The sequence below is a fragment of the Spinacia oleracea genome, chromosome 3 (assembly GCF_020520425.1).
Source record: "Spinacia oleracea cultivar Varoflay chromosome 3, BTI_SOV_V1, whole genome shotgun sequence".
In the NCBI taxonomy this organism is placed as follows: domain Eukaryota; kingdom Viridiplantae; phylum Streptophyta; class Magnoliopsida; order Caryophyllales; family Amaranthaceae; genus Spinacia; species Spinacia oleracea.
The window spans coordinates 155,349,921-155,494,099 of record NC_079489.1 but is presented as its reverse complement, the minus strand read 5'-3'; the positions used below and the strand labels follow the sequence as shown (position 1 = coordinate 155,494,099).

The window sequence follows — 144,179 nt, the reverse complement described above, 5'->3', positions numbered from 1 at the left end:
CATAATTAATTGTAATTTAATTAGAAACCTATGATTAAAAACCACCATAAAAATTGTAAATTTATGATAAATTTTAAATTTTTATGACCTAGCCTTGAATCCATAACAATCGGAAATCAATTGAATAATAAATTTTCGATTTTTCGCCCTAAAATTATGAAATTAATAATAGTTATTAATTTGTCGTTAATTTTATAAATTTTAACTTTTTTATGCGATTCGTTCATATAACTTGCACGCACAAAGCAATGGACGCTTCGTGTTACCCTTAAGGGGTGTTGTATAATGCGGGCATGCGACGACGAGCAAGGGAGCTCGTCGCCCGTGCGGCACGAATGCAATGAGCAAGGGCGTAGTGCACGAGCACAAGGCAGCAGCCCTGCCTTGTGTCGTGGGCCACGAGCAATGGATGAATGGGCATGGGCGAAGGGCGAGCCAAGGCAGTCGCGTGTGGGCAGCAAGCGAGCTGCGCCACAACGCGCACTGCCTCGCGCAAGAGCGCGCAGCCTCGTGCGCAGCGAGCGCAAGCTCGCGTGCCACGAGCGCTGCGCCCAGCGTTGCTCGCGCGCACAGCGAGCGATGTCGCGCGCCCAGCGAGCGATGTCGCGCGCCCAGCGAGCGATGTCGCGCGCCCAGCGAGCGATGTCGCGCGCCCAGCGAGCGATGTCGCGCGCCCAGCGAGCGATGTCGCGCGCCCAGCGAGCGATGACTCGCGCGCAGCGAGCGCTGGCGAGCGCGCACAGCGAGCGATGGCTCGCGTGCGACGAGCGCTGGCGCGCGCGCAGCAAGCACCACAGCGTGCGATGGCTTGCGATGGAGATGCAGCAGCTATGCGACGAGCGCATGGGCTGCGCGCACATGGCCAGCGATGGCTGTGTGCGTGCGGCCCATGGGCGTGCAATGCGTAGGGTGTTTGCGTTACGATTAGATCGTTTTGAATGTTTAATTTGAAAATTTCAGTTCACGTAATTTTAATTAATTTTAAAATTAATAATTTAAATTATTTTCTTGGATTTTAATTTTGAATATTGTAATTATAATAAATGTTATTTATTCTAATTATTTTACTAAAATTAAAATCATGAATTAATTTAAATAACGACTGAAATTAAATTAAACTTTTTGGATTCAATTATAAATTTGTATGAGCTTTAAATTTTAATTAAATTTGTATGTTTCCGGTTAGACTAGAAATACATTTTTATGTTTAAAATTAGTAAAGCATATGAATTTATTGGTTTAAGTGGGAGCGCTTTTTAGTCATAAACTCTTGATTAGGTCTACAAATCCTTAAGGTTAAAACAATTTGATTAGAATTAATAAGGACTGAATAATTGGTAGATTATTGGTGCCCTTGATTAATTGCTGCAAATGTTTACGTGATGCATAATGTGTTTTACTAACCAGCTATGTGGGCCATTCATGATAATGAATGGGTGAATGGTATATATTGTATATGTACTGTTTTGCAGGTTATGAAGTGATTAGTATGGCCCAAATAGGATAGAAAATATGGTCTGCGTACCATTAATTTGAATGTAATTGGTCTGAAGTACCAAAGTTATTTTTCAATTCAAATATGGTGTGCGTACCATCAAATAGTTGTAATTAGTTATAGCTTATCCTATTTGAAGAAAATGGTGCCTCCCACGGAGATTTTCAAGACGGACTTTGAAGTTAAAGCTTCAAGATGAAGTCGGGCCATACTAGATCACAAATATCTTATGCATGTTTTAAGTTATTTATTGCTTTTAAATATGTCTTAAAATGCATGAGATCAAAAGCTTGATTATGTTGCATGATTAAGGATTTTAGTTCACTTAAAATCTAACCAACATAGTAAGAGCCTTAAGTTCCAAACTTAAAAATTGAGTTAAAAGGTGCCATGCCAAAATATACACTTGCTTGGATATCCTTTACATCAATCTAGTAATAGTTTTCGCTCAGCGAGGTGTTACTTATTGGTCCTAAAGGGGCAAGGTACACAAATAATTGTGAGTACATGTTAGTTTTGGTGAAACTCAACGATATAAGTAAGGAGTCCTTTTATGTCGTGGCAAAATCGATAGGTTTACCTAATAAGTTCTTAGACGTACCTATCAACCAAGAATAGTTTCTAGACTATTAGCAAAAGGCTTTTGCTTACCTAAGATGTTCTAGGATTAAGTCGACAAACTGTGCTTAGTTCTTCAATGATTTTAGGATCTTGGAATCATTTTATTCGCACCTGCCGGAACACATAATTTGAATAAGATGCTTAATAAACATTGAATTATGCATGTATGCTAGAATTTAAGTTTATTAAGAGAAACTGTGAATGGTTATTTATTTGTTTATTCTTTTCAATTGTAGTTTTAATATGGCAAACAACAATTCATTCAACATTCGATCAATTCTCGAAAAGGAGAAGTTGAACGGGAAAAACTTCCTTGACTGGCAAAGGAACTTGCAAATAGTTCTTATGCAGGAAGAAAAGGAGTATGTCCTAGATGAGGCGATGCCCGAAGCTGCAGGCGACGGGGTCACTCAGGCAGCCCTCAATCGTTGGATTGATGCCAACAAGGATGTGAAATGTCTAATGCTCGCCACCATGAGTGCGGATCTGCAGAAAACGTTCATCAACTCAGATGCTTTCACAATCATCAGTGAGTTGAAGAACATGTTCCAAGATCTGGCTCGAGTAGAAAGATTCGAGACTCATAGGCAAATTCTTGAGACCAAACTTAAGAAAGGCGAGCCCGTAAGTCCACATGTTCTCAAAATGATTGGACTCATTGAGAATATGAGTCGGCTGGATCAGCAATTTTCTCAGGAAATGGCTATAGACACCATCCTCCATTCTCTTCATAGCGGGTATGATCAGTTCAAACTGAACTACAGTATGAATAGTCTGGACAAAACGCTCACTGAGCTTCACGGTATGCTGAAGACCGCTGAAAAGACGCTCAAAAGTGATAAGCAGGATGTGCTTATGGTGCGTGGGGGCAAGTTCAAGAAATCTGGAAAGAAGAGGAATGCTAAGAAAGGTGGCAACAAGGCCAGCCCAACTAAGCAAACTGGCGCCAAATCTGTAAAGAGGAAGGTCAGTCAACCCACTTCTGAATCCGAATGCTTCTACTGCAAGAAGAAGAGGCATTGGAAGAGAGATTGCTTGAAGCTAAAGGAAGATCAGAAGAACGGAACAGTCGTTCCATCTTCAGGTATTTTCGTTATAGACTGTATACTTGCTAATTCAACTTCTTGGGTATTAGATACAGGTTGTGGCTCACACTTATGTTCCAATCCACAGGGACTAAGAAGAAGTAGAAAGTTAAGCAAGGGTGAAGTCGACCTACGAGTGGGAAATGGAGCACGGATTGCTGCATTAGCTGTAGGAACTTACTATTTGTCGTTGCCCTCCGGGCTAGTTTTGGAACTGGAAGAATGTTTCCATGTTCCAAGTCTTACTAAAAACATCATTTCAGTTTCTTGCTTAGATGCTAAGGGATTTTCCTTTTTAATAAAAGACAATAGTTGTTCGTTTTATTTTAAAGAGATGTTTTATGGATCTGCTAGATTAGTCAATGGACTTTATTTATTAGATCACGACAAACAAGTATATAACATAAATACCAAAAAGGCCAAAAAGAATGATTCAGATCTCACCTATCTGTGGCATTGTCGATTAGGCCATATAAACTTGAAACGCTTAGAAAGACTTCAAAAGGAAGGAATTCTAGAACCATTTGACTTAGAGGATTATGGCAAATGCGAATCATGTTTACTTGGCAAAATGACAAAGCAACCTTTCTCTAAAGTTGGAGAAAGAGCAAATGAACTATTGGGTTTAATCCATACAGATGTATGTGGACCAATGAGTACAAATGCTAGAGGTGGTTTCAGCTACTTTATCACTTTCCCTGATGACTTCAGTAGGTATGGTTATGTCTACCTAATGAAGCATAAGTCTGAATCCTTTGACAAATTCAAGGAATTTCAGAGTGAAGTAGAGAATCAATTAGGCAAGAAGATTAAGGCACTGCGGTCTGATAGAGGCGGTGAATATCTGAGCTATGAATTTGATGACCATCTGAAAGAATGTGGAATTCTATCAGAATTGACTCCTCCTGGAACACCACAATGGAACGGTGTGTCGGAATGGAGGAACAGAACCTTGCTAGACATGGTCAGGTCAATGATGGGTCAGGCCGAACTTCCATTAGAATTTTGGGGACATGCACTAAATACAGCTGCACTCACTATAAATAGAGCTCCGTCTAAAGCTGTCGAAAAGACTCCATACGAATTATGGTTTGGAAAGCCTCCAAATGTGTCTTTTCTTAAGACTTGGGGATGTGAAGTATACGTCAAACGATTAATTTCAGACAAACTTCATCCAAAATCTGAAAAATGTATCCTTGTGGGCTATCCAAAGGAAACAAAGGGGTATTACTTCTACAATACATCTGAGAACAAAGTGTTTGTTGCTCGAGATGGTGTCTTTTTGGAGAAGGATCACATTTCCAAAATGACAAGGGGGAGAAAAGTAGACCTCGAAGAAATTCGAGTCGAACAACAAACTCTAGAGAATGCTCAAGATGACATTCAGGATAAAACTCAGAGATCTTTAGAAGAATCTGGTGAGAATCATGGTCAATCTAGAAATGTTACCCCGCGTAGATCGCAAAGATATAGATCTCAACCGGAAAGGTACTTAGGTATTTTGACGAACGAGAGCTATGACGTTCTATTACTTGAAAGTGATGAACCTGCGACTTACAAACAAGCTATGACGAGCCCTAGCTCCAAGCAATGGCAAGAAGACATGCAATCTGAATTAGACTCCATGTCTGAAAACCAAGTATGGGATTTGGTCGATTTGCCAGATGGCTACCAAGCCATTGGAAGCAAATGGGTTTTCAAACTGAAAAAGGACAAGGATGGGAAACTTGAAGTTTTCAAAGCTAGATTGGTTGCAAAAGGTTACAGGCAAGTCCACGGTGTGGATTACGATGAAACCTTTTCACCAGTTGCAATGCTAAAGTCTATTCGGATAATGTTAGCAATCGCTGCATATTACGATTACGAAATATGGCAGATGGATGTCAAAACTGCTTTCTTAAACGGCGTTTTAACAGAAACTGTGTTTATGACACAGCCTGAAGGTTTTGAGGATCCAAAGAATGCTAAAAAGGTATGCAAGCTAAAGAAGTCAATCTACGGATTGAAGCAGGCATCCAGGAGCTGGAATATACGTTTTGATGAAGCAGTCAGTGACTTTGGTTTCATCAAGAACGCAGACGAATCTTGTGTATACAAGAAGGTCAGTGGGAGCAAAATTGCTTTCCTAGTATTATATGTCGACGACATATTACTTATCGGAAATGACATTCCTATGTTGAACTCTGTCAAGATTTGGCTTGGGAAATGTTTTTCGATGAAGGATCTAGGAGAAGCACAGTACATATTGGGCATCAAGATTTACAGAGATAGATCTAAAAAGATGATTGGATTTAGTCAAAGCACTTATATCAATAAGGTGCTTGATAGGTTCAAGATGGCGGACTCCAAGCGAGGCTACCTACCCATGTCTCATGGAATGACTCTAAGCAAGACTCAGTGCCCAAAAACACTTGATGAGCGTAGACGAATGAATGGGATTCCATATGCATCATTGATTGGTTCAATAATGTATGCTATGATATGTACACGCCCGGATGTTGCGTACGCACTCAGTGCTACGAGCAGATACCAGTCAGACCCAGGAGAGGCGCATTGGACTGCTGCCAAGAACATTCTGAAGTACCTGAAAAGGCACAAAGATGACTTCCTGGTCTATGGTGGAGATGATGAATTAATTGTTAAAGGCTATACGGACGCAAGTTTCCAAACCGACAAAGATGATTTTAGATCACAGTCTGGGTTTGTCTTCTGCCTCAACGGAGGAGCAGTAAGCTGGAAAAGTGCTAAGCAAAGCACCATTGCGGATTCTACAACTGAAGCGGAGTACATTGCTGCACATGAAGCAGCAAAGGAAGCTATATGGCTAAGGAAGTTCATAGGTGAACTTGGTGTAGTCCCCTCCATTAAAGGACCAATAGCCCTGTATTGTGACAATAACGGAGCTATTGCACAGGCAAAGGAGCCTAGACACCACCAGAGAGTCAAGCATGTACTTCGTAGATTTCACCTTCTACGAGAGTTCGTTGAAAGAAAAGAAGTCGAGATAAGCAAAATTGGAACTGATGACAACATATCAGATCCATTAACTAAACCTCTGCCGCAGGCGAAGCACAACTCGCACACTGCAGCTATGGGAATCAAGCATATTGGAGAATGGCTTTGATGTCTCTGTTTAATGTTTTAAAGTTTTAGAGTTTAAATCTTTGTAAAACATTATTGGTTAATCATTCACAATAAATGAAAAGAATTCATTTTTTCCATTTAATTTGTGGTTTATTAAATGATGAGTCCCTTCAATTTGACGATATATTCAAGATAGACTGTCAGGACCAGTCCTGTGACTAAGAAATGTCTATCAAGTGAACTTGAATGTCAAAAGTTGAAAATGGTCCCTAGTCGGAGTTTTCTATAAAATTGGACGCATAGAAAACGTTAGACGATTAGAATGCAAGATGACTAGTAGTTCTGTTTCTTGAACTATGTGGACATGGCAATGTCATAATCATTTGCATAGATACTTACTTTGGGAAGACTAGTATCGGACAAGACCTATGAAACTTTACTGTAAGAGATGAAAATCTGTCATAAGTAAATTTCATTAAATTATTAGACACTAAATCCTCAATACCTGAGTGATTTGAGATTACTTGTTTGAGAACTGGTTGCTTTGACGTTGACCAACCGTCGCACCGTAAAAGGAGGCTATAAAGGCAACGCTCAGGTAATCACCTATCAAACGAAGTCTAATCTCAAGATCGCAAGATTGGGATTGTCCTCCCATAAATCGGGATGAGATGCTTAAAAGTTGTACAAGGCCACTCGGAGAGCTAGAAACTGTGAAATGCATGGCCGTGCTCGGATGAATCATAGGCTATGATTATCTGTTTATTTGATCAGTTGAACTCTGAAACCGAGGAACACCTCTGGACATAATAAGGATGACAACTCTTACCTTATGTTCAAGAGCAAGCATCGAGCGACAAAGGAATTAGGAAATGCACACTTGTCCCTAAGGACAAGTGGGAGACTGAAGGAAATAATGCCCTTGGTCCAAGTATGCATTCTATGTTAAGTCTAATAAATGCGGTTCAGTATTAATTAACAAGTTAATAATTCAGTGAGATCAAGTGAGCTGAATGCCTAGCTAGAGGCCGCTTCAGTTCAAGTGGAATTAATGATATTAATCCACAGCTTACTCTTGACTGAACCCGTAGGGTCACACAAATAGTACGTAAACGGATCAAGTATTTAATGGCATTAAATACTCTATCTATGGATATTCGGAATCGATGGATCTTGTTTTCAGTGGGAGCTGAGATCGTCACAGGCAAGAAATGAATACTCCGGAAACGATGATATTACCGGAAACGGAAATATGGATCGTATCGGAAATATAAATATTATCCAAGTCTTAGATGTTGCCGGAAACGGAAACATGGTACGTATCGGAAAATATTATCGGAAATGGAAATATTACCAGAATCGGAAATATTACCGGAAACGGAAATATTGTCAGAATCGGAAATATTACCGGAATCGGAAAATAATTCCGGAAACGGAAATATTAAATATTTGTTCGAAACGGAAATTAATTCCGGAATCGGAAATGTTAAATATTGTTCGTATCAGAAATGAATTCCGGAATCGGAAATTTAATCGGAAGCGTATCGTACGAATAAGCATCGGACGAGGCCTGCCACTGCTTGCATACCATCTGCGCAGCAGCCTGCCCCTCCCAGTCCAGCTTGGTGAAGATCTGGGTGATGAGGATGTCTTGATGATGACAAAGGGGGTGTGCCTCCCTTAAAGCAAGGTCTCCTAAAGTCAAAGTAACGGCCAAAGTCAATAAAACAGTAAGTAAACCCTAATTATTATACGGAATCTAGATTAAAATACTTCCAAATTAAACAATAGTTTAAATAAACACCATTTTCAAGAACATGCAAGCATCAATTCGAATTAATCAAACTCTGTTTTTTATTTAAGTGAATCAAAAACAGTAAGTGAAACCCTAATTACTACAAAATCTAGTTTAAATTAATTCCAAATTAGGCAACAATTGTATAATTTAACATATTAAACACCATTTTCAAGAACATGCAAGCATCAATTCGAATTAAATATTGGAAAGTAAAAACGGACGAAACCCTAATTCCAACTTCAATTGATAAATTACGCGAAATCAGCCCACGATTGTTTAAATTAACATATAAAACACCACAATCAAGATAATGCATGCACCAATTTTGGGAAAAAGTTACTTAACAAAAAAGCCCTAATTTATCATGGCTCAACTGCAAACATTTATTGAAAAAACCTACAAATTGAATGAAAATACCTTCGTCCCATCTGGAAATTCTTGTTCTTTTGGGGGTGCGACATTCCCACTTGGAATCACCAGAGCGTTTGTTGGATACGCAAGAACCCATTTTTGCAGAAAACTCAGAGCAATAAATTCAAATTCTCTTAAGTGTTTGAGTGAGTAAATGGCAAAAAGACAACTGAGAGTGAAAATGGGGGGGGGGGGGGGGGACCATATAAATAGGAAGTGAAAATGGGGGAAATAAGGTTGGGAACAGTAAAAAAATTACCGCCAAAACATTATTAGGAAGGAACCAGAAAAAACGAGGGAAGTTGGAAGGTTTCCACGTGTACACATTGAAAAAGTAAGTTGAAAAGGCTAAGTAATTGGAAAATGCTTCTTTTCATCAAAATCATCTGTTTTCAATCATTAATCTACGTGTATATTAATTCTCCTTTTATTTTAATAATTTTTTATATTATTATATTCATTTTAATGGCCGTTAGTGACGGAAAACAAAAAGCAGCGTTTTCCATCCATTTTGAGGGATCTAAATGCTCCTTTTGAAACTTGAGGGACCTAACTGCTCCTTTTGGCAAAGTTTAGGGACCTTCAGTACAGTTTACTCGTTTATGAAAGGACATGCTATATTTTTCATGGTATCTTCATAAGAAGATGTAACTATAAGATATTTATTTGTTGAGATATTAGAGGTTACTCTAGAACAATCTAGATATGTAATAAAAAAATCAAGTGATGATGTATTTAGAAATATTTTAGATATTTGATGTGAAAATATGTAATATTAATTAGACAAGTGTAGAGAAATCTAGAAATTAAGATACAACAACTATAAATATGTTGTATGGGCATAACTTGAGAGGTGAGCCAATCAAGAGAGTTCCACAAAATATGAGAGGTAGAAACAGTTCCGATTAAACCAAAGTTAGAACAAACTTATCTGATTTGATGAACTGAATGAAGAACAATTGTTGCGTCGTGGACACCCACTGTCCTAAAAGATGATTCCGCGTTACCTCCCGGTGCAGTAGAACAGAATGTGGTTGCCCTCCAGGATTAGCGCAACTCCGACTTTGTGTGCACTCATAAAACCGGATAGAGTCAGAACATATGCCAAAAAAACTAGAGCAACTTGTGTGAGAGAAAGTAATGTGTTTTAGCTTTCTGGAAAAGTGTTTGAATGATTTATGTGGTTTGGAATGAATCCGAAATTATGATGAAGTAATCAGAATTAAGGGAAGCCAATAGTAAAAAACGGTCAGAATTAATCAAACGGTTACGTAATCAATACATATTCCCGTAACAATGACTTAAACAAAACAGTTCGGTTACCAAAAAGAATAGGGTTTGACCCACAAAACTCACCCCACGCCCGCAAACCAATTACCAATGCCCGCGGACCGAGCCCGACAAGGCCCGACGCGCGCGCGTGTTATCTGTCCACCCATACCACTCTCACACTTTCTTAAACAAGAGTTATACCCATTCCCCAATTAATAAACAATGAGAATATGACGAGTTTTTCCTATGTGGGACACTATAATTTTCACTCTCTTTTCTTTGTGTTTCCCAATGAGAATTTCCAACATAAACAAGAGTTCTACCAAAGATATGGACTCTCGCAAATACTGTTGTACAATTTTTATTAATGTAATCAATGATAAAAATGCAATTTTGTTATATTATTCCACTACTACAAAAATGTCCAAAGAGATCTCTAAAAACAGATCCCTTAGAGTAGTTAACGGGTCTCTTTGATTAAAAGGACCTCATATAAAAAATAACAGGTCTCTTATGCTAACATAGACCCACTTACTAGACAATGAAAGATAAAAAAGAGACCCGTTGACATTAATGAGAGGTCTTTGGTGTCGGGGGGTCCACTGAGGGAAAAAGAAGAGACCCGTTATCTCTGTAACGGGTCTGTTCCTAATTCAATTAAAATTAATACGCAAGACAGAACTTGGAATCAAAACCCCTAAATCTTCCTTCCTTCCTTGTACCAGCGAAAACCAAGCCCCATCCCCCATTTTTAGATCTAATCAAATTCGCAATGAATTCTATCATTCCCAAATTCGCATCCCTTTTCCCTCAATCAAAAACCCACAAATATATCTTTCTACAGCTCACCAATTTCTTCAGCTCATCGGAGTTGAATAACAAACCCTAATTTCCGAAATTTGAATTTCTGTTTTTGAGCTTCAATTGTTTCAAATGCCAATGTCGTCATTGAAAGATGTATTAGCGTTGAAGGTTTTGTATGGGGAGTCAAGTCGCATAGCTCAAATAGAAGCTAACAGAACAAGGGATGAATCGCAAGCTAAAAGAAAAGTTTAAGAAATTTTTGGTAACGAATCTGTAAATCTATTTATCTCTCTTTACATTTTCAGTTGTTTTGGTGATTTGGTGTTTTACTTTTAATTGAATTTCGTTTTTTTGATTTGGTGTTGTACTTTTAGTTGAATGTTTGAGTAATTGCAATGTTTTTCTGTGAAAATTACCCTGCACTTTGGAAATATTTCTTCCACAAATTTGTATGATTTCTGTGAATTTTTTGAATAATAGATTTTTCTAACAAATTTGGTACTACAGGTCTTGTTTCTCTTCCTCTAAATCCTTTGAAAACTGTAAATTATTATGTAGGGGGGTTGAGGTTTTATCATGAGTCTTGAAAATTAAATCTTACCCTTGATTTATTTCGTGAATGATATTGATATTATAGATGTTCTTTAGAAGGTGCTTTGATTATCTGAATAGATATGATAGGTTGTGATTGTAACTTTTGACATATCAAGTTGACAGGACACTAGTCTATCTTCACTAACCATCTAAGCTGGTTGTCTGTAGAAATTAACTCTAGCTTATTTAAGTTGTTAACTTGATTTTCTAATTTCCTGATGATTAGAGTGCTTGGTTGCTCGACCTGGATAGATGATGTTGGGTTTTCCTATGGTCATTGCAGATTGTGCCGTAAGCAAAACTTCTGCTAACATTCTCAACTTTGAGCCTTTTTTAAACTTGGTAAACTTAGTAACATATTGTCATATTGTTGTATGTCTTAAATTCTGGTATATATGGCGGAATTTACTCGGAAAGATCTTCGAGGAGGGCAAATTCGACGTCGTAACTAATGTATAGTCTATAAGCAACTTCTTGTGCATATATTGTCTTGTGAACTTGAGATAAGACATTTTAATTAAGATAATCATGGGCAGAACTAGGCTATTGAGTCCTTTTTTTTTTGTCGAACATGTTGCTCCAAAAAGAGGGATCTACCTACATCTCACAAATATTCATCATATTTGAGATCAAGCAATGTGTGGTTGTTGAGAATTAAGTAGAGTGAACCTTTTATTTCTCACTTAATTTCTTTCATGTGCAAAGTAGTTTTGCTGATTCTTTAGAAGCTCAAGTCTTTGTTTCTTGCCTTTCATAATTCTGTCAAAATTTAATTGGACCAGATAACATATTGTTTTATTTTGAGGCATCGACTGTTGGTATTTTGTCTATGCAGGTTTCCGTTTAGGTAAGAGTAAAGTTCTTATTTGAATAGCTTAACAGAGATAAATAAGGATCTATCCTTCAAAAATTGAGTTTAACACCATCATAGGATAAAAAAAGTGTATGTTTGAATTTCAGTTGTGAGAGTCTTGCATATAAAACAACCCCTTCCACGAGATATTAGGTTAGTTGAAGTAAATGTTTATCTTTTAGGTCTATCACTATGGGATTCAGCTCAGGATACCTGGTTGTGTCACTATGCATGGTAAGCGGTTGATTCGCTGAGCTTGTGTAGTCTTAGATCCGTGTAACAGAAGTACTTCTAGTCCTTATTCGTTTGCCTTTTTTGACTGGACCATTGTTTCTCCTGGTGATGTTGTGGGTTGCGTGGGTTGCTTGGGTTGAAAGATGATGTTGCCTTTAGTTCTCAGATCTAGAAAGTAAACCAATTAGAGAAGTTTCACTAGATTTTTTTTTGGTGGGGGAGGTGGTGGCTTTGTAACTGGAGTGTGATCAACATAACTCTAAACCATGAATCAGGAAGTGAGCATCTGTTGTATATTAGAGGTCCTCTGAGAAGTTATGATTGTCAAGGCGTAGAAAGTGTATGAGTTGATCCGTAGTCAAATTACAATTTATGTGCATCCTTGAGAAATATTTTCAAATTAGGTTGAACACCCTGGTTGGATGACCAAATTGTCAGAAGACTTGGATCAGGTGCAATGTGAAAGGTGTTAGGTTATGATACATATGACATTTACATAGATCATGCGGAAACAACCATTAACCCAGGAAACATATTATTTACACATAATCATATAGCATAATTAGATGCATACTCTTTGTTGCGTGCCCTCCCTAGCTGCGCCCGAACCGAACAAGAACAAGTCTTTTAGGACTCCAAGTGTCGTCCCTCCGTAGATAGTCCACAGCACGTCCGGATCCGCCTTAAGATTGACCAACTAGAATCGCCCTTAAGGTACTAGAAAATTTCGGCACTTTTGAGCAAGATGTGTGTTTGATTTTCTCTCAAAAACTCACTTTTGAATACTTTGAAACTTGTATATAAATTATGACCCCTAGGCCTTTATTTATAGAGTTATGGAAAAGGAATCGTAATCCTAGTAGGATGCGAATTAATTGGAATTAGAATCCTACATGAATTCTATTTAATTAATTTATCCAATTAGGAATAGACATTTAATCATACACTGACTCTTGCTGATTCAGGAATCACGCATGAGCACAAACTCACACACACACGGCAGCCACAAGGACTGCCCATGCGTGCGAGCTGCAGCCCACGCAGCAAGGCCCACGCATCCGTGGCCTTGGCGCGCGCTGGGCTTGTGGCGTGCGTGCTTGCTGGGCGACGGCCTGGCTTCGTGCTGGGCCTTCGTCCGGCAGGCCTCGTCCGATGCTAATTCGTACGATACGCTTCCGATTAAATTTCCATTTCCGGAATCTATTTCCGATACGAACAATATTTAATATTTCCGATTCCGGAATTAATTTCCGTTTCGAACAAATATTTAATATTTCCGTTTCCGGAATTATTTTCCGATTCCGGCAATATTTCCGATTCTGACAATATTTCCGTTTCCGGCAATATTTCCGATTCTGGTAATATTTCCATTTCCAATAATATTTTCCGATACGTACCATGTTTCCGTTTCCGGTAACATCTACGACTTGGATAATATTCATATTTCCGATACGATCCATATTTCCGTTTCCGGCAATATCATCGTTTCCGGAGTATTCATTTCTTGCCTGTGACGATCTTAGCTCCCACTGAAACCTAGATCCGTCGGTTCCGAATATTCATAGATGGAGTATTTAATGCCATTAAATACTTGATCCGTTTACGTACTATTTGTGTGACCCTACGGGTTCAGTCAAGAGTAAGCTGTGGATTAATATCATTAATTCCACTTGAACTGAAGCGGCCTCTAGCTAGGCATTCAGCTCACTTGATCTCACTGAATTATTAACTTGTTAATTAATACTGAACCGCATTTATTAGACTTAACATAGAATGCATACTTGGACCAAGGGCATTATTTCCTTCAGTCTCCCACTTGTCCTTAGGGACAAGTGTGCATTTCCTAATTCCTTTGTCGCTCGATGCTTGCTCTTGAACATAAGGTAAGAGTTGTCATCCTTATTATGTCCAGAGGTGTTCCTCGGTTTCAGAGTTCAACTGATCAAATAAACAGATAATCATAGCCTATGATTCATCCGAGCACGGCCATGCATTTCACAGTTTCTAGCTCTCCGAGTGGCCTTGTACAACTTTTAAGCATCTCATCCCGATTTATGGGAGGACAATCCCAATCTTGCGATCTTGAGATTAGACTTCGTTTGATAGGTGATTACCTGAGCGTTGCCTTTATAGCCTCCTTTTACGGTGCGACGGTTGGTCAACGTCAAAGCAACCAGTTCTCAAACAAGTAATCTCAAATCACTCAGGTATTGAGGATTTAGTGTCTAATAATTTAATGAAATTTACTTATGACAGATTTTCATCTCTTACAGTAAAGTTTCATAGGTCTTGTCCGATACTAGTCTTCCCAAAGTAAGTATCTATGCAAATGATTATGACATTGCCATGTCCACATAGTTCAAGAAACAGAACTACTAGTCATCTTGCACTCTAATCGTCTAACGTTTTCTATGCGTCCAATTTTATAGAAAACTCCAATTAGGGACCATTTTCAACCTTTGACATTCAAGTTCACTTGATAGACATTTCTTAGTCACAGGACTGGTCCTGACAGTCTATCTTGAATATATCGTCAAGTTGAAGGGACTCATCATTTAATAAACCACAAATTAAATGGAAAAATGAATTTCATTCATTTATTGTGAATGATTAACCAATAATGTTTTACAAAGATTTAAACTCTAAAACTTTAAAACATTAAACAGAGACATCAAAGCCATTCTCCAATATGCTTGATTCCCATAGCTGCAGTGTGCGAGTTGTGCTTCGCTTGCGGCAGAGGTTTAGTTAATGGATCTGATATGTTGTCATCAGTTCCAATTTTGCTTATCTCGACTTCTTTTCTTTCAACGAACTCTCGTAGAAGGTGAAATCTACGAAGTACATGCTTGACTCTCTGGTGGTGTCTAGGCTCTTTTGCCTGTGCAATAGCTCCGTTATTATCACAATACAGGGCTATTGGTCCTTTAATGGAGGGGACTACACCAAGTTCTCCTATGAACTTCCTTAGCCATATAGCTTCCTTTGCTGCTTCATGTGCAGCAATGTACTCCGCTTCAGTTGTAGAATCCGCAATGGTGCTTTGCTTAGCACTTTTCCAGCTTACTGCTCCTCCGTTGAGGCAGAAGACAAACCCAGACTGTGATCTGAAATCATCTTTGTCGGTTTGGAAACTTGCGTCCGTATAGCCTTTAACAATTAATTCATCATCTCCACCATAGACCAGGAAGTCATCTTTGTGCCTTTTTGTTAGGTTATGATACATATGACATTTACATAAATCATGCGGAAACAACCATTAACCCAGGAAACATATTATTTACACATAATCATTTAGCATAGTTTAGATGCATACTCTTTGTTGCGTGCCTTCCCTAGCTGCGCCCGAACCGAACAAGAACAAGTCTTTTAGGACTCCAAGTGTCGTCCCTCCATAGAAAGTCCACAGCACGTCCGGATCCGCCTTAAGATTGACCAACTAGAATCGCCCTTAAGGTACTCAGAAAATTCGGCACTTTTGGGGCAAGATGGGTTTTAATTTTCTCTCAAAAAACTCACTTTTGAATACTTTGAAACTTGTATATAAATTATGACCCCTAGGCCTTTATTTATAGAGTTATGGAAAAGGAATCGTAATCCTAGTAGGATGCGAATTAATTGGAATTAGAATTCTACATGAATTCTACTTAATCAATTTATCCAATAGGAATAGACATTTAATCATACACTGACTCTTGCAGATTCAGGAATCTCGCATGAGCTCAAACTCACACACACACGGCAGCCACAAGGGCTGCCCACGCATGCGAGCAGCAGCCCACGCAGCGCGGCCCACGCATGCGCGGCCTTGTGCGCGCTGGGCTGTGGCGTGCGTGCTTGCTGGGCGATGGCCTGGCTTCGTGCTGGGCCTTCGTCCGGCAGGCCTCGTCCGATGCTAATTCGTACGATACGCTTCCGATTAAATTTCCATTTCCGGAATCTATTTCCGATACGAACAATATTTAATATTTCCGATTCCGGAATTAATTTCCGTTTCGAACAAATATTTAATATTTCCGTTTCCGGAATTATTTTCCGATTCCGGTAATATTTCCGATTCTGACAATATTTCCGTTTCCGGCAATATTTCCGATTCTGGTAATATTTCCATTTCCAACAATATTTTCCGATACGTACCATGTTTCCGTTTCCGGTAACATCTACGACTTGGATAATATTCATATTTCCGATACGATCCATATTTCCGTTTCCGGCAATATCATCGTTTCCGGAGTATTCATTTCTTGCCTGTGACGATCTTAGCTCCCACTGAAACCAAGATCCGTCGGTTCCGAATATTCATAGATGGAGTATTTAATGCCATTAAATACTTGATCCGTTTACGTACTATTTGTGTGACCCTACGGGTTCAGTCAAGAGTAAGCTGTGGATTAATATCATTAATTCCACTTGAACTGAAGCGGCCTCTAGCTAGGCATTCAGCTCACTTGATCTCACTGAATTATTAACTTGTTAATTAATACTGAACCGCATTTATTAGACTTAACATAGAATGCATACTTGGACCAAGGGCATTATTTCCTTCAGTCTCCCACTTGTCCTTAGGGACAAGTGTGCATTTCCTAATTCCTTTGTCGCTCGATGCTTGCTCTTGAACATAAGGTAAGAGTTGTCATCCTTATTATGTCCAGAGGTGTTCCTCGGTTTCAGAGTTCAACTGATCAAATAAACAGATAATCATAGCCTATGATTCATCCGAGCACGGCCATGCATTTCACAGTTTCTAGCTCTCCGAGTGGCCTTGTACAACTTTTAAGCATCTCATCCCGATTTATGGGAGGACAATCCCAATCTTGCGATCTTGAGATTAGACTTCGTTTGATAGGTGATTACCTGAGCGTTGCCTTTATAGCCTCCTTTTACGGTGCGACGGTTGGTCAACGTCAAAGCAACCAGTTCTCAAACAAGTAATCTCAAATCACTCAGGTATTGAGGATTTAGTGTCTAATAATTTAATGAAATTTACTTATGACAGACTTTCATCTCTTACAGTAAAGTTTCATAGGTCTTGTCCGATACTAGTCTTCCCAAAGTAAGTATCTATGCAAATGATTATGACATTGCCATGTCCACATAGTTCAAGAAACAGAACTACTAGTCATCTTGCATTCTAATCGTCTAACGTTTTCTATGCGTCCAATTTTATAGAAAACTCCGACTAGGGACCATTTTCAACCTTTGACATTCAAGTTCACTTGATAGACATTTCTTAGTCACAGGACTGGTCCTGACAGTCTATCTTGAATATATCGTCAAATTGAAGGGACTCATCATTTAATAAACCACAATTAAATGGAATATGAAAATACATTTCATATATGATAAATGTTCAACCCCAATGTTTTACAAGCATGGGCCTCAAACCCATCTTCTAAAATAGTTCATGGAATTCAAAGCTATGCTTGATTTCCAGTGCTACAATGTGAGTGTTGCTTCTCACTTGTTGCATAGGTTTAGTTATCATGCTTTGCCAATCTTAATATTCTTTTCATCGAATGTTCTTCGAGATATGATGATAAGATCTTTTTGAGTTTGTTTATTTTGTGATCTAGTCTTTCTCGCTATAATGGTGGTTTTACTCATTTTGCAATGAAGAACCATCAAGTTAGCAGACGTTTTTCTTGCTTCAAGAGTGGTTCTACGCATTTTTCAATGAAGAATCATCAAGCCAGCAGATAGGTGATCTACCCAAGTTCAGTGAAGAACTTTAAACAACCCTGTTTTATTGCTTCTTAGGCAATAATTACTTTTACTTCAACTTTATAGGTTGCTAGTGATGCTTTGTTTGGAATTACTTATCCAAGCAGTTCACAGATATGTGGAATACTCTCAACTATATCTTAGAACATAGAAATCATTATTTTAATTTCCCACGCAACAACTCATGGTCTCCAACCCATGTTGCCATTTTCAAAACACGATGCTCTATAGCTCGTCCTTATCAATGGTTAACTTCAAAGGGTCTTGCTTGATCCTTTGCCAGTGTTTATGCGTGTAGCATCAATATTTAGCATATCTTTATTTCCTTGAATCAAGAACTATTCCTATGTACCTTTTCAAGTACCATAAGTATTCTTGATCTCAATCTAGTTGATCTTCACTTAGATCAATAGAGATTGGTATATGTTCGTCATGCCTAAAGTCATACGATACGTTTTTGGCGATCCTCATATTATATCATACATGATAAATTCTTTTGCAGAATATTTCCCAATTGAATTCTATTCATGTAACTTTAGCTTATCTAGTTTCAGTAGATACTAAATTCAGCTAAATTCTTTGACATATAATATAGGTTAAGAATCTCATTTAGACTCTTTGATGTTTAACTTAGTAAATGCTTATACATAGTTCAAACATCCTTTACTTAGATTTATTCATATGGGTCGAATATCTCCAATGGAGTCTTTCGTGTTTGATTTAGTAAATGCCATTACTTAATCTAAAACAATATTATAAGATCTTTGTAAATAGATCTTAATACCCAATATGTACTAAGTTTCGCCATGGTCCATCATTGATGAATAATTTCAAATCTAAGTCATTAGCATTTGAATGTTATTTCACAATAGAGAGATATGTGTGTGATACACATAGGACCAAATAAGTTTTTATGTACTCCCACTAAACTTCTTATACATCTATAAGAATCATGTATATTTTATGAAACTAAAATACTTATTAGCTTCACTAAAATACAGTTCTAATTCCCAATTACTTGCTTAAATCTGGACTTAGATTTCATAAGCTAGCTTTCCTTTTCAAGCATTTATTTGGATCCACAAATCCTATGACATACCATGTACATAGTTTATTCCAACATTTGATTGAGGAATACGTTTTGTCATCCAATTGCCATATGTACCAATATGCAATCATTGCTTGAATTATAGACTTAAGCATTACGATTTTGCATGAGGTTTCAACATAATCCATGCCATGAATTTGCTTGTAACCTTTAGCAACTAATCTAGCTTTGTGTGTGAACACAATTCCATGTTTGATGGTTTTTATCCTTAAAACAAACTTGCAACCAATAGGTGTGAAACTATTCTTGCAAATCAACAAAATTTCAATTTTGTCATCAAAACATTGAGTATGTTTTATGGCCTCTAACCATTTAAAACATTTGAGTCTATATATGGCCTCTAACCATTTTAGGGAATCTAGGTTTCGTCATAGCTTTCTTACAAGTCATAAACTCATTAATCTACATGATAATAGTTTGACTGCAAGTTGTAGGTTTCTTCACTATCTGATGGAAGAATCGCATAGCTTCAATGACCTGAACTCCATGTTTCTTCACTATCTAATAGAAGAATCTCATAGTTCCAGTGACTTGAACTCTATGCCTACTAGGGTATAGAACATCAAACAATAGAATATCAAATAGCCACTTGAAAGTCCTTTGAATATTCTGTTCTCCTTGAAGCACTTGTAAAGTCTTCTAAGAGATGTCTATTCTTTAAAGCCACTTCTAAAGTCCTTAAAGAATAAGTTCGGATTTTCTGAAGTACTTCGAAAAGCCTCCGGAATGTCCGTTTATGTTTGTTGTTCGCCTCGAAAACTTTCGAGGTCTATTTTCTCCCACTTGTCATTTTGGAAACGAATCTCCAAAAGGACATTATTTCGAGCAAACAAACATTATGTTCTCAAAAATTCGTGGTAGAAACAATACCCTTGTGTCTCATTTGAATAAATCACAATGAAACATATATCTATGCTTGGGCCTTAGTTTGTTGAATAACAAACACTAAGCTCCCACTGAGTTTAGGAACTCTTTAGATATATTATGAAAAGATATTCTGAAATTACTTTTCAATAGCTTTGACGAATTTGGTTTAGTTTGGTGGTAGTTGAGCATTTTGTTTTAGAAATTATAGGAAAAGTCTTTATGATTCATCATTGATCGAATCAAGTACTAATTGACTTCGATCATTCCAACGTAGATATGCCATATCTTATGGAGCTAGATTGTGAAATTACAACACACAACCATTGATGATCATATTTGGTCTCAAGTAATCATCAACATGATCTAACCTAGATCTTTATGATTTCTTGCCGAGTGGATTTTATACTTCTGAATCTTTGAACTAGCCAAACAGATTCAACTTATATCACATTTGAGTAAATAAACCTATATTCACTCAAATCCATGTGAAATAATAAAGTCATAAAACCTTTCTTTAGCTTTAAACTCTATCGTCTAGGCGTTCTAACAATAGTTCATATTCTTTGTTACTTTCAACAAGTAAGACTAGCTTGTCTTAAGTTGATCTAGAAATCAACCAACTTTCAAAAGTCCATCAAAATAGAGCTTTTGAATGTTAACTTGTTGATATGGTCTAAGCAACAATGCCAAAGATTTAATGGAACTCAAATCAAGGGTTTGATTTGAACCTAGTAAAGTTCTTTAAAGAGTTGTTTGTTTTAATCAAGCATATTGACTCAACCTGTAATTGACCATTTCATTCAAATAAACAAACAAACATTGCTTTTGTTTTTCTTGAATGTGAGTCTTTCTGTGTTTGAAGCAGAAATTTAGGTATGCTGATTATGGAACAAAATAGCCATTTAGTTCCAGCCTTTGAAAGGACTTAAAACAAACTAGATGACCCTACAACTAATGTAGCATTCCCATGCTTCATTTCTCACTTGTAGGTCATTAGTGTATCCTAGCTTCCATTGTTTGAGTTTTTACCGAAGTAAGAACCTCAAGCGGTATATGATACCAAGGAAGTTTGATTGCTAGGTCACTTCTCTTTAAACATAAACTTATAGGTAGAAACGGAATCGTAAATTCCTCTCATTTGTTCCTCGTTTTCCTATTTCTTGTACCCTTTCTTATAGTCTTAAGAATTGAATTCTTTAGTGTTGACTTTTATACTTTGTTAGACATGTCCAATGTCACCAACAAGGTTCTTTACCATTTTAATTTATGTTGAATATTTTGTTTCAACTAGATGATCTTACCAGAAGCTTCTAAAGTTCTCTAAGTATCGATCTATTCGAATGTCTAGGGACTAGACTCATTCGAGAATTAAATGGACAAAGATATTAGGTTGTTAACCATTGGTAAAGCTGAGCGTATTAAACTCAATGCTTTATGATCTCAAAACTACATTGTATTTTGAATTCACAAGCACCAATTGGTTTGCCATTCGATTTTGATATTCGAAAACAACCATAAAAGTCGCTATAAGAAACGTACATTTTAAATTGCTCACTTTCTCTCATTTCCGTGAATCGTTCTTGGATTCACTACCAATCGAGGAAATTTACTGTTACCTTTCTAAAAGGATTTATTGCAGTGCAAGATATTTAATTATAAACAATAATTAAAACATACATTGAAGCATGCAAAGTCTAAACATTTATCATGAATAATAACTTGAAATTAAAGCAACCATGCAATTCAAACAAGTTATTAGCATTTTATTCGATTTTATTGTTCCGGCAGGTGTGAATAAAATGATTCCAAGATCCTAAAATCATTGAAGAACTAAGCACAGTTTGTCGACTTAATCCTAGAACATCTTAGGTAAGCAAAAGCCTTTTGCTAATAGTCTAGAAACTATTCTTGGTTGATAGGTACGTCTAAGAACTTATTAGGTAAACCTATCGAATTTGCCACGACATAAAAGGACTCCTTACTTATATCGTTGAGTTTCACCAAAACTAACATGTACTCACAATTATTTGTGTACCTTGCCCCTTTAGGACCAATAAGTAACACCTCGCTGAGCGAAAACTATTACTAGATTGATGTAAAGGATATCCAAGCAAGTGTATATTTTGGCATGGCACCTTTTAACTCAATTTTTAAGTTTGGAACTTAAGGCTCTTACTATGTTGGTTAGATTTTAAGTGAACTAAAATCCTTAATCATGCAACATAATCAAGCTTTTGATCTCATGCATTTTAAGACATATTTAAAGCAATAAATAACTTAAAACATGCATAAGATATTTGTGATCTAGTATGGCCCGACTTCATCTTGAAGCTTTGACTTCAAAGTCCGTCTTGAAAATCTCCGTGGGAGGCACCATTTTCTTCAAATAGGATAAGTTATAACTAATTACAACTATTTGATGGTACGCAGACCATATTTGAATTGAAAAATAACTTTGGTGCTTTAGACCAATTACATTCAAATTAATGGTACGCAGACCATATTTTCTATCCTATTTGGGCCATACTAGTCACTTCATAACCTGCAAAACAGTACATATACAATATATACCATTCACCCATTCATTATCATGAATGGCCCACATAGCTGGTTAGTTAAAACACATTATGCATCACGTAAACATTTGCAGCAATTAATCAAGGTCACCAATAATCTACCAATTATTCAGTCCTTATTAATTCTAATCGAGTTGTTTTAACCTTAAGGATTTGTAGACCTAATCAAGAGTTTATGACTAAAAGCACTCCCACTCAAACCAATAAATTCATATGCTTTACTAATTTTAAACATAAAATTGTATTTCTAGTCTAACCGGAAACATACAAATTTAATTAAAATTTAAAGCTCATATAAATTTATAATTGAATCCAAAAATTTAATTTTAATTTCAGTCACATTTAAATTAATTTATGATTTTAATTTTAGTAAAATAATTAGAATAAATGCCATTTATTATAATTATAATATTCAAAATTAAAATCCAAGAAATTAATTCAAATTATTAATTTTAAAATCAATTAAAATTACGTGAACTGAAATTTTCAAATTAAACATTCAAAAACGATCTAATCGAAACGCAAACATCCTATGCGTTGCACGCCCATGGGCTGTACGCACACAGCCATTGCTGGCCATGTGCGCGCAGCCCATGCGCTCGTTGCATAGCTGCTGCTGTCCCATACGCAAGCCTCCGCACAGCGCCCACCGCACGCGAACTATCGCTCGCAGCGCGCGCGCGTTACCGCGCTCGCTGGTGCGCGAGATCGCTCGCTGGTGCGCGCGAGCCATCGCTCGCTGGGGCGCTGCATCGCTCGCTGGCGCGCGCGAGCCATCGCTCGCTGGCGCGCGAGATCGCTCGCTGCGCGCGCGCGAGCCATCGCTCGCTGGTGCGCGACATCGCTCGCTGGGCGGGCGACGTCGCGCGCTGTGCGCGCGAGTGATGCTGTGCGCAGCGCTCGTGGCACGCGAGCTTGCGCTCGCTGCGCACGAGGTTGCGCGCTGTTGTGCGAGGCAGCGCGCGCTGTGGCGCAGCTCGCTTGCTGCCCACACGCGACTGCCTTGGCTCGCCCCTCGCCCATGCCCATCCGTTCATTGCTCGTGGCACACGACACAAGGCAGGGCTGCTGCCTTGCGCTCGTGCACTACGCCCTTGCTCATTGCATTCGTGCCGCACGGGCGACGAGCTCCCTTGCTCGTCGTCGCATGCCCGCATTATACAACACCCCTTAAGGGTAACACGAAGCGTCCATTGCTTCGTGCGTGCAAGTTATTTGAACGAATCGCATAAAAATTTAAAATTTATATTTAAAATTAATGACAAATTAATAAATAATATTAATTTCATAATTTTAGGGCGAAAAATCGAAAATTTATTATCCAATTGATTTCCGATTGATATGGATTCAAGTCTAGGTCATAAAAATTTAAAATTTATCGTAAATTTACAATTTTTATGGTGGTTTTTAATCATAGGTTTCTAATTAAATTACAATTAATTATGAAAATCAAATTAATTCTAAATTATTCTAATTTTCAACAAATTAATCATAATTACAAATTAGATTGCATAATTAACAAGACTAGGCATTCAAACTTGTTAAACATATGCAGTAGGTCAATCAAAAATTCAAGATTTATCAACAAGAATCGCAAATATTTAATTTAACATCTTAAATTTACGAAATTTTGCATCCGAAAAACTAAAACCTTCGAAAAGTCATAGTTAGGCTTCGAATTTGAGAATTCTGGGTTCGGCAGAAAAATACTATTTTTGTCAAAATTTTAGAATGCCTTTTACATGCGGAATTGACACAAAAATCACTCAATTCGGATGAGTAATGAAGAAACTGCCGAAAAACTGCGTACATATAATTAAATAAACGCAATTTGCAATTAATTAACAATTACGAAAATTAATCACCCCTTTTAATTCTTGCAAATTTGTAATATTTAACCATGTTCATGCAATTTAGATTATGAAAATAATAAGGGGCTCGTGATACCACTGTTAGGTTATGATACATATGACATTTACATAAATCATGCGGAAACAACCATTAACCCAGGAAACATATTATTTACACATAATCATTTAGCATAGTTTAGATGCATACTCTTTGTTGCGTGCCTTCCCTAGCTGCGCCCGAACCGAACAAGAACAAGTCTTTTAGGACTCCAAGTGTCGTCCCTCCGTAGAAAGTCCACAGCACGTCCGGATCCGCCTTAAGATTGACCAACTAGAATCGCCCTTAAGGTACTCAGAAAATTCGGCACTTTTGGGGCAAGATGGGTTTTAATTTTCTCTCAAAAAACTCACTTTTGAATACTTTGAAACTTGTATATAAATTATGACCCCTAGGCCTTTATTTATAGAGTTATGGAAAAGGAATCGTAATCCTAGTAGGATGCGAATTAATTGGAATTAGAATTCTACATGAATTCTACTTAATCAATTTATCCAATAGGAATAGACATTTAATCATACACTGACTCTTGCAGATTCAGGAATCTCGCATGAGCTCAAACTCACACACACACGGCAGCCACAAGGGCTGCCCACGCATGCGAGCAGCAGCCCACGCAGCGCGGCCCACGCATGCGCGGCCTTGTGCGCGCTGGGCTGTGGCGTGCGTGCTTGCTGGGCGATGGCCTGGCTTCGTGCTGGGCCTTCGTCCGGCAGGCCTCGTCCGATGCTAATTCGTACGATACGCTTCCGATTAAATTTCCATTTCCGGAATCTATTTCCGATACGAACAATATTTAATATTTCCGATTCCGGAATTAATTTCCGTTTCGAACAAATATTTAATATTTCCGTTTCCGGAATTATTTTCCGATTCCGGTAATATTTCCGATTCTGACAATATTTCCGTTTCCGGCAATATTTCCGATTCTGGTAATATTTCCATTTCCAACAATATTTTCCGATACGTACCATGTTTCCGTTTCCGGTAACATCTACGACTTGGATAATATTCATATTTCCGATACGATCCATATTTCCGTTTCCGGCAATATCATCGTTTCCGGAGTATTCATTTCTTGCCTGTGACGATCTTAGCTCCCACTGAAACCAAGATCCGTCGGTTCCGAATATTCATAGATGGAGTATTTAATGCCATTAAATACTTGATCCGTTTACGTACTATTTGTGTGACCCTACGGGTTCAGTCAAGAGTAAGCTGTGGATTAATATCATTAATTCCACTTGAACTGAAGCGGCCTCTAGCTAGGCATTCAGCTCACTTGATCTCACTGAATTATTAACTTGTTAATTAATACTGAACCGCATTTATTAGACTTAACATAGAATGCATACTTGGACCAAGGGCATTATTTCCTTCACGTTTGGAGGTTTTCCAAACCATAATTCGTATGGAGTCTTTTCGACTGCTTTAGACGGAGCTCTGTTTATAGTGAGTGCAGCTGTATTTAGTGCATGTCCCCAAAATTCTAATGGAAGTTCGGCCTGACCCATCATTGACCTGACCATGTCTAGCAAGGTTCTGTTCCTCCGTTCTGACACACCGTTCCATTGTGGTGTTCCAGGAGGAGTCAATTCTGATAGAATTCCACATTCTTTCAGATGGTCATCAAATTCATAGCTCAGATATTCACCGCCTCTATCAGACCGCAGTGCCTTGATCTTCTTGCCTAATTGATTCTCTACTTCACTCTGAAATTCCTTGAATTTGTCAAAGGATTCAGACTTATGCTTCATTAGGTAGACATAACCATACCTACTGAAGTCATCAGTGAAAGTGATAAAGTAGCTGAAACCACCTCTAGCATTTGTACTCATTGGTCCACATACATCTGTATGGATTAAACCCAATAGTTCATTTGCTCTTTCTCCAACTTTAGAGAAAGGTTGCTTTGTCATTTTGCCAAGTAAACATGATTCGCATTTACCATAATCCTCTAAGTCAAATGGTTCTAGAATTCCTTCCCTTTGAAGTCTTTCTAAGCGTTTCAAGTTTATATGGCCTAATCGACAATGCCACAGATAGGTGAGATCTGAATCATCCTTTTTGGCCTTTTTGGTATTTATGTTATATACTTGTTTGTCGTGATCTAATAAATAAAGTCCATTGACTAATCTAGCAGATCCATAAAACATCTCTTTAAAATAAAACGAACAACTATTGTCTTTTATTATAAAGGAAAATCCCTTAGCATCTAAGCAAGAAACTGAAATGATGTTTTTAGTAAGACTTGGAACATGGAAACATTCTTCCAGTTCCAAAACTAGCCCGGAGGGCAACGACAAATAGTAAGTTCCTACAGCTAATGCAGCAATCCGTGCTCCATTTCCCACTCGTAGGTCGACTTCACCCTTGCTTAACTTTCTACTTCTTCTTAGTCCCTGTGGATTGGAACATAAGTGTGAGCCACAACCTGTATCTAATACCCAAGAAGTTGAATTAGCAAGTATACAGTCTATAACGAAAATACCTGAAGATGGAAAGACTGTTCCGTTCTTCTGATCTTCCTTTAGCTTTGGACATTCTCTTTTGTAATGGCCTATTCCATCACAATAAAGACAGCTTGATGTGGACTTGTCCTGCTTTGATTTAGCATTGCCCTTGGACTTTCCACCTTTCTTGAATGGTCTCTTTCTAGCCTTGAGTAAATCTTTGGCTTCACAGTCCAGTACTATTTCAGCCTTTCTGACAAGGTGAATAAATTCTGCAACTGTTTCTTCTCTTGGTTCACTTAGGTATTGTTGCTTGAAGCGACCAAACCCACTGTGTAGTGAATTGAGCAAGACAGAGACTGCCATCCTTTCGCTTATTGGTGTTCCTAGTAGACTTAGGCGATCAAAATATGAACACATAAGATCCACATGGAACCTCAGTGGGACGCCTACCCTCTGTTTAGTGCGAAGGAGCTGAACATGTGTTTCTTGGACCTCCATCCTATAACACCTGTTGGGAGAACTAACCTTTAGCCCAGACATTGATTCAATCAACTCATGGACGTTCAGGTCCCTGTCCTCCGTACTTCCACGACAGATATCCCTCAGATTCTTGATGAGCGTAAAAGGTTCATAGGCTACAAACCTTCTAGCCCAATCATCAGGGATATTGTTCAGCATGAGACTCATAACCTTTTTGAGATCCGCATCCCAGGCGAAAAATCTCTCAGGGGTCATGTCTCTGGCATAGTAGCTTGGCATGGGATGTGATAGTACATACTCAAGTCCATTGAGTTTGACTATTTCAACTAGCTTAGCTTCCCATTCAAGAAAATTTGTCAGGTTCAGCTTGACCATAAGCTCAGAACCCATGATGATGTTTTGATTGTTGTTTGCCATATTAAAACTACAATTGAAAAGAATAAACAAATAAATAACCATTCACAGTTTCTCTTAATAAACTTAAATTCTAGCATACATGCATAATTCAATGTTTATTAAGCATTTTATTCAAGTTATGTGTTCCGGCAGGTGTGAATAAAATGATTCCAAGATCCTAAAATCATTGAAGAACTAAGCACAGTTTGTCGACTTAATCCTAGAACATCTTAGGTAAGCAAAAGCCTTTTGCTAATAGTCTAGAAACTATTCTTGGTTGATAGGTACGTCTAAGAACTTATTAGGTAAACCTATCGAATTTGCCACGACATAAAAGGACTCCTTACTTATATCGTTGAGTTTCACCAAAACTAACATGTACTCACAATTATTTGTGTACCTTGCCCCTTTAGGACCAATAAGTAACACCTCGCTGAGCGAAAACTATTACTAGATTGATGTAAAGGATATCCAAGCAAGTGTATATTTTGGCATGGCACCTTTTAACTCAATTTTTAAGTTTGGAACTTAAGGCTCTTACTATGTTGGTTAGATTTTAAGTGAACTAAAATCCTTAATCATGCAACATAATCAAGCTTTTGATCTCATGCATTTTAAGACATATTTAAAGCAATAAATAACTTAAAACATGCATAAGATATTTGTGATCTAGTATGGCCCGACTTCATCTTGAAGCTTTGACTTCAAAGTCCGTCTTGAAAATCTCCGTGGGAGGCACCATTTTCTTCAAATAGGATAAGCTATAACTAATTACAACTATTTGATGGTACGCAGACCATATTTGAATTGAAAAATAACTTTGGTGCTTTAGACCAATTACATTCAAATTAATGGTACGCAGACCATATTTTCTATCCTATTTAGGCCATACTAGTCACTTCATAACCTGCAAAACAGTACATATACAATATATACCATTCACCCATTCATTATCATGAATGGCCCACATAGCTGGTTAGTAAAACACATTATGCATCACGTAAACATTTGCAGCAATTAATCAAGGTCACCAATAATCTACCAATTATTCAGTCCTTATTAATTCTAATCGAGTTGTTTTAACCTTAAGGATTTGTAGACCTAATCAAGAGTTTATGACTAAAAAGCGCTCCCACTCAAACCAATAAATTCATATGCTTTACTAATTTTAAACATAAAATTGTATTTCTAGTCTAACCGGAAACATACAAATTTAATTAAAATTTAAAGCTCATATAAATTTATAATTGAATCCAAAAATTTAATTTAATTTCAGTCGCATTTAAATTAATTCATGATTTTAATTTTAGTAAAATAATTAGAATAAATTCCATTTATTATAATTATAATATTCAAAATTAAAATCCAAGAAATTAATTCAAATTATTAATTTTAAAATTAATTAAAATTACGTGAACTGAAATTTTCAAATTAAACATTCAAAACGATCTAATCGAAACGCAAACACCCTACGCGTTGCACGCCCATGGGCCGTACGCACACAGCCATTGCTGGCCATGTGCGCGCAGCCCATGCGCTCGTAGCATAGCTGCTGCTGTCCCAACGCAAGCCTCCGCACAGCGCCCCATCGCACGCGAGCTATCGCTCGCAGTGCGCGCGCGAGATCGCTCGCTGGGCGCGCTGGCTCGCTCGCTGGCGCGCGAGATCGCTCGCTGGCGCGCGAGATCGCTCGCTGCGCGCGCGCGAGCCATCGCTCGCTGGTGCGCGACATCGCTCGCTGCGCGCGCGCGAGCTATCGCTCGCTGGTGCGCGACATCGCTCGCTGGGCGGGCGACGTCGCGCGCTGTGCGCGCGAGTGATGCTGTGCGCAGCGCTCGTGGCACGCGAGCTTGCGCTCGCTGCGCGCGAGGCTGCGCGCACTTGTGCGAGGCAGCGCGCGTTGTGGCGCAGCTCGCTTGCTGCCCACACGCGACTGCCTTGGCTCGCCCCTCGCCCATGTCCATACGTTCATTGCTCGTGGCACACGACACAAGGCAGGGCTGCTGCCTTGCGCTCGTGCACTACGCCCTTGCTCATTGCATTCGTGCCGCACGGGCGACGAGCTCCCTTGCTCGTCGTCGCATGCCCGCATTATACAACACCCCTTAAGGGTAACACGAAGCGTCCATTGCTTCGTGCGTGCAAGTTATTTGAACGAATCGCATAAAAATTTAAAATTTATATTTAAAATTAATGACAAATTAATAAATATTATTAATTTCATAATTTTAGGGCGAAAAATCGAAAATTTATTATCCAATTGATTTCCGATTGATATGGATTCAAGTCTAGGTCATAAAAATTTAAAATTTATCGTAAATTTACAATTTTTATGGTGGTTTTTAATCATAGGTTTCTAATTAAATTACAATTAATTATGAAAATCAAATTAATTCTAAATTATTCTAATTTTCAACAAATTAATCATAATTACAAATTAGATTGCATAATTAACAAGACTAGGCATTCAAACTTGTTAAACATATGCAGTAGGTCAATCAAAAATTCAAGATTTATCAACAGGAATCGCAAATATTTAATTTAACATCTTAAATTTACGAAATTTTGCATCCGAAAAACTAAAACCTTCGAAAAGTCATAGTTAGGCTTCGAATTTGAGAATTCTGGGTTCGGCAGAAAAGTACTATTTTTGTCAAAATTTTAGAATGCCTTTTACATGCGGAATTGACACAAAAATCACTCAATTCGGATGAGTAATGAAGAAACTGCCGAAAAACTGCGTACATATAATTAAATAAACGCAATTTGCAATTAATTAACAATTACAAAAATTAATCACCCCTTTTAATTCTTGCAAATTTGTAATATTTAACCATGTTCATGCAATTTAGATTATGAAAATAATAAGGGGCTCGTGATACCACTGTTATGTTATGATACATATGACATTTACATAGATCATGCGGAAACAACCATTAACCCAGGAAACATATTATTTACACATAATCATATAGCATAATTAGATGCATACTCTTTGTTGCGTGCCCTCCCTAGCTGCGCCCGAACCGAACAAGAACAAGTCTTTTAGGACTCCAAGTGTCGTCCCTCCGTAGATAGTCCACAGCACGTCCGGATCCGCCTTAAGATTGACCAACTAGAATCGCCCTTAAGGTACTAGAAAATTTCGGCACTTTTGAGCAAGATGTGTGTTTGATTTTCTCTCAAAAACTCACTTTTGAATACTTTGAAACTTGTATATAAATTATGACCCCTAGGCCTTTATTTATAGAGTTATGGAAAAGGAATCGTAATCCTAGTAGGATGCGAATTAATTGGAATTAGAATCCTACATGAATTCTATTTAATTAATTTATCCAATTAGGAATAGACATTTAATCATACACTGACTCTTGCTGATTCAGGAATCACGCATGAGCACAAACTCACACACACACGGCAGCCACAAGGACTGCCCATGCGTGCGAGCTGCAGCCCACGCAGCAAGGCCCACGCATCCGTGGCCTTGGCGCGCGCTGGGCTTGTGGCGTGCGTGCTTGCTGGGTGACGGCCTGGCTTCGTGCTGGGCCTTCGTCCGGCAGGCCTCGTCCGATGCTAATTCGTACGATACGCTTCCGATTAAATTTCCATTTCCGGAATCTATTTCCGATACGAACAATATTTAATATTTCCGATTCCGGAATTAATTTCCGTTTCGAACAAATATTTAATATTTCCGTTTCCGGAATTATTTTCCGATTCCGGCAATATTTCCGATTCTGACAATATTTCCGTTTCCGGCAATATTTCCGATTCTGGTAATATTTCCATTTCCAATAATATTTTCCGATACGTACCATGTTTCCGTTTCCGGTAACATCTACGACTTGGATAATATTCATATTTCCGATACGATCCATATTTCCGTTTCCGGCAATATCATCGTTTCCGGAGTATTCATTTCTTGCCTGTGACGATCTTAGCTCCCACTGAAACCTAGATCCGTCGGTTCCGAATATTCATAGATGGAGTATTTAATGCCATTAAATACTTGATCCGTTTACGTACTATTTGTGTGACCCTACGGGTTCAGTCAAGAGTAAGCTGTGGATTAATATCATTAATTCCACTTGAACTGAAGCGGCCTCTAGCTAGGCATTCAGCTCACTTGATCTCACTGAATTATTAACTTGTTAATTAATACTGAACCGCATTTATTAGACTTAACATAGAATGCATACTTGGACCAAGGGCATTATTTCCTTCAAAAGGGGGCACATAATATAGTAGGAGTTTGATTAAATGCCATTTCTGGTTATTATTGGACCATGCAAGACAATACCTATATTCCTGATTACTAATCTGTTTTGTCGTGGAATTCATTTGTTTAATAACAACTATAAACTTTTGTTTATGCAGAGTCCATGCGAGCATGCCTACTGTCTTGATTGCGCGAGGAGTGATTCTATTTTCTATCTGTAAGTGCTTATAGCTTTTGAAATTCTGGCTGGGATTTTTCCTTTTAGATATATGGCGTATTCCATAAATGTTAGTTACTACTGAATGATGTTTCATAGTTTATGAAAGCAGTTCAATACGTCCAAACGGGGCTTGTAGTTTTCAATTAACCTTTGGTATGATGTTGATGAACTGTCCTAAGCCCTTAATCGTAAGATTGAGTGAAATTGGTTACATAAAGCATGGGCAACAATTACCTTATAGGCTTATAGCTATCTTAAGCCCTGATGCGGATACCATCCCCATATAGTATGTTAATATTTATTTTATGCTAATGCCAGTTACGAATGTGAAGAGTTGCTGCATTCTTCAACTCTTTAGCGGCTTATACAGTAGGTGGTAATAAATGGTAGTAATGCTAATATATTTATGTCATTCACTAAATCACGAAAATAGTTCTACAATCTTGTGCTTATCAGCTTGTCTTGTTCTGCTTTTATAACTGGAGTTTCTTCATGTTGTTCTTCACAACTTTGGCTTGTGAATTAGTGATCTTATGCTTTATGTTTATGACTTGTAAAGTTGTGATCCTTGGACTCTCTCTCACTTGCTTTAGTTGTCTTGTAGTTATTTCTTCGAGCTCCCGGTGCCTACTCCGCAAACTAATATTGATGAATTCAAGAGCGTGATTGTGGATTAGATACGAATGTTGGAGCATGTTACGTTAGAATCATGCTTTGGGTGATCTTTCAAGACACAACTTAGGAAAAATATAGGTGGTAGTATGAAATGGCTTAATGCCATTTAATGTTCCAGCAAAACTTAATTGCATATGTATTTAGTTCTAAATTTTTGTTGTTAAGCATTGTATATGATACTAAATATTATGATAATTTTGTTTTTGACGTTTTTCTTTTGGTGTTTATGCTACAGTTTTTTTTTTTTTATTTAAAATATAGCTGAAAAAAGACCCGTCATCTATAATAATAGGTCTCTCCTTTTTCATAATAAAAAAATGTTAAAATGTCAAAGAGACCCCCTGTCTTCAATATTGGGTCTGAACTTTTTAACAAAGAGACCCCATTTCTTTAACAATGGGTCTCCTCTATTTATCAAAGAGACCTCATTTCTCTAATGGTGGGTCTCTTCCGCTATTAAATTATTTTTTGAGTCACTAGGAAAACAGACCCCCTTTCTCTAATAAAGGGTCTTTTCTTTCTTAATAAGAGATCCCCTCTAATGAGGGGGTCTCTTTATCAAAGAGACCTGTGAGATAGAGACCTGTCCAGAGAAGGTCTCTTTGGCATATTTGAAAGGGTCTCTTTGCCAATTTTTGTAGTAGTGTTCAAGTCCAATAAAGCTTTCGCGTGCGTCCTCAACTTTATATTAGAGGATACAAAATAACATAAACATTACAAAAAATCGTGTGGAAGATAAGACACTAATTTATGGAATGACGGTCTTTTTTTTTTATTTTTTCTGTTTTTCTTCTATTTTGGCTCTCACTTTAGAATCGAGATATTAACTTTTAAAGTAGCTGTAATGTGAACAGAGTAAAGAAAATCAAGATCGAACTTATCAGAGTCCATTTATCAGAAAATCAAAGATCGAACTTATCAAAGTAGCTGTAATGTCAAGAGAGTGAAGAAAATCAAGATTGAACTTATCAGAGTCCATATAAATTAAGGCTAACTTTATAGAGAATAACCATTACTCAGTGCTTTTACAAAATGTGTTCCACATGCAAGGTATACAAATTGTATACTGGGATAATTTTTACCTAGCTCTTGTGTAGATTTTTAATATGTTTTTAATAACTTTTATATTATGAAAAAACGTTCATGGATAAACATTTTAAAAGGTTAAATAGTGTATATTAATAGTGATTTTAAAGAATAGTTTTTATTAAAATGAAAAGAGTTATCACTAAAATACATAACTTTTATATATAGTAATATAACTTTTAAGAATTTTGAGTTAACTTTTATTAATACTAGTTGTTGGATCGTGAGCTAGCGCGCACGATCCCCCAAGGTATACAAAATTATTTTTGTAAAAATGTTACTTAAAAGCTAGGAACTTACAATTTATGGTAAATGCTAGAAATGATATGTTAAAGTTAGATGTTGGATTTACATGTAACAGGAAATAGAAATCATATGCGTTTAAATTGATAGTTCGAAGGTACAATATATAGGAAATTATACCCAAAGAAAACAATATTTTTGTATAGCAATGGAAAGCTGAAACCGTAAATGCTCTATTGTTAAGAATAAGAATAAAACAAAGAAGGAATTGAGGAGCATGCACGTAAATGCACTATTGAGTGAATAATAATCAAAGTATGAAGCTTTATAAGTGTTAGGATTGTACTACACCTGTAAACAAAAATTTGGGGTAGTTTATTTACTTACTTTAGAAGTCGAACCTAACACCGGAGCAATTAGACCACCGACAAAATCTGTTTATTGATATAAGTTGCAAATTTGTGTACTGACAGACTTTTCTAAAAGATTGAGGGCCCTTTGGGCCCAAATATTTATGGGCCATGTGTTGTCTGTTTGCACAGGCCCGACCTGAGCGGCATGAGTTGAAATGGAACCGACACACATAACTAAGACGTACAACTACGGTACAAGTGTATAACACATTAACACATGAAAGTAATGGTTTGGTATAACGAATTCACAGACTCTTATTTAAAACTGATGTATAATAAATAATTCATATTGTACATTTGTACATAGCAATTCAGTTGACTTATTAGATGGTACTTTCTCCGTCTTAAAATTAAAGTCATATTTATCATGTTACCCTTATTTGGGACCACAAAACAAAAAAGAAAATGTACTTTATTCCTTTTTACATGTACTATTTTCACTTCTTTTGTAATTTATTTCTTTTTTACATGAATTATATTCAATTTTTTCATCATCAATGTACTATATTTCAATTTTTCATACACTATATCCACTTTTCTTAAAATTCGTGTTTTTAGTCAAACAAGATTATAATTTTGGGACGGATGAAGTAGTTGATAGTGACATGTTTTTTTAATATAGTTAGTGAAAAATGTGTCAAATAAATGGTTAGGGGCGGGGAAGTTGAATTTTTTTAATGTTTTTTATTTAGGAAGTAATAATATATATGTGAGTATTAAATGACGACTTTATAAGAAAAATGGGAAGAGTGCTAAGGCACAACAATTTTTTTTGCTAATTATGTCCAAGTCGGGCTAAACTTTTGTCCTATTTTTTCTTCCCAAAATCCGCTATTTCAGGGCAAAAAAGGGGCCCTTTTTTACCAATTTTATAACTAAAACTCGATTTTTAAGTTGTCCAAATCCTACCTAAAAAATTGTAAAACCGGACCGAGTTGTCCGGCCCAAAAAACGGGCCTATGTTTCTTCCCAAAACCCGTTATTTTTGTGCCGGATCGGTCCGGCCCGCTGATGATCAGATCCAGTTGATTTGTATTAGAAAATTCCAAGCCCAAAAGGCCCAGAAAACTTTGACACCTGACTAGTGAAGTAGTGATTACGTCGTACTTCATTTAAACTCCATGTAGCAGAACAACAATACAAGTACACAACCAAGGTTGATGATAATACAGAGAGATGCTGACGCCCAACTTGAATTTGTAAGCCCTTCTGTAAATTCTTTGATTTTTCTGTACACAACGTGCTTGATCAATTGTATAGCTCATAATCTCAAAGAAAGAAGATTCATCATTTCAGGGGTTAGAATTTATGAATGCACGCAAACTGTTTGATGAAATGTTTAGCTGAACTATATCATCTATACAATTCTACTGTTGAAAGAAGCAATCTTTTACAATTTGTGGTGGTGGAATTTATAATGGGTTCATTGAAATTATGTGATTCTTCCTTCAGATGGAGTGTTATTCATGTTTGTGTGACAAAATTGTTGGAAACACACACTGTCCTACAAGTTTGGAGCGAAGTTATCTGAACTTTGTAGGAACCCTTAAACTATAATATGTCTTCTACATTTCAATTTTGGTAGGAACATCATTATGTATTTAGGGTTAGCTCATTCAATTCTATCGCGAGTTATGGTGTTACTCGTGCTAGAGTTATGGCATATCTAAGCTTCAGTGGGTTAAAGAAACTAGACTTGTGTTAGTTTAAGAATCTAATGTTAGAGTCCTATGTCTATTATAGTCATGTTACGGTTTCCTCATAAACCCATAATGTAAAAGTTATTATCAAGGTTGTCAAGTTATATTGTTGCCAATATCATTTATTTCCGGATGTCAATTTCATTTGCGAAGTATACTATTGGGGGAGCTTGATTTTGACAAATGTACATGGATTCATGTTGAATTGTTATTGAATATGGTTATGAATAATGGCTTGTTTTGAAAGCAAAAAAAATGTGTTTCTATATGATGCATAATTGTTCAGATCAAGTATCTTATATTACATTGTTGCAGGCTTTCATACTCACTCAGTTTGTTAATATATTTAAACCATTACAGAAGTAATTAGGTAAACATACAATGCTTCAGAAGCCTAAACAATGTGAAGTGTACTATGGGGGGAGCTTGATTTTGACAAATGTACATGGATCCATGTTGAATCGCGTATTGAATATGCTTATGAATACTGGCTTGTTTTGAAAGCAAAAAATGTGTTTTATATGATGCATAAGTATTTAGGTTAAGTATCTTAAACTACATTGTAGAAGGCATTTCATAGTCACTCAGCTTGTTAATATATTTAAACCATTACAGAAGTAATTAGGTAAACATCCAATGCTTCAGAAGCCTAAACAATGTGAAGTGTACTATGGGGGAGCTTGATTTTGACAAATGTACATGGATCCATGTTGAATGCTTATTGAATATGCTTATGAATACTGACTTGTTTTGAAAGCAAAAAATGTGTTTTATATGATGCATAAGTATTTAGGTTAAGTATCTTAAACTACATTGTAGAAGGCATTTCATAGTCACTCAGCTTGTTAATATATTTAAACCATTACAGAAGTAATTAGGTAAACATCCAATGCTTCAGAAGCCTAAGCTGCCCTGGTTTTCGCCCACTGTCTTTGTCTCGCGTTGCCAGCAGGTTCTTCGTGCACTTGACTGCAACCATTATCACCATCGCGTCTCAAAAGATGTATCAAAAGATGAGCATTTTGATGATAAACTTCGAACTAAGAAAGCAAATGGTGAATGCCACTTCCAACTATATAAAAGCAGGGGTCAACATCTACTGACTAGTGCACGGGTTCTTGACTCCATTGTGAAGAAGTCTAACATCAAAGCCACTGACACAGTTCTGGAAATTGGCCCTGGTACTGGGAATCTCACTCTCAAGCTTCTAGAAGCTGCTAGTAAGGTTGTGGCTATTGAGATCGATTCGAGGATGGCTGATGCACTTCAGACTCGAGTTGCTGAATGTGGTTTTGAAGATCGATTAACTGTAAGACCGGAGATAATGTCAAAATTATCTTTACACTTTCCGTTTTAATCTGTTTCATAATGTTCTTTACATTATTGTGCTTTATTCTAGTTTTGGACATGAAAATTTTACTATCTTACACCTCTTATCCCACAACATTTATAATTTTCCACTTACTTTCTCTTACTTTATTCATTTTTCTTTCACCCACCCACCTTTTTTTATACATTTTCCCTACTTTATACATATTTTCTGGAATACAAATAAGTGTTCACTTCTTATTCAAGTTTACCAAAACTCAAAAAGTTCTTACTTAGTACTACCTCAGTTTCAAAATTTTCTTTACACTTTCTGTTTTAGTCTGTTTCATAATATTATTTACTTTATTGTGCTTTATTCTAGTTTTGGATATGAAAATTTTACTATCTTTACACCTATTATCCCACAACATTTACATTTTTTCACTCACTTTTTCTTACTTTATTCATTTTTCTTTCACCCGCACACTTTTTTTTATACATTTTCCCTACTTTACACATATTTTATTATATTCACCCATCTTTTTACACGCTTTTCTTTTTTGTCTTAATATTTGTGCAAATAGTAATTGTGAAGATCATTATGAAACAGAGGTAGTAGCTTACACAAATTGGTTTTGCAGCTAATACGTAAAGATGCACTGAAGACCGAGTTCCCCCATTTTGATCTAGTAGTGGCAAATATCCCTTACGGTATTTCTTCACCTCTGATTGCTAAATTGGTGTTTGGAACTCGCTCATTCAGGAGTGCTACACTTCTTCTTCAGAAAGAGTTTGCAAGCCGCTTATTGGCTAATCCAGGTGATTCAGAGTTCAACCGTTTAGCTGTAAATGTGAAGTTGGTAGCGGAAGTTGAACATGTCATGAACGTAAGCAAAAGGGACTTTTTCCCTGTTCCTAAAGTTGATTCTTCCGTTGTTCTAATCAAGCCAAAATCAAACATCCCTAAAGTTGATTTAAAAGAATGGTGTGCTTTTACAAGGACTTGTTTTAGTAAGAAGAACAAGACATTAGGTGCAACATTCAAGCAAAAAAAGAAGTTATCCGAGCTGATGAGGATATCTACCTTGATGGGAATGAACAAAGAAACTCAAATGTTTCAGCCTTCTTCTGATATCAGTGATGAATGTGAAGATGCAGAAGGTAATTCTAGTTCTTCATGTTTAGAAATGGGAGTTTCATTGTTCAAAGAAAAGGTAATCAATATTCTCAGATTAAGTGGGTTTGAAGATAAGAGGCCTTCAAAGCTGTGTGTTGAGGAACTGTTGAAATTGCTGTCATTGTTTAATGAAAACAGGATTTTTTTCCATGACAAAGAAGAAGATGCAAGTAAAACAGAACTGGATACTTCCTTTGATGATTTGTAGACTCGGTTTACCAGGAAAGTGCTGTATTATTGGGAAAAGCCATATTTGAAGGCTTTCATATGAGAGTAGATGCAGTCTGCTGCACATTGTATTAGTGTTTTTACGAGCAAAGACTCGAATATGGACCATGAGATTGAACATGTCCCTCAACATGAACATATGGTGTTGGCTAGATCTGTTCAATGGGCTGGAGGCCCGTTAAAAGTCCTAGCCCGGCCTTTTTATGTAAAGCCATTTGAAGAACATATAGACTAAACAAGGCCATCTCGGCCTGGCCCGTTGAATTTTGGCCAAGCTTGACCCAACAAATTTAAGATAAGCCCGGCCCGGCCCAGCCCAGTCTGACAATTCAGCTGTAATGATGCAGCCTCTGTGTATCTTGGATCAAAATCATTGTTCTTCATCTGTATTTGTTCGCGGAGGTCCAAAGGTTAGAGCGAGCGTGTTACCCTACACGTTACCACTTCTTCGCATAACACGAAGGTTCGTTAACTTGAGTTTCATGATTTCTTCGTTCATTTTATTTTTTCGACGTTTCAGACATCTGCTGTTTGTAGTTGCTCAGGTGCTGTGAAACAGTTTCACTACAATAGAGTTATTTACATTTAGTAATTGATTAATCTTGTTAAAACAGAAAAGCTTGTAGAGTGATTTTAGCACTAGTACTTTAGATATTAACTTGAAGTAGTTTGGTAAGGGCTTAATCATTTTCCCGGACATGTGGATTTAAGATGGGCTGTGGCCCGTGGGTTGTTTTTAAAGATCTCGGGTTCTAAGTTTGCTTTGAATTCATTGAGCGGGTCTTTGCTGAAAATTATTTGGTGCACCGTGCAAACCAAGTTGGCCGTTAATGGCCTTTTTCACATTTTCTCCTCATATGTAAGAAGAAAAAGTGAGAGAGTGTAAAGGTGCACCCAGGTGTTGGGTGCATCTTAAATGTATTGGGCTTTGTCGTATGTAGATCCAATTCTCTTAATTTTGGGCCTGATGAGGTGGGAGTCGTGGGATGGTGGGAAGTAGATAAGCCTATTTGTCCTTCATTAGAGGAACATTAGTGGAGTCCGAGCTTAAGACTTCCACATCATCTTCTTTATTTAATATTTAATATTTTACTTTTAGTCAAGATCATTTCAAATTTACCTTTTCACTTCACCTGTATTCATTCAAAACTTGGGAAAATAATAGAATAAAAAAAACAATAATTGAGATAAAAGTTGATGTTTAATCGTCTGAAATAGTTGATATTCCAAGGATTTTGCTCAGACTTTTGTCATATTCACCCACTTAGGGTGCGTTTCCCTAGTATGGAGGGGAGTCTAGAAAAGAGTCTGTGGTAATTGATTACAACCTAGAGGTGTTAAAAATCAAGACTCATTTAAGACTTCATTTTTTTCTCAACCAAATCAAATTATGCTACATCATCACATTTTATTATAATTAACTATGGTTTTGGAGTTTAGTTGAGTTTCAGGTGAGTCTGTTAGTAATGTTTAAAAATAGGGAGAATCTTTTGTGAGTGTACGTAATGAAAAAACAAGTGAAAGTTGGTGTAAAAAGTTGGCATGATAGAGTCTGGAGTTTGAGGCTGAGTATGAGAGATAAACTCACCCTAAATGGGATGTCTTATCATACTTAATGAGATTTTTTCTCGGACTTTTGTTTAGACTAGCGGTAATCTTGCTCTTATCTTTCACATTGGGAAAATAGGGAGAATAAAATTACGATATGATTTAGAGTGTATTAATTGTAATATTTTTATATAGATGACGAGAAAATATATTTAGAGTCCCTCCTCTCAAGGATAACGTGGCGCCTAAGTAATCACCGTCAATAATCAAGAGGAGTTACAGGCTATTACAAGTTTCAATATATATAGAATCTAAGACTAAGTGGCCACATTTGCAAATATATTACAAACTTGTAGAAGAAGAGTTTCGATGTCGTCGATAATATTTTGGAGCTTCCATGAAGTATGTCGCATGGTATTGATCACCAAATGTTGTCACCTACGATAAGGGTGTTAAGACGGATGACTTCAAGTAGACCTTTGTGAAGAGCTAGAGCTTTTGCGATATAGACTTGTGTGATGTTCATAGGTTGAGTTTAAGCAACTTCCTCCATTTTGAAGTTCTTAGGAAGTGTGACTTCCAATTTTATTGCAAACCAAACAACACCACAATATTCCTGTTCTTAGGAAGTTACACTTCTCATGTTTTTCATGTCAACTAAAACACACCTAACTCACGTGCGTGTTATTGTTTTTAATGCATATTCGTCTATTCATTTGGATAGTACTCTATCGGATAGCGGGTCATATTTTTTTAAGGTAAGAAAAAGTGCTCTGTCGGATTTGGATCCCTCACGGGTCAACTTGGCCAAGATTAGCTGGCTAGACACTTTGAGAGCGGAGATGGTAAGGAGAACCCTCCCTTAGTAGCATCGAACTCCCCAATTTTTGGTTGGTAGGTGAAATTCTTTCTTTAAGGCCAAGACATTACTTGATATTCGAATAGCATTGCGGATTTGACATCATCAAATCAATTTCAATTATGGTAAAAATTGTGTCAATTGTCAAATACTACAAACCATTAAGGTATTGACAATGACTTAATTGGATCTTGAATCGTTTGATCATATCTTTTCATATGTATCCATAATAGTACGACCAAATGTACTGAAAGATTCATATCCATTTTTCATATATGGGTCCGGAAAATCCACTAAAAAATCACACATATGGGGCCTAAAAATCCACTAAAAAATAACACATGTGGAAATAATTCTTCTGTTACTTTTGGCTCCCTAAAGTGATGTTCAATATTGCGGGCTTTATCCGAGTTAATCTCATCGATTCAACACAAGGACCATATCAAGTGGTGGCATTATTACTCCGTATAATAAAATCAAGAAACGTTAAATACGGGTCTGGGTTGCACCCGTTGAGCGAGAGAGAGTTCATTTTACAAGATTGAAGGAGGTTTCACTTTATAAACTATACGACAATAAGGAGAAATGTTTAGACCTGTGAAACGGGTCGGCCGGGTTGTAAAAATTACTTTTGAGTTCGGGTTAGTTCGGGTCGGTCACTTTCGGGTTCTGTTTTACAAATGCTTGTTCAAGAACTAGAACTTTCGGGTTCAGGTCGACCCAACGGGTTGAGAGATTTTAAAACGCATATTATATTTGTATTAATTTGGGTGATAAATATACAAAATATATGTATAAATTAACAAATTTTCATACACAAGTTTATATTTAGTCAAATTCAACCCTAAAATAGCGTATAATTCAAATCAAAATCATATTACACCCAACAATAGTACCAACAACGTGTTTTATGTGCTTAAAATTCTTCATAATATCATTTATTACTATAAATATAACGATTTCTAAGCGGCCGGGTCAAATGGATTCAGTCGGGTTTTGGCGCATTACTTTTCTGGTTGTTCATGTTCGGGTATAATCGGGTTCGGGCAACAAAATCTTGTTCAAGGCCCAGTATTTTCGAGTCAGTTTCGGGTCGGTTTTTGGATTGGGTCGATTTTTGACAGGTCTAGAAATGTTCATTTCCAAGTCAATACATAAGCTTTTATCTCCAAAATAGTAAATATTCAATTTAATTTAATTTTCAACAAAAATAACGAGAAGTCGTTTTGAATGGGGTACAACTAACTCTGATTGTATATGGGTACAATCAAAAATTTACGCCATTTGACAACATGCCCACATTCACAAAAAAAATGATATTCCCTGTCTCCATTTACTTGCTTTATTTGACCAATTTTACGACAATTTTTTTATCAATATAAAACAAGTAAAACGAGACGGAGGAGTAACAGAATACAGCAAAATTGTGATGTAATTTGTGATAGGATAGGGCATAGGGCCCAAAATTCTGAATATCTTTCTGGAGAAGAAGTTGGTTGACTTGACCCGATTAAGCGGGCTAGGTACGGGCCTAGCTTTGGCGGGCCTAGTTACGGGCCTGGCTTTGGTGGGCCCTCAATCAATCAATCACTACTTCATATACAAGTATTTTTTACCAAATCAATGAGCCATCTTGTATGACTCTTATGGGAAGTTTTTGCTTCATCTTCACTGTTGGGAAGTATACTATTTCGTCTTTCTCCGCTACCCATCTGTCACCCACAAAATTTTTGTCACCTATTTTTTCCAATAAATTTATACCGAGTAATTTTCTACGTACAAGAAAATAAAACCGCATTCGATTACCTGATCCGAAATATGTTATTTGAAAAGTAAATGACTCGATTTTGACCCACACTAAAATTGAGCTGACTCGACAATCGATAAGTCTAATTAAGAATATTAGTTATTTTACTATAGTAAGTCCATACAACCGAATATTTCTTAATAGATGCATCACTTTAATACTATTCGTATACTAAGTTTGACCATGCATTTTACTTTTGAGTATTATATAAATATAAATTTCATTATTTTGATTGTTGCTAGAAAAATCCCAAATGCATATTTTCATAATATCAAATTTTGATAATTTTTACTTATATATAATTAAAGGTATTGATGATCAAATTTGTATATAAATAATGTAAAACTCAAAGCGATGCATTTTTTAAGAAACGGCCGGAGGAAGCTAGTTAACTCAACCTGACCGGCCAATACCCAAAATCAACATGGACGATATTTCATTCGAACATGACCTAAACTTAATTGATTCACATTTCAACCCGAATCCGATTCATAACTGAACATGACCTAAACTAATTTGATTCAACCCGAATCCGATTCAAATGACCCGATTAATTAAGTAATCATGTAAAAAGAAGAAGAAATACCTATAAGTAGTGACAAGATGATGAAGAAAAATAGAGATTTCGAGGCGTGAAAATTCAAGACCAGGACAAAGTCTTTGTCCACCACCAAATGGAGAGAATGTATTGCTACTTGCAACTATTCCTTTCTTCTGCCAATAATAATAATAATTCATTTAAATTAAGATAATTAATGATGATTAGTAATAAAATCATTATTATATTAATTTATTATTGGTAAGAAATGATTGATGAATGTTGAGTACTTGTTAATTAGTGCAATTATTATTATTATTACCTCCCATCTCCATGGATCAAAATTATTGGGGTTCTCATAATTTTGTTCGTCCATATGAATTGAGGTTAAGGATGCAAGTACACCCCATCCTTTTGGTATCAAATAACCTGCAATTTCAAACATATTCCTTATTATTAGTCTTCATATTTACATCATTTATTATCAATAAAAAAATTACTAATAACATTCATTTAGAAACACATAACTAAAACAATTTTACGGTAAGTGCATCTATCTGCATGGCTAGTGAGAAGATATGTGGTACATAAAGATGCCACTGGGCCGGGTCAAGCCAGCCCCAGGCACAACACTACTCAACACGGGAAAAAAAACATGGTCCGACATGAGCACGAAGTTATGAGTTGGCACGGGTCGTATTTTTATCTTGGAAAAAGCACGACACGTCCAGACAGGACAAAAAACGTTTAATTGATTGGGATTAGGTTTAGCCCTTTAGGCACGAAGGCCCAATTTGAGGGCAAGTGGGCTTGTGTTGCACTTGGGCCACATTTTTTAAAAAATTTCGACACGTTCCACCCCAACACGAAACAAATAGGCTTGTCGTGAACCAGGCCCGTTCAAGCCCAAGCACATGGGCACATGGGCTCAGAAGCCCAACCCGACCCGACCCGACCAACAATGATCTTTAGTGGTACATGGTCTACTACATGCAACTTATATCCCAAATGGCCAAACGGCAAGGGATTTTACTTTTATCATAGGTTGGGTTTAGAAAAGAAGTATAAAATACTCACCGTTAATTTCTACGTCTTGAGTGGCTTGTCTCCAAATTGCATTTATGATATTCGCCAGTCTTAGAGTTTCAGTTATTACCTAATGGAGCATAAACGTAGTGTGAGAGTCTCTCTCACATGGGAACTGATTGTGGCACACTATATAGTTGGTTTTGGTACAGTTTTCTGTGTTTTCATATAGGTGTGCCAAAATCAATTTTTCACACACAAAATTAATAATGTAGTGTGATCGAACTCACATTTTGGGTGAACGTCAAAGACATGTAGTCGGTCCAAGCATAGGAGTTCCCGGAATTAGCCTTTTGCCTCTTCAAATCCATGTTTTCCTGCTATATACCATCCCACAAAATAAGAAAAAAATCCTCATCTATCTATACTATATATTAAAAGGCGTTTAAAAGAAAGTTTATGTGACACGTGACGCTCTTCTTATGGGTGGTTTGCTCAATGTAATCTTCATACACATTAAAAAAATATCAAACTTGGTTTGCATAAGGTTTAAACCCTTGACCTTGAGTTTAAAGATTAAAGTCTTTACCACTAAGCTATTACATTTGTTCATGTTATCATTGCAAAAATAAAATATAAGTAAATGTAAATGTCATTAATGTAGTAACCCGGGGCATCGCCCGGGCCCAAAAACTAATTAATCACTCAAAAGAAGTGGTCTCTAATCCTCATTAATACGATGTTTAATTACTTCCTTTACTCTAAATTATACGGAATTCTATGGTTTAGATTAAATCATGATCCATGAATTAAAAAAATAGTCATAACTATACTAATAACATTGATTTCGAAAACTAACAACAAAATCAAAAAAATTTACTCCCTCTGTTTTTTTTGTTCTTTACATTTTTCTTTTTGGCTATTTCAAAAAGTTTTTACATTTCCTTTTATATTATCACATAAATGATTTAATAATTTGTGTCCACTGATTATTTTAACCAATTAAATTCATTGGGTCATTTACTCCCTCCGTCTCTTTTTGTTTTTTACGTTTTATATTTTTCACGCGTTTTAACGATTAATTAATTTGCATGAGATTCCTCATTTTTTTATTTAAACAAATAAATTACGTTTATTTATAATATTTTCACTTTTATCAAAATTCTGATATTGGAAAATGAGAAAAATTTAATGTCCCAATGGAAAAGTGTGAGAGATTAAATGACTCAATGAATTTAATTGGTTAAAATAATAATTGGACACAAATTTTGATAGAATACTAAGTCATTTATGTGATAATATAAAAGGAAATGTAAATAACATTTTGAAATACCAAAAAAGGAAAACGTAAAGAACAAAAAGAGACGGAGGGAGTACTATATTTCACACTTTTTCAGTAGGACATTAAAATTTTCTCATTTTCCCAATATCATAATTTTGATAAATGAAAACATTATAAATAAAAATTATTTGTCTTATTTAAATAAGAAAAATGAAGGAATCTCAATATACATTAATTAGTCGTTAATAAACGTGTCAAAAGTCAAACGTAAAGAACAACAAGAAACGGATGTAATATCTTTTATAATTTTCATATTTTGTAAAACATAGAAAACTGAAATAAAAAATACTCACTCCGTCTCTTTTTGTTTTTTACGTTTTCCTTTTTGGGTATTTCAAAATGTTCTTTACATTTCCTATTATATTATCACATAAATAACTTAGTATTCTATCAAAATTTGTGTTCAATTATTATTTTAACCAATCAAATTCATTGAGTCATTTAATCTCTCACACTTTTCCATTGGGACATTAAATTTTTTCTCATTTCCCAATATCAGAATTTTGATAAAAGTGAAAACATTATAAATAAACGTAATTTATCTCGTTTAAATAAAAATAATTGAGGGATTTCAAAGCAAATTAATTATTCGTTAAAACGCGTGAAAAATACAAAACGTAAAAAACAAAAAGAGACGGAGAGAGTATATAAAACGGACTCTGACCTTACACAGAAAATGTGAGACAGAAAACCAGAATAATTTATTATGAAAAGTGAAAATTTTGGGTTTTGTTAAAAACAATAAAAAGCCTTTAGATTTATTTGTTTTTTATTTTTATTTTTTTTACAAAAAAGATATGGCTTTAGAGTTTGGACGTGGAAGGATGGGGTTCAGTGAGCATGCAATATGGAAAATTAAAACGTGACGACGACGTTTCATCGCATCCAATTTAATTCTTACCCTCTAATTTTGTCACCGACACCCGTCTTATTCGTTACAATTAGGTTACTCATCTTTTTCATCACCAACTTGACTTGTTATCTATTCCGTACTACGGAGTAGTTTTTGCCTTTTATTAAAAAAAAAACTAAATTTTGCCGACGAACTAATTAAACTTGTTTTTAATTGCCGTTTTAACTAACATTTTGGATTCTTTTAAATAGTTGTTTTTGGATTATCGTGTAGCTTTCGCTTTGATAACATTAACATTCTTTGATGCATGATTTTTAAAAGACTTTGTAATCTCATTGGTTAGTTTAAGTGTACGTGGATGGATTAATGAATTGACATTTTAATTCCTTAAATTCTACTGGCTCAAATTCTTACAACTATTTTGTTTTCTTGTGAAAATGAAATAAAAAGGCAACAATTTCCCATAAAAATACAGCAATAATAGTTAATCTTATAATGTTCCATTTTCCTTAATAACCGCATAAAATGACAAACGAAAAAAACATTTAGGCACAGAGGGAGTAAAAGATTGAGTGGAAAATCGTAAATAGTGTTGGGGTAAGAAAGGTAAGGCAGTAAATTCATGTTAAAAAAAATAGTAAATCAAAGTGTTAAAAAACGTTATGAAACGGACTGAAACAGAAAGTGTAAAGATCATTTTGAAACGGAGGTAATACGTAATAAGACACTTACCACAAGTTGTTTTAAAGCAAGGGGATTATCACTTAGGTACTTGACGGCTAGGGTCATCACCATTGGCACAGAGTCCTCTCCGGGGACCATCATCTCGATTATATTTCCGGCGACGAAATCCAACGGTTGACATTTATCGTCGTCGCTTCTGTCGTCAACGTTGCATAACAACACGTCGATTGCATCACTGCTGGCGGTGGTGGTGATGGCGGCGGCGGTGGTGGTGCTTGATGCTGCTAAGTTGCTTGTAGTGTCATTTGTTTTGTATGTTATTAGCCTTTCCTCTATTATCCTTCTTATCATCTTTTGCAACCTCTCTTTGGCCTGCATGCATGCATTGACCACTTCAATTCTTTAGTCAACACTTAAGAGTAGGAGGGATAATTAACAATTTATTTATTTTGGTCCACGCATTACGTTGTGATAATAGTGGAGTCAGAAATTATTTGTTTGGGTGGCGAAATGTCAAAAATATTGGATTAACAAAAATGAAAAAGAAAAGTCAAGACAAAATATATGCACACAAATCTCTATCACAACACCTAGACCTGGTCAAATTGAGGGCCGTGCAGGGTTCGGGTCGGCCTTAAAAATTCTACCCATTATGTTGGGGCGGGCCAGCAACTGTTCAAACGAGGGCATCTGCCACTCATGTTGGGTCGGGTCAGGCTCAAAAAACGGGCCTAAAATTTATGCCCAAACCCGCTTTTTTCGGGCCTGGTCAAATTGTGGATCAGTTAGGGTTTGAGTCGGGTCAAGCCTTGAAAATTCTACCCATTAGGTAGGGGCGGGCCAACAACTACTCAAACTGAGGGCATCTGCCACTCATGTCGGGTCAGGCCGGGCCCAAAAAATGACTTAAAATTTATGCCAAACCCCGCTATTTTCGAGTCTCGTCGGGTCGGGGCTCATGATGATTCGTATAAAACTTTTTTCTTATCGGTAAATGACAAAAGATGGTCAAATGTTATAGTGTGAATAGTACAAAAGTCAACACGGCGTGAAAACGGAGGAAAGAATATTATTTATATACCTTTAAAGAATTGTAAAGTTGTGTGCCAGGAAGCTTGATAGGTAAACAGATCAAGCCTTTGATAAACTCTTTATAGTCTTTCTTGAACAACTCCATTTCATCACCAGGACCCAGGCTCATTAGTACTTTCACCAATATCTCAAATGTAAGCTGAAAAGGGCCCACCATCCATATCACAATTAACAAACAATTAACTATTGAGTTAATTAATACTCCGGTTAATAAAATAAAAGATATTTTGATATTTACCACTTTTTAAGTTTCAAGTTTTTGTATTTACCACCTTATAAAATGTAATTTCATATTTACCTCCTTAATTTTATGAAATGTTTTAAATTCACCGCCTCTTATCGGTTTTCATCCAACTTCCGATCCCTCTGAACCCTATTTAACTAATTTATTTAATTGGAAACCTAATAAAAGAGGAGGGAAATTAAAAATGTTGGTTAAATGGGGCTCATATGGATGAAAAATGAGATGAAATCCATTACAAAGTGGTGAACATAAAACTTTTGGTAAATATGAAATTACATTTTATAAGGTGGTAAATACAAAAACGTGAAATTTAAAAGGTGGTAAATATGAAAAAAAATCCTAAAATAAAATAAAAGTACTGCATAATTGATAGATTGTAATAGAGGATACTAAGATTATACTCGTAACTTTAGTACAATTACGTGTATACCCTTAATATCCTCTATTATCAGCGCGTACCTGATTAGTTTGATCTTGGATGTAAACAAGGTCACAATTTTTCCAATTATCCAAAGATAGCTTAACAGAAGTCTCAATATCTGTTGTAATCTGGGCTTTCAACTCTGGGGATTTCAAAAATCTTCCGATCGACGCGTGAACTCTCTTATGGAGAGCTCCATTCATTCTCAGAATGGAGGATTCACCAAATAGTTCAGTTATTGATTTTGGGTAAGATGGGATGAAGATGTTCCCATGGTTTTGTAACACCACTTTGTTTATTTCTGGATCTGTTGACACTATTACTGGTTTTCCTAATAGATGTGTTCTGAATACCTTCCCATACCTAATTATAATAACATAAATGGAGGATTCACAAAATAATTAGAAATTACCCGTTGTTATGACAGATGCAAAAAAGATAAATTAAGAACGTAAATAAAGAACACAGAAGTATTTAACAAAACTATATAAAAAAGGTGATGATGAATGTCGCAAGTTGCGACCATTAAAATGCGTCACAATCCTAAGCGTCATTCTTTCATAGAAAAACTTATCTAAGGCCCGAGCTACGACCAGATTAAGTCTACATCATTTGCCTTTCAGGTCTCTCTCTACCCCTGAAAACAACTCACAAAGATAGTAAAGATGACATTGTGTCGGGCCAGCCCAATTCACGACACGACGTGAAAGATGCACAAGAAATCCCGACCCAACAAGGAATGGCCTCATGCCACATTTTTCTTGGAAAAACATGACAAAACATGTTAAATTGGATGAAATCAGGCTTAGGCACGAATTCATATGGGAATACGCCGTCCTTTAAAAATTTTGGCTCTACACAACCACACAAAACAAGTGAATTTAACTTGTGCCATGCATATTTAGGTTAAAATACGTGAGTTCGACACAAAACACGACCCGACACGACCACGAACATCCTATCAAATGGTTTGTTAAAACTAGTGCGCTTTCTTTATGTTGCATTTTGTTTTGTTATGTTGTGGTTTGTTTCATTGTGTGTGTTGGTGTTGCCACAAATTATTCAACCTACTGACTACTGACTACTGACTAGTCAATCATACTACCAAATGCTGACATGATATGCAAGTAATATTCCTACAAATGCTATGAATTATTGCTGCAAACAAAAAAATTAAAAATTTAAAAAAGAATTTTTTTTTTTTTTTTTAAAAAAAGAAAAAAGAAAAGGGGCAAAAAGGTTTCTTCCAGATTGACTACTGTTGTCCAGGGGGAAACTTCTGCTATTTCAGCCCCCTTTATGTTTCCCTGTCAACATACTAGTATTATTCATTTTCACAAACAGGAAAAACAAACTTATCTGCTTGTAATAGAATACGACTGACTTAGACCCCTTAGCCCGGTCCACTGGCCCGATCCGGCCTGACCCCAAAAAAGTACAGACTTAGGCAGTCTCAAATACACATTTTTATACCATAGTCCGAGCAGGATCGACAAGCATGAAAAAATCTGGTCAGTTCGAAAATCCCTCACCAAATTTATTGATTTGGGCATGAGTTTTGTGTTAATGCCCGACTCGGCCCGAATTTTAATCACATCTAGACTGACTATTCCTTCCGTCTCTTTTTGTTTGTTTTATAGTGTGAGACAAGTTCAATGAATAACCGAAAGAGGTAACTAGCTAGGGTAAATATTAAGGGACGGAGGGATTAATTTGTTCATAAATCCAAATCATGATAATTTAGAACTCATGTTTACTAAATGTTGTTGGTGTTGGATTTGGTGTTTGAGAGGTTGATGTCCAAAATTTTGGATGTTGCTAAACATGCCCTAAGTGGCTAAGTGTCATGCTAAGAAAAGTTGTACAAGGACAATGCACGGCGGATGTATGCCAGCCCAAATGGCCCGTAAAATATAAAATATACCCTCTCTGTTTAGGAATACTCGCAACGTTTTGACTGGACACGCTTGTTAATGCACAACTTTGACCATTAATATCTTTAATTATATATTATAAAAACTTATAAAATATTAATATTTTGAAAATATATATTAAGATGAAGCCAACAATATATTATATGCTAACACTTGTTTTCATATACTATAAATAAAATAGGGCCAAAGTGAATTATGTGAATAGTGCAAGAAGTCAAACCGTTTCGAGTATTCCGGGATAGAGGGAGTATAATTTAAGCCGTGTGTTTCTATCGGTTTAAAAAAATATGGCAAAATTATACGTCGATTGATGTTATTAATATTTAGTATAAATGCTCCGCAGTTTATTGAAAAGAATGCACAATGTTGGTTCATTAACTATTGTACTGCAAAACTACAAACTAGTTGTTTCTACATCTTCCCCTACATGCTAGTTTGATTAAGTTAAGTTCCACTTTTATATCATTAAGTACAATCTTTAGGCTTTAGGATTAGATAGGAGTACATCATTATCTTTATTAACCAGAATATAAATATAAATTTATTGTAAAAAGACTGCCTGACAGGCTGACACTCTACATGCTATGTCACTTATCACTTACCTAATCAATTGTTTGTTGGTTCAGTGGTGATTGGGGTTGAAATTGGTAGGAAGAACCCGTGTTCGATCCCCCGCAACAACAATTGGGAGGGGACTGGAACTTATCCACCCATAACTCGCCCCGAATCCGGATTAGCCCTAAGGGTGAACCGGGTACTAACACCAAAAAAAACTTATCACTTACCCAGCTAGCTACCTATTGGACCTGATCAACTATAGTCGGACCCATTGACCCAACCCGACCCAACCCAGGAACGTGTGAGTTTGGTCATCCTCAAATAAGCATTTTAGACCGAAGTTGAGCCCGACTCGAAAGACCCATAACAAAGCTATGGGTTTGTCAATTGGTGCATGAGATTTTGTGTTAAAGTCAAGTCCAACCCAATTTTTAATCCCCTCTATTACTGTACTTGTTATACTATTCGATATATTATGACAGTTAAATAAGTGTCAGACGGTTTGATAGCAAAACTAGTTGGAATATAAAACGAAAGATAAAAAAAATATTGACCGACTTCTACTTATGATCAACCCCTCTAATGGGAAAATGCTTTTTGTAGAGATACAACCCACTAATGATGATTGATGACAATACTATTCGAATAGTTAGAGATGATGATGATCATCATCATCACGACTCTTATCTTTTGGAGCAATTAAATATCGTTTTCATAAATAGATCATCACCACTTTTTATCGGTAGATGTTTAATTATTAGGTGAGTTGTTGTTAAAGAATCATGGGTTAAAGCCTTAAAGGTGTACTTTTTTTGCATTTATTTATAGTTGTGATTTTCATATTTATTTCTAATTCATCTCTCTAAGATCCAATTCTAACCATAACAAAAGCAACACATCCTCTAAGATGTACATTAAGAAACTTGATTCTTATGCTTTGTTCAGTCTAATTTTTCTAGTTTCGGTTTAATCTGGTCTGATTTTAGCTTTCTGGTTTGATCTAAATGTTTTATGTGAGTGTTTTGTTGGTTTTTGTGTTATGTTCTGATCAAGTATGATCTGAATGTTTTATGTGAGCAATTGTTTTTTTCTTAAGAAAATACTAGGTACGCGTGAAAGAAATCCATACCATTCTGCGTAATAAAAACCATATAATAAAATTTGAATAATTTAATTTGACAAGGTAAAAGGGTCACACACTAGTAGACATTTTGGGATGAATTTGATTTCAACGTCAGAAAATATCAATCTCTACTTGGACAAATAAGGTGGCCCCTATAGAAAAGACCACAAAATCCCCATACTTGGTGGAATGTGTTTCATACATATCTCAAATAGAAAATGGGATGCTAATCTCAATCACAAAAAAAACTAAATTTCCACACCAAACAACAATTTTTTTTTCACTCCATTTATGTTTTTGATGGAAATCTCTAATTTCCTTATATTGAAACATGAGTAAAACCTTTTTATTCAATAATTTCCCATCCACTATGTGCCTATGTTTACCTTTATTACTTACTACCCTTAACATTTGAAGTAACATGAGATAGAAGATTCGGACTCTAAAAACTTAAACCTTTTTATTCAGACTCTAATTACTATTCTTTAAGGTAAGAGCGATCTAAAAGGACGGTTGTACGTAATTGTTTATCATGCATCTAATAGAATTATTTAATTGAACTTATAGTTTCGAATGTTTAATCAAGTTTCATGTTTAGTTAAGTGTATATGATTATGGGATATTTAGTTTCTACAATACCACATGCACTACCATGTACTATTAGAGAGTATTAGTAGTAGTGATGATGGATGAATAAAGTATTTCTTCCCCATTCATCCAACTGCTAATAAATTTATAATTGAACAAAAAGAGTATAAATAAATATAAACTTCATTTTAGTAGTTAAGACTAAGGATATGTGTACGACAAGGTCTCAAATTCAAATCCAAATTATCATGTCTCGACGAACCAACAAGGTGTTAGACTAATAGTTAATACCGAGGGTCTGTGTACAATAAGATCTCAGGTTATTATCCAAATTAACAATATCATTTCTCGACGAACCCACGAGAGGTCTTAGACTAGTGGTTAAGATCGAGTGATGGTCTATGTGCAATACGTCTCAGATTCTATCCAAATTAACCATATCATGTCTCGACCACCAACCAACTAGGTCTTGAACTAGTGATTAAGACTGATAATGATCTGTATATAACAGGTCTTACGTTTATATCCAAATTAACTATATCATGTTTCGACGAATCAACGAGGTCTTGAACTACTGGTTAAGACTGATGATGATCTGTATATAACAGGTCTTACGTTTATATCCAAATTAACTATATCATGTTTCGACGTACCAACGAGGTCTTAAACTAGTGATTAAGATTGATGATGATTTGTATATAACAGGTCTTACGTTTATATCCAAATTAACTGTATCATGTTTCGACGCATTGAACCAACGAGGTCTTGAACTAGTGATTAAGACTGATGGTGATCTGTATATAACGGTCTTACGTTTATATCCAAATTAACAATATCATGCATGTCTCCACCAACCAATGAGGTCCTGAACTAGTGGTTAAGACTGATGATGATCTGTAAATAACAGGTCTTAAGTTTATATCCAAATTAACTATATCATATTTCGACGAACCAACAAGATCTTAGACCAGTGGTTAAGACTGAGGTTATGCAGCAAAGCAAATTAGGCAATATATGGAGTTAGAGAGAGACAAGAAAGAAGAAAGAAAGAAAACTTACATGGATTTGCGTTGATGCATGAAAGTAACAGGCGTAGAAGTTCTAGAAGAGGCGATGAAATCAAGAGTTTCCCCAATAAAAGGCCAACCCCAACTTCCTTCTGGAACCCTACATGACGTCATCATCGTCTTCTTCTTCATACGATTATCACCATGGAATTTAAACCATCGTCTTCTTAACAATGGTAGTAGTAGTAACAGTAGTAATATGATGAGCACCATAGTTGACCACAATCCTCCCATTTTTCTCTCTTTTATTTTAGTTTGTTGTTTCTTAATTTAATTTCTTTGTTTCTGGGAAATGTGATGTGATGTTAACTGTAAAAATAATAAAAATAATGGGGTTTGTGTTGTTATCATCATAATAACTTCAACTTGATAGTAGTACTATTTATATTCTTTCTTTCAAGAATCTGCTCATTCTTCCCTTTTTTTAATTAATACTTTTACCTTCTTTTTGGGAATTTATTTATTTATTTAAATAGTCTGGCCGTTCCCACAATTCCCACAAACCTTTTATTTATTTAGACTCTGTTATGTTCGACTTAGGTCCTGTTCTTTTAAATTTTATTTGGCTGAATTGAATTATATGGAGCTGAATTGAACTGAATTGGATTAAATGGAGCTGAACTGAACTGAATTAAATGGAGCTAAACTGAATGAACTGAACTGAACTGAACTGAACTAAGCTGCAAAAAAGTCCAAAAGAACAGGGCCTTATTTTGACTTATTTCAGACAAAATAAGTTCAGATAATATAAGTTCAAAAAAAATAAGTTTTTTCAGACATTTTTACACACAAATAAGTTTATTTCAGACAAAACAAGTTTTTTCCAGATAAATTAGTTCAGATAAGTTCAGTTAAGTTCAGATAAGTTCAGTTAAGTCCAGATAAGTTCAGATAATATAAGTTCAGTCAAAATAAGTCCAATAACGAATCCTTATTTCAACTCCACATGTACCAAGTAAAATGAAAAACATTATTACAGCGTGGATACTTCCTCTGTTCTGTTTTAGTTGCAATTTTATATTGTTCAACTCAATTTTTACAAAGGTTATTGGTTAGATAATAAATTATATTTCTACCCGGGCCTATTTTCAAATATAATTAGGGGAAATAATTGTTATTGAATACTACCTCCGTTTCAAAAAGATCTTTACAGTTACTATTTGCACGGACTTCAATGCAATATTTAACTACTAATATATCCTATTTCGTATGTGAAAAAATTATAAAAATTTGATATTCTGAAAATATATCCCGAGATCAATATAACAAGATCTTACATGTAACGTTTTGATGTATATAATGGTGAGAATTTACGGTCAAATTTTTTATACTTTGGACACATTTTCCAAAGCGTAAAGAACTTTCTGAAACGGAGGTAGTACTTCGTAATAATGAGGGTTATTTGGTAGAGTCAAATAGGCTAAGTTGCCAAAAGTAGAAAGATTGTAACTATGAAATAAAAGAAACGCACGAAAATAGAAACTTTGCAACTAAAAGAGGAAGAGGGAATATGATTTTAGTAATAAAACTAATTAATGATCCAAATTCGATTGAAGTAATTGTATAATTCGTATTTATTTGGCAAAAATAGAATGAAGTAAAAGTAGAAAATAGTTGTAGGATGGCCCCGAAATAAGAATTGGAAAGTTCAAGGAAATGAGGGAGTATTCATGGTTATTAGTAATTTAGGCGATGTTCTATTTACCTTATTATTATTGCATACTCCGTATTACATTATTACTTACTCCGTATTTCTTACAAATTTTAAATCATATTATAAAAGAAAAATGCATACCAAACCCGAAAAAACAAAGGAATATTCACCTAAAACATTTAGAAAAGATAAAAATTAATCAAATAATTAAGATCAGAACGAAAATTAGAAAAATCATACCAGATTAAGTAAGGATCGAGAAACAAGACTAATACTTCTGTGAATTTTTTTTTTTTTTTTTATTTTTAAGTTTCAACAAAAGGGATCATTTTGTAAATAATACGAAGTATATAAAAAGGAAAAAAGAAAAACAAATCAGGGAAAATCCAATCAGTAGGATCCCCAAAGCTAGAGCCTATAAGTGATGCCCACTCACTAGGCTATCATTTGTTACTCAAAAAAGAAATCTATATCCTACCCACCATTTCTTAATTAATGAATTTATACGGCATGCTTTATTATTTTTGGTGGGATATAAAAGGATATTAATGAATTTCCTTTTAGTTCTGGTACTTAATTATTTTTATACTTCCTGCTTCTTTAAGTTATTGTTTGTTTGGACTATAAAAACAAAAATCAAAAAACAAACTGATTTTGTTTGAAATCTTTATATCGGTTATAGTGGAATATAGGAATAGTGGAAAAGACAAAACGTGTATATAAAAAAGACGAAAGGATTATTGCACTGATTTGGTGATGAGAAAAAGAGTCGCTTCCCCTCTCTCTCCCCCTCTCCTCTTCTCTCTTTTTAGGATTTACAAAAAATTAAGGTTTTCTAAAGGAAAAAGTAGCCAAATTTCTTCGAAAATTATGTTATTTTCGACTTTTTTCTTCAATTATGTTTTTTTTTGCTTTAAATCTGAATAAAATTACATATTTTCAGTGTAGTTAGTACCCCTATGGTGCATTTGATTCTAGTTTAATTTTATGTATTTAGACGGAAATCATATTTGTCACGGATACAACAGATCTATAGACTCACCCGTCGAAGAAGGCTGTAAATCACAACGATATAAATAAGGGTACACATATATTTGATATACTATGATCTTAGCTATGGTGAAAGAAAGTTTTTATTTGATTCGATTGTTATGTACTCCGTATTTGTTAGATTCAAAACTTTTACGTAGATGTCATATGAGTTTTTATCAATGAATCAATTTGATTATAAAAAAGACGGAGGGATCATATTATTATGCATGTGTGCATGTCATGTGTGGCACGAGAGATGATACATTATTGTGCATTTGTGCAATTGTCCATGTCGTGTGTGGTCTACATTTTTATCGTAAAACACGACAAGATACATAAAAGAAGTTGAAATTTCTAGGCCAGAGTGATGGGCATACGAGCTTAGTGTTACGTGGTACATTTTCGCGGTGCTATGGTCCAACGTGTCTTATATGAAACAACTCCCTGCAGGTTAGTATTTCTGAGTGCTATTGCCTCTATTATTGTTATGTTCAATTCTTGTTACGTAAGAGTGGGTTAGGTTGTGTGCCTAGCCTAAGCCGCCTAATCGACACTAAAACAGGCAAGATCGGACACGAGCCATGAGACATCCTACATTGAGTAACATCACAGAGAGTACGTGATGCTCCATCTGTCCCTAAAAGATTGACCCATAGAGCTATTTTTTACTTTATTAAAATTTGGGTGTAAAATATACACATGATTTGGTAAGCGGGCTCTTGAGAAAACAAATAAGAACGTCTAAAAAAGTAGTATGGGGTAATTTTTTAGGGGCGGAAGAAACAGAATTCAGAAGAAAACTTTGGAAAGATGGAAACATAACTTCGAAATTCATACTCTGCATAGCAAATGTCAATGTCAATGTCTCTGACAAGAGAAGCAGGAAAGAGTTGAAAATGTGGAATCCTGCAAAGGAGAAGGAATACCCAGATGCATTAATTAAAATTGGGTAAATTCGAAAGGATGTAAAATTGTAAATGCATTAAAGATTACAGAAACAAAAAGCAGCAGCAATATCAAGATTCAAGAACAATGCAATAATATCTATTGCTACTACTAATCTGATACTTACTCATAGACCCTGGTTAATATTAATTACTGTGTTAACATTTAATTACTGCAGGGCTAGTGCTTTCACTCTATGGCCAAACAAACTAAACCAGTCATGGCTACAAGTCTACAACTTACAAAGTTACAAGTCAACACTTTCTAGCTCAAACTAGTGGTTGCCTTATTTTTATTGCTAGTGTAACGTTTTATTGTAGGCATTTATAAATATTGTGATGTCACTCGCTCTAAAGCATCCAAAATCTATCAGAGTTCAGCAAAACAGATACATTCTCGTTTATTGGCCCCGTTTGTGACCGTTGTGCGCACACATGCGCTCTAATCTCCAATCGACCCTCGTTCTTGCCGCCGATAGGCAAGAGTGAACTGTCACGGACGGGCCTTTTGACCGCCCGCACGGCGCATGAATCCCCGAGGCTTGATCCAGGCCAGCCTACCCCATGTGCGCAACAAAAGTAATGATACTAACCTACAACAAGATACATGCATCAGAGAATGCACACAGGCTCATGGGAGTTGCCTCATATGAGACACGCTGGACCTTAACATCGGGAAAATGTCAACACGTGATAGACCGCTCTTAATAAAAAAACTCACTCGTGCTCCTACGAACCTGGGACACCCATTGTGCAAAAGACTTGCGCCCTTGCTACCAAATAAGCCAAAGTGCTACGCACGATCCAATATCAAAACACCCATACCGTCGATAGTGACTTACTAGTCAATTCAAAACATTTTTTGTCCAAAGAGGAGACATAAATATTCAGGTTAGGTAAACGCTTAATTAATTATGAGTTGAGTAATAAGGTACGAGTCAGGTCTAGTGACGGTCTACTACTTAGATTGTTGTCTAATGGGGAACCTCTAGATAAAAGAGAAGCATTCTTTCAAATTTCGATAGAAGCCGAAGAATGCAAGTCTTCTTCTATGTTAAGGAAATCTTCGGAGTTTTCCTGTCTATCTTTTTAGGGTCCATAGAATCCGAACAAATATAAGCTTCCTTCTCCTTTAACGAAATCTCCACCTTTGTCCCCAAAAAAAATGAAATCTCCGGTAATCCCCTGTTTATCTTGTCTATGATATGCACATATCAATACAAACCAAGGAATTTAGATGTGCACCAACAAGAATCAAAGAACATACCAAACTGATAAACAAAGAACCCTCTTCAAAACAAGAGTATGAAGCATGAAATCAACATTTTGTGGAAAATATTACTAATGTTCATGATGTACCCTAAAATAATCTTAAATGATGGTTAAGATGTACCTGAAGTGTACCAACCAACAAAATAGAATTGGAGTGCATCAATAGTTTCTTCTTCACTTGAGAAAACAGAGGCTTCACGTCTCTTCCAGTTTCAGCATTTCTGAAGTTTCAACTTTGTCTTCAGAAACATAGTAATTGTTCAAGGGTACACCAATCATTTGTGTACAAAATACAACCGGGTTGTCACACAAATCCGCAATTAGCGTAGAGAGCCGTCCTGGAGTCAGTATTCATGGCAGACAGGCAGCAATATAGAGGGGAGGTGGTTAACTTCCATTATATTTAACCAAAATTTCCTAGTACAAGAGGCAAATTTACGAGTGAGTATATATTACAAAATGGTAAGGCTAAACGAGAAGCATCAACCTTAATCAAGTTCTACCAGCACAAACCATAACCTCTTCTTCCTCTGCAACCTTATAGAAAGAGCTCAGTTTAGTAATTGCAAGAGCTTCCCCAAATAGGGTTGCTCTTGTTGATCTCAATATCTTGATTTCCACAAAATCACCAACTTTAGGGTTTTGCTTACTCTCATCTTGGCTATCCCTATTAGACAAGGGCATAATCGGGAATGTAACTCTATGACCTTTATCACTCTTACCAATCATCTCTGTTTCGGGAGCTCTACGATTCGGGCCTTCAACCAACACGAGCTGAATTGTACCGACCTGTGAATCGTACCTTTGACCGGTACTCTCACGGAAGGTCTCTATCATTTCTGTTAGCCTCCTTTGCTTCACATCTTCAGGAACATCATCAGTGTAACTTCTATGGGCATGGGTTTTCTCCCTCATGCTGTAGGCAAACATGTATGCCATATCGTAGCCAACAGTTTTGATGAGGCTCACTGTATCACTGAATTCCTCGTCTGATTCCCCGCAAAATCCTGCACAAATTTCCATATGTATAAATTAATAGATACACATGATTCATAAAACATCAGGCGACAGAAATATACTGATCGATTGAGTGGAGCTCCATTTTGTTAGGGTGAGTTTATCACTCGGACTCAACCCCAATCTTCATACTCTGCCACATCAGCTTTCCACTAATTTTTACCTACTTTTTTCATTATTCAGACTCACACAAGACTCTCCTTACTTTTACACATCATCCCCAAACTCGCCCCATACTCAACTAAACTCCTAAAAAAAGATAACTAAATAGGATAAAGTAGGATGATGTGGTATAATTTGATTTGGTTTGAGAAAAAGTGGAGTCTCAAGTGAATCTTGAGTGAGTCTTGGATTTTCAAACTCACCTCAAGACTTGTTGTAGTTTTTTACCACATTATCCCAAGATTCTAGCTCGAGACTCTCTTCAAAACTCCCTTCAAGACTAGGGATAAACTCACCCTAATACTGCTAGTCCGCCATAGGAAAATCAATATATTTATATTTTCTTTGGCAGGAACTAGTATTGACATATAATATGTTCTATCTACCAAAAAAAGTTTACCTTTCCTAATATTAAAAATGCTTTATGATTATATTTTCTAATACACCCTTACTAAAACTGAGTGACAGGGAGAGGATAGAAAACACGGCTATTATAAAGGGTACATTTGTAAAGCATGTCTTTATTTATTAGAATGTGACTACTTATTATGGACAAAGGGTGTAGTGAACAGTCACACTAATTAAAGTTCAACAAAAGAGTTAAGAGAGCTTGCAGGAAAGACAATTGACAGCGCAAGACTTCTGAATGGCAACCAACAACGATTTGATACTGCTGTTTATCAAAATCAAGACCAAACAGCGCCAATTTACATGAATATCAGCAAAAATATGCTGACTTAATTAGAAAATGTGAATCGTGAAGGTCTTAAAGATAGATACACAGAGTAGGGAATCTACAAGACACATGCATGAAATACGTAAAGGTGCACAAACAATATAGGCAAAAGTAATTACTACAAAATTATACACAATAATAGGTATTCAAGTTAAGAGGTGCTTATGTTAAAACAAAACAGAAAAAAGACTTAAAGAGCTTGCAGGAAAGACAATTGATAACTAAAGACTATTGAAATGGTAACCAACAATGATTTGATATTGCTGTTTATCAAAATCACGACCAAAAGGCACCAATTTGTATGAATATCAGCCAAAATGCGCTGACTTCATTAGAAAATGTGAATCAAGAAGGTCTTAAAGATAGACACACAGAGTAGGCAATCCAAAAGACACAAGCATGGAACACGTAAAGGTGCAGAAACAATATAGGCAAAAGTAATTCCTACATAATTATACGAAGTAGACAATAATAGGTATTCAAGTTGCAAGAAGTGTTTATGCCAAAAAATAAATAAAAATAAAGGTAAGAGGTCACCAAATGAAAACTGGAAATCCATAGCCTTACCGCATATGAAATCACTTGTCAGTGCAACATCTGGAATTATCCTTCGAATTTTCTCTACAAGTTCCAAGTATGCCTCTCGGGTATAGCCCCGTCGCATTCTTTGAAGTACTTCACTATTTCCAGACTGTGCAGGTAAATGCACGCTTTTGCAGATATTATACCTATCCCGCATAAGATACAGCAAATCATCAGGAAAATCTTTGGGGTGCGGAGATGTGTATCTGAACCGCATATCAGGGAATTCAGTGGAAAGCCTATCTAATAGGTCAGCAAACCGCAGACCAGTAGATTTCACTTTGCACATACTCGAAAACCCTTCACTAAGTTCCCAATTGGTTTCAGGTTCAACATCCTTTTCAACTCCAGAAGCGTCATTATAGCTATTCACATTTTGCCCAAGGAGTGTTACTTCTTTGACCCCTTCATTCCAAAGTTCTTCCACCTCTCTAACAATGGAATCCACGGGCCGTGACCGTTCCCTGCCTCTTGTGAAGGGAACAATGCAAAATGAGCACATATTGTTGCAACCTCTCATAACAGAGACAAAAGCACTGATTGAATTCTGTGAAACGCGGACTGGACTTATGTCAGCATAAGTTTCTTCAAGAGATAGAAGGGTGTTTATACCTTTTTGACCATAATCTACCTCCGCAAGTAACCGTGGTAGGTCTCTATAAGCATCGGGCCCACACACAACGTCCACCATCTTATCCGAATCTAGTATCTTATCCTTTAACCTCTCAGCCATGCATCCCAAAACCACAACTTTAGGAGGGCGGATAGACTGTGACCTACCTTGGGCAACATTTCTTTTCCAATTCCTCTTCAAAAACCAAAAGTAGTTGAGGCGTTGCCATACTTTCTGTTCTGCATTATCCCGAATAGCGCAAGTATTGATGAAGATGATCTCTGCACTCTCGGGAGCCTCAACCATTTCAGTATACCCAGCTTTCTTCATGATAGCTAACACAATTTCCATGTCATTGATATTCATCTGGCATCCATATGTCTCGTGGTAAACACGACCTTTTTGAGGCACATCAGAAACTTCTGGAGTGCTACACAATAATAAGGTAAGAAGGAAAGGCCATTTTAGCAACCAAACGACATTAAAACATGAAATTCCTAACATAATGAAGTATCTAATATCTATCACCTAGAATTTTCAGGCAATAATTCAGTGGAGACAGAAATAAAGGGTGTAGTTTTCAATCTTTGCATTGGAGTATTGGAGCGCAAATGAAGTATATAAGTGATTTGACAGTTCAAATGATCAAGATCATCCTAAACTCCCTGCATTTAAGGGGGCGTTTGGTTGGGGGTCTTCAAGAAAGGGTAAGAGAATCAGCCCAACTCTTTCCCTTAGGACATGCTTGGATTGAGGGTAATGTATTAAGGGGGTAATAAAAGTCAAATTAAGGTAATTGAAGGTGATGATGAGGGGATGAAATGGTGGCAAAGGGAACAAGCTAGTGTTGGCAAGACGAAAATAAAAGAGAAGGGGGAACAAATATCCTCATCATGGGGGGGAATAGTTACCCACCATCCCACTAGGGTGATTATTACCCTCATTTGGGGGGTAATTACTTCCCCCCTTCCTCCCTTCTCTTCACAACACCACCACACCACAACTTCTCATCACAATACCACCACACCACCCTCCTTGCAACCACCTCAATTCACCTTCATTGTCCTTTTATTATGGTGGTTTGACTTTTATTACCCCCATAATGCATTACACCCAATCCAAGCGTGCCCTTAGTTGTTGTTTGTTAAGTAAAATCTATCATTCCCTTTCACCTCTTCTTTCCCCCAAAGTTTTCTATACTGATTCCCCCCCCCCCATCCCCCCTAAGGTTTTCCATTCCCTTTCTCTATAGCTATCTGCACCTTGTACCACCAGTCATCAACCAACTACCTCCAATCTACCAGCCCCACCATGTCTCCAACCACCCCAACCACTAGCACCACCACTCTTCCAACCAACACAAAGTGGACCCCCAAATACAAACACTGCTCCATCCAAAAAACCACCCATTACCAGTGAACCAACCAACACCAACAACCACACGAAATCACCACCTTCCACCACGAAAGCCACCAACCAGCAGAGGAAAACCCACCACCATTTACATCATCAAAAATCAAACGGAAAAGGGAATCTAAGAGTGGAAAAAAAAACCTCTTCCTATTTATAATTATGGGTTTAATAGGTCGAATTCGATCATGAGAACTCTAGATCTAGAGTTTTGATGGACGAAATGAACCTCTAAATCCAACGAACGGACGGCGAAAAGGTTCACTATTGTTGACGGAAGGAAGAGGAGGCTACTGGTGAGAGAAAAAAAGGAAGCATGTAGTGAAGAAGGAAGAGAGATGGATGATGGTGACTGTTGAAGGAGGTTGCGGGAGAAGGAAGAAGAAAAAGGGTTGATGTCAAACATTTTTTTTGTCAATCCAAACAACATACAATATAAAAGAGATTACCAATCCATTCCCCTTTTTCCCTTTCTTCATTTCATTCCCCTTACTTCGTACGAACCAAACGGCCCCTAATAGTAAATAGTATCCCCGCCATCCAAAAACGATAATATTGATATGGAAACACAAAGTTCAAGATGGGAAGTCTTTTCTTGGTGGAAGAGATGGTATTTGCAAGTACAATTCACTACAATATTACATGTTGCACAAGAAGTCAATTACTTTCTAGCGGTGTGTTTGAATAGCAAGATAGAAGGGAAAGGTAAGGAAGGAAATAAGAGGAGGGAAGGGTAAAGAAAATGAGGGAGAAGGTGCTTCATTTTCCTTCCAAATCTCTCCAATTTTGGAGGGATGGTGTTTATTAAAAAGGGAGGGAAAAATGGAAAATGGAACTCTCCTCTCCCTCCCCTTTCTTCCCCTAACCTTGTATCCAAACAAGAGAGCTTATGTCCCTCCCTTTCCCTTCCCTCTCTTTCTCTCCATTCCCTACTATCCAAACAAGCTAAATTGTGGTTACCACAATTGTTATCGGAGGTAAAATCGGCTTTCCGAAATTCGTGGGATAGCAGCTTAAGTACACTCTCTCAGTGTAATATATTAATATATCAAGACTTAACCAAGCATCTATGATAAAATCGGGCCATGAGTTCATGGAGTCTCATCATATAGGAGGAACAAAAATGGATGAGTGGTTCAACACGCAACTAGGGGTAAAAGAAAAGCCCCTTATAACATACATTCACAAAATCAACTACTTAGGAAGTTAGGAGGCGTTCTCTTCACCGGATTAAACCCCGGATGGAACTGATTAAACCTGATCCATCTGGTTGAAACTTATCGAGCCCGATCAGACCTCACTAACATAGAGTAAACTTATAGGACATAATTGGAACTTATAGGACATGATTGCAACTTATCTGAACTTATCAGACCAACTTTTAGTGGATGTCATCAACTAGCTTAGTTTGTTAAGTCCAATGGGGTAGCCAAGAACTGAATCAAATCTCGTCTACATCACTACCGTGTGGCTCTCTCCCCCAAAACACACACACACAAAATGCTTAACAAAATCGAATTGAAAATTATTTCTTAAATTTGGTGTTATCTCGGACTACCACAAGTCTATGATCATACAAACAAGCTAAATCAGATGAAAATTGAAATCAAACAGGATAAAATAATAGTATAATCAAGTCTAAGATAACAATATAAGATCCAAATAAATCCCTCAAATCATCAATCATACATTTCAACATCAGAATAGCAATAGAAAGGGTAAAAATAAATGAAGAACTTACTCGGAGAGAATACTGGGAGGAGAGAGAGAAGCACGAGGCATGAAATGCCGGAGGGTTAGGTTATCCGGTTGGTGGGAGAAGTTTCTGGAGAGAGAAAGAGTGAGGGAGGGGGTGGCCCACTTGACAGTGGGAGGGCGGTGGGAGGAGAGACGGGAAAAGGAGAAGGCGGCGCATCGTCGGTGGAGTTTGATGCAGAGGGAGTATGGCGGGTGGTTTACTATGGATGATAATGATGATGTTAACGAAGAAGACGACGCCATTGATGGAGGGATGCGACAGGTTTTGTTAGGCGGTGAGTGCGGTGGTTGGGGGTGGTTTTGTGGAGCGGCGTTGGTTTTGCATTGCTTCTCAGTTTTTCACTGTTGGAATTGGATAGAGCTGCTGCGGCCCCAATACACTCGCAAGTTTTTGGGTGATTTAGTAATTTAAGTTCGATTTGGTTTAATTGGAATTAATTTATATGAACTTATATTAATTTAGTTGAACTTAATTTTATTGGAATAAGTCAAAATGAGTTTAAATAATCAGACTTTTAGGCCCTGTTCGGCATATTTAACGGTAGCGGATAGCGGTCAGCGGATGAGTAGCGGGTAATGGTTAGAGTAGCGGAAAGCGCTGAATAGTAGCGGATAACTGTCAAAATAGCGGGTAATTAATACGAGCGTTCGGTAAAAGTAGCAGTTGATATTGTAAAATAAAATAAAAGTTAGAATATCGTTTAAAACTTTACTATAAATTTGTCAAACGCTACTCGCTACCTTAAAAACTACTAATTTTAACGTTTGACAAAAGCTACCCAAAGGCTAAATTTACCGGCTAACCGCTACCTAAACCGTTACCTTGCTAAACAGTTACAAATTTTACAAGTAGCGTCTTAACTAGGTCTAGTCAAGACTCTACCCGCAACCTTGAACGCTGCTGTCAAACACGTCCATAGTATTTAGAGAAATCTACTCATTTTTAGTAGTGCTAATCATGGTCCGCGTTAAACCAATAGATAAGCTAAGACAAAAGAATTTTTCTTAGAAACAAGAAAATAAACAAAAGATTACAAATTTCGCAAGGAAGCCGGCAGATTTGACAACAATTCACCAAGCCAGACCAACATAACACATTAAGAACTCTGTGGACGCGGACACCTTCAACGGACATCGGAGAGGGGGACGACGACGACGACAGCAGCAGCAGCAACAACAACAACAACAACAACAACATGGATCAAAGATTAAGTCTTTCCGGTTGCAATGAGAAATTGGAACCACCATTAGAGAGAAGAACGGTCAAATAAGTGGGTTATTGTAAATTTATCTTCTATTATATGTAAGTATTATATCAACCTATTGTAACTTTTTTATTTAACTTAATTTTTATCAAGATTAATTCTCAAATTACATATAATAACAGGGCCCGGTGCAAATTAGTTTCCCTTTTATAAACCCTATGTTATAGTTATTTTTCGTTATTTTAGATAATGATCCGGATTATTTGTCAAAGTCGAAAAAAATTACATAGTACTTTGTAGTATATATAATCAAACTCTGCCTAAGAGTGAATCATCTGCCTATTCCACAAGACTGATCAAGATTACACTCACGACACAATGGAAATGCATGTGAAACATTTGTGTAACGGGCAAACTCAACTGCCCTTTACAAATGACATATAAAACTAAGGGTTTTTGTATTATGTAACCGATACTACATACTTCACTTGTTACGAGTACTAGGGTATTTGTAACGATCATAGCTCGTTACAAGTACAATGACGTTCGTAACCCTTGTATACACATCAGATGGTGTCCATTAGTGACGTCGAAATCAACGCCATGAATTATTATCATACTTGTCAAAAAGATTCAAATACTACAATTCTTTCTCAAATTTGGAATAATTTTCATTTGATCATTCATGAAATAGTAGTTTACATTCAATTCAATTCTCACTACTAGCCATATCATCAGTATAGTTAGATCAAAATCGCAAAGAACGAGACAGTTTACCAAACATATTATTTTCCCACCTATCAAATCTCATTCCCAACAAATACCAAACATAAAATATCACTTATTTTATCCTAATAGTATTCACAGTCATTAATTCTCTATCCTTATCCCTATAAACCATACTTACTCCGCTTCAAAATAATTGCAACACTTTTAGTTTTGCCATTATTCATACAGCAACTTTGACCATATATTTTTATTAATTTATTAAAAACAAATGTTATCAAATAAAATGTAGTTGAATTAATTTCATTTTATACTTCCATAATACTAAATTTTAAGATTTTTTTGGGAAAATTTTAGTTAGTGATAATTATGATCAAAGTTAAATCTTCACAAACGTATTAGTCAAAATGTTACCATTTTTTAAAACAAAGAAAGTATTTAACTGTGTTATTAGCTTTATCCTAATCACAGTCACCTAATTCTCTATCCTAATCCCTATTTAACTCTATTGTTCTAAAACTGGTAAGAAAAAAAAGCTCACTAACTGAGGGAACATGGAGAAGCGACGAGCTTATGTGCTGCTATGGAAATGGGCTTCTTCTTCTTCTTCGTTTTCTTCGAGGACTCTTTCCAATCATCGTACTCTCTTTTCTCGCTCATCTGATTCAGGTTTCTCTCCTTCTGTGCCTCCTTTTATTAAACGATCGCTGCTTCTTTTCCTACTTTTACTTAATTGAATTGCAAGAATTTTGAATGCTTATACTCTTAGCGTGTAATCGGATCCTATGCTTCTTATCGATTTTGTGAAATTTTGATGTTTGAATGCACAGTCTCATGGTGCAATTGGAAAAAGTTGACATTAAACCAATTAATTTGTTTTGTGAGCATTGATTGGCATGTAATTGGAAACTGTTTAAATAATTGATATATGTGAAGTAATCGGATAGTTCATAGAACTTCATTGTTTATGATGATTTATACGCTTGGTGTGTAATCGGATTCTATACTTCTTATTGATTTTGTGAAAATTTTGATGTTTGAATGCACAATCTCATGGTACAATTGGAAAAGTTGACATTAAACCAATTAATTTGTTTTGTGAGAATTGATTGGCATGTAATTGGAAAATGTGTAATTTATTGATATATGTGAAGTAAACGGATTATTCATAGAACTTCATTGTTTATGATGATTTATCACATTAATGGCTCATGAAGATCCTAGATTGAGAGCAGGGAGGTGAGATTTAAAATGGTCAAAATTATCGTCAATTATGGAGTTGAATAGGCTGCAAACGAGCCAAGCCGATCCGAGTAATACCTTGTTCGAGCTAAGCTTGATAAAGTTTTTCACTGCCCGAGCTTGTCTCGAGCTTAACCGTTGTTCGAGCTTTGTTCGTTAAGCATTAGGATGTCTCGAGCAGGGCCGGCTCCGGCAATTTGGTGGCCCGGTGCTAAGCTTATCAACGAAGCTCATATGAGGCCCCTAAAAAAAATTTTTTTAGCGCAATTATTAACTATAAGCATTATTTATTTATTTATTTTGTAAATAAGACGTACTCCGTGTTTTTATTACACAAGAAAATGCAAAACAATATCCAATCAATGCAAGACACTAAACTGTAGTCTTCATTGTACAGTTTACTACATTCTGCAAAACACTAAACTATCCAATTAATGCAAAACATGGAATTGCAGTCTCAAAAAAAAAAAAAAGCAGTATAGCATGCAACAGAACACCCAGCAGTAGCCAATAGAGGAAGCAGCACTGCAGTAGGCAGTAGCCAACAGCACACGCAGCACACGCAGCACAACAGTACTGCAGTAGAGCACGCATCACAGCAGTTGAGTTGTAGAGCTCGCAGCAGCACAAACAAAGCAAACACTCAACAGTTAGCCGAGCAAGCAGCATTGCAGACCAAGCAATCAGCAGAGCAAAGAGCAGGCAGTCAGCACTGCGGCAGTAGAGCACAGCAACAACAAAGACCAATCAGGCAGCCTGTGCACCAGTCAGGCAGCAGATGAGCAGTGCAAGCAGCAGATGAGCAGACACTGGTCTGCAGTAAGCCTGGCAGAGTGGCAGCCTGCACAACAGGAACACTGAACAAGAGGCCTGCACAACAACACAAATGCAAATTTCCTACACAGAACCATCCAACACAACTATCCAACAGAACTATCCAACACAACTGGCCTACACAACAACAACAGATTGGCCTGAGCAAACCAGAGACCAAGACCAAAAACTAAACCAGAATCTAAAGCAACAAAACCAAAGACAAAGCTAATTAAAACTAAGTTATTATTAATGATAACATCTCAACAAAACCATTAAACCAAAGACATTGATCTTTTATTACTTAAAAAGACACATTCGCCTAACATTCTTTGAAGCAAAATCATCAATTATATCTTCATAATCAATTGTTTCCAAAATATCGTTCTCAATTGCCATCATCGCCAATCCATTGAGTCTTTCTTGTGTCATCGTAGATCGCATATATGACTTCAACAACTTCAATTTGGAAAAACTTCTCTCGGCCGATGCAACGGTGACAGGTACAGTCAACAAAATTCTGTATGCAACAAATGTGTTAGGAAAAAAATCATGACCTTTCAAGAACATTAAGATATCTAATGGTCCCATGTTTTGTCGAGGCAAAAATTCTCTAAGTAACCTTAACTCGACATACAGTTCGTCCCCATTAATATCAGATTGCCCACTATTATCCTCAAGTGCAATTACAAAGTTAGCACAACATGACTTCAAACTTTCATCATCAAGTGACTGCAACTTATAAGAAGTAAATAGAAAGCCAAATAGATTTTCATATTCTTGAAATTGCTCAAATCTCCTCTTAAGAGAAACAATGGCTTGATCAATAATGAATAAGAAATAATTTACTCTAAATGACTCCTCTGCAGATTGTGAAACAGATGGTGCATCATCTGGATTCTCATCAAAAAAACGTTTTCTACGAATTTCACGTTTTTGAGGAAAAACAGGATCAACATTCATCTCAAGAGCAATCTCCTTGGCAGTGTTAAGGGCATCATTAAAACCCGTTTCTCTATATTTCTCAAAAAAAGAAGCCAAGCCCTTTATTTTTTCAATAGCAACATCAAGTAGCATATCATCCGATTGTAAATTTTTACTAACCAAGTTAACAGCATATAGTATTTCATACCAAATAACTATTGCTACCAAAAACTCAAAATCACAAAGCTCATTTTCTGCTAAAGATTTAGCTTCACTCAATCCTTTGTTATCATAATCAGTGGTTTCTTCTGCTACTTGGAGTAAAGCTTCACGTATATCAATCATTTGAAATCTAATGGCTTTAACACTATCAACACGACTTTCCCAACGAGTGGATGATAAAGACTTAGGAGTCAATCCTTTAACATTATCTTTCAAAATTTTCCACCTTTTTGTGGAATTTGCAAATATCGTATAAATTCGTTGAATGATCCCAAAAAAATCCCTAGCTTTACCACAAGTATTAGCCATATCACATAGCAACAAGTTTAGACTATGGCAACCGCAAGGAGTATAAAAAGCTCTAGGATTTATATCTAAAAGTCTCTTTTGTACTCCTTGATGTTTTCCTTTCATATTAGCTCCATTATCATAACCTTGTCCACGCACATTATCTATGTCAAGACCAAGATCTTTCAACTCTTTTTGTAAAACATCAAAAAGCCCTTGACCACTTGTGTCATTCACAATTAGGAATCCTAAAAAAGACTCTTCAATAATCATGGGTTTTGAAAAAACATCAACATATCTTATTATTAAAGACATTTGCTCTTGGTGGCTAATATCAGGAGTACAATCAAGAATAACAGAGAAATACTTTGCTTGTTTAACTTTCTTGATAATTTCAGATTTGATTGCAGAACCAAGCAAACGTATTAACTCATTTTGGATGTTATGGCCAAGATAATGAACATGGATTTCATCGTTAGTAATACGCCGAACATGCTCTTGGATAACAGGATCAAATTCTGCCAACGTTTCAACAAATCCCAAGAAAATTCCATTATTACTTTGATATAGTCGCTCATTTGTACCACGAAATGCTAAATTATATTTTGCCAGAAATTTTGTAATTGCAATGATTCTTTGTATAACTTTTTTCCAATGTTCTTTTTCTTTATTAAGTTGTTTTTGAGCGACTTTATCAATAGTCTCATTCTTTTGCAACCTCAGACGCAAATCATACCAAATTCCCATGTTCTTAAAATGCTCAGGACTTGTTTCATGCTCTTTTAGTCTTATACTAACATGTGTCCAATCCCCAAAACCTTCATTAGTTAATTGACTTCTTCCATAACCTTTTTTAAACAATTTGCAACAAAAACAAAAACATTTATCAAGCTCTTTCGAATAAACAAGCCACTCTCTATCGCATTTCTCTCCATTAGATAAGACTCTATAGTATAAAGTTGCAGAAAATCGCTTAGATAATCTATCTTTGGGACCTTTATCAAAGGACAAATCTCTTTTAGGACCTTTGACTGCCAAAATATCAATCATTTTAGAATCAAGGCCATCCCAATTTCTCGGATCAAATATATCTACTGTGTAAAAAAATTCAGATTGGTTTGCATTGTTTTCTTGCCTCACATTATCATCCACATTATTCCCACCATCATTATTTTCATTTTCAAGGTCCATTTCATTGTCGATAGGATGATTATGATCAGATTCATTATTTTCATCTCCACCAACACTATGGTTTTCGTTTAAAAGCACATCATCACCATCATTTCCATTAGCACAATTATCATTTTCATTTAAAGTTTCTACATTCTGCTGCTCTATACCACTAGGTCCACCAATATTATTTTCATTCTCTACAGGTGGTTCCCTTACAACAAACTTATCCAGAGATCCTCTTAGAGACAAATCTAACTCTTCCATTCTTTTTTTCCATTTACGTTTTTCAGAACCAGATTTATGTTTCCTGATTTTAGGAGGCATAATTGATAATTCAATAATTGAAAACTTAAATAAAATAAGTGAATAACTACAATTTAACAATTACAAATACAATATTAAATATTTCAGCATTGAAAAATCAAACAACAATTCAAAAATACATAAAATTATAGCAATAAAATTATAAAAATATAAAAGATTAAAATCATTAAGAACCCAAGAACGAAGAACGAAAGAATTAAAGAAAGTCAGAAAGATATAACCTGGATTCCTTGCCAAACGAAGAACGAATTAACGGAAGAAAAAGATTAAAAGAAGAAATCCGAAATTGCCTTCCTGAGTTCCTGCAGATGCTTCAGCCTTCAGGCCCGGCTTCCAAATTCACAGTTTCTTACGAATTTCCCCAATTCGTCAATTCCCCTCTTTTGAATTGAAAAGAATTCGAAATTTTGAATTGAAAAGAATTCGAAATTTTGAATTGAAAAGAATTCGAAATTGTAGATGAATAGATCTTGAATCTTGATTCATATATAAATATATGAAATTTGTCCGTTGAACACCACGAATTTGGGTGGGTATTCTCAGAAAATGAATTGAATTGATTGATAGATCTGAAAACGAAGATGAACGGTAATTTTTTCATAATTGTAGGAGAAGAATTCGGTTTTTAGGAGAGATAATTAAGGAAATTAATTATCTAATTGACTGATTTTTGGGAAATCAAAGAATGGGAAGGAGAGAGAATTTGAAGAGTTATTGAGTTTTGAGATTTTGAGGAAGAACTTCACTGGAATCACGGGAGGGAAGTTAGAAGGAAGATGCTAATTTTTCTTTTTTTTTTTTAACTTTAAAACCGGTTAAAAAAAAAAATTTGGGCCCCCAAAATTTTGGGCCCGGTGCTGTAGGTCCGACCAGACCTCCTTATGGCCGGGCCTGGTCTCGAGCTCGGCTCGAGCTCGCTGGTTTAGCTCGAGCTTGAACTCGAGCTTTATTCGAGCTTAATAAACGAGCTTTGAGAAATCGTCAAATTGATATAAATTATATAATCAAGGAGAAACTTCACAAAATATATGTATGGAATATTCTATGGGATATTATAGTGCATGATAGATTCGCTTCCATTTCATACATTTCTTGACAGTTAAGGGTCATATTTTTTTTTAAGAACTTATATTTTATTTCATTAAATTATTTTTCGAGCTTGAGTGAGTTATAAACGGGATTATAAACGAGTACTTAATTAGCATGATGTTGTTCGAGCTTGGCTCGACGCCTAGGGTGTGTAGGAAGAGAGCTACTGAATCAGAGGGAAACATGCGGGAAGGGAGAAGAACAATAGCAATTAGTAACTGTGTTGGAGATTGCAGAGCAGAGGAAAGAAAAGCGGGGGGCTGGTAAGAAGAGGATCAAGGGTGTGAAAACCTTGTGTTCGGATAATCTAGAGCTAGGTTTAGGTTTACCCTAGGGCCGAGGGTAATTATTTGCTAATTTGAAGCTAAGAATTTGCATCTGGGTCTCTTGGGCTACGTGTTTTGATTTATTTGTGTAATTGCGTATATTATCATTCAAGTTAACCATAGTGTAACATGGACCAAACAAAATTCACATCGGAACTTATAAAATTCAAATCACAAATTCACAATACCTTATTTCAGATGAAGAGATAAAAAATGTTACATAAGAGTGTTGACAAGTATTGTGACATAGAGGGAGTGCCATGATAAGGGAGTTCACAAGATAATGTATTATGCGTATGCGAGGTATTAGCGGAGAACGATCATAGCACACCTATCTTGGTGGATTATTCAACTTACTATAGATTAAGCTTGGGATGCAATCTTATAGGATAACATTAAACATTTACAGGGTCTACGTTTAACCGTGGTAGAAGATTCACATCTTTAAGCCCATACACTCAGCAACAGAGGCAGAATTTTCAGCAGTCACACAACATCCTGATAGATAGTAGAGTGCTTCATCAGGCTACATCTTTTCTGAGAAGCTCAACTCTTCAAGTAAGATTTTATGGATCTGCACCGGTCGAGAGGATTCCATCATTCTCAGAAATAAATTCCAAGGATATCGGCTACTTCAAGAGTATATTGGGGGAGAACAATGTAATACAGGACCAAGATAGGCTTCAGCCTGCCAATACAGATTGGATGCATAAGTACCAAGGTTCAAGCAAGCTTATGTTACTACCTAGGAGCACTGAAGAGGTAACTGTCATTTTTTCGGTGTTTGATTTAAGCATAGGGATGAATGGTTTATGTTTATGGGTAATATTTTAAACAGGTTAGACCGTTAGACACACATATCATAGACTCTAACCTTGGATTTTCTTTTCGAGAAGGTTGACTAATCTTAAACTTAGACGGTCAGTAAAGGAACTTTCTTAACCCTCATTTATGTTTTTCATGTAAGCTCTGACAAAAGATACTCTTCATAAACAGTTCATTAAGTTCAAGCTGCAAGTGTTGACTGTTGATCACCCATTGAACCTGGTCTTTGCAATTCAATTAACTTGAAAAAACATTCCAATTACGGTATGCCAAAGTTAGAATTCTCTACCTGGAGTGTTGAAAATAATTGGAGTTTCAAGCATGGGTAATCATTGAATTTGTAAATCAGAACTTTCACGAAATATACTTCCTCCGTTATCTTATAGTTGCAACGTTTTGCCTTTCGCACTTACCACATTAATGCACAACTTTGGCCATTATTATCTTTACTTATCTATTAAAAGAATGTGAAAATATATTTTGAACACATAAATTGAGAATATTAAGACTAATCCAACCATCTATGTTATAATAACATTTGTTTTATATACTAGCAAAAAAAAAAAAAGGGTCAAAGTGAGGTACGTGAATAGTGAAAAGTCAAAGTGTTGCAATTAAAAGAGAGCTAGGAAGTATAGACTTGTTATATCTACTAATACTCGTCTAACTTCAAAATGTAAACCTAGAAAAACACCTATATTATGAATCATGATCTTGGCATAGCAGGCTCTATTTGTTCATCACAGTGACAGTTGTAATGTGGAATGTTCTGGACGAACATGGGAACATGATTCTATATCTCCATAAATGTGGAATTCTAGGTCTTAATATTGCACAACTGTTCAACTATTAAGGAAAACCACGATTCTTTGTATGATACCCATGTAAAAGAAATTGTGTTTGAATTTGGCTTGAAACCAGTTGAAGTTTTGGTGCCATGCTTTAGTTTTTGATGTATTTCTTGTAGTCAAAAGGATATGCACAAAGTGCCTTTGTGAAATATTCTATGGGTAGCTCTCCAGTTATTGTTATAAATAGATGATGTTTATTCTACTCAAGCTAATTTGCTTCAATTTCTAGGTTTCTCATATAATGAGATACTGCAACTCTAGACATTTGGCAATCGTCCCTCAAGGCGGTAATACTGGTCTAGTTGGTGGAAGTGTGCCGGTCTTTGATGAGGTAACATTAATTTTTTTGACAAGGAACCAAGATTGTTGCAACTCTTGTAAGCGTACTAAGTTTAAATTATCTTATGCAATGTTGTAAAAAATATTTGCTTGTTACTCTTTTGTGTACGCGTCATCTTATTTAATGCATCATTTTGTCAAAGTGTTGACATGAGGGATGTGTAAATTATTTCTAAAACAACATTTCGCACCGCACTAGAAGATCTGTTAGGAGGGTTATCTGTGCTGCAGATTGAGGCAGCTCGTCATAACTTGTCTGAACCAGGGTCTGACGGAGCACAACTCTTTCTTTTTCTTTTTTCTTTCGTGGATAACGCCATTGAGCATTTCTTTAACTCGCAGTATTAGTGTCAGGATTCCGTTTTCATGGTGGGCATGTTCATAATGTGGTGTTTAAGCTGTTAATGCATAATCTTTAATGTTCACTATGTATTGCTGGATTTGTTAAACTACTGTTCTGAGCCAAGTTAGTACTTGAGTTCTTTTTCTGGTCTATATGGACTCTGATGCCATAGAGGGAAATGCTATATTTATGTTTCGTACCTAGGTCTCGGTAACATTCCCTAAGGACCTTACGAATTAGTTAGCTGGCATCTACATATACATGTTTGTTTTGATAGTAAAGAATAAAGACTCAAGTTTAATTGTTTAAATATGAGTTGACTGCTTCTCTTCTTTATCTTTTGTAGGTTATTGTCAACATGAGCCAAATGAACAAGATCATATCTTTTGATAAGGTATGTTTTCTATAATACATAATTATATCATCTAGTTAACTATTCAAAAATTCATATAGGAAAGCTAGCAGAAGTTCTAACTAACTGTTTAAACTCTTAAAAACTTTATGGGAAAAGTGGCAAAAGTGATAGGAAGTGGTTTTCCCTTCACCTTGATTATTTCCTTCTATGTGCTATAAATGATTAGCACCCCTGTGCTATCCATGCCCTAAGTATGCCTTCAGAAATGGATGACTAGATAAGCGTCAAATTAATCTGGTGTGACATGTATTTCCAACTTTTGTACTCCCTCCATATTTTTGTTGTTCCACTCACTTACTGTAGATTCACAAACTAAGGAAAATAAGAAAAAAGTTGATAGAGGAAGAGAGATGGGGTAAAAAGGTGAATGGGTGGAAAAGAAAGGTGGATAAAGTGAAAGACAAAGGATTAGAAAGGTGGGCAATTGAGGGGAATTGGGGGGGGGGGGAGATGGTTAAAAAAAGTTCACAGAAATGGAATTACGTAGAAGTGGGTAGAACAAAAAAAAAAAACACCCATAAACAGAAAGTGGGTAGAACAAAATAAAACGGAGGGATTATAATGCTTCCAACTGTAATTAATTGTATTTTGTATTAGGTCAGTGGTATACTGGTTTGCGAAGCAGGATGCATATTGGAGAATCTGGAATCTTATACGGACAATGAAGGGTAATCTCTTACTACTTTGTACTTTACTTGTATGGTATCCTGAGTGCCAATGCTTAATTAGGTCATTGTCATGAGTGCAATATGAAATTTGAAGTTGTGAAAGTTCTTTCAGTTATATTATTCTATTATGCGTCCCAATATCGTTTGGCTTGTTAAGATGGCGATGTAATGAATTTTTATTATCTGCTTGAATTTCGACGACAGTGTGAAGTATGTATGATACTATTATGACCATTTGGAAGGTAGTATGATGGTTCCATAGTCTTCAAGCAGTTGTCTGAAAGTGGAATGTCGGATGGTATTTATCATACTTATGCTGATATTCCATGCTTTAGCTTTGTGATGCCTCTTGATTTGGGAGCAAAAGGAAGCTGTCAGATAGGTGGAAATGTTTCAACCAACGCTGGTGGTTTACGCTTGGTTCGTTACGGATCTCTGCATGGAAATGTTCTAGGTACTGTGTCTTTTCTTTTAGATTTCTCCTATGCCAGGCTTGTTCCATTTCTTCTTTTCCTTTTTTGAAAATATATAATGAGCCGAGGTTAAGAAAAAACAATGTTTAAGAAGAAGGCTATAGACAAGAATTTAAACGAAGAATATCAGAACTTTTAAGCTGTTAGGAAAAGGAAGGTTTAATAGTGGTGTACCAGAAGTAGATGGCTAGATGAATAATGTATTGTTTGCTTGGATCTGTTTCTGAGTAATTGGAAATCAAAGGGGATTCATCATTCATGTCTTTAAATTGTTTCAATGGTGAACATCAAATTAGGGTTTTATCTTGTAAACTAATACTTTGAAGCCGTCATTTTGAACTCAAACAAGCTTTTTTAGCTGAAATAAAATTTCTTAGGTTGACTTGCAGATGAAAAAATGATTGGGGTTCCTCTGAGCATATCTTCATGTATAAAAGATATACTTGTAGAGTTGTAGTGCACAAGTAAGAAAAAGTGATTTAACTATGCTAAAGACTGGAGGGGTAATAAGGCACGTGGAAAATGATTGGGACAAAGGTAGGACCAGGGTGGATTGAAGTATGGTGTATGACTTAGCTGGTTGTGCGTCAGACCTAATGCCTGTGATAGGCTCCTGACCTCGGTTGCTTGTGTTGACTTGTCCTAAGCACTTGGGTTTGGGTGGCTTAATGAGACTCGCTTATTAGTGGTGGGGCACTGGGCTATAGCATGTGTGACGCATGCATGTGTAGGCCACGCATATGCATGGTGCACACTCTGCTGCTACTGTCATTGGTTTATTGTGCAAAGCATGTGCTTAGCAAAAAAATACCCTTGGGGAGATGTCTCAGTTTTCTCTAATGTGTGGCTTAGTCCAATACTCCTATTAACTGCTTGGTATCCTCCAAGGACATGTCAATAGGCAACAGATAGTGTGGATATGGATGAGGGCATTGACAACTATGACAGGACAAGAGACATCTATGTGTAATTGTGTATGAAGCGGCACATCATAGGATAGAGCCTGGGAACCTATAGTGTTGGGTAATTTCCTAGGCCAATCGGTGAATTGGTTGACTAAAGGCACGTGTCATTTCACCTAGGGCGGTGGGGTTGTCATTGACATGCTATAAATAGAGGACCAAGACATCAATCATTAATCGTATTGCTCTGTGTATGTACACTCTCCGTATAACTGTGCTCATTTATTAATCTATTTCATATTTCTTGACATCCCCCTAGCATGATCTTTGTTATTGTTTTTGAGTAAGCTAGCTAGATGATTTATTGCCATCACGTGGCTAGCCCCTGCCACGTGACAACATGCATGATGCGCAAGAAAATGAATTGTAGAGTGGTTAATATATAGGATATACCTTTAGAGAAGTTGGGAGGCTATGAGGTTTGAGTCTGAATTCTTAATTTGTGTTGCTTACGTTATTTTCTCAGAAGTACTGCTGTACTTCACTAAGTTTTAGTTTTGAAGAAAACTGTATGTATTGTTTTATGAGAAGCTATTCAGTTTTAGTTTGTTGTCATTTTTTCATCTTGATATCAGATATTTATCCTCAGCATTTGCACAACAGTTATATGTGATTTCTTCTGTAGGCATTGAAGCTGTTTTAGCCGATGGTACTGTGATGGACATGCTGGGTACCTTACGTAAAGATAACACTGGGTATGACTTGAAGCATTTATTTATAGGTTTGTGGCGAAAAATTGATTTTATTGTATTGTCGGAAACCCAAGTAGGTGAATGATAAGAGAATTCCGTTACCCCTTGGTAGTTATATATTTATGCTTCTTTGGCTGCAGGAAGCGAAGGATCACTTGGTATTGTGACTAAAGTTTCCCTTCTTACTCCTCCAAAGTTGTCTGCTACTAACGTTGCCTTTCTGGCATGTAATGACTATCTCAGCTGTCAGGTACCTAACATGTTCTTTTCTGAACCGTGAATACTACTTTCTTCTTACTGTGAACTTACAACCAGTATCCAGGGGTTGTCATTCATGCTGTAGCTGGGAACCTGGAATATGTTTACAACAAATGTAGCGTTCTTATGGATAGTTAACTAATAACTATACTCGCTATCTCTTGCTCGCATTGATACTGGATTCTTGTGTCTGTCTGGAGTTTAATCTAGGGTTAGTTCCTCCGTCACCAACTGTCACCTTGTCGAACAATGGAAGACTGATTTTCAGGGTTGAGGAATTTGAAAATAGGTATATTTGAGTTATTACTCCCACCGTCCCACATTACTTGTTACAGTTTCCTTTTTCATCCGTCCCACACTACTTGTTACGCTTCCAAATTAGGAATTACCCCACAATTATTATATTGTCTCTCTCTTCCTTCTAACAAAAGTTTTGTCCCCACACCCTCTCTCATTCAATTAAAAAAAATACTCCACTTACTCCTATCATATCTACTTTTTCAATAAAATAACAATTGATAATCAAACAACCACTTAGCACCTAAAACTTCGTGCCAAGGTGAGTGTAACGAGTAATGTGGGATGGAGGGAGTATTATGGAAACGGAAGTTAAGGCATTTACAAATGAATGAAAAGGGAGATCCCATGTGTCTATGTGACGTTCAATGAGAACCGGCTGACAATGCCTACGTAGACTTGTTTCTTGCATAGCAATGCTGTCCTTCCATGAAGGCTACTAATTCTGTTACATTGGTTTTTCCTCTCGTCTGAATCTTTTTCTCTTTAATCTTAAAAGAGGAGAGTGCAGTACCTATTACTCTTGATTACACCCTTAATTGTACTGGTTATCTGGTCAGGGCAACTCCTAGTATCGCATAACCTGAAGTAAAAGCTTCGGAGGGAAGAGTGAATATTAACATATTCTGGCCACTGGCTTTTTCAGCATCCTTATTGTAACCTGTTACCATGTAACTGGTTTTCTAGCTGTAAACTTTGTATTTCCACCTGTTCGCAATAAATTTGTAATTTGCCTCCTTTTCTCAATGCTGTTGCACGGTTGCACCGCTTTTTAATTAACTGTAATCTTTTACCTTAATCTGCTAGCTACTTCTTACAACATTAGGCAGACTTGTAGTGATAGTTCCTGAGAATTCTTCCATTGAGTGCTGCATGTTCAAATGCCGTGCCTTGGCGTGATGGTCAACTGTCTACTTGCTATCCGCTATGTCACGGGTTTGATCCCTGGAAACAGTCTCTTTATGAAAATAAGGGTAAGGCTGCGTACATTTGGACCTTTCCCAGAGCATGCGCTAAATAGCGGGAGCGTTGTGCACTGGGTACTACCTTTTAGTGTTGCATTTTCAACAAACAAAAGCGAGTTTTAACCAACTGTAGGTTCTAGTATGTGGATTCTCTGTCTGGAAATTGCATCTGTAACCCTGAAAGGAGAATGGAATGGGAAACCATATTTGTGTATGTGCAATTATCTGCTAATTTGACCAACTAGTTCATTTGATTATTCAACTATGTGGAGTGTCTGGTATCAACATAGCTTATAGAAAATTGCATCCTGCTCAAGAATATGTTTAATGGCACAGAGTATTCATCTTCCTATGTCTACATAGCAAATAGAGTTTTAATGAAGTATTTGAGGCAGTAAATCATTTGATCTCGCATCCTAATCTAGCGTGTTACTGATGCTTCTAAGTTTAAGCTCATCAACTTGTTTACTGTTGCAGTTGGCATGGATGTCTAACAGGGATTTATAGTAATTAAACCATTTAATTCTGCCTATTTATTGTATACAGAAACTTTTAATTGAAGCCAGAAGGAAACTTGGGGAGGTCTTATCAGCATTCGAATTCTTGGATAGCTATGCAATGAATGTGGTAAGATTTTTCTTGAATAGATGTGAAAGTATTGAGCTGCATTTTGTGTCCTTTTTGCAAATTCACATACAAATGCTTGGTGTCTGAAATTAGTTTTTGAAAATTTGTTCAACTTTGGGTGTCTGGCTGTACTGCATTTGCATGAGTAGCTTCTGTTAAAATGAACGCAAGATTTTTTAAACGATTTTTATGTCTAGAGTATATCAATGACAGGGGGGTTCTTCATATATTGCTTCATACTAATCTTTTGATTGATTTTTTAGAGTATTTGTTCAATGATTGCCTTTTGTTTTTAATTTGTAAATCATTTCCGTGTTTCATTGTGAGTTTTGGGCATTACAAAACTTTGGGCGGGGAACTTGTTCTGCTCTTTTGCAAATGACTCTTGTGATGATTTCTTGAATATTTTTTTGGATGCACAAGCACAATTCTATCACATATTTTACTCCCCTTTTTGCATGGACAGACATGCCTGAAAAGTTGTTTATCTTTTAAGCAGCTATATAGTTAAAAAAAATCTACCTTTTCTTGCATTTCTCTCACTCAAACATTTAGTTAGGCGTTTGATGGATAATTTCTACCTTTTGTTGCATTTTCTTTCTCCATTCTGGATTGTTATCTCACCAATTAAAAACTTAAGGTTCCTCTAGTCTCTCTTTTGAGAAGATGTTTTTTGGAGAATGCATTAGCTTGTTTTTAGCCATTTTATAATCAAGGAAATGCTTCAACTCCCCCCCCCCCCCCCCCCCCCCCCCACAATCACAGTCTCTCCAATATTTTTAATTTTGTTGAACATCATTGAGATACAAATGACTTGGATGATTCTGTTACAGGTTTTGAATAATCTAGAAGGTGTTAGAAATCCATTGCCTCCTGCAGTGCACAACTTCTATGTTCTGATTGAAACCACAGGGAGTGATGAATCCTATGATAGGTATGTATCTCTGAAGTTATCAAATTCGTTGTTGATTTGCTCCTATCTTGTGTTTCCCAAGGCACATAACAGCAGTTAGCATGAATTCATGTTAGCATTTCTAAGGTTGCATCAAACTTCCCTTCAATTATGTCTAGATTGGTGTTACACATGTATATTTGTGTAATTGTGTATGTATATTTGACCAAGTAGCTAAGGGCCCAAGCATAGAACCGGAGGCTGATGCAAAGTTCCCTGTTTGATCTGGTATCCCCTCCCCTCCTCTATAGCCTGACTCCCACCTTGAGGTCCACCTGTTTAACTTTTAAGAAAAGTAGGTTTAGGTTGCTTACATATCTTTATAGGTTGCAACAGGATATTTTTCAAAATAATGATTAGTAATTGATAGGTCTGAAATTGGATGATGGTTATATGTCCAGAGAGAAGCTGGAGACGTTCTTATTTCGCTTGATGGAAAGTGGTTTAATATTAGATGGTGTGGTTGCACAAGACATCAATCAAGTATCTTCATTTTGGCGTATCCGCGAGGTTTCAACCTTAAACTTTTTTTGTCATTTCCCATAATATGTAATCATGATTGCCCATTTTATGTCTTGTTCATGAGTCATGAATTATCTTAGTGGGAATCCATCTCATATTCATATTGTTTTGTGGAACCAGACCTATCTTCACAGTTCCGTATATTTCTAATTCTGGGATTCTTGGCCACCTATATGACAACCATGACCTTTCAATATTCGATTCTGATTTCATATGCTGCAGATTGAGTCTCGACGAGTGTAAAAATTCATCATAAGCTTGATAATTTCAATATTCTTATTTGTAGCCATGGAATTAATGTCTATATCCTTGTATATTCTCATAAATACTGCACATAATCATTTCAGTTTCTGCTTGACCTTTTCCTCTCTGTTAATTTCTGTGCAGTATGTTGTATGTGGTATTCATCTTGCATTATTCATGTCATTAGAATTTTCTTTAATTAAGAACAATCTACTCATATACTATAGTTATTACTGGATTCACAGCATCAGGTATACTTTATTTGATGTGAGCTGCTGCGTTTCAGGGTATACCAGAAGCGTTGATGAAGTCTGGGGCTGTATACAAGTATGATTTATCATTGCCTTTGGAGAAAATGTATGACCTTGTAGACGAAATGCGAGCACGCCTTGGTAAAAGCCTCTCTGTTTTGTTTGCATCTTGGTATATCATGCCTTTTCTTTTTTGTTTTCTTCTTTTTTTTAGCCTAGGTTAGGGTTTATATTCTGGAGTGGTGGGCATTTGCTCAGATGTAGATATGAATAAGGAAGCACCCCTGCATCACGAAGCCTTTCTCTGTGGATGAGTTGGCTACCAAGATGCTTAGGCCAGGAGGAAATGGTTATGAGGGCACCCGAGAGTGGATTGGATAACTGAAGTTATCCATCCATCTTTTGTCAGGGTGGTTAGTAGTTTAGTACACTGGGAAATCTTTTGATTATAACAAAATGTTGATATGTACTTGACAAAATTTCAACTACCTAATGTCCTAATGTTTAAGCAGTTTAGTGAAAGGGAAAATGTGAAAAGCTACCCTGAAGCAGCCCAAGTGAAGGTTGCAATATCCATGTGAATTATGTCCCTATTTCTATGAATGTGAAGGCATTATCCCCTGTTGTTTCTTACTACAGTTGGAAGATAAATGGTACAAGTTACATCTAGAACATGTAAAGAGTCGTGCCCAGTGCACGTACAAGGCTCCCGCTATTTAGCTCAGGGTATAGGGAAGGTCCAAATGAACGCAGCCTTGCCCTTATTTTCATAAAGGTTGTTTCCAAGGATTGAACCCACGACCTAGCGGATAGCAATTATACACTTTACCATCGTGCCAAGGCACGACCTTCAGTAAATTTATTACTGGTCATGTAAAGGAAAAAGGATGATAAATTATTAAATTTTCTGGACTAAGTCAGTAAATCCACGTAGTTATCTGCAATTATACACTGTGGTGTGCTTATTAAAACATTTTTCTGAAGTTCCTCTTGTTTTACCAATGTAGTTGGCAATTTGAGAGCTTAGCTCTACTCTAGCTCTCCCCGATTAGTCTTAGCATCCGTTTGGCTGCATTTGTAGGTCACCCAGTCAAAGTTGTGGGGTATGGCCACCTGGGAGATAGCAACTTGCACCTCAATATAACATCTCCGAAATATGATGACGATGTAAGTTCTTCTATCTTGCGGGAAGGGTTAAACAACATGCGGAACACTATTCCTAACATGTGTGCGATATTGCAGATTTTAGCACAAATTGAGCCCTTTGTGTATGAGTGGACATCTAAGCATCGTGGGAGTATCAGTGCTGAGCACGGGATTGGACTGATGAAAGCAAATAAAATTTACTACAGCAAGTCGCCTGAAGCGGTAAGTGTTCACTTTTTACAACTGGAATGAATCTTTATTTTTGTAATAGAAGAAATGGGTAATATTAAGGAGTTCTGGTGGAACTACTAACAGACCAAGCAAGCTCTTCCTTACCTCGATTGCATGTATAAATGTATTATCTTTCTTTTTTGCTGTGTTTATTTTTAACTTTACTTGTCTTGTTAACAGTGTGTAGTGAATCTAATCACGAGATTCACGACTCTTTTCTTATGATATTGATATTTTTCACTGTGGTTACTTGACTTACTATTCTTCTGATTTTGTGCTATTCCTTATGATATCATTTAGCTTTTTCTTGGAGATGCTCTTATTTGGTGAAGTATGTCTTGTTAAAGACTTACTGAGTACCTGAGAATACACTAGCATTCTAGAGTCTGAATATTACCCTGCTGTAAAAACTGAAACATAAATAGAAAAACTGTGATTGTTGACAATAAAATGTGAAGCCTTTATATGTATAGTATGTTACATAAATTCTCGTGTACATACTTGATAAGATACCTGCAAACTTGAAAATTATGGTAACTGAAACAGAACATATATTTTGTTTGATGTTTATGTGTCCAACTGTATGCATGCTCCCGTTTCTTTATCTTCTTACGCATCATTTTGCCCTGTAAATGTCTGAAATCTCTGAAAAATCTTGATACAGGTACAATTAATGGTCTCCATCAAAAAGATGATGGATCCGAATGGCATACTAAATCCTTACAAAGTTCTTCCTCATAGTCTTAGTGCCAACAACTAAGGTAATAAGGCGTGAATTCAACTTATTTTCTCGTTCTACCCCCATCATGGAAATGATTTGATTATATTATGGTGTAAATTCTTGAAAATAAGACATTATGTTTAAAAATGATGCAGGAATACATTCGCAAGGAATGCATTCGAAACATGATGAAGGAATACATTCGCAAGATCAAGAGAGACATATAGTCATATACTGAACAGCAGAACTAGAAAGAGATGGGGTAATTGGTATCAACTGGAACCTAAAAAGACTTTTTTTTATTAAAAATTGTAACATAGCAAAAAATCAAGTTCTTAAAAGCTCTCTTTATCTTTTCGACAAAATAAGATTATCATATTTGAAGTATATATGCTTTTTTAACTGTAACTTCGCATCATTGGAACTTCTGCGGCTGGATTTTGGTGTTGCCATATTCTCTATGCACTAGTAGTGGTGGAGGTTATGTTCAATGTATTGTAGTTTTGCATATTGGAATGTTCCAGTAATGTTTGCCATTGTATAAATATGTATCCCATATTACTCACCATAGTAGTGGTGATGGTGAACTATTGAGTGGAGCATATGCTAGTTGCTGTCTTGCTGATTAGGGGAAAGCTAAAAGTCTGAGGATGGTATGTAACATTATTTTCAAGTGTGGAAGATGCTAACTTAGGGCGTGGTTCTGAAATAATTGCTTCATTTCTCAATTTACACATTTGTACGGTGTTCAATTTTTAACTTTTTTCTGGTGAGAATGAGCCATAAAGGGCAATAAAATAAAAATAAAAATAAAAATAGGAGGGGATTTGAATTTGGGACCTATAATCCTCAGTCTAAGTGACTAAATTAGTTTAGATCAAAGAAAGTAAAAGCTAAAAGCATAGAACATTTCAAGCATAGAACTTGAAAAGTGGGATTAGCCCAAACAAAGGAAGGAGATTGAACAGGTTCATAATCTCTTTTCATTTGATTCACGATCTATTGTCCATGTCAACATTAGTTTTAAATTATTTCCCTCGATTCAGTAGTAAATCGCTAATTGAATTTACTATTTTGCGTTTGACTTACTAAAAAATTATATGACGACTATGTTGCTGCTGCAGTATATAGCAAATTTTATGAAAAAATAAGCATTTTTTGAGAATTTATGAAAAAGTACCGTATTTTAAAGAGATAATTTTTCTTAATTTTGTTTTTTTTAAAACTTCAGTTTAACTTTTAAATACTTCAGGATAACTTTATCGAGCGATTTCCTTCAACAATGTTTATTTCCAAAATCGAGAACGATTATCGAGCGATTCGTAAATTTTCAATCGCTACTTTTTCACTTATTTCTCACTCTACCGTCCACGTCAGCAAGAAAGCCGGTCTAATTTTTTTTATATAAAATCTACAATAAACCACTATATGAAACAATGGTTTAAAGGGGTAAACCGCTATCTGAAATAGCGGCTTATGTATTTAATGAACCGCCATTTCAGGTAGCGGTTAACATAACACAACAAAATCAAATAAGAAGAAGTTAGAGAGCTCTTACAAAACCGCACGGTTTTGTTTTAAAGCAAACCTCCATTTGAGTTCGCGGTTTATACCATTGATCCGTCAATTCAAATAGCGGTTTGTTTTTAAACAAAACCGCCATTTCAATTGGCAGTTCTAAGCTGAACCGGGAAAAAAGTACTTTTTTCTTCTTCTATGATGACGTGGACAGTATGGTGAGAAATAAGTTAGAAAGTGACTTATTTTGGAAATTATTGGATCATAATCAATATTGAAGGAAATCGCTCAACTTTATCTTTACATATTCATTGTAGTAGAAAAAATATAATTAAAAGTTTGTCAAACCACAAATCTAGGGAATGGGGCTTAAGGACAAAGGTACAATCTATCATTAAAGTAACACAAATTGTCTAAATTGTGGGCCACATTTACAAGAGTATAATTAATTAAGGAATAAAACCAAATCCATAAATACAATTTTCTTTCTTTCTTTCTCCGATTATTGAAAATTCCTGTTTCCCCTCTCTCTCTCCGGAACGAAGATGACCACCTCCTCCGCCACCTCTCGCAAGGTCATTTTCTTGATCTCTTTCGTCCTTTAATTACCTTATGATTTTAATTTTAATTTTAATTTTAATTTCAATTTCTTCGAAATTCAATTTCAATTCGATTGATCTTAATTTTCCAGCTTTTAATTTTTCACATATTGACTAATATGAACTTTTTTTGGTTTTGGAATTGATTTGAAAAGACACTTAGCAAAATAGCAAGCAATAGGCTTCAAAAGGAACTCGTTGAGTGGCAACTCAATCCTCCTACTGGTTTCAAGCACAAAGTCACTGATAATCTCCAAAGGTGTTTCCTCTTTTTCCAAATTTAATTTTAAAGTTTCAATTTTTTTAGGGTTTTGGTTGAATAATGATCAAATTGGAAGTTGGGTTTGTTTCCTTCTTCGATTTTGGAGTCTGGGTATTCTTTAATTTTCCTTTGATTTAATTGGATTTTGTAAAAAAAGGTGGATAATAGAAGTAATTGGAGCACCAGGAACACTGTATACAAATGAGATATACCAACTTCAAGTTGATTTTCCTGAGCATTACCCCATGGAAGCCCCTCAGGTCTTTTTTCTTTTCTGGTCAATCTTTTGTTGTTTCAATGATCAATTGAATTTGTATGGGAATGAGGTAATTTCTATTGTGCAACCATGACTAGTTTTTGCTTATTTGTTCTTATGGAGGAGTTCTAAAAGAGCAAATGAGCAAAGAATGAGTACAACCTATGCAATTGATGATTAATGGTACTGATGATTTGAAATTGATTGATTGATTGTTGTTGTTGTTGTTGTTGTTGGTACAGGTGATATTTGTGAATCCGGCTCCAATTCACCCTCATATTTATAGTAACGGCCATATATGCTTAGGTAATTTTTTTCCTTTTTGTACTTGTTTATACTTCTTATGGTATTTTACATTGGTTTCAGATCGATATGGCTCCAATTTCTCGAAATGGGTATTAAGCTTTGCTTTGTTTTATGACTTTTATCTCAAGTTTGGTTGTTGTTGGATTAAGTAGAGCAGGATTAGTCCTCATGCGCATTTTTTTACTTCCCTTCTCCGCTCCCCCTTCGCCGTCACTCTATTTTAGTGATTGATTGTTTCTAGTACGAAAGGGGGTTATTCTTATTGGTGTTGTAGATTGTTAAATCGCTTCTGTTCCTTGTTGGATTGGTCTTCAGTTTATTAGGTCTCTCTGTCATACCGATTAATTGATCATTATACCCATATCAAGAGTTTATACTCTGTGATTGTGGTTATTTCCATACTGAAATTTAGTTTTGATATTCATGCAGCGAACTGACACAGTATCACCTGGATTAGTCTTAACTCTTAAAGATTTTTTCTTTTCTTTTCCGTGACTTCATAAGTTTATTGTGCCTTTTGTTATGTGTATGTTTCTCATTGATTATTTATGGACCATTGTACTCAATTTTAGTTCAAATGTCTCATGGTGTGGGTTTATCCACCAATCACCTGATAAGTTTTAGAGCTCTGAGCTCTTTTCATAACTTCATAATTCCATTATGCAGCAATTAGGCTTACATTTTTGGGTTTACCATGGCATCCTTAACCTGGTGCCTGGTGATAACCTCAGTAATGATGGATTTATTGCGAGTCATTATCGTTGACTTGTTGAACCGATGGAACTAAAAACAGTCACCGAATACGTCACTTTGTGAATACAACTTTCATATCTCAGTAAGATATTGATGTTGTGAATCTTGTTATCACATTATTGGCTGGGGGTTAGTTATTTTTGAAGATAAGTGTTGTATATGTCCATTGCACTAACATATTATATAGGTCAATGCTGCAAACTGATTCCTTATGTTTAAAAATATTCTAGATTTAAAAATAAATAAATCTATTTGACCATTTTCTAAACAATTTGATGTTTTAATATATTAATCTTATTCCCTGATGGCATTCTATGAGGAGGTTTACAATTTTGGTTGTTATTATTGCAGATATTCTGTATGACTCATGGTCTCCAGCTATGACAGTGAGTTCTATCTGCATTAGCATCCTTTCGATGCTATCAAGCTCTACGGTGAAGGTGTGCCATCTGTTTCTTTTAAAGAATTAGCTTTTGGAAAATATAATTGTGAGGTTCAAAATGTTTACGAGATTGCATGGAGATATGTACTTGTAAAATAGTTGTATCACTGAAGAGAGTCTGGCTAAAGATGGCCGTGGGCGGGTCAGGCTTCAGGCCGAGCCTACGGGCCCACGCCAATCCCACTCTGCATTGTGCCGGGTCGGGCTGAAAAGTTCAAAACAGGGCCCTTGTCTGGCTGTCAGGACTGGTCGGGCAGTCGTGCCTAAGCCTAATTTTACTAAATTTAGCGTGTTGGGTCGAGTCGTGTCGTTCTTTTTCCAAAAAAATGCGGCCCAGGCCCGGTCTACGGCCCACGACTTTGTGCTCGTGCCGGACCGTGTTTTTTCATGCCTGTGCCATACCAGGATTTTTTCATGTCTCACAGCCATCTTTAAGTCTGAATTCCTAGTGATGTCTCTGTCTGTAGTGATCATTTGGATGAATTATTATCTGCTGTTTTTTTGCCATTTCTGTTTCCAGACTATAAATTTTTTTATCGACTTCCGATCAATAGAGAAAACTAATATTGAATTTGACCAAGCAGGAAAGGCCCGAGGATAATGATCGCTACGTGAAGAATTGTAGAAACGGAAGATCTCCAAAGGAGACTAGATGGTGGTTCCATGATGACAAAGTATGAAGGTCTAGTTAAGCAAATCTCTGTCATAATTTGTTCATGACACCAGATTAGTCTTCTAACTCTTCTAAGATTATATAAATGAACGGAAGCTTTCTTGGAAAATCAGATTAATCGTTGTCCTTTTCTGTTTGATAGTAACTTATTTGAGGAAGGCTTCGGTTTTTTGTATAGGAGAGAACCTTGTATCATTGTATGTACTACTTCATAATATGTGTGATGGTGAATAAAGCTGGGTTTTCAATGGGTTGTTCGGGGTTGCTCAAATACTCGAGTTTTATGCTCATTTGATTAAACAACCCCCTTCAATTTCACCCATGAATAAGGCTATGAAAAAAAGGAGAAAAATGTACTTGTTCATTGTTGTTTATCTGGCTTTATTTCAGTGATGTTTTCAGGTATGAGAATTGTGATTTGCGATATTAGTATAGTTAGAGCTGTGTTTGCTCCACGGCCTATGATACTGTATGAGCTTGTATTTGGTGCATTGACTGTTTTGGTGTAATCTTTCGCTACATAAAGCGGAGTCTTCGTTATGCGATGTTCGATTTGTATGAACTTTGATGTTGCTAGATTATCCAAAGAAACAAATAAGGGGCATGTGTGTTGGTCAATGATAAAAGGTCATCTATTGAGTATTGTCTAGACTTGATCAAGACGAGCCCGGCCCAATGGCCCATCTATGGAGCTCGAGTCACGGAACCAAGCCATAATAATAGAGGTGATAAATGTTCAGGTCGGGCCGGGCTTTAACACAGAACTCGTGCCAAGCCCACAATTCCATAAATATGGTGTGGGCATTCTATAGCCGGGCTCGGGCTTTGTCTAAAATTGCATATTTGTGCTACCAAACCCGTATTTTTTGGGCTGGGCCGAATTGGGCCAATGGGCTGGACTATAGTTGACCGAGTCTACCTAATAATAAGGGACTTTGACTGGCATGAAGTGGTTGTGACATCTCTATTTCAACAAATTTGATGTCTAGTTTTTTCTTTTCCTCTCAAAGAGAAAAGAAGCTATTCCACATTATTAGGGTCTAAAGTTTGACATTTTTATTGTCTAAACTCAAAAAGTCAAAATCAACTATTTATGTAAGAGAAAACAACCAAATGATTTTGTTGACAAGATTGAATCACCCATTTCCATTGTGTTGCTACCCACTTTGTTTGTAAGTACTTCTTTTTTCTTTTCGTGCGAAATTGCGAATGAGCCACACGAGCAATACAAGTTAATCATATCTTTATTTCGGATTATAAATTCAAAAGGTCTTGCGCGCACAAGGTTTATTGTACACCAAGATAACTTTTATGCAGATTTTTGTAACTTTAACCTACTTTTTAGTAACTTTTATATCATAAAAATAATAAGTTGATAGATAAACATTTTAAAGGGTTAAATGATTAATTTATACATTATTAGTGATTTTGAAAAAATAATTTTTATTCAAATGAAAAAATTTATCATTAAAAAGTACATAACTTTTACATATATAAATGTAACTTTTAAGCATTTTGAGTCAACTTTAACTACGGTGTACAATATTTATTGTACACCACTTATAAATAAGAATTTGTGTTATCAATTAGCATTTGGATTGTAAAAATTTACCCCTTTTGAACTTTTTGGATAATTCAAAATTTCAGGTCCAACATCTGGGAATAAAATAGAAATCTCTATTGATTACGGGTTGTGAATAATTTTTTGGAAATCCAAAATCCTAGTAAAAATAAATTGTTTGGCTTCTCCGGCCCTTACATCCTTGAATGATATGAACCTTTTACGTAAAGATGATGCTGAATCAGTCCAGGTCAAGGCACCACTCGGTTCAACACCAGCACAAAGTCGGTCGTTAGCTGGATTCTAACTATATTTTTTTCCCTTTGAAAAAGCACGGTAAAGCTTGTTGATTGAGTGAAATTAGGTTTAGAAACCGCACAATCCGACACGACACAAAGGCATAAGGGCTTAATTGGCCTGTGCATAGGCCCCCATTTTAAAAAAATTTGGCACGATCTGGCCCCACTTGTAACAAATGGGCTTAAAATAGGCTCGACATATAATCCAGCCTGATCGACTCACAACCATCTTTATATATTTTTACTCACGTAAATACTCCCATTGTTTTCAAAAAAAAAAATAAAAAAGTAACAAAATTCATATTTTGGACATTAAAAAAATGTCTACAACAAGACATCCCCATAAAATCAAAATTTAACAACCTTAAACTCCCTTGTCCTTAAAGACAAAGTTGCCCTTACTCCTTACTCCTTACTCCTTAGGGCAAAGTTGGTTCCTAGTTCCTATCATTCCAAATAACCCTAATTAAATTTACTAAAACGTAACAAACGTAAAAGCCATGAATAAGGCTTGATCAATATTATTAACTTCATCTTCATGTTTCCTCAACCTCTAAGTCAGTCTTCCCATGTCCATCACCATGCCAGATTGCCAGCCAACTTCGATCGCTTTCTGTATAGAATACAACTAACTGATTTACATGTTCTACCACCTTTGTATTTGGTAGTAATGTAGTATATATGGCTATGTATTTGTAATACTATTCTTCTACCTCAACTTAGTTAATTTCATCAATTTCTCTCACATTTTTTCAACTTCTCAATTAAGGAGCTTTCAAGAAAATGTCGAGCTCCAAAAACTCTCACTATGTTTACAAATGTCTTATTTTTGTCTACTTTGCTATGTCCTTCCTCCCATCATCAGAGGCAGCTGTGAAGAAGTACCAGTTTGATGTAAGTTTATAACTGTCTGATATTTACGGTTACTATTTGCACAAATATTAAGACAAAATAGAGAAAGTGTGTAAAATAGTGGGTGAATATTATAAAATATGGATAAAAGTATGGTAGATGTGTAAAAAGGTGGGTGGTTGTAAGAAAAAGTGAGTGAAATGTTGTAAATGTTGTGGAGTAAGAGGGGTAAGATAGTAATTTTTCATGTTAAAAAATAGAATAAAAGTTGAAAACATATTATGAAGCGGACTAAAAATTAAAGAAAGTGTAAAAATCTTTTTGAAACGGAGGTACTAGTACAACACATGTATGCAAGTTAGGCCCGAGGCCTTAAGTTGGTGCAAAGAGCAGCATAACCTTAAGCAGTTAATTGGGTATAATTAGCAGCACAAAACTATATAGTTAGGGTGTAATGTGTGACATAAACTACATGTTATATGCAAGACACGTCACAACAAACTTGACCGTTTAGGCCACTCATTGCATCTAATAATGTAGTATATCTCACGCTTTACACCCCAACTATATAGTTTTATAGTTTGTGCTGCTGAGTGCACCTGCTAAAGTTTGTGTTAGTTTCCTGCACCCATACCTTAGTTGGTATCATTGAGGCCAAATTTGTCTTTTATTTGACATTTGAGTTTTTTTTGGTGATTGTGATTGCAGATTCAAGTGAAGAATGTAAGCAGGTTATGCCATGCTAAGCCTATAGTGACCGTGAATGGGATGTTTCCAGGACCAACTATTTACGCTAGAGAAGGGGATAGAGTTGTGGTTAAGGTTACTAACCATGCACAATATAACATGTCTATCCACTGGTAAGATTATAGGTTTCAATTGAAACCGCCATACGCGTAACACTGCTGATGTCAGCATTGAAAATGATAACTATTTGATCATAAACTATAACCACTACGTGTATGATTGGAAAGTATAATCAATAATAGTAGAACATAACTATTTGATAAGAATGTGCGACTATTTGTTTAAAAGGTACAGCTAGTTGGTAAGAAGTTGGTTTTATCCATAACACGGTCACATATAAGTTTATGTACTACCTAAATTTCTGAAAGTTATCTATACTATATATTAAAAGGCGTCTATGAGAAAGTATACGTGACACGTGGCGCTCTGCTTATGAGTAGTTCGCTCCATGTAATCTGCATATACATTAAAAATAAAATCAAATATAGTTTGCTAAGGTTTGAACCCTTAACCTAGAGTTTAAACAACAAAGCTTTTTACCACTAAGCTATTACATGTTTCATGTTATTATTGAAAACAAAACACATATAACTAAAAGTGAATGTTATTAATGTAGTAACCCAGGGCATCGCCCGGGCCCAAAAACTAGTTTACACTTTAAAATATGTGTCCAAGTATGAAAACTTTGATCGTAAATTCTCACTATTATATACATCAAAACGTTACATGTAAGATCTGGTTAGATTGGTCTCGGTATGTATATTCAGAATATCAACTTTTTATAATTTTTTCACATAAGAAATTGGAGTCTGTGCAAATAGTAACTGTAAAAAACTTCAAGAAACGGAGGTAGTATATAACTATTTACAAATCGAGTATTGCCCTTCTTTTGTTCTTTTGCTTGATGTTAATCATAAGTTTTTCTTTTTGGGTGTGAAAATTGTAGGCATGGAATAAAACAATATCGAAATGGTTGGGCAGATGGACCAGCATACATAACACAATGTCCAATTCAAACGGGGAATACTTATACTTATGACTTCAACGTTACGGGACAAAGAGGAACTTTATGGTGGCATGCACATATTTCATGGCTAAGGGCAACAGTTTATGGTGCCATTGTTATCATGCCTAAAGAAGGAACTTCATTTCCATTTCCTCAACCTCACATGGAAGCCAACCTTGTCTTAGGTGGAGTTTACTTAACTCTCAAACTTCTTTTTAGTTTAATCTTGAACTTAAATTTAAGTTATACTTTTCACAAGGACTTGAAACTTAAAGCAAAGAACTAAACTTTTGCTTGACCCGACCTGTTTGGCAATTGGAGTTCAACGTGTAGTTGTTTGCTGTCTGCATTAGCAGTTAGGTGATTATCTTTTTGTTTAGCATATTTGACTAGTTGTTTGTATAACTTAACGTAACTCGGTCTAAACGTTCTTTTTAGCTTAATCTTGACCTTAAATTTAAGTTATACTATCCCCAAGGACTTGAAACTTAAAGCAAAGAACTAATTAAACTTTTGCTTGGCCTTATTTGGCAATCAGAGTTTACGTACCGTTTAACTGTTTAGTGTTAACTGATTGTATTAGGAGTTAGTTGATTACCTTTTTATTTAGCAGATTTGACTAGATGTTTGTATGAATGTGTTTAGTAACACGTAGATGTTACTGATTGTGCTTGCAGGGGAATGGTGGAACGGCGATGTTGAGACGCTTGTCAAACAAGGTGATCAAATGGGTTTGCCACCAAACATTTCAGATGCTCACACTATCAATGGAAAACCAGGACCCATGTTCCCTTGCTCGGAGAAGCGTAAGACTTTTTTTTAGCATCATACTCTGTATAATTAGCTAGGGATGGCAAACGGGTGGGGCGAGTGCGGATACCCCTCTCCCACACCCATATCCACCTAAATTTTTTTATATCTATCACCTATCCACTACTCATGGTGGGTATAAAATCAATATCCATCCATACCTGTCTAGGTGGTATAAATCTAATATCACACCCACTTCACCACCCAAGTGGATATCCACTACATGCATATTACCATTTATACCCACCTACTATCCACAAATACCTTCTAATATCTTCATGAGATTATTTTTTGTTTAAAACGTTATAAAATAATTAGGTATAACGGAAAGATTGTGGGTACGGGTGGATATGGGACGGATATGAGTTTATATCCACCACCTATCCACTACCCATGATAGATATGAATTTTAATATCCATACCTGCCTATTACCCACCAAAATCATACCCATATCCGCTCCAAATAGGGCGGATATGCTGCGAAATCCGTAAAATTATACCCATCTGCCATCCCTAACTGAGTCCGGATCCTCTGGAGTTCTAAAATAACTCTACAAGGTAGAGTTGTATCTAAACCATACATTTTAAAATCAATGGCTCATATTTATGAGAAAATATAGGGGGAATTTTGGAAAGATAATATATGAACCATTGATTTTTCATTCAATGGTTGATATGCTCAAACTCTACATTGTAGAGTTATTTTACAACTCTAGATGATCCAAAACCTCCCTATCTGTAGCTCTTGTAGGAATTAACACATAGTATATTGATTCATTCTTGTTTCAGACACTTATGCCTTGGAGGTTGAACAAGGAAAGACATACCTCCTCCGAATCATCAACGCCGCCCTCAACGACGAGCTCTTCTTCTCAATCGCAAACCACTCCATGACCGTAGTCGAAATAGACGCCGTCTACGTCAAACCATTCACAACCAACTCCATCCTCATAGCCCCGGGCCAAACCACAAACGTCTTAGTCAAAGCAGACCGAACCCCAAACCGTTATTTCATAGCCACACGAACCTTCATGGACGTACCCATCCCAGTAGACAACAAGACTGCAACGGCAATCTTCCAATATAGAGGCGTCCCAAACACCGTCAGTCCATCTTTTCCTCGAAATCTTCCTCAATCAAACGATACCAAATCCGCTTTATCCTACAACAGGAAACTGAAAAGCTTAAACACAGTTCAGTTTCCTGCCAATGTACCTTTAAAAGTTGACAGGAACCTGTTTTTTACAATCGGGTTAGGGGCAAACCCGTGCCCGACTTGTCTAAACGGTACCCGTTTTGCAGCCTCGTTGAACAACATTACATTTGTCATGCCAAAAACAGCACTCTTACAAGCACACCATTTCAACATTCCTGGTGTTTTTAAGACTGATTTCCCGGATAAGCCTCTAAACCCGTTTAACTATACCGGGGCCCCGTTGACCGCTAACCTTAAGACGGTCCGGTCAACGATCCCGAGGCTTAGTAAGATTGGGTTTAACTCCACGGTTGAGCTTGTTTTGCAGGACACTAATTTGCTTTCTGTGGAGTCTCATCCTTTTCATCTTCATGGGTATAACTTTTTTGTGGTTGGTACTGGGGTTGGTAACTTTGACCCGGCTAAGGACCCGGCTAAGTTTAACTTGGTTGACCCACCCGAAAGAAATACTGTTGGAGTTCCTACCGGAGGTTGGACTGCTATCAGATTCAGAGCCGACAACCCAGGTAATAATTGACAAATACTCGTATGATCATTTTCACTTGTACAATACATACCTAATACGAAGTAATATAATCTAATATTACATATATAAATGAGGCATATTTGCTGAATTATTAGAGCGCCACGTAGGCAATCTAATGGTTTCGACCAATGAAAAATAAAATTTCTAATTTATTTTTTATTTAAAAAAATCGAGTACCACGTAGATAACTAATTAGGTGCCATGTAGATATTTTAATTAATTAATTAATAATACATACAACTTCTTCCAAAATCAAACACTCTAACAATTAAAAAATAAATCTAAAATGAAATTCAATCCACAATCAAAAACTAATCTAAAATAAAATTTTATCCAAAATCAAACACTAATCCAATATTAGAGCACTACGTAAGAAATCTAATGGTTTTGGCCAATGAAAAATAAGATTTCAAACTATTTATCAATTTGAAAAGTCGAGTGCCACCTAGATAAATAATTAGGTGTCGCGTAGATATTTTTATTAATTAATTACTAATACTATGTACATACCACTCTATAAAAATCAAACACCCTAATAATTAAAAAATAAATCTAAAATAAAATTGTATATAAAATCAAACACTCTAATAATTAAAAAACATCTAAAATGAAATTCAATACAATATCAAACCGTAATCTAATCTAATATATAAAATATAACAGTTGGTATATATAAGAGTTTTATTTTAACTTAACAATTTAACAAAATTCGTGCATCACACGGGATAAAATCCAGTATACTAAAACTTGAATACATTTTGAGTTGTGATATTGATTTTGAGTGTAAGCCTGACATGGTGGCACAATTTACCGGTTTAGGAGGTTGAGTTGCGATATTGATTTTGGGTGCAACGACCAATGTACACGTGGCACTGTTTATCGGTTTAGGAGGTTAACTTTTGTTGGGAACTGTTTAAAGTTGAGACCCCCGAAATTTAGTACGACATAAGATTAATCAAAAGTTGAGATTTTATAATTTTTAATTAAAAAATACTGTGTCATAGATGAAACTGATGGCGTTAATTTTTCCTATAAACTTACCATAATGTTTTTGATAGTATTGATATTAATATTGATGTTTTTGGGTGTAGGAGTATGGTTCATGCATTGTCATTTGGAGCTTCATACGGGTTGGGGATTAAAGATAGCGTTTGTGGTTGAAGATGGACCCGGACCGGAATACTCTGTATTGCCTCCACCTAAGGATCTCCCACCTTGTTAACTCTCAAGTCTCAAATGAGGGATAATTGAACTTTGAGAGAATATGAGAACTCTGTCCAGTCAATCTCCGTTGATTGGCAAGCAAAGCATATCAATGGACATTTTCTTAAATAAATTGTCAAAATATATTTGTCAAAATATCAAATTTACAATGTGTATTTTTTGAGAAAGTTAATTTTTTATTTTTAAAAAATATCAATTAGATTGTACATGCGATTTTTAGATGTTTTCATTATATTTACGATAATGCCCACTTGATTGGTATATTTCGCCAATCAAGGATATTATTTAGAAATTTCTCAAAATGAACCATGTCCAGTCAATCTCGCTAATTGGCGAGCAAAACATATCAATGGACATTTTCGTAAATAAATTGTCAAAAAATATTTGTCTGATTATCAAATATACAGTGTGTACTTTATACGTTAGTTTTTTTACTTAAAAAAAATATCAATTAGATTGTACATGCGATATTTAGTTGTTTTTATTATATTTACCATAATACCACTTAATTGGTATATTTCGCCAGTCAGGGAGATTATTTAAAAATTAATAAACTTTTCAAATGTTTGGAAATGAGTTCTAATTATCATCTCTACTCTCTAGTGTAAAACATGATTCTACAAATGCTAATAATTAGCGATCATCTTATCAACCTGTTCCGGTAAGATTTGGGAACGGTTGGAGATGTCTTGCTGGTCGAGTGTTGTTGTTATCCTGATGATATCCTGCGCAGATAACAAAGATGAACTAGCCTCGAGGGTGATTCGAGGATCCCCCCTCCGATGCTAAAGTCAGGTATGATGAGTAATAAGTATTTTGGTTTTAGTGGAAATGATTGTGTTTGCGTACCTTTTGTCATAAATGAAGCCCATATATATAGGCGCGGGTTGGGCGTACGGACAAATGGGTCCTACCCGATTGATAGCGACCCGTTGACCTCTTGGTTTGGTCACGTGCCTCCTCCCTACCGGCTTGTAAGAGATGCTGGTAGGGAATAATAACTGCCGTTAAGGATTATTTGCTTTTATCCTTAACAGCTTGGCGATGCTACCAGCCAGCTGGTAGCATACCCGTACAACTAGCCCCCTCAGAGTGAGCATATCTGTCTTGACTGATGTGCTTGCTCTGAAAATAGTGCTCTCCCTACAACTAGCCCCCAAGACTGCGCGCTTTCCGCGAAATGCTGGTGTGTTTATGTGTTAAGTGCTGATTAGCTTCCTCATAGTGAATACCACCTGTAATTTCGCTGAAACTAAGCAGATAGGGTGTCCTGCTCCCTCTTACCGATATGCTCCTTTGGGGATGTTTGGACGCTGACTAGTCCCCTTGAGATTTTGGATGCTGACTAGCCCCCTTGAGATTTTGGATGCTGACTAGCCCCCTTGAGATTTTGGATGCTGACTAGCCCCCTTGAGATTTTGGATGCTGACTAGCCCCCTTGATATTTTGGAATTTTTTAGGAAGTATTTTGAATTTGTACCGCTTAAATTCATTCCACGTGTGATGCATCTGCATGCTATGCGACGCGTGTCGCTTTATCATTTTATTTCAATGGCTGAGATTTGCTCTGTCCTTTCAACTCCCTTTAACTGTCAAATCGCCCGTTTTCCTCGATTTTTGACTATTTAACTTTCTTTTCTTAAAACGTCAAAACACTTTCGCTCTTTTCTTCAAACTTTTCTCTCTCCTTCTCAAATCTTCTCCTTTGTTCCTGCGAGTTATTTTTTCGCCGCTGTTTCTGTTGCTGACTGTGGTGCTTGCGGAAGTGCTGTACCTCGATTCTGGGCTGCTAAATTTCCGTTGTGCGAGAAGGTATAGTCTTTTTTGTTTTTGTTTCTTCCTTCGTATAGGTTTATATTTGGGTATAATGTCGAGTGAGCGAGATAGTGAGAATGTGTTGAGTGGGGCTGGGTATGACGATGCTGACCTTGTATCCACTTCTGAGGATGTCAACTTTGAGGATGATGATAAACCGTCTACCTCTGATTATTTCGAACCGTCCTATGAGGATGCTGCAAAGGAATTACAGGCTCATATGCGGAAACAGGTACGAGCCGATATTCGTCGTGATTTGAATTTAGTAGATAACTGCGAAACAATCCCGGCAGTGGATGCTCCCTCTATTGCCCTTGAGTACGAACTTCGATCATGGACGCAATTTATGGACCCTGCCGGTAAAGGAAATGGTGACTATGGCACTAATTTTGGCAATGTTGTTGTGTCTTTTAACCAGGATGCCGTCAGGGGTGCCCATCTAGAGGACGTGGCTGGTGGGAGCCGTCAGATGGATGAAGGGGAGGTTAGCAGTCGTGCTAACGATGTTGCGGGGTCCGACAACTCCGCCGGTAGTGGTGGGGAAGAAGATGAGGATATAGGGGATTCAATTTTGGATTCTGATGATGATATTGGCAAGTTGTGGGATGATGGTGAAGACGTGACCTCTCTGTGTGAGCAGGTTTTGAGAGAAGGGGATCTGGATGTGGAACCAGATTCCGATACGGAGGAGATGAGATACAGGGTTGAGAGTCCTCCTCCTGCTGGTAGTGCCGTTTTCAAAGCTAAAATAATCAAATCTTTTCGTGATAGGGCTATCAAAGACGACCATCCGCGCTGGGCCAAAGAGTACTTGAAACTTCCCAGAGGGTACCGTCTTGTGATTCCTGCTGAGGGGAGTGTGATTTTGGATTGTCCTCCTGATCATATCGGCGTGTATGCCCATCATCTAGATTTCGGCCTCCGATTTCCCCTTCATCCTTTTATAGAGAAGGTATTCCGGGCTTGGAACGTATGTTTGGCGCAGGTAACGCCTCAGGTAGTGAGGAATGTGGTGGCTTTTACCTGGCTGTTGTCTTTTAAACAATGGCCCCAAACCATTAACCTGTTTAGGCGGTTGATCTGGTTGAAAAAGTATAAAAAGAAGTCTGGATGGTGGTCTTTTTATACCAAGGCAAGCAAAATGACAGTCAACCCCAAGTTGTCTAGCTGTAAAGACTGGGAAAAGAAGTTCTACTGGTTGAGAGTGCCTTCTGACTTCCCCATTCGGACTCGCTTTCATCTCCCCCGTCCTCATATGAACCATTACCCCATTCGGGAGTTGGGTTTCAGGGAGAAAAGGGCCCATCAGTTTGTGTCCTGTTTGCATGTTGACACCGGTTTGCAGAAGTCTGTGACCGTTCCTAAGTACTGGTTGCCTCCTGCTAAGTATATTTTGGGAAATGGGCCGCTGTCTGCAGTTGGCTTGTGCCACACCCATACTCTTGGTATGGTCGTGGGGCTGATAGCTATATCCCCCTCTTATATTGTTTAAGTATGCTTTTCTTGTTTTGTACGCATTGTTGTTTGTCTGTGTTTAAATCTTTTGTTTGTTTTTTCTTACCAGGTCTGCATACTCTCAACTTTGCTATTCTCGGTTTGGGCAAAGACGGTCGTCCTACTACCAACAACCCTCCCAATCCGAAAGGTGTGTTTTCTACTCTGTCGACCTACGCAACCCAAGCCAACAAAAAGCAAGGTTTGACTCGGGAGGAGGTTGTGAGTGAGTCTCCTGCTAAGAAGACAAAAAGATTAAGCTCCATACCAGCTCCCAAACCACTTTCCATCCGTGCACCCACTGGAGTTGTTTTCAAAACGACTCATACTGCTCCCGACAATCCTGCTCCAAAACCTGTCTTCAAAACCGTTCATACTGCTCCTGATATGGCCGGTGGTTTTAAAAGTTTGGATTGCGGTCGTGGTGCTGCCCTTACTGGCAGGCGTCCTCGTGATCGTAACCAACCCTTCACTCGGGTGAATCGGTCTCGAGTGGACGGTACTACACAGCCTGCCCCTGACAAGTCTCAGCAGAAGTCTCCTGAGAAGGGTTTTGAATCAGCTGCCGATGCGAACGTCGCAGGCCAAGGGGGTGATGCTGTTGAGAATGTTGAGCCGATAGCCCAACCAGACTTGATGGTTGTGGATCTTATGACTCCAACCCGCCAGAATCAAGAGCAAGAGGTTAATGATACTGATGTTGCTGGTATGGGCCAGAAGACTCCTCCTCTCATGCCTCCTACTCTTCATACCTCTTCTGGGTATGTTCGCCCTAGCCAGAGTGTTGGTACCAGCTCTGGTCTGAACATGGGTGTCTTCGTCCGTCCTGGAGAGTGGATTGAGAAGACTCCGATTTGCTTAACTCCCAGGAAGATGAAGTACTTTGAGGTTCCTCCTGGTGAGCCTGACGAACCCTGGAACCCTAAAATCGATCTTCTTCGTGGTGAGTCGATACTCACCGACGACTGCAAAGGAGGTGGTTGCATGGGTTGGAGGGCTTTGAAGGATCTGGCTACTCCTCGCGACAATCCTGCTGCTGAGATTGACGCGCCGGCTGCCCAACATATGAATGACTTGCTCAACGTATGCAATCGGTGTTACTTTTATGGTATGCTTTTTGTATATATATATATATATATATATTTGTTCAAGGTATGCAATCGGTGTTACTTTTTTGACGATTTGTCTTTTGTAGGCCTGTAACTCTGCAGTGGAGCTTGTGAAGCTGTACCTCTGCTACCAGGAGCAGAATGAAGACCTTCAGAAAAGGCAGGCTGAGCTGGAGAAGCAGGTGAATGACGCCAAGCAAGATCTGGACCAAAAAACTTCTGAGCTGAAAAGGGTGAAGCAACGCAACCAAGAGTTGGAGAATGTTGCGAACAAACTGGAGGCAGAGGAGACCAAGAACAAGGAGCTGTCTGAGAAGTTGCTGGAGGCGGATGAGAAGGCCAAAGCTGCTTACAAGACCGGTGCTCGGGATGGTGCCTTGCGATTTTCTCGGTCCCAAACCTATAGTAAGCGTATCACGGATAGTCATAAAGGTGGCTGGTTTGCTGCCCACCGATGTGGCGTTCATGGTATTGGCCTTACCAAGGAGGACTGTGAGGATATTGAGTATGCTTTCCTGGTGGAGGAAAAGCACAGGGTACCAACCGGTTGGGAGTCACAGATCATTCCGGAGGAGATCATTCAGAATGCTGATCCCTTGACTCTTCCTCCCATTGAGTTGAAAGAAGAAGATTATCTGGATCCTGCCATCCTATCCTCCAGCACTAACCAGACAGATCATCCACAAGGTTGAAGATGCGGGCAGTCATCACCGGTATCCTCCTGCGGTTCATCTGGCGTTTTTGCTTATCGTGACTAGTCTTTTTTTTGTAAACGCATTTTTGTTATCAGCTGTTTGTGGCACCTTTTGCCCCTCATTTTAAGCCTTGTTTTTGTAAACTTTATTGAACTTATCCTGTGCCGTGTTAACAGCTAACGAAATTTAGTCTTGGTGTTGGCTGTCGAATTTGTTTTATCAGATTGTGTTGCTCTTATACTTATGATATTTGTGTTGTTTGTTTTATTTTTCTATTTTATGCTTGCCCTCATTTATGCAATTGTGCTGTTTGAATCTGGTACTTTATCCTGAGTCAGCAAGCTGATAGTAGCCTTACTGACCTACTTTAAGGGTTTGAATCACGATTTTTGATTGTACATTACCCCGAGTCAGCAAGCTGATAGTAGCCTTGCTGACCTACTTTAAGGGTTTGATTCGTATCACCCCGAGTCAGCAAGCTGATAGTAGCCTTGCTGACCTACTTTAAGGGTTTGAATCACGATTTTTGATTGTACATTACCCCGAGTCAGCAAGCTGGTAGTAGCCTTGCTGACCTACTTTAAGGGTTTGATTCGTATCACCCCGAGTCAGCAAGCTGATAGTAGCCTTGCTGACCTACTTTAAGGGTTTGAATCACGGTTTTTGATTATACATTACCCCGAGTCAGCAAGCTGATAGTAGCCTTGCTGACCTACTTTAAGGGTTTGATTCGTATCACCCCGAGTCAGCAAGCTGATAGTAGCCTTGCTGGCCTACTTTAAGGGTTTGAATCACGATTTTTGATTATACATTACCCCGAGTCAACAAGCCGGTAGTAGCCTTGCTGACCTACTTTAAGGGTTTGATTCGTATCACCCCGAGTCAGCAAGCTGATAGTAGCCTTGCTGACCTACTTTAAGGGTTTGAATCACGGTTTTTGATTATACATTACCCCGAGTCAGCAAGCTGATAGTAGCCTTGCTGACCTACTTTAAGGGTTTGATTCGTATCACCCCGAGTCAGCAAGCTGATAGTAGCCTTGCTGACCTACCTTAAGGGTTTGAATCACGATTTTTGATTATACATTACCCCGAGTCAGCAAGCTGATAGTAGCCTTGCTGACCTACTTTAAGGGTTTGATTCTTCTGCTTTGAATTCCTCGATTTTCTTTCATTTCATGGACCATAACAGGCCTGGCTCAATCGGCCTTTTTGGGTTAGTGACTACACATAAAACTTTCTAAGGACGCTGACGTTCCATGAATTTTTTAGCGCTGTTCCACCCATATCCATCAGCCTAAAAGCTCCTGGTACGATTTCTTCCCATATCTGATAAGGCCCCTCCCAGTTTGGGGTTAACTTTCCTTGGGCCTTTGCCTTGCCTGTAGCTGCAGTTCTGCGGAGCACCAGGTCTCCTACTTCAAGCTGTCTGTGTTTTACTCTTTTGTTGTAGGCATTACTTATGCGCTGCTTGTAAGCCGCCGATCTGATTTCTGCTCTGAGTCTGATCTCTGGTAGAAGATCCAGCTCCTGCCTTAACAGTTTACCGTTCTTGTTTTCTTCATAATGCTGGATCCTGAATGTAGGTAACCCTACTTCTGCTGGTATCACTGCTTCTGATCCGAAACATAGACGGAATGGGCTCTCTCCCGTTGCTTCCTTAACGGTGGTTCTATTTCCCCAAAGTATCTCTGGAACAATATCGGCCCAACCAGCCTTATAGTCGTCTAGCTTCTTTCTCATTGCTGCCAGTATCTGCTTGTTGGCAGCTTCTGCCTGTCCATTGCTTTGGGGATGAAAAACAGAAGAGTAGGCAAACTTGACCTTGTACATACTCAAAAAACTTTGAACTGGCGAGCAATCAAACTGTACCCCATGGTCCATCACGATTGCCATCGGTAATCCGAACCTGGTGATTATATTTTTCCATATGAACTTTTTGACCTGATTTGCAGTTATCTTTGCCACCGGTTCTGCTTCTATCCATTTGGTGAAATAATCGACTGCCACTATCAGAAATTTTCTTCCACCGGATGCCGTTGTGAATGGTCCCAGAATGTCCATTCCCCACTCGGCGAACGGTACTGGATTTAGGATTGGCATGAGATCGTTTGCAGGACGATTGATGACTGCTGAAAAAACTTGACATTTTTCACATTTCTTGACGTATTCCTGTGCGTCTGTTAGCATTGTCGGCCAGTAGTATCCTTGCCTTTGGCATTTCAGTGCAAGGGTTTTTCCTCCCTGATGATTTCCACACACTCCTTCATGTATTTCTTCTATCAGTCGTGCCGATTCGTATGCTGATATGCATCGCAAAAGAGGCAAGCTAAAACCCCGTTTGTAGAGTTGGCCTCTGATGATTACAAACCAGCATGAGTTCCTAATCAACCTTCTTGCTTCTGTTTTTTCTGCAGGCAGTGTTCCATCTCTCTTGTATGCCCACATGGTGTCATACCATTCAGGTTGGCTCGTGATTACCATGACCTCTTTTCCCAATACTTCAGTGCTCCTTCGATGCATGACTTCCATCATTACTGACTTTACCAGAGCACTTGAGCTGGCCAGTTTTGACAGGGAGTCTGCCAACATGTTCTCTGATCGGGGTACTAATTTTATTTCGAAGCTTTCCAACTGTGCCACTGACTGTTTAAGCTTTTCGGCGTATCGTTTCATGGATTCTTCCTTCGTTTCATATTCTCCTGAGAACTGGTTTGCTACCAGCTGTGAGTCGGTTGTGAGCATGAGCCTACGAGCACCAGCTGTCGTGCAGATCTGTATGCCAGCGATTGCGGCTTCGTATTCTGCCTCGTTGTTTGATGCCTGGAAAGAGAACTTAATAGCATACTCGAACTGGTCTCCTTCTGGCGAGGTAACTATTACCCCTGCTCCTGCCCCTGATTTGGTGACCGAGCCGTCTACTGTGAAGGAAATAATGCCCTTGGTCCAAGTATGCATTCTATGTTAAGTCTAATAAATGCGGTTCAGTATTAATTAACAAGTTAATAATTCAGTGAGATCAAGTGAGCTGAATGCCTAGCTAGAGGCCGCTTCAGTTCAAGTGGAATTAATGATATTAATCCACAGCTTACTCTTGACTGAACCCGTAGGGTCACACAAATAGTACGTAAACGGATCAAGTATTTAATGGCATTAGATACTCCATCTATGGATATTCGGAATCGACGGATCTTGGTTTCAGTGGGAGCTGAGATCGTCACAGGCAAGAAATGAATACTCCGGAAACGATGATATTGCCGGAAACGGAAATATGGATCGTATCGGAAATATAAATATTATCCAAGTCGTAGATGTTGCCGGAAACGGAAACATGGTACGTATCGGAAAATATTATCGGAAATGGAAATATTGCCAGAATCGGAAATATTGCCGGAAACGGAAATATTGTCAGAATCGGAAATATTATCGGAATCGGAAAATAATTCCGGAAACGGAAATATTAAATATTTGTTCGAAACGGAAATTGATTCCGGAATCGGAAATATTAAATATTGTTCGTATCGGAAATGAATTCCGGAATTGGGAATTTAATCGGAAGCGTATCGTACGAATTAGCATCGGACGAGGCCCGCTAGACGAAGGCCCAGCACGAAGCCAGGTCGTCGCCCAGCGAGCCAACGCACACCAGCGCACGCCAAGCCTCGACCAGGCCCAGCGCAAGGCCAGGCCCAGCCAAGGCCTTGGGCGCGCGCGCGCGGAGCGCAGCAATGGGCCGAGCGCTGTGCGCCTAGCGTGGGCCGCAAGGCTTGCGCGGGTGTACGGTGCTCGTGCATTGCGTGTGCAGGAATCCTGAAGTAATCAGAATTCGAATTGTGATTAAATCCTAAAACTATTAGATAATGATTATTTAATTAGAGTCCTAGTAGGGTTATAATTAAATAAATTAGTATCCTAATAGGATTCCAAAACCCTTTCCATAACTCTATAAATACGTGCCTAGGGTCACATATTTTAAGAGATTATTCAAGTATTCAAAGTGAGTTTTTGAGAGAAAATTCAGACACATTTCTTACCTAAGAGTGCCGAAAATCTTTAGTACCTTAAGGGCGATTCTAGTTGGTCAATCTTAAGGCGGATCCGGACGTGCTGTGGACTATCTACGGAGGGACGACACTTGGAGTCCTAAAGACTTGTTCTTGTTCGGTTCGGGCGCAGCTAGGGAAGGCACGCAACAAAGAGTATGCATCTAAACTATGCTATATGATTATGTGTAAATAATATGTATTCCTGGCTAAATGGTTTTTCCGCATGATTTATGAATTGTCATATGTATCATAACCTAACAGTGGTATCACGAGCCCCTTATTATTTTCATAATCTAAATTGCATGAACAAGGTTAAATATTACAAATTTGCATGAATTAAAAGGGGTGATTAATTTTCGTAATTGTTAATTAATTGCAAATTGCGTTTATTTAATTATACGTACGCAGTTTTTCGGCAGTTTCTTCGTTACTCATCCAAATCGAGTGATTTTTGTGTCAATTCCGCATGTAAAAGGCATTCTAAAATTTTGACAAAAATAAAATTTTTCTGCCGAACCCAGAATTCTCAAATTCGAAGCCAAACTATGACTTTTCGAAGGTTTTAGTTTTTCGAATGCAAAATTTCGTAAATTTAAGATGTTAAATTAAATATTTGCGATTCTTGTTGATAAATCTTGAATTTTTGATTGACCTACTGTATATGTTTAACAAGTTTGAATGCCTAGCCTTGTTAATTATGCAATCTAATTTGTAATTATGATTAATTTGTTGAAAATTAGAATAATTTAGAATTAATTTGATTTTCATAATTAATTATAATTTAATTAGAAACCTATGATTAAAAACCACCATAAAAATTGTAAATTTATGATAAATTTTAAATTTTTATGACCTAGGCTTGAATCCATAATAATCGGAAATCAATTGAATAATAAATTTTCGATTTTTCGCCCTAAAATTATGAAATTAATATTATTTATTAATTTGTCATTAATTTTAAATATAAATTTTAAATTTTTTATGCGATTCGTTCATATAACTTGCACGCACAAAGCAATGGACGCTTCGTGTTACCCTTAAGGGGTGTTGTATAGTGCGGGCATGCGACGACGAGCAAGGGAGCTCGTCGCCCGTGCGGCACGAATGCAATGAGCAGGGGCATGGTGCACGAGCACAAGGCAGTAGCCCTGCCTTGTGTCGTGGGCCACGAGCTATGGACGAATGGGCATGGGCGAAGGCAAGGCACGGCAGTCGCGTGTGGGCAGCAAGCGAGCTGCGCCACAACGCGCACTGCCTCGCGCGCAGCGAGCGCAAGCTCGCGTGCCACGAGCGCTGCGCCCAGCGTTGATCGCGCGCAGCGAGCAATTGCTCGCGCACAGCGAGCGATGGCTCGCGCACAGCGAGCGATGGCTCGCGTGCATCGAGCGCTGGAGCGCGCGCAGCGAGCGCGCACAGCGAGCGATGGCTCGCGTGCATCGAGCGCTGGCGCGCGCGCAGCGAGCACAACTTGTGCGATGGCTTGCGATGGAAGATGCAGCAGCTATGCAACGAGCGCATGGGCTGCGCGCACATGGCCAGCGATGGCTGTGTGCGTGTGGCCCATGGGCGTGCGATGCGTAGGGTGTTTGCGTTGCGGTTAGATCGTTTTGAATGTTTAATTTGAAATTTTTCAGTTTACGTAATTTTAATTAATTTTAAAATTAATAATTTAAATTATTTTCTTGGATTTTAATTTTGAATATTGTAATTATAATAAATTTTATTTATTCTAATTATTTTACTAAAATTAAAATCATGAATTAATTTAAATACGACTGAAATTAAATTAAACTTTTTGGATTCAATTATAAATTCATATGAGCTTTAAATTTTAATTAAATTTGTATGTTTCCGGTTAAACTAGAAATACATTTTTATGTTTAAAATTAGTAAAGCATATAAATTTATTGGTTTAAGTGGGAGCGCTTTTTAGTCATAAACTCTTGATTAGGTCTACGAATCCTTAAGGTTAAAACAACTTGATTACAATTAATAAGGACTGAATAATTGGTAGATTATTGGTGCCCTTGATTAATTGCTGCAAATGTTTACGTGATGCATAATGTGTTTTACTAACCAGCTATGTGGGCCATTCATGATAATGAATGGGTGAATGGTATATATTGTATATGTACTGTTTTGCAGGTTATGAAGTGACTAGTATGGCCCAAATAGGATAGAAAATATGGTCTGCGTACCATTAATTTGAATGTAATTGGTCTAAAGTACCAAAGTTGTTTTTCAATTCAAATATGGTCTGCGTACCATCAAATAGTTGTAATTAGTTTTAATTATAGCTTATCCTATTTGAAGAAAATGGTGCCTCCCACGGAGATTTTCAAGACGGACTTTGAAGTCAAAGCTTCAAGATGAAGTCGGGCCATACTAGATCACCTTTATCTTATGCATGCTTTAAGTTATTTATTGCTTTAAATATGTCTTAATTATGCATAAGATTATGGCTTGATTATGTTGCATGATTAAGGATTTTAGTTCACTTAAAATCTAACCAACATAGTAAGAGCCTTAAGTTCCAAACTTAAAAATTGAGTTAAAAGGTGCCATGCCAAAATATACACTTGCTTGGATATCCTTTACATCAATCTAGTAATAGTTTTCTCTCAGTGAGGTGTTACTTATTGGTCCTAAAGGGGCAAGGTACACAAATAATTGTGAGTACATGTTAGTTTTGGTGAAACTCAACGATATAAGTAAGGAGTCCTTTTATGTCGTGGCAAAATCGATAGGTTTACCTAATAAGTTCTTAGACGTACCTATCAACCAAGAATAGTTTCTAGACTATTAGCAAAAGGCTTTTGGTTACCTAAGATGTTCTAGGATTAAGTCGACAAACTGTGCTTAGTTCTTCAATGATTTTAGGATCTTGGAATCATTTTATTCACACCTGCCGGAACAAATAACTTGAATAAAATGCTTAATAAACATTGAATTATGCATGTATGCTAGGATTTAAGTTTATTAAGAGAAACTGTGAATGGTTATTTATTTGTTTATTCTTTTCAATTGTAGTTTTTAATATGGCAAACAACAATTCATTCAACATTCGATCAATTCTCGAAAAGGAGAAGTTGAACGGGAAAAACTTCCTTGACTGGCAAAGGAACTTGCAAATAGTTCTTATGCAGGAAGAAAAGGAGTATGTCCTAGATGAGGCGATGCCCGAAGCCGCAGGCGACGGGGTCACTCAGGCAGCCCTCAATCGTTGGATTGATGCCAACAAGGATGTGAAATGTCTAATGCTCGCCACCATGAGTGCGGATCTGCAGAAAACGTTCATCAACTCAGATGCTTTCACAATCATCAGTGAGTTGAAGAATATGTTCCAAGATCTGGCTCGAGTCGAAACATTCGAGACTCATAGGCAAATTCTGGAGACCAAGTTTAAGAAAGGCGAGCCCGTAAGTCCACATGTTCTCAAAATGATTGGACTCATTGAGAATATGAGTCGGCTGGATCAGCAATTTTCTCAGGAAATGGCTATAGACACCATCCTCCATTCTCTTCATAGCGGGTATGATCAGTTCAAACTGAACTACAGTATGAATAGTCTGGACAAAACGCTCACTGAGCTTCACGGTATGCTGAAAACCGCTGAAAAGACGCTCAAAAGTGATAAGCAGGATGTGCTTATGGTGCGTGGGGGCAAGTTCAAGAAATCTGGAAAGAAGAGGAATGCTAAGAAAGGTGGCAACAAGGCCAGCCCAACTAAGAAAACTGGCGCCAAATCTGTAAAGAGGAAGGTCAGTCAACCCACTTCTGAATCCGAATGCTTCTACTGCAAGAAGAAGGGGCATTGGAAGAGAGATTGCTTGAAGCTAAAGGAAGATCAGAAGAACGGAACAGTCGTTCCATCTTCAGGTATTTTCGTTATAGACTGTATACTTGCTAATTCAACTTCTTGGGTATTAGATACAGGTTGTGGCTCACACTTATGTTCCAATCCACAGGGACTAAGAAGAAGTAGAAAGTTAAGCAAGGGTGAAGTCGACCTACGAGTGGGAAATGGAGCACGGATTGCTGCATTAGCTGTAGGAACTTACTATTTGTCGTTGCCCTCCGGGCTAGTTTTGGAACTGGAAGAATGTTTTCATGTTCCAAGTCTTACTAAAAACATCATTTGAGTTTCTTGCTTAGATGCTAAGGGATTTTCCTTTTTAATAAAAGACAATAGTTGTTCGTTTTATTTTAAAGAGATGTTTTATGGATCTGCTAGATTAGTCAATGGACTTTATGAAGGAAATAATGCCCTTGGTCCAAGTATGCATTCTATGTTAAGTCTAATAAATGCGGTTCAGTATTAATTAACAAGTTAATAATTCAGTGAGATCAAGTGAGCTGAATGCCTAGCTAGAGGCCGCTTCAGTTCAAGTGGAATTAATGATATTAATCCACAGCTTACTCTTGACTGAACCCGTAGGGTCACACAAATAGTACGTAAACGGATCAAGTATTTAATGGCATTAAATACTCTATCTATGGATATTCGGAATCGACGGATCTTGGTTTCAGTGGGAGCTGAGATCGTCACAGGCAAGAAATGAATACTCCGGAAACGATGATATTGCCGGAAACGGAAATATGGATCGTATCGGAAATATAAATATTATCCAAGTCGTAGATGTTGCCGGAAACGGAAACATGGTACGTATCGGAAAATATTATCGGAAATGGAAATATTGCCAGAATCGGAAATATTGCCGGAAACGGAAATATTGTCAGAATCAGAAATATTATCGGAATCGGAAAATAATTCCGGAAACGGAAATATTAAATATTTGTTCGAAACGGAAATTAATTCCGGAATCGGAAATGTTAAATATTGTTCGTATCGGAAATGAATTCCGGAATCGGAAATTTAATCGGAAGCGTATCGTACGAATAAGCATCGGACGAGGCCTGCCGGACGAGGGCCCAGCACGAAGCCAGGCCATCGCCCAGCAAGCCAAGCGCACCACACGAACAGCCAAGGCCACGCCAGGCCCAGCGCAAGGCCAGGCCCAGCAGGCCGTGGCAAGCGCGCGCAGGTGCTTGCGTGGGCTTGTAGCTCGCGTAGGCCTCGCTGCGTGGGCTGCTGCCCGCACGCACGCGCATTGGCGGCCCATCGTGGCTGCCGTGTGTGTGTGCGTAAGTGTTTGTGTTCATGCACGATTCCTAAAACGTGCAGAGTTCGGTTAATGATTAAATTCCTAATTCTATTTGATAAATTAATTAATTAGAGTTCTTGTAGGATTCTAAGTTTAATTAATTCGTATCCTAATAGGATTCCAATTCTCTTTCCATACCCCTATAAATATGTGGCCTGGGTTCACAATTTATAACGAGTTTTAAAGTATTCAAAGTGAGTTTTTGAGAGAAAAATTCAGCCACACATCTTGCTCAAAAGTGCCGAAAATTCTAGTACCTTAAGGGCGATTCTAGTTGGTCAATCTTAAGGCGGATCTGGACGTGCTGTGGACTATCTACGGAGGGACGACACTTGGAGTCCTAAAGACTTGTTCTTGTTCGGTTCGGGCGCAGCTAGGGAGGGCACGCAACAAAGAGTATGCATCTAAATTATGCTATATGATTATGTGTAAATAATATGTATTCCTGGGTTAATGGTTGTTTCCGCATGATTTATGTAATATCATATGTATCATAACCTAACACTTTATTTATTAGATCACGACAAACAAGTATATAACATAAATACCAAAAAGGCCAAAAAGGATGATTCAGATCTCACCTATCTGTGGCATTGTCGATTAGGCCATATAAACTTGAAACGCTTAGAAAGACTTCAAAAGGAAGGAATTCTAGAACCATTTGACTTAGAGGATTATGGTAAATGCGAATCATGTTTACTAGGCAAAATGACAAAGCAACCTTTCTCTAAAGTTGGAGAAAGAGCAAATGAACTATTGGGTTTAATCCATACAGATGTATGTGGACCAATGAGTACAAATGCTAGAGGTGGTTTCAGCTACTTTTATCACTTTTACTGATGACTTCAGTAGGTATGGTTATGTCTACCTAATGAAGCATAAGTCTGAATCCTTTGACAAATTCAAGGAATTTCAGAGTGAAGTAGAGAATCAATTAGGCAAGAAGATTAAGGCACTGCGGTCTGATAGAGGCGGTGAATATCTGAGCTATGAATTTGATGACCATCTGAAAGAATGTGGAATCCTATCAGAATTGACTCCTCCTAGAACACCACAATGGAACGGTGTGTCAGAACGGAGGAACAGAACCTTGCTAGACATGGTCAGGTCAATGATGGGTCAGGCCGAACTTCCATTAGAATTTTGGGGACATGCACTAAATACAGCTGCACTCACTATAAATAGAGCTCCGTCTAAAGCTGTCGAAAAGACTCCATACGAATTATGGTTTGGAAAGCCTCCAAATGTGTCTTTTCTTAAGATTTGGGGATGTGAAGTATACGTCAAACGATTAATTTCAGACAAACTTCATCCAAAATCTGACAAATGTATCCTTGTGGGCTATCCAAAGGAAACAAAGGGGTATTACTTCTACAATACATCTGAGAACAAAGTGTTTGTTGCTCGAGATGGTGTCTTTTTGGAGAAAGATCACATTTCCAAAATGACAAGTGGGAGAAAAGTAGACCTCGAAGAAATTCGAGTCGAACAACAAACTCTAGAGAATGCTCAAGATGACATTCAGGATGAAACTCAGAGATCTTTAGAAGAATCTGGTGAGAATCATGGTCAAACTAGAAATGTTACCCCGCGTAGATCGCAAAGATATAGATCTCAACCGGAAAGGTACTTAGGTATTCTGACGAACGAGAGCTATGACGTTCTATTACTTGAAAGTGATGAACCTGCGACTTACAAACAAGCTATGACGAGCCCTAGCTCCAAGCAATGGCAAGAAGCCATGCAATCTGAATTAGACTCCATGTCTGAAAACCAAGTATGGGATTTGGTCGATTTGCCAGATGGCTACCAAGCCATTGGAAGCAAATGGGTTTTCAAACTGAAAAAGGACAAGGATGGGAAACTTGAAGTTTTGAAAGCTAGATTGGTTGCAAAAGGTTACAGGCAAGTCCACAGTGTGGATTATGATGAAACCTTTTCACCAGTTGCAATGCTAAAGTCTATTCGGATAATGTTAGCAATCGCTGCATATTACGATTACGAAATATGGCAGATGGATGTCAAAACTGCTTTCTTAAACGGGGTTTTAACAGAAACTGTGTTTATGACACAGCCTGAAGGTTTTGAGGATACAAAGAATGCTAAAAAGGTATGCAAGCTAAAGAAGTCAATCTACGGATTGAAGCAGGCATCCAGGAGCTGGAATATGCGTTTTGATGAAGCAGTCAGTGACTTTGGTTTCATCAAGAACGCAGACGAATCTTGTGTATACAAGAAAGTCAGTGGGAGCAAAATTGCTTTCCTAGTATTATATGTCGACGACATATTACTTATCGGAAATGACATTCCTATGTTGAACTCTGTCAAGATTTGGCTTGGGAAATGTTTTTCGATGAAAGATCTAGGAGAAGCACAGTACATATTGGGCATCAAGATTTACAGAGATAGATCTAAAAGGATGATTGGACTTAGTCAAAGCACTTATATCAATAAGGTGCTTGATAGGTTCAAGATGGCAGACTCCAAGCGAGGCTACCTACCCATGTCTCATGGAATGACTCTAAGCAAGACTCAGTGCCCAAAAACACTTGATGAGCGTAGACGAATGAATGGGATTCCATATGCATCATTGATTGGTTCAATAATGTATGCTATGATATGTACACGCCCGGATGTTGCGTACGCACTCAGTGCTACGAGCAGATACCAGTCAGACCCAGGAGAGGCGCATTGGACTGCTGCCAAGAACATTCTGAAGTACCTGAAAAGGCACAAAGATGACTTCCTGGTCTATGGTGGAGATGATGAATTAATTGTTAAAGGCTATACGGACGCAAGTTTCCAAACCGACAAAGATGATTTCAGATCACAGTCTGGGTTTGTCTTCTGCCTCAACGGAGGAGCAGTAAGCTAGAAAAGTGCTAAGCAAAGCACCATTGCGGATTCTACAACTGAAGCGGAGTACATTGCTGCACATGAAGCAGCAAAGGAAGCTATATGGCTAAGGAAGTTCATAGGTGAACTTGGTGTAGTCCCCTCCATTAAAGGACCAATAGCCCTGTATTGTGACAATAACGGAGCTATTGCACAGGCAAAGGAGCCTAGACACCACCAGAGAGTCAAGCATGTACTTCGTAGATTTCACCTTCTACGAGAGTTCGTTGAAAGAAAAGAAGTCGAGATAAGCAAAATTGGAACTGATGACAACATATCAGATCCATTGACTAAACCTCTGCCGCAGGCGAAGCACAACTCACACACTGCAGCTATGGGAATCAAGCATATTGGAGAATGGCTTTGATGTCTCTGTTTAATGTTTTAAAGTTTTAGAGTTTAAATCTTTGTAAAACATTATTGGTTAATCATTCACAATAAATGAAGAGAATTCATTTTTTCCATTTAATTTGTGGTTTATTAAATGATGAGTCCCTTCAACTTGACGATATATTCAAGATAGACTGTCAGGACCAGTCCTGTGACTAAGAAATGTCTATCAAGTGAACTTGAATGTCAAAGGTTGAAAATGGTCCCTAATCGGAGTTTTCTATAAAATTGGACGCATAGAAAACGTTAGACGATTAGAATGCAAGATGACTAGTAGTTCTGTTTCTTGAACTATGTGGACATGGCAATGTCATAATCATTTGCATAGATACTTACTTTGGGAAGATTAGTATCGGACAAGACCTATGAAACTTTACTGTAAGAGATGAAAATCTGTCATAAGTAAATTTCATTAAATTATTAGACACTAAATCCTCAATACCTGAGTGATTTGAGATTACTTGTTTGAGAACTGGTTGCTTTGACGTTGACCAACCGTCGCACCGTAAAAGGAGGCTATAAAGGCAACGCTCAGGTAATCACCTATTAAACGAAGTCTAATCTCAAGATCGCAAGATTGGGATTGTCCTCCCATAAATCGGGATGAGATGCTTAAAAGTTGTACAAGGCCACTCGGAGAGCTAGAAACTGTGAAATGCATGGCCGTGCTCGGATGAATCATAGGCTATGATTATCTGTTTATTTGATCAGTTGAACTCTGAAACCGAGGAACACCTCTGGACATAATAAGGATGACAACTCTTACCTTATGTTCAAGAGCAAGCATCGAGCGACAAAGGAATTAGGAAATGCACACTTGTCCCTAAGGACAAGTGGGAGACTGAAGGAAATAATGCCCTTGGTCCAAGTATGCATTCTATGTTAAGTCTAATAAATGCGGTTCAGTATTAATTAACAAGTTAATAATTCAGTGAGATCAAGTGAGCTGAATGCCTAGCTAGAGGCCGCTTCAGTTCAAGTGGAATTAATGATATTAATCCACAGCTTACTCTTGACTGAACCCGTAGGGTCACACAAATAGTACGTAAACGGATCAAGTATTTAATGGCATTAGATACTCCATCTATGGATATTCGGAATCGACGGATCTTGGTTTCAGTGGGAGCTGAGATCGTCACAGGCAAGAAATGAATACTCCGGAAACGATGATATTGCCGGAAACGGAAATATGGATCGTATCGGAAATATAAATATTATCCAAGTCATAGATGTTGCCGGAAACGGAAACATGGTACGTATCGGAAAATATTATCGGAAATGGAAATATTGCCAGAATCGGAAATATTGCCGGAAACGGAAATATTGTCAGAATCGGAAATATTATCGGAATCGGAAAATAATTCCGGAAACGGAAATATTAAATATTTGTTCGAAACGGAAATTGATTCCGGAATCGGAAATATTAAATATTGTTCGTATCGGAAATGAATTCCGGAATCGGGAATTTAATCGGAAGCGTATCGTACGAATTAGCATCGGACGAGGCCCGCTAGACGAAGGCCCAGCACGAAGCCAGGCCGTCGCCCAGCGAGCCAACGCACACCAGCGCACGCCAAGCCTCGACCAGGCCCAGCGCAAGGCCAGGCCCAGCCAAGGCCTTGGGCGCGCGCGCGCGGAGCGCAGCAATGGGCCGAGCGCTGTGCGCCTAGCGTGGGCCGCAAGGCTTGCGCGGGTGTACGGTGCTCGTGCATTGCGTGTGCAGGAATCCTGAAGTAATCAGAATTCGAAGTGTGATTAAATCCTAAAACTATTAGATAATGATTATTTAATTAGAGTCCTAGTAGGGTTATAATTAAATAAATTAGTATCCTAATAGGATTCCAAAACCCTTTCCATAACTCTATAAATACGTGCCTAGGGTCACATATTTTAAGAGATTATTCAAGTATTCAAAGTGAGTTTTTGAGAGAAAATTCAGACACATTTCTTACCTAAGAGTGCCGAAAATCTTTAGTACCTTAAGGGCGATTCTAGTTGGTCAATCTTAAGGCGGATCCGGACGTGCTGTGGACTATCTACGGAGGGACGACACTTGGAGTCCTAAAGACTTGTTCTTGTTCGGTTCGGGCGCAGCTAGGGAAGGCACGCAACAAAGAGTATGCATCTAAACTATGCTATATGATTATGTGTAAATAATATGTATTCCTGGCTAAATGGTTTTTCCGCATGATTTATGAATTGTCATATGTATCATAACCTAACATACTGCTACTTCCCATATTCCTTCCTTTATTTCCTCCTCCTGGTATGATGCTTCGACTATGAAGTCAGACAGTGCTTGGGCTTTTATAGCCATTCTGGGCCGATACTCCATGTGAAACTCTGATAGTTCAATCGCCCATTTTAGGAGTCTACCTGATGTGTCCATTTTTTGCATTGCTTTTTCCAGTGGGTAGTTTGTGAGGACTTGGATTCCGTGTGCATCAAAGTAAGGTCTCAGCTTTCTGGCTGCAATCAATACTGCCAACCCCAACTTTTCTATCAAGGAGTACCTCGTTTCTGCTTCTTGCAGGATGTGGCTGACAAAGTACACCGGTATCTGTGTTTTATCTTTCTCTATGATCAGAACTGCTGCTACTGTGTGCTGAGAAGCAGATATGTATAGCTGCAGCGTGTCCCCTTCCTCTGGTCGAGCTATTGTGGGTAGGACTTGCAGGTGCCGTTTTACTGCCTCAAAGGCTGCTTTTTCTGTTTCTCCCCACTTGAATTTCTTGTTTTGCTTTAACACGTTGAAAAAGGGCAACGACCTGTCTGCTGATTTGCTAATGAACCGGGTCAATGCGGCCATTCTTCCTGTTAACTTTTGCACGTCCTTTATGCAACCGGGTTCTGGTAGATTCATAATTGCATCTACCTTATCTGGATTGGCATCGATCCCCCTTTCGCTTACTAGGAAACCCAGGAAATTTCCTGATCGGACCCCGAATACACATTTCTTGGGGTTTAACTTCATCCTGAACCTCCTCAGAGTTTCGAAAGTTTCTCTCAAGTCGTCGATGTGGTCGCTGGCCAATCGGCTTTTAACTATTGAGTCATCCACATATACCTCTATGTTCCTCCCTTTCTGGGAAGCAAATACCCTGTCCACCAACTTCTGGTAGGTTGCTCCTGCATTCTTCAGCCCAAATGGCATAGCCTTATAGCTGTATACCCCTGAATCTGTGATGAAGGCGGCCTTCTTTCTATCGGCTTTACACAAGCTGACTTGGTGATACCCTGAGAAGGCATCCAGGAAACTCAAAAGAGCGTGGCCACTTGTTGAATCTACCAGTCTATCGATTCGTGGCAATGGATAGCAGTCCTTGGGGCACGCCCCATTCAGATTGGTAAAATCTACGCACATTCGCCAACTGCCATTTGACTTTTTTACCATGACTACGTTGGCCAACCATTCGGGGTAGTCACAAACTTCTATGAACCCTGCTTCCAGCAGTTTTCCCACTTCTTCTTTTATTGCAGCATTTTTTTCATTGGAGAAATTTCTCTTCTTTTGCTTTACCGGCCTGACTGACTTGTCTACATTCAGACGATGCACTATGATGTCTGGGCTGATACCGGGCATTTCATCTGCAGAGAAGGCAAAGACGTCTGCATTTTCTCGTAACAGGCCGATAAGATTGACCTGCTGATCTGCCTCCATATCGGCACCTATTCGTACCGTTCTTTCTGGAACTCCTTCTACCAATTCAATTTCCCGAGTTTCTCCATCTGCAGCCGGCCTTGGGACGCAAACCGGCCTTTCATCAAAATTTTCCATGCTCAGATCCCCTCTCTTTCTTTTGGTTGGCATGTTTGCTTCTCGGGCAAGGTTGGTTTTCGGCACCATCCTTCCTGGTGCCTTTATCGCTGTCAGATAACACGATCTGGCAGTCTCCTGACTGCCATGTACCCTTTCTGTTCTTTCCAGATTTGAGAGATATATCATGGTCAAATGATACGTGGACACCACCGCCTGTGCGTCATGAATGAATGGTCGACCAATTATTACGTTATACGCTGCTGGTACTTTTATCACCAAAAAGTCGACCATTAAGTCCCTGGCTGATAATCCTCTACCCACTTGAACCAGTAAACGGATACTGCCCTCTGGGTAGATGCTGGCCCCAGAGAATCCGATAACGGGATAGCTCACCCTTGCTAACTCTCCGTGATCTATGTTCAGCTGGGTGAAAGCTTCCCAAAATATGATGTTCGCAGAGCTGCCTCCATCAATCAGGCATCTCTTGACGGGGAAGTTTGCTATCTCGAGTTCCAATACCAGCGGGTCATCATGGGGATATATAATGCCGCGACAATCGTCCGAGGTGAATGTGATGACCGGTAGGGGGATTGGTTCCGGCCATTTCCTTGCGCTATGGTAACTCACCAAGTGTCTGTGCTCCTCTAGATTTCTTATCGCCCCGCTGACTGTACCTCCATGCACGGGCCCTCCAGAGATCACCCAAACCATGGGTCTCTTTCCCCTATCGGCCCCATCTTTGCCTGTTTCCGGTAATGACCGGATTTCTTGCCGGGATGGTGGTGCCTGCTCAATCCTACCAGTGGGCTGTGCATACCCTGGCTGAGTAGGTGTATATGGGGCATGACTATGCGAACTGCCCTGTCTATTATTTCCTCCCTGGCCTTCCTGTCGAACCCTGTACTGGGATAGGTATCCCCTTCTTACCAGCTCTTCGATGTTATCCTTGAGCTCTTTACAATGCTCCGTGTAATGACCATGATCATTATGAAAAGCACAAAAGTTCTTATTGTTACCTGGGGCATCCATCGGTAACGTTTTTCTCCACGCTGCCGATTTATTTACTGCGTAGATCGTGGCTCTGGCGGTGTTCAGGGGAGTGTACACCTGATAAGCCCCTACCGGCTGTTGTCTATTCGGATATCCCCCTCTCTGCTGGTGGCCCTCCTTTCTACCGTTATCTTTCCGGTAATTGTGTTGCTGTATGGGAACATGATCCTTCTTGGCCGATTGTACTGCCTGATTTCCCCCCATGGGTGATATTAGCATCAGCTCATCACTCCTGATATACTCGTTTGCCTTTCTCAAGGCCTCCCCCAGCGAGGTAAATGATTTTCTTCCCAGGTATCTTTAGAACTCGCATTCTTGCATCCCTCTCAACAGAGCCAAGACGGCTATTTCTTGCTGTAAATCTGGTATTGTGATGGATTCGTTGTTAAACCGAGTAAGGTACTCTCTCAGCGATTCTTTCGGCCTTTGCGAGATTGACATCAGCTCTCCAGATGTTTTCTTTCGTTCAACCTTACTAATGAATCGCCTCACAAAGTCTTCTTGTATCTGCCGAAAACTGAATATCGATCCGGCCGGTAACTTTTTATACCAATCGGCTGCCACCCCTGATAATGTGGTTTGGAACACTTTGCACCACATGGCATCTGAGTCAGAATACAGCATCATGTGTTGTTCGAAAGCGGTGGAGTGATTTTCGGGGTCTGTGGTTCCGTTGTATTTGCACGTCGGCATCTTCACTTTCTCCATAGGTTGCTCCAGTATACCCCTGCAGAGTGGGGAATCTTTGGGGTGTATGGTTCGCCTCATCGGCTCCTAATGAGGTAGATATCCTTCATATATATTCCAACCCGGTTGTGGAGACTGTACGATGTACTCATCGTGATACAGTGTCGATTCCCTACCAGCAGGAAACGACCCTTCTTGTTCTGACACCGACTCTCGGCGTCTAGTGGACCTTTCTCTGCGCCGAGAGCTATGCCTTTTTCTTCTACCCGGATTTTCACTGTGTACAAGTATTGGTTCAGGTTGTGCTGGCAGTACCACTTCATGCTCTAGGGTTTCGTAGAGATTTCTAACCGGCATCGCACCCGGGCGACTGCCGGTAACCACGATCTGATTTCCCTCTGTCCTCCTTGAGGACAGTTCAGCCATTGCTTTCATGACGGCCGAAGCCGTCAGCAGCTGTTGTGGTGTGAACCTTTGGGACAACGCCGAGAGGTTGCTCTGAATCTGTGGGGGTGATGGGGAATCCTGTGCCCTTTCTTCCATTGACGTTTCGTCCTCTATGATCACGTCGTTCGGGTCTTCTAAACCTGGGGGGGCAATGCTTATCTGTGACTTGAGTGTTTTTGGGGGAGGATTGGTAAGTGGTGTGACTTGGCTGGTTGAGACAGGTAAGAGAGAAGGTTTGACTGCGGTGGGTTGTGCTACTGATGTTGGTGTGATCACTGCTGATTGTGGGAGATTGTTGTTTTTTCTAGGTTTTTTGTTGTTGGTATCCATGATGGCTGATTTACTGGACAAGATTGGGAGATCCCCTCCTTCTAGCGCCAATTGTTCCGGTAAGATTTGGGAACGGTTGGAGATGTCTTGCTGGTCGAGTGTTGTTGTTATCCTGATGATATCCTGCGCAGATAACAAAGATGAACTAGCCTCGAGGGTGATTCGAGGATCCCCCCTCCGATGCTAAAGTCAGGTATGATGAGTAATAAGTATTTTGGTTTTAGTGGAAATGATTGTGTTTGCGTACCTTTTGTCATAAATGAAGCCCATATATATAGGCGCGGGTCGGGCGTACGGACAAATGGGTCCTACCCGATTGATAGCGACCCGTTGACCTCTTGGTTTGGTCACGTGCCTCCTCCCTACCGGCTTGTAAGAGATGCTGGTAGGGAATAATAACTGCCGTTAAGGATTATTTGCTTTTATCCTTAACAGCTTGGCGATGCTACCAGCCAGCTAGTAGCATACCCGTACACAACCTATAGGTGTTGCAAAATTTTCTTATGTGTGTATATAATCTTAGCCTAAAATAAATTATCGACAATGTCAAAAGATGGCGTTAAGTAATGCGCTTGATTTTTCTTTTCTTATTCTAAAAAAATAAATAAATTATCAACGATATCGGAAATTATATCTTCCACTTTTTGTGCTTATAACAGAGTTGTCTGACATTTCCTTAGCTGCAATAATCGGCAGCATATAATTTGGATCTTCAATAACACTCGTATCTTCAGGCAACTCATCCTCTACCCAAGCTAGCCAATCATCCACGTCTTCATCCCATAAAGAGTTATGATCTCCTTTCTTCTTCAATATCCAATTTACCTTGTCAAGGATTGAAACCAACATTTTATGATTCAACGTTTCAATGTCCCTACAGAAATTGAATCGAAAACTTATTAGCATAACTTAAAAAAAAAAAAAAAAAAAGATGCTAACGCCGCTCCCAAATGATCTTTACGCTTACTATTTGTATGGTAATTAAGGAAAATTGACAAACATGTGATGGTGGGGTAACAAATGAGAAAAGTGAGTGATTATAAATTGTACAATAATGCAAGTGAATGAAAAATTAATATTTAAGTATTGTGAGTGAGTAAGTTATGGTGCATGGGCTCCTATAATAATAAAACATTAAAAATTGAATGTTATGGTGGGTCAGCATGAGTATACATTGTAAAATTTATGTGTCAAAAATAGAATAGAGTAAAGTGTTAAAAAACTCTTAGGAACAAACTAAATTGAAAAGCGTAAAGAACTTTTAGCAACGAAAATAGTATAACTGTATGTGAGAGAAGTATAGAGAAGTTGACTAATGGCATAGATCACAAAAAGTTGCTTCACAACATTCGTAAGGCGGGTGTGTTGTTTGTTCTCGTTGATGGTGAAACGTAGTATTGCACATTCTATTGCGATGTGCAATGCATAAACCTGTAAAAATGTGCAAGAGTTAAATGTAAGGAAACAACCTTTCATCAAAAAATGGTTTTTACTGGGTGAAAATCAATTCAAGTATGTCAAATTAGTTGAAGACGTCATTACCTCCGTTTTATAAATATCTTTACGGCTAATATTTGCCCAAATATTAAGATAAAAGTAGAAAAGTTGGTTGAATAAAATAAAATATGGATAAAGCAATATAAATGTGTAAAAGGGTGGGTAAGTTTAAGGAAAAAAAATTAATAAAGTATGAGAAATTGAGTGAAAATTGTACTCCGTAAATATTATGGGGTAAGAAGGGTAATGTAGTAAATTTTCATGTCAAAAGATAGAATAAAACAAAGTTTAAAAAATATTATGAAACGGGCTTAGGCTCTGTTATGTTTGAATTATTTTGACTTATTTCAAACAAAATAAGTTGTGCCACGTAGGGAATCTAATGGTTTCGGCCGACAAAAAATAAGATTTCGAAATTATTTTTGAATTAAAAAACTCGAGTGACATGTAGATAAATAATTAGGTGTCACGTATTTATTAATTAATTATTAATATTACACATATACAATTTCATCCAAAATGAAACACTCTAATAATTAAAAAATAAATCTAAAATGAAATTAAATCCAAAAAAAAAAAACTAATCTAATCTAATATATAAAATGTAGCAGTTGGTATGTATAAGAGTTTTTTTTTAAAAAATTAACAATTTGGTAGAATTTGTGCATCGCACGGGTTAAAATCTAGTTCATTCAACAATAAAAACTAATATAATCTAATATATAAAATATAGCATTTGGTATATATTAGAGGTTTATTGTAACGTAACAATTTAATAAAATTCATACATCGCATGGGCTAAAATCTAGTTTAAACTAATTAGAATTTTTCCCAAATATCGTTCCTGCTTTCCTTTATACTCTATATTTCTGAATTTCTCTTACACATCTAGACATTTTTTTTGAAGGTAAAATTACTTCATTATAAAAAGTCATACGACAACTACAATAGAAAGCAAAACTAAAAAATACAAAACAATTTGGATCAAACAAAGTTTTAATCCGGCAAAACCACGATCCTAGCTTGTAAATGAGATCTGTCAATGATGAACACCCTTAGCTCTTTCACATCGTTGTTTGATACAACCTTCAACGAGGGGTCTTCCGATCTGTTGTAGCTTTGAGATTGAATTAAGTTCGACTTAATTGATTGTAGACGTAGGACTGACGTTCGTTGTAACGCCGCACAATCTTCATCAATAAATCAACTTTTTCTGTGAAATTAAAATCATTGCCCCAAACTCTCACAAGTAGAGAGATAAAATCCAATAAATGGGTAAAAAACAAGAAAAAACAATAGAGAGAATAGAGTTTTTATTTCAAACATGAAATCAAAAGTTTAGAAAAAGCAAGAAAAAACAAGTAAAGAGGGGATTCCTAATGGTTGATGGTAGCCCCTAAAAAATTAGGGTTTTGAAGGAGAAAGTACCGACTCGGTGTTTGGCTCATAAATAAGGTGGAGTAATTCTATATTTGACTTTAGCCTACAATTATACACATCTAGACATCTAACCAATTGAGGTTGACATGAGTGATTAAGGGCTTTTTGCTTCTTAACCAAGGTTTGGGGTTCGAGTCTTGGAAATGGAAAAAAAAATCAACTAGAAGGAATACTACCCATTGAGGTATCCATGCAAACTCCCGCGAAACATTAATACACTCGTCGCGCGATGGGAACTCATCGTAGTATATATATATATAAAAAATATATATACATATCTAGGGATGGTCATGGGCCGGATCTGGACCGGGTCTGGACCCAGACCAAAACCCATATTTTTTAGGCGGACCCAGATCCATTTAGTCTGAATGGGTCTCGGGTAAAAAATGGGTCTAGTGTTACTTTTTATTTTAACATTTTTGTCTTAGAAAATTTTCCTGCGCCATTAATTTAGCCGTCATTTACCATCACATGTTCACATTCGATACATAAAATATCACAATTCGCAAATTAGTGCCAAAATACTAATGCACGCATGTACTCCCTCTGTATTTATTTAAGGGATACACTTGCTTTTTCCGGCCGTATTTATTTAAAAGATACACTTGCCATTTTTAGTAACTTATCAACCCCACCACCTAATTAAATAATTTTTCTACACCCCAAACCCACCCCCAACTAGGGATGGAAATCACATCCGAATCCGAACCGAGTCCGAGCCGATCCGAAGGAAAAAATCCGATCCGAATTCAAAAAAAAAAAGTCTGAATCCGAATCCGATTAAAATCATCCGAATCCGAATGGATATGGATCGGATATGGAGTCTGCAGAGACTCCAACCCGAATCCGACCCGAGTCCGAATCCAAGTCCAAATCCGACCTGAAATTATTTCAAAGTGTATAACATTTTTTAAAAAGGGAGTTCCTAATTTAATCTAATATATTTAATTAAAGCGCATATATTTGTAATTCATTAGTTTATTAAAAACACATTAGATTTTGGTAAATGAGAAATAGGATTTCTAATTTATTTTAAAATTAAGTAAAACAAGTTATATGTAAATAAAGTTAACGCATGATTCGGATTTGGATTTGGATATGGATATGGATATGGATGCAATTTTTTGAGTCTGAATTTTAAATGCATTTGGATTTGGATTTGGATATGGATATGGATGCAATTTTGGAGTCCGAATTTTAAATGGATATGGATATGGATGTAATTTTGGACCCGAATTTTAAATGGATCGAATTTGGAGTTTACTACACCCGACCCGAATCCGATCCATTGTCATCCCTACCCCCAACCCCTAAAATGACATTGTTCCCACTTATTTTACTTATTAAAATATCTACCCAACCCCACTTGTTTTATTACTTTATTTCATTCAATTCTTTTTCTTAATACTCGTGCCCGACCAAGGTATCTCTTAAATACGGAGGGAGTATCTAATTAAACTATTTCTAATTTTTAATAATTGATCGGGTCTATGGGCCGGATCTGAACTGGATCTGGGTCTGAGAATATTGGATCCAGACCCGTTTTTAAACACATGGATCCAGATCCGCCCCAAATCCAATAGATTTCAAATAATTAGACATAGACCGTTAAAAATAGACCGAGTCCAACCGGGTTTGGGTCGGGTCCATGACCCATGCCCATCCCTATTCTAGTCCCATTATGATTCGGGACTTCCTCCTATAATACACTCCTGAACTTCATCATCTTAGTGCTCTCTCTTTCCATGTACGTAAAAAAAAATTGAAATCAATTGGGGAAATGATCTAAAGGAGAATTGTTGGGTTTCTGCTCTGGCTGGTATTTCTCTCTCCTCACTCTCATCCTGCTCAAATTCATTTATGTTGAATTGTTTGATTCTTAATTACTCGGAGAATTGTTTGTCAATTGGGTTTATTTTCTCAATTTGATGTATGAATATTATGATTGATTCCAATTGATACTGAGTAGTAGAGAATTCGGATTTATTGACTGCTTGCATTTTCATGTTAATTAAGGGGATCTGTACGATTCTAATTAGGTTCTATTTGTTGGATTCACTGATTTACACTTTGGAATTTTGAATTTTTTTTTGTAAACCAGGGGATTAATTATACTCTAATTATTGATAATCAGATTAATAAGCATGGATTGGAGCTTGAAACCATGTATTACTACTAGGAAGTTATTGGAGAATTGTTTGTCTTTTAATTGGGTTTAATTTCTCAATTTGGTGTATGAATATTATGATTAATTCCAATTGATACTGAATAGAGAATTCGGATTTATTGACTGCTTGTATTTTCATGTTAATTAAGGGGATCTGTACGATTCCAATTAGGTTATATTTGTTGGATTCACTGATTTATACTTTATACTTTGGAATTTTGAATTTTTTTTTGTAAATCAGGGGATGAATTATACTCTACTCCCTCCCTCCGTCCCTTAATCCTAATATTAATATTTTTATAAGTTCTAATAATAGGTAGTTAAAGAAATTGGTGGTCAAAGTTGTGCATTGGCAAGCGTGTCCAGTTAAAACAGGTCGTGTATTAAGGGACGGAGGGAGTAATTATTAATAATCATATTAATAAGCATGGATTGGAGCTTGAAACCATGTATTACTACTACTAGGAAGCGTAAGCGTAGCCGTAGCCACAACGTTGGTGTAGTTGTAAATAGGCTGAGCAGTTTACCTGATGAATTGTTAATTCGGATACTTTGTTTGCTCCCTACTAAGTATGCTGTTGCTACTTGTGTCTTGTCCAAGAGAATGAGGCATGTTTTCCGTTGGATCACGATACTCGACTTGGATTGTTCACCTATCTATTACTATATACTAAAAGAGACACCAGGAATGATACGTGTCATTTCCTGGTGCGCTTTTTTCCCGCCAAAATGTATTTTATTTTTTTTACTTTAAAATAAATAAATTACATTAATTTTTTAGGAAACTAAGATACAAATATATTTTAATTACCATAGATGTGTACTGCATAATATATTATTGGAAGAAAGCTAAATCAATATTATTTTTTCCTTTATGATATAATTTAATTTATGTATTATTATAACTTTTTAATTAATCTGATAAGAAATATAAAAAATATTGATAAATGAACTTCTAATGTTAGTCTACTATTAATAATATAATACATGGTAACTGGTAAGTAAGAATGTTAATTCAAATAATAATACATGGTAAGTAGACTAACATATAAGTTTATTTATCAAGATTTTACTCAATTCAAAATATGTTGTATTTGACTAACTCGGTTATGCTCGGGTCTTTTCGTAAATTAGTCTTGAGTCATTCGGGTTTGGTTAACGTTGTTAGATCGTTCTACATACAAGTAAACGACTATAATTTTTACCTTTGTATAATAATATGCAAATTTAGTTCATTTGAATATATTTTTTACACAACTTTGAATTTATACTTTTTCATATATCATTTTTACTTTCATGTTTTCCTAATATTACAAGTCTTTTAGTTACTATTAAAATAATAAATTATTTTAGTAGTAGCCGTGTGTTGCACGGGCCCTAAACTAGTATCTCATTGTTTCATGTGTCGCTATGCGATCAAACGTTTCCCTAGTTTTGTCAACTTTGTGGATACTGTTCTGTATGCACACCAGTACCCGTGTCTCACCAGGTTTAGACTTAGAGTTGGGGTGAACTTTATCACTAGGTTCACTCGGCATGATTTTGGCTTTGGTGGTCGTTGTGACTGTAGTAGACCTGATCAAACGGCGGGCCGGGTCGGGTTCGGGCCGGGCTTGGGTATAAAAATCAGCCCACTATGTCGGGCTGGGCCTGGCTGGGCCAAGATTCGGGCCAAATTTTCGTGCCCAAACCCGCTATTTCCAGGCCTAAAATACCGGGTTTTTCGGGCCATTCCGGGTCGGGCCAAATTTATAACTTAAAAGTGTATTTTTGTGTTTCCCAAACCCGCCCAAAAAAATAAAAAAACCCGGGCCGGGTCGGGAGGCCCGGAAACCGGGCCGGAAAAATCTGGCCAAACCCGGAAAAATTTCGGGCGGGCCGGGCTCGTATGATCAGGTCTAGGCTGTAGGTAAGGCTGTTTCCCGAACTTGAAATCCACGCAAATTAATGCGTGGATCTCTATTCCATTAAGCAGCTGTCAGCCTGTCATGGCCTTCGGGAGCTTGATATCTCCGTTTAGGGGCGGAGCCAATGTAGGGAGAATGGGGTCAATTGACCCCACTTGAATTGTGAAATTTTAGAAATTTTCTTTATATTTTTAAGATTTTCTTCAAATTTTGTTAAAAAATTAAGTATTTAAACCCATTAAAATTCGTAATTTCTATTTTGCACCCACTAAATATTTTTTCTAGATCCGCCGCTGTCTCCGTTCTATAAAGGTGTTACAATATGATGAGGAAACTAACCCTGAGAGTGTGCTTATCAATACTCCTAATTTGGAGCAACTCATTTACTCTGATAATTTAGCATTACAGTACAACATCCCAAAAATGCATAATCTTGTTATAACAAAGTTACAGTATGTTGACAACGTGTTCAAGCAACATATTCAAGTTTCTAGTCAGCAAGTGCTCTACCTCATCAGAATTCTGTCTAATGTTCAGCATCTAACTTTGCGCGGATCCTTGATAGAGGTTTAATTTCTCTCATTTCCTAATTACGTTTCTTTATTTTTAATTTAATTTGTTAACTAATTAACTGCTGCTTGTTAATCTTTGATCCAAGGGTCTGAACTTTGTTGAAGTGAAGGATCAACTCCCCATGCTTCCTAATTTGAAATGTCTAGAGCTGGGTTTCAATAGATTTACCTACTGGGATAAACCGTTGTTACCATTTCTTAATTGTTCCCCCGTCTTAGAAACACTTGTTTTTCCACAGGTGAGGTCAGGTCAGTTCAGTTCAGTTCAGTAGCATTAACTTCAATTCAGTTTAATTCAATTCAATTTCGTGTATTGACATGTACTTGAATTCAATTGCGGGGAATAATGAGAGGGTGTGACGACACTACTGATGAGCGGCAGAGAAGGGAGTCGCTGGAGCTGGAAACACGCTTTTGTAGAACATCGCAAGAGATTCCTTTGTGTTGCAGGTATCATCTCAAAAGAATTGAGATCAAATATTATTATGGAAAAGAACGAGATTTAAATTTGATCCGGTTTCTACTGAGACATGCTTTGGTTTTGGAGGAATTGGTTGTATTCCAGTCTCCGACGTCGAGGTTTGGGATTGCAAATCAGAAAACACTTGAGAGTAAATTGAGGAGTTTACCAAGGGCCTCACTCAATTGTTCAATTCAAGTGCAATTTCACCCTCAAATGTTAGAGAATAACCTCTCTTCTCCCTACACTGCCTAAGGTTTACAAAAAATTAGGATTTCTTAGGCCGGAAACTTGGCTATTTCCTACCCTTTTTCTTTCAATTCTGATTTGTTTTTATTTTTGCGTTTAATCGCAATAAAACTATATATTTTTCAGTGTCGCAAGTACCCCGATTGTGGGTTTGATTTTAGTTGAGTTTGTGTGTTTAGTTTAGTCCAGGTTGTTTCTTTGGTAAAGATTTGTGAGAGTTTGAAATGGAGGTTAATCTTTCGACTACAATCAAAAGAATCAGACAGAAATCATGTTTAACACGGCTACAACAGATATATAGACCCCTCGTTGCAAAAGACTGTAAACCACAACGATATAAAAAGGGTATACAAAATGTTTGATACACTACGATCGTTTTTTATTTGACTTAATTAGTTGTTAGAATTAAGTGCCTCTTTCGGCAATGAAAAAGCTTCAATTTTAGCGCACCAATCACACCTCCGTAAGAGTTGAGCACACAAAAATGGGCTCGAATGTGCGAAAGATAACTTTTGGAAAACTATAAACATGCGCAAATTTTTTGTACAGTCAGAGTTGTACCGCCATTCAAAACGAACATTTACTATTTCGGAAATAAATATTTATTTATTTAAAAATGAACATTTACTATTTTAAAAATGAACATTTACTATTTTGGAAATGAACATTTATTTATTTATTTGAAAATGAATATTTATCTACTCATTCGAATATGAACTATTATCTAATTATTTGGCAATCTTCATTTATTCAACCAATTTAGAAATGAACATTCATCTACTGATTGTGAAATGAGTAGTTATTAATTTTAAAATAAACTTAGTTATTGCATTACTATGTTATTACTTTGAACATATATTTACATATATTGAGCAATTAAAACATGTCAAATAACATATTTTACCAAAAAAATTGAAAATTTTAGGCATTTCCTATATAAGTTTGTACTTGAATTACAAGATATTGGTAGAAATCTTCCACTCATTTTTCTATATCTTCAATCTTAAATCTTGCTTTTGATGTAGTCTCGAGTTCTTATACTTTTGAATGTGTGTATGAAGTGTGATTCGAACACAATATTTGATTTTCACGGTTTCAATTTCCTCATTGTTGTAGGCTGAAAATGAAACTAGTAAGTAATTTGATATGATGATCACAATTCACAACTAATTTAAAAATGAACATTTACTGATTTAAAATTGATGAGCATGCAAAGAAAACAAATAAGTTAAAGAAAGAACAAATGATACAAAAGGTATGAACAAATAAAACAAAAAGTATGAACAATTTCATAATGAACATTAACCAGATGATTATTGTGAACAAACAATTTAACAAAAAAGAACAAACAATATAAAAAAGAACATAAAATTCCAGAGGAAATTAAAAAACAAACAATACAACAATTATGAACAATTATATGATGAATTTTATGATGAAGGTAAAAAAACATGAAAGAACAAACAGTACAAAAGAAAGAACAAATCATACAAGCGATTTCATTATGAACATAAATGATCAAATTATTATTATTAACAAACAAATAAACAAAAAAGAACAAATAATTCAACAAAAAGAACAAACAATATAAAAAAGAACATAAAACTGCAGAAGAGAGAACAAACAATACAACAACTATAAACAATTTTATGATGAATTTAAAAAACAACAAGAAAGAGCAAACAATACAACAAGAAAGAAGATACATACACTTCGTTTTTGGGGGGTACAACCAGATAAACATGTACCAGTACTATGATCAAGTTTTTTCCCCTTCTTTTGTCCTGATGGAACCAAAAACTTTTGGATTTTTTTTTTATGCAAGCAAGGAACTTAGATATAGCAAGATTTTAAGGATTACAAAGACAAGTTCATGGAGGTCTATCTTCCAATAAAACATCCACAATAAACGTAAGAGGTAGTTCAATTGTTAGGAATTAAACACAGCTTAGTTAAGTTGGCAAGAATACGAAACGGTCTTGGAGTCGAATGTAAGTCTTGTTTGGATTATGTGTTGTTTCCTAGTTTAATTAGAATTGTAATTAGGAAACTAGATAGTATTTTGGTATGTAACAATCTCTAGAATATTTAGACTTGGGGAGCAAATATAATTCTAGTAGATGTGGGTTTTTAGTTTAGCTTATAAAAGGGGTTTAGGCCTAGCTAGAAAATAAGAGGGAAAATACATTAGTGAGAGGAATCATCAATTAAGGGGTTATTGTATTATTTTGCAGAAACTTAATAATACGATAATATTTGAGGGGAGGGAATCTAAATTTCCTCACAAACACTTGGTTTTTATTATTGTTTTTGCTATTTGTTCTATATTGTATTTGCGGGTTTATTCCTAATCGTTCGTGGAGCGCGTTTGGTTATAACAAACTAGTATCAAGAGCTGGGTTTAGCCATGGATGATTTCGGGAACAAGTACAAGGTACAACCTTTTAACGGGAAGACAAATTTCTCGTTGTGGCAAAGTACAATTAAGGATATTTTTTTACATCAAGGTCCTTCGCATGCAAGACTTTGGAGGATAAGAAACCTGATTCAGTGGACAAGGTCAAGTGGGAGGATATGAAACTACATGTACATGCTACTAGTACAATCAGATTGGCTCTTGCACCGGAGATCAAGTACAACATCTTGGAGGATAATAATCCAAAAGAATTGTGGGACAAATTGATTAAGATGTAAGCATCTAAGTCATTGGCCAACAAGTTGTTCTTGAAGAATGACCTTTATTCACTCGAGATGGAGGAAGATAACGCACTACAAGATCATCTAAATAAGTTTAATAGTTTGATCACCCAATTGACGGGTTTAGATGTGAAAATCGAGGAGGACAAGGCAATTATATTGTTGACATCTCTCCCTAAAAGGTATAACTCTGTGATAATTAGTTTACTTGTAGGGAAGACAACAATTGTTTTGGACGATACTTTGGTAGCGTTATTCGAGGTAGAGAGGTTCATGAAGCAAGGGGGATCGTCATCAATCTATGAAGAAGCAGAATTAGTAGCGGAGGATAGTAGCAATAAATGGAAAGGCAAGAAAAAGGCGAGCAATACAAACCCTAACATCAAGTGTTGGTACTGTGACGAGATAGGACACATTCAATCAAAGTGTCCTAGGTACAAGGAAGACTTAATGGCATGTTGAGGAACGGTAGGGTTAGAGGTGCTGCTACTATTGCTATTGATGAGGATATGGCTCTAAGGGTGGAGGAGAGTAAAGATCCACAAGAGTGTTGGATTTTGGATTCGGGATGCTCACAACATATTTGTTGTAGGAAGGAGTGGTTTACTTCTTATAAACAAAGTGATGGGTTGTGTGTTACCTTGCCTAATGGGGAAGAGACAAAGGTTGAGGGTATAGGCGAGGTTGAGATCAAGACACATGATGGGAAGACTCAAAAATTCCGAGAGGTGAGATATATTTTGAGAATTGATCACAATCTTATATCATTGGGTCTTTTGGATGGCTTGGGTTATGCTATTCATATTGATGAGGGTCGTTTGGAGATCACCAAGGCTAGGAGCGTGATCTCGAGGGGACGACGTAACAAACAAAACCTCTTCATACTTGAAGGAGGTATTGGAAGACGAATTTTGGCTCAAGGGAGGGCAAACTCCGAAAGTTGTTCGTTGGTTCGCGAAAAGACTAAGTTGAGTTTAAGGGAAGGTTTGTTATGAATTAAACACAACTTAGTTGAGTTGACAAGAATATGAAACGGACTTGGAGAAAATATAAGTCTTGTTTGGATTATATGTTGTTTCCTAGTTTAATTAGAATTGTACTACTTCCGTTTCAAAAAGATCTTTACGCTTTGAAAAATGTGTCAAAAAATTAAAATTTTGACCATAAATTCTCACTACTATATCTATCAAAAATTATCATGAGACCCCTAAAATCATTTTTTAGCGGAACTGTTTAAAGTGAGACCCCCGAAAGTTAGTACGACACAAGATTAATCAAAGTTGAGAGTTTATAGTTTTTAATTAAAAAAGACCGTGTCATAGTTGAAACTGATGGCGAATTTTTCCTATGAACTTTCCATAATGTTTTGATAGTATTGATATTAATATTGATGTTTTGGGTGTAGGAGTATGGTTCATGCGTTATCATTTGGAGTTTAATAGGGGTTGGGGATTAAAGATAGCGTTTGTGGTTGAAGATGGACCCGGACCGGAATACTCCGTATTGCCTCCACCTAAAGATCTCCCACCTTGTTAACTCTCAAATCTCAAATGAGGGATAATTGAACTTAAAGGGAATATGGGAACTCCGTCCAGTCAATCTCCGTTAATTGGCGAACAAAGCATATCAATGGACATTTTTCGTAAATAAATTGTCAAAATATATTTGTCAGAATATCAAAGTTACAATGTTTATTTTCTGAGAAAATTAATTTTTTTACTTCTAAAAGAATATCAATTAGATTGTACATGCGATTTTTAGATGTTTTCATTATATTTACGATAATGCCCACTTGATTGGTATATTTCGCCAATCAAGGATATTATTTAGAAATTTCTCGAAATGAACTCCGTCCAGTCAATCTCGCTGATTGGCGAGCAAAGCATATCAAGGGACATTTTCATAAATAAATTGTCAAAATATATTTATTTGATTATCAAATATACAATGTGTATTTTCTACGAAAATTATTTTTTACTTAAAAAAAATATCAATTAGATTGTACATGCGATTTTTAGTTGTTTTCATTATATTTATGATAATACCACTTAATTGGTATATTTCGCCAATTAGGGAGATTATTTAGAAATTAATAAACTTTTCAAATGTTTGGAAATGAGTTCTAATTATCATATCTACTCTCTAATTTAAAACACGATTCTACAAATGCTAATAATTAGCGATCATCATATCAACCTATAGGTGTTGCAAAATTTTCTTATAGCTATATATAATCTTAGCCTAAAATAAATTATCGACGATGTCAAAGGAATACATTAGATAGTGCGCTTGAGTTTTCTTTCCTTATCAAATAAAAAATAAAAAATTATCGACGATGTCTGAAATTATATCTTCCACTTTCTGTGCTTATAACAGAGTTTTCTGCCATTTCCTTAGCTGCAATAATCGGCAGCTTATAATCTGGATCTTCAATAACACTCGTATCTTCAGGCAACTCATCATCTACCCAAGCTAGCCAATCATCCACGTCATCATCGTCGTCTTCATCCCATAAAGAGCTATGATCTCCTTTCTTCTTCATCATCCAATTTACCTTGTCAAGGATTGAGACCAACATTTTATGATTCAACGTTTCAATGTCCCTATAGAAATTGAATTGAAAATTTATTAGCTTAACTTAAAAAGAAAAAAGTTGTTAATTTCGTTCCCAAATGATCTTTACGCTTACTATTTGTACGGTAATTAAGGAAATTTGACGAGCATGTGATGGTGGGGGTAACAAGTAAGTAAAATGGGTGATTATAAATTGTACAACAATGTAAGTGAATGATAAAATAATTTTTAAGTATTGTGAGTGAGTAAGTTATGGTGCATGGGCTCCGATAATAATAAAATATTAAAAATTGAATGTTATGGTGGGTCAGCTTGTGAGTATAATTGTAAAATTTATGTGTCAAAAATAGAATAGAGTAAAGTGTAAAAAACTCTTAGGAACAAAGTAAAATGAAAAGCGTAAAGAACTTTTAGCAACGAAAATAGTATACCTGTATGTGAGAGAAGTATAGAGAAGTTGACCGATAGCATAGATCACAAAAAGTTGCTTCACAACATTCGTAAGGCGGATGTGTTGTTCGTTCTCATTGGAGGTGAAACGTAGTATTGCACATTCTATTGCGATTGCAATGCATAAGCCTGTAAAAATGAGCAAGAGTTAAAGGTAAAGAAACAACCCTTTAACAAAAAATGGTTTTTACTAGGTGAAAATCAATTCAAGTATGTCAAATTAGTTGAAGATGTTACTACCTCCGTTTCATAAAAATGTTTACGGTTAATATTTGCCCAAATATTAAGATAAAATCAGAAAGTTGGTTGAATATAATAAAATATGGATAAAGTAAGATAAATGTGTAAAAGGTGGATAAGTGTAAGGAAAAAAAATTAATAAAGTAAGAGAAAGTGAGTGAAAATTGTACTCCGTAAATATTGTCGGGGTAAGAAGGGTAATGTAGTAAATTTTCATGTCCAAAAATAGAATAAAATAAAGTTTAAAGAATATTATGAAACGGACTTAGGCTCTGTTATGTTCGAATTATTTCGACTTATTTCAAATAAAATAAGTTCAGTTAAGTTCAGTTAAGTTCAGATAAGCTCAGATAAGACCTTTTCTCAAAAACATAAGTTTATTTAGACAAAATAAGTTTATTCCAGACAAAATAAGTTTAGATAAATTCAGTCAAAATAAGTCCAATAGAACAGCTCCTAAAACGGAAATATAAAATATCATTTTTGAAATGGAGATAGTAATTAAGGCTGCGTTCTATTCACCTGATTTCCACTTATTTTTCCTGAACTTATCTTATCTGAACTTATTTGAACTTAACTGAACTTATCTGAACTTAACTGAACTTATTAGAACTTATCAAAACTTATTTTTAGTTATAAATTGTACTTGGCCAACCCTTATTTTTCCTGAACTTATCTTATCTGAACTTATTTGAACTTAACTGAACTTATTTGAACTTATCTGAACTTATTTTTCCTGAAATAAGTGAAAATAAGGTTAACAGAACAGGGCCTAACATGGTTGTAGTAGGAAAAAAAAAAGGTCATTTGGTACATACACATATTAAGTCTGCATCTCACAGAATAAGTTTGCTTTGTGCTTGTGAGCATGTAGACAACAAAGATTAATAAAGAGTAGACAAAGAAAGCTTTAACAAGCCTCGACTCAAATAGCATGGTCTTGTGCAAGGCGAAGAGCTTATCAATGATAGCAAACATGTCTACTTGTTTCGACTCGAATGCTTCCTGGAAAAATATATACCACATTCACAAAAAGTTAATCAATATTTACATAATATTTACACAACTTAACATATTTTGACCTCTTTTAGAAAAAATAAGTTTAGATAAGTTCTTTCACACACACATAAGTTTATTTCAGCGGTAACTTTTGTGTAAGACCACCTTACCGGAAAAATCATTTTGATTGTTTAACTAATTAGTTTCATTGCTTAACTAATTGGTTCTAGTGCTTTACTAATTAGTTTCAGTGCTTAACTAGTTAGTTCCAGTGCTTAGCTAATTGATTTAATTGCTTAACTTATATGACATCAAGGTAGTCTTTTGTGTAAGACCGTCTTATATATAAAAATTTGTATTATTCCAGACAAAAAAAAGTTCAGATAAGTTCAGTTAAGTTCAGATAATATAAGTCCAATAGAACGGAGTCTAAAACATTATTTTATACTTCTATTACATTATAGTAAAACTGTATTTTTTTTATTTTTTATTCATTTATTTATTTCAATAACTTTTATGAAAAAGATTCAATATATTTGACTAAAATTTTATTAATCTTTTAAAAATATGTCGAAACCTTTTGTACTCCATACTACTTTATTTTCGAATAATCTAAAATATTTTATAAAACAAAGGTCAAATAATAAATTTATAATATATGTGCGTGCACGAGACGTTGAATAATAAACCAATTAATCACGTACCTGAGACGCTAATATGGATTTTGAGTTATTAGCCAAGCGGTCATTAGCTAGCACAAGTTTTTGTTGCTGCTCCAACAATTCTTCGTGTTGTCCTTTTGCAAAGTCCACTATTTGTTCCAAAGAAACTCTGAAAGGAAAAAAAAACATTAGGAAATCAATCATAGCTCCCATTTAGACCTGGTTATTAGGCGAGGTTGGTCGGATCAGGATTGGTGCAGGTCAAAAGTGGGTTGAATAATGAAAGGGTTAATTTTAGTGGGTCAAAGTAGGTCACAGACCAATAACGGGCCGATATTGGACGGGTCTGTAAACAAACAAGGAAAAAAAAGAAGGCATGCGTATATAAGTGAATACGAACATATGATTTTGTATATCATAACTATTTTAGTTTTCAAAATTATTGTGTTATAAGTTTGGCCCTATATTAACCCTAACCAATTAAAGCCTTTCCAATAAGAGTCCTACCCAATAAAAACCCTATTAACATAACCCACATAAATTAGAAGGTACACTCGGTTGTATGTATCTCTGGTCACATACAACCGGGTTAAAGACACATTTTAATAATTAAAAAGCACATTTTTTTTCAATTTAAAAGCACAATTTGTTGTTTAAATGCACATTTTTACAATTTAAAAACACAAGTTTAAATAAAAAGCACAACATTTTTTCAAAAAAAATCTTTTTTTTTTTTTTAATTTTTTTATAGCGGATGTGTTTTTTTTGTCGGTGAAAATGTGTCTTTAATGAGTAAAAACATGCATAACAATGAAAATGTGATTTTTAAAACATTAAAAGTAAAAAACGATTCGGTTGCATGTAGAGCACTAGGTGTACCCTGTCCAATAACCAGACCTAGTCGCATTATTATACCCAAAAAAATCATTAATAAATCAAACTTACCTGCTCTCTTGAAGTGCTTTTGACAAAAAAATACTAAGAGATTGAACACCCTCAATAGCAACCGATTGACCTTGAAGAAGCTCTTGTTGTTTATCAACTGAAATTCTAGCCATTTCAGTAATATCATCAGTTTTCCCTTGAAGATTCTGCATTTGTGTTAACATTGTTTCTCCAACTTTATCCACCTCTTTTTCAACATCAAAAACCTTCTTCTGTAAACCAACAATTTCTCCCCCTAAATTCTCATAAAATTCTCGAATTTTCGACATATTTTCCTCCAGTTTCTCTTTCAATTTCCCCTGTCCATCTACCAATTCATATTGAGTTATTGATATTTCATTAGCTGTTTTGTTGAGCTCTTTCGAGTGAGTTAATATTGCACCCAAATCTCCAAACATTTTCTTCAGAGTCCCTCCTACAGCTTGGGTTTGTGCATCGATTGATGTAACAGATTTATGGATTTCATTTGAGTTGTGCAGAAGATTGTTCGATTTCTTTTCAATGGTGTTCAATTTGTGTTCTGCAAATAGTGCTGAATCTTTTAGATCAGTCACTAAACCTTCTAATTGAACCTTAAAAGCTTTGGACCTGCATGTAGCATATATATAAATCAGTCAGCAATTTTAAGAGACGAAGAAATTCAATAAACAAACATGACAAAGAATGTGACAGTTTGTTCCATTCGACTTATTTTGTCTTATTTCACACAAAATAAGTTCAGTTAAGTTCAAATAAGTTCAGATAATATAAGTTCAAAAAAATAAGTTTTTTCCAGACATCGTAGAGGTTTTCTAATTCTCTAACCGGGGTAGAGATTATAAATGGTATAATAAGGACAAAATAGTAACTTCAAGTGGTATACTATGGGCTAAATGTGGTAACTTCGGGTAATAAATTGAGTTTGGCCCACGAAAAATAACATTTATCTTTGATTTGTGAGTACCAAACTTTGTTGTTTGGTTACCATGGTAGTGGAAAAAATACCTGTTGAGGGGGGCATTTTGGGTTTATTGAGGCGAACAAGGCCCGCTGCGACAGACGTAGCTTCAACAGCTCAGTGATCTGTTGAGGCGGGCTTTGTTCGCCTCAACAGGTGATCTGTTGTGGGGGCTTTCAAATAAAAATGCAACCACGTTACCAAACTATGTTGTTTGGTACCACATGAATGCAACTACTCTTCTCCTACCGAACTATGTTGTTTGGTACTAAATGAAAATGCAAACTATTACGGAGTATTATATTGTGAGTATATAGCATTTCGAATCTCTACCGATTATAGAACAAGACTTCATCGACGTTCGGTATTACTGTCCGTTTTCATTTTTTGGTTTTAAAAGTCGTATAATTTAGATTGTATAATAATGAACTAAAAAAATAGTCATACTTATAGTAATCCTGTATATTGATTTTGAAAACTGACAACAAAAAATTGAAAACTACTTTTTCTAGTTTTCATATTTTGGTTTTTATTTTTGTTAAAAAACAGAAAACTGGAAACAAAAAACGTTACTGAGCGGCGCCTAACAAACAAATAAGTTTGTTTCCGTCAAAATAAGTTTTTTCAGGTAATATAAGTTCAGACAAAAGAAGTCGAATAGAACAGAGCCGTAAACTTACTGTAAGTGATGGCAAATGGAAGTCGTCTGAATCCAAAACTCAAGGTAAATTTTATGCTCATCTTTACTCAACTTCTTCAAACAATCAACCATGGCAGAATTTCCCTTGCAAAAAGGAAAATCATTCCTCCCTGTATCCCTTTGAAAACAATTACTCAAATTTCCAAGCTAATCTTTTTCTCTTTTCTTCAGCAGCAAATATTTCAGAACAAGTTGAATTTGAATCTTGGAATGCCCTAAACCAACATGGACTTGTTCCTCCCAATCTTTCAATGTTTTCAAGTTGTTGTTTTGCAATTGGATTATCAAGTGCATTTATAGAAAATTCAGCAACCAAATCTTTAGATGAAATTACGGAATTATCCCCTAATGACCAGTTTTCGGTCGAAGGGGATGAAGATGAAGATGAAGAAGATGGAAAGAAACTCCATGAATGAGTATTTGATGAAAAAGAAAGAATAATTAGGAGAAATAAGAGAACAAGATTGTGATTTTCCATCTTCAATTTGACCTACAAAACCTGCACCAATGGCATAATATCAGTCCAAATTAACCTAATTATTAATTATTTTTTTTTTTTTTGGTGCGAATGAGCCACAAGGGCAATATAAATTACAAATGGGGGCGGGGGATTCGAACCTGAGACCTATTGTACACAGGCCCTCGGTCTTAACCACTAGGCCAAGACATCATTAATTGGTAACCTAATTATTAATGTGGGTGCATGAATTTCTATGTTTGCATGATTTATAAATTGCAAAACTGACAAATTATTATGTTTACTTTGTATTTATATATATTATTATACACGTGTATGATTTATTGATTTTCCATCTTCAATTTATTCACCTTCAAAAACCTGCATTATATATTTATATTGGAGGCATAATATCAATAAATTTTGTTTGATAAAAACCCTCGATTAATTACGATCGTCCAAATGTAGCTATATAATTACTAGTGTGTGTGCATGAATTTCTATGTTTGCATGATTTATAAATTGCAAATATGACAAATTATAATGTTTACTTTGTAAATTATGTACGTGTTATATTCCTTCTTAAATTTGAACATTTTTTGATTAATTATAATGTTTAGTTGGTAAATTATGTACATATTTGCATGATTTATAGCTGCTTTAGTTTCTTTTAGCTTGTAATTTTTCCTTTGATTAGGGATTTTCCCTCATTTACACCCAAAAAAATTAAAAAATTTCTCTGTAATTATTGTTCAATTACAAAGCATGAATATAATAGGAAAAAATTTGGTAGAATTAGATTACACTCGCCAGGCCATGAGAAAAAAAAACAATTAACTGTACGTAACTACCTATATATGATTGCATTTAGCACTGCCAAATTAAATTTTAGTCGAAAAATAATAATCTGAACGAATCTTGGCCAAAAAATTATAAAAAGGCGTTAACTTTTTACTGAATATAAATGCATTTAATCAATTTATCACCGACATCTTATATATACTTTGTACTCCTCCGTCTCTTTTTGTTTTTTAGGTGTTTCAAAATATTCTTTACATTTCATTTTATATTATCACATAAATGATTTAATATTTTATCAAAATTTGTGCCAGTTATTATATTAACCAATTAAATCCATTGGGTCATTTAATCTCTCACACTTTTCCATAAAGACATTAACTTTTTCTCATTTTTTCAATATCAGAATTTTGATAATAGTGAAAACATTATAAATAAACGTAATTTTCCCCGTTTACATAAAAAAACTTAGAAGATTCTCAATGCACATTAATTAGTCGTTAAAACGCGTGCAAAATACCAAACGTAAAAAAACAAAGAGAGACAGAGGGAGTACTATATTTTTAACTTGCATAATTAATAATTTCAAGAAACTTTATTATTCGATTACCCGATAGAAGATCCTCCCTTGATGATTCGAAAATCGAGCGTAGTTTTTTAAATGCTCTTACTCTTTATCTGAGAATGAATGTGAAACAGAAGAATAAGAACAATAGCAATTATACATGTGAGGAATACGAAGAACTAATAATATACTTCTTTAAATACTTGGCGCGCAAGTAATTGGCTTTTGGGTTTTAACTTCCTTTTTTCTACGACTTTGCGGATCTAGTGTATAGGGAGTGGGGTCACTTGACCCCACTTGGCCAAATTTTTTTGCATAATTTTAGTTAATTTTCGACTAATTTGTATTAAAAAGTACCTAATTTAGTTAATTTCTCAGTAATTTTGTAATAGTGACCCCACTTAGTACAATTTCTAAATCCGTCACTGATTATGACAAAGCTAAGGCCTATTCTATTAGGCATTTAAATGGTGTTAATTGGTTGACTGTTGAGTTATAAAAATAAATAAATAAATAAACAACGAAAGTGATTGGTATTTTCCAAAAGTCTCAAACGGTGTACTCCCTCCGTCCCGGAATACTTGAAACGCTTTTCTTATCGGGCCGTCCCGGAATACTTGAAACGCTTTTCTTATCGGGCCGTCCCGGATTACTTGAAACGCTTCTAAAAATGGAAACTTTACATAATATTTTATTATTTTTTTCACCTTATCTAAGGGCCCACCAACCACCCTACTACCCCAAATAAACATTAGAAAATTCATGACCCCCCACCACATCCCACTATCTATATTAAAAAAATACCCCACTACTAACTACCTTTCAATTAAATAAGAAGTCAATTATAATGAATTAAACTCCGTGCCGATCAAACGGTTTCAAGTTTTCCGGGACGGAGGGAGTATGTATTTATGTAACTGAT

The 144,179-nt window shown here is 36.9% G+C and overlaps 6 protein-coding genes, 1 long non-coding RNA gene and 1 pseudogene across 11 annotated transcripts; 5 read left to right on the top strand and 3 right to left on the bottom strand.

The window, feature by feature from the left end:
* The first annotated feature begins 35,603 nt into the window (after positions 1-35,603).
* On the top strand, positions 35,604-39,682 carry LOC110798903 (ribosomal RNA small subunit methyltransferase, mitochondrial). 2 transcript variants are annotated; one of them, XM_056841004.1, is made up of 4 exons: positions 35,604-35,818; positions 37,188-37,628; positions 38,269-38,788; positions 38,943-39,682. In XM_056841004.1, the coding sequence occupies exons 2-4, from the start codon at positions 37,209-37,211 to the stop codon at positions 39,059-39,061; spliced, it is 1,059 nt and encodes a 352-aa protein (XP_056696982.1). In that variant the 5' UTR covers positions 35,604-35,818; positions 37,188-37,208; the 3' UTR covers positions 39,062-39,682. The 2 variants fall into 2 exon arrangements, with proteins under 2 accessions (XP_056696982.1, XP_021859793.1); XM_022004101.2 differs by having other exon boundaries at positions 35,613-35,818; positions 38,269-39,682.
* Positions 39,683-42,599: 2,917 nt separating this feature from the next.
* Positions 42,600-55,234, bottom strand: LOC110798894 (3-epi-6-deoxocathasterone 23-monooxygenase CYP90C1). Of its 2 annotated transcripts, none has more exons than XM_022004091.2 (9): positions 54,709-55,234; positions 49,485-49,809; positions 48,771-48,920; positions 47,738-48,061; positions 45,101-45,187; positions 44,862-44,940; positions 44,107-44,213; positions 43,833-43,960; positions 42,600-43,151 (listed from the first exon to the last, which is right to left on the bottom strand). In XM_022004091.2, the coding sequence occupies exons 1-9, from the start codon at positions 54,948-54,950 to the stop codon at positions 43,052-43,054; spliced, it is 1,542 nt and encodes a 513-aa protein (XP_021859783.2). In that variant the 5' UTR covers positions 54,951-55,234; the 3' UTR covers positions 42,600-43,051. The 2 variants fall into 2 exon arrangements, with proteins under 2 accessions (XP_021859783.2, XP_021859782.2); XM_022004090.2 differs by having other exon boundaries at positions 45,101-45,190; positions 54,709-55,221.
* Positions 55,235-59,991: 4,757 nt separating this feature from the next.
* LOC110798904 (CDK5RAP1-like protein) lies at positions 59,992-66,303 on the bottom strand. The gene is made up of 3 exons (XM_022004102.2): positions 65,880-66,303; positions 62,101-63,158; positions 59,992-60,625 (listed from the first exon to the last, which is right to left on the bottom strand). Exons 1-3 carry the CDS (start codon positions 66,137-66,139, stop codon positions 60,111-60,113), a joined length of 1,833 nt encoding a protein of 610 aa, XP_021859794.1. The 5' UTR covers positions 66,140-66,303; the 3' UTR covers positions 59,992-60,110.
* A 2,030-nt stretch (positions 66,304-68,333) lies between these two features.
* Positions 68,334-86,519, top strand: LOC110798890 (D-2-hydroxyglutarate dehydrogenase, mitochondrial). 3 transcript variants are annotated; one of them, XM_022004087.2, is made up of 16 exons: positions 68,334-68,496; positions 74,638-74,990; positions 76,134-76,235; positions 76,933-76,980; positions 77,599-77,669; positions 78,005-78,123; positions 79,730-79,825; positions 79,937-80,046; positions 81,863-81,943; positions 82,777-82,877; positions 83,297-83,405; positions 83,947-84,052; positions 84,993-85,078; positions 85,154-85,279; positions 85,953-86,049; positions 86,165-86,519. In XM_022004087.2, the coding sequence occupies exons 1-15, from the start codon at positions 68,382-68,384 to the stop codon at positions 86,046-86,048; spliced, it is 1,719 nt and encodes a 572-aa protein (XP_021859779.1). In that variant the 5' UTR covers positions 68,334-68,381; the 3' UTR covers position 86,049; positions 86,165-86,519. The 3 variants fall into 3 exon arrangements, with proteins under 3 accessions (XP_021859779.1, XP_056696981.1, XP_056696980.1); XM_056841002.1 differs by lacking the exon at positions 68,334-68,496 and adding an exon at positions 73,561-74,531; XM_056841003.1 differs by lacking the exons at positions 85,154-85,279; positions 85,953-86,049; positions 86,165-86,519 and having other exon boundaries at positions 84,919-85,059.
* Positions 86,520-87,944: 1,425 nt separating this feature from the next.
* On the top strand, positions 87,945-91,223 carry LOC110798889 (probable ubiquitin-conjugating enzyme E2 16). The gene is made up of 6 exons (XM_022004086.2): positions 87,945-88,102; positions 88,282-88,385; positions 88,546-88,648; positions 88,887-88,950; positions 90,055-90,143; positions 90,730-91,223. The coding sequence occupies exons 1-6, from the start codon at positions 88,073-88,075 to the stop codon at positions 90,823-90,825; spliced, it is 486 nt and encodes a 161-aa protein (XP_021859778.1). The 5' UTR covers positions 87,945-88,072; the 3' UTR covers positions 90,826-91,223.
* A 2,118-nt stretch (positions 91,224-93,341) lies between these two features.
* On the top strand, positions 93,342-99,461 carry LOC110798888 (laccase-11). The gene is made up of 6 exons (XM_022004085.2): positions 93,342-93,572; positions 94,239-94,390; positions 95,224-95,468; positions 95,961-96,089; positions 96,883-97,815; positions 98,927-99,461. Exons 1-6 carry the CDS (start codon positions 93,462-93,464, stop codon positions 99,055-99,057), a joined length of 1,701 nt encoding a protein of 566 aa, XP_021859777.1. The 5' UTR covers positions 93,342-93,461; the 3' UTR covers positions 99,058-99,461.
* Positions 99,462-127,598: 28,137 nt separating this feature from the next.
* LOC130470588 (uncharacterized) lies at positions 127,599-131,393 on the top strand. Its single transcript, XR_008931286.1, has 2 exons — positions 127,599-127,697; positions 130,406-131,393. It is a non-coding gene; the product is annotated as an uncharacterized lncRNA (long non-coding RNA).
* Positions 131,394-136,256: 4,863 nt separating this feature from the next.
* On the bottom strand, positions 136,257-141,915 carry LOC110798897 (protein GAMETE EXPRESSED 1-like; annotated as a pseudogene).
* Between the last annotated feature and the right edge of the window lie 2,264 nt (positions 141,916-144,179).

Coding starts and splice junctions, on each gene's coding strand:
- LOC110798903 (XM_022004101.2), top strand. CDS start 37,209: ATGCTTCAGAAGCCTAAGCTGCCCTGGTTTTCGCCCACTGTCTTTGTC. Junction 37,629..38,268: donor GTTTTGAAGATCGATTAACT/GTAAGACCGGAG, acceptor TTGGTTTTGCAG/CTAATACGTAAAGATGCACT.
- LOC110798894 (XM_022004090.2), bottom strand. CDS start 54,950: ATGGGAGGATTGTGGTCAACTATGGTGCTCATCATATTACTACTGTTA. Junction 48,921..49,484: donor TCCAAGATCAAACTAATCAG/GTACGCGCTGAT, acceptor GGCCCTTTTCAG/CTTACATTTGAGATATTGGT. Junction 45,191..47,737: donor TTGCTTTAAAACAACTTGTG/GTAAGTGTCTTA, acceptor GATGGTATATAG/CAGGAAAACATGGATTTGAA.
- LOC110798904 (XM_022004102.2), bottom strand. CDS start 66,139: ATGGCGTCGTCTTCTTCGTTAACATCATCATTATCATCCATAGTAAAC. Junction 63,159..65,879: donor CCTCCCAGTATTCTCTCCGA/GTAAGTTCTTCA, acceptor ATTATTGTGTAG/CACTCCAGAAGTTTCTGATG. Junction 60,626..62,100: donor GACAAGTGATTTCATATGCG/GTAAGGCTATGG, acceptor AAATTTGTGCAG/GATTTTGCGGGGAATCAGAC.
- LOC110798890 (XM_022004087.2), top strand. CDS start 68,382: ATGGAGAAGCGACGAGCTTATGTGCTGCTATGGAAATGGGCTTCTTCT. Junction 78,124..79,729: donor TCTGCATGGAAATGTTCTAG/GTACTGTGTCTT, acceptor TTTCTTCTGTAG/GCATTGAAGCTGTTTTAGCC. Junction 81,944..82,776: donor ATAGCTATGCAATGAATGTG/GTAAGATTTTTC, acceptor ATTCTGTTACAG/GTTTTGAATAATCTAGAAGG.
- LOC110798889 (XM_022004086.2), top strand. CDS start 88,073: ATGACCACCTCCTCCGCCACCTCTCGCAAG. Junction 88,386..88,545: donor GTCACTGATAATCTCCAAAG/GTGTTTCCTCTT, acceptor TTGTAAAAAAAG/GTGGATAATAGAAGTAATTG. Junction 88,951..90,054: donor TAACGGCCATATATGCTTAG/GTAATTTTTTTC, acceptor TTATTATTGCAG/ATATTCTGTATGACTCATGG.
- LOC110798888 (XM_022004085.2), top strand. CDS start 93,462: ATGTCGAGCTCCAAAAACTCTCACTATGTTTACAAATGTCTTATTTTT. Junction 95,469..95,960: donor GGAAGCCAACCTTGTCTTAG/GTGGAGTTTACT, acceptor TTGTGCTTGCAG/GGGAATGGTGGAACGGCGAT. Junction 97,816..98,926: donor ATTCAGAGCCGACAACCCAG/GTAATAATTGAC, acceptor TTTTGGGTGTAG/GAGTATGGTTCATGCATTGT.